The sequence below is a fragment of the Tursiops truncatus genome, chromosome 16 (assembly GCF_011762595.2).
Source record: "Tursiops truncatus isolate mTurTru1 chromosome 16, mTurTru1.mat.Y, whole genome shotgun sequence".
NCBI lineage: Eukaryota > Metazoa > Chordata > Mammalia > Artiodactyla > Delphinidae > Tursiops > Tursiops truncatus.
In genome coordinates this window covers 11,999,732-12,143,910 of record NC_047049.1, presented here as the reverse complement: position 1 = coordinate 12,143,910, position 144,179 = coordinate 11,999,732, and the positions used below count along the sequence as shown (strand labels likewise).

General features: G+C 43.1%; 1 protein-coding gene, 1 long non-coding RNA gene and 1 pseudogene across 4 annotated transcripts; 1 reads left to right on the top strand and 2 right to left on the bottom strand.

The window, feature by feature from the left end:
• Nucleotides 1-36,015: 36,015 nt before the first annotated feature.
• On the bottom strand, nucleotides 36,016-109,051 carry CACUL1 (CDK2 associated cullin domain 1). Of its 3 annotated transcripts, none has more exons than XM_073793907.1 (9): nucleotides 108,409-109,051; nucleotides 87,561-87,687; nucleotides 86,573-86,675; nucleotides 63,795-63,890; nucleotides 58,916-59,018; nucleotides 56,830-56,919; nucleotides 45,856-45,899; nucleotides 45,260-45,447; nucleotides 36,016-40,599 (listed from the first exon to the last, which is right to left on the bottom strand). In XM_073793907.1, the coding sequence occupies exons 1-9, from the start codon at nucleotides 108,767-108,769 to the stop codon at nucleotides 40,581-40,583; spliced, it is 1,131 nt and encodes a 376-aa protein (XP_073650008.1). In that variant the 5' UTR covers nucleotides 108,770-109,051; the 3' UTR covers nucleotides 36,016-40,580. The 3 variants fall into 3 exon arrangements, with proteins under 3 accessions (XP_073650008.1, XP_033698419.1, XP_019795643.1); XM_019940084.3 differs by lacking the exon at nucleotides 36,016-40,599 and adding an exon at nucleotides 53,137-53,275 and having other exon boundaries at nucleotides 45,214-45,447; nucleotides 108,409-109,037; XM_033842528.2 differs by having other exon boundaries at nucleotides 36,852-45,447; nucleotides 108,409-109,047.
• A 6,886-nt stretch (nucleotides 109,052-115,937) lies between these two features.
• Nucleotides 115,938-117,708, top strand: LOC101331064 (N-alpha-acetyltransferase 50-like; annotated as a pseudogene).
• A 16,482-nt stretch (nucleotides 117,709-134,190) lies between these two features.
• LOC109550699 (uncharacterized) lies at nucleotides 134,191-143,858 on the bottom strand. The gene is made up of 3 exons (XR_002177317.3): nucleotides 142,972-143,858; nucleotides 138,114-138,254; nucleotides 134,191-136,897 (listed from the first exon to the last, which is right to left on the bottom strand). It is a non-coding gene; the product is annotated as an uncharacterized lncRNA (long non-coding RNA).
• Nucleotides 143,859-144,179: the final 321 nt, after the last annotated feature.

The window sequence follows — 144,179 nt, the reverse complement described above, 5'->3', positions numbered from 1 at the left end:
CCCATGCTCCGCAACAGGAGAGGCCACCGCGGTGAGAGGCCCACGCGCTGCACCGAAGACTAGCCCCCGCTCGCCGCGACTAGACAAAGCCTGAGCGCAGCAACAAGAACCCAATGCAGCCAAAATAAATAAATAAATCAATAAATAAAATTATTTAAAAAAAAAAAGGAAAAGAATTACGTATTCATTCTCACTCTTGTGTTTTCCGGCCGTGTGAAGTCTCTGCTGGTTACGATGATGCTTTTGCATGCAAGATTTTTTAACAATCGTAATAGTCTGTCTACTGTTCTCCCAGCTACTTCCCTCTCATATCACAAGTTTCAAAAACACACTTAAGGGATATCCTGGGCCTTTTTCCCTTAAATCAAACCCACAAAATTAAACATAGTTGGAGAGGTCCCTGCGATATTTCTTATGCAAGTCTCCTCATTACCAAAAAACAGAAAACACACAGGACACAAGGCAATAAGGTGTTTTCCTAGAAACTGTCCTGTCATAAATCAAATGCTCAAGCAGTTGACAATCCTGGGAAAATATTAGGACTTGAGACTTTCTTGCTTTCATTTCTTCGTTTTATTTTTTTCAGTTCTCTTTACTGATCTGTCAGACATGGGCTTAAATATTTTAGAGGCTTTTGCTGCTCAAAGTATGGTCCATGGACCAGCAGTAGCAGCATCACTTGGGATTTGTTAGAATTAGAATCTCAGGCCCCGCCCCAGACCTCCCGAATCAGACCTGCTTTTTTTTTTTTTTTTTTTTTTTTGCGATACGCAAGCCTCTCACTCTTGTGGCCTCTCATGTTGCGGAGCACAGGCTCCGGACGCGCAGGCTCAGCGGCCATGGCTCACGGGCCCAGCCGCTCCGCGGCATGTGGGATCTTCCCGGACCGGGGCACGAACCCGTGTCCCCTGCATCGGCAGGCGGACTCAACCACTGCGCCACCAGGGAAGCCCCAGAATTGCATTTTAACAAGATCCCAGGTGATCGGTGTGCACGTTTCAGTTTAAGAAGCACTGGTCTAGTAGCTTCTCCATCTTGCCTTCAGTTGGGTTCTCAGAATCACATCCCTCATTCTGCATCTGCGCAGATACACCAGTACCATTTAGGAAAACCCCTCTATATAGCTCAGGTCAATAATCAGGCCCTGAAGAGACCTGAACTGTTTAGAGTTTCCCCTGGCTTTGTCCTGGTCTTTTGAATGGAAATGTCTCACCCCGCTGCAGATCCCACGCAGCATTTTGTGTCTCACTGCTGAGGGCACCATGTCCCTGGGTCACCGGCTCCACTCAACCAAGCTCTGGTACCGCAAAATCCATCCAGGGTACCCAGGTGCTTCCCAAGGAGCCCAGGAAAAACGACAAGCATGGAACTCAGGGTAAAAGGGGTTTTTACAGGTGAGGAGACTGAGGCCAAGCTGAAGGACAGGCCAAGGTCACCCAGCCACTCAGTAGCACAGCGAGGCCATGCCCCAGCTCTCTGGAACTCACACTCAGTGCTTTTTCCTCTGGGTGGAGTGTGTTCTCATGACACTAATGACCACCTGAAAGAGGAGCCAATTCATCTGGTTTTCCAGAACTTTCTGATCTGTCTCTTCTATTCATTCAAAATTGAAAACCACGCTGGCTGTGCAGACACAATAATAAAAATAGAGAAAACGAGCTGTGCTCAGAGGCCAAGTTTGTTCACTCCCAACGCATCGCCTTTGCCTGGGCTGTGCCCTGCTCCCCCCCTACCCCACCCCATAAGTAAGGGCAACCTCAACCATGTTTATCTTTTAAAATCCTGTTTATTTTATAAAACCAAGAAAAAATGGACCACTTCTCCCCATTTCAAGCCCACCCCGGCCTCTTCCTCTCCTCAACTCCTCCAGCTCTGGCTGCCCCTCCAGTTCTGGCTCCCGCTCTCACTTGAACGCTCTGCTTTCTCCTTCCCCTGGGTTTCATTTGTTGGGCTGATTGCCCCTGTGAGACCAGCCAGGGATGATGATTCATCCTTCTGCTCCCCACAGCATTTGGTAGGTTCTGGTTAAGTTACATCCAGATGAAGGAGACTGACAACTTCCCAAATCAGTTGAAGCAGGAGCAGACCGTTAAGACACGATGTTAGTTCCAGCCAGTGGGGATGAGACAAGAAAAAAGTTTTCCCTGGAGATAGAGTGAGACAGGATCTTGTCGGCTTTATAAATTCAACCTTTGCCTTTTTCCTTCGATTCCTCGAAGGCAGAGCATTTATCTTACAGGAGAAAGAATTGATTTGTACAATGTCTGTTCACCTTCCTTTTTTTTTTTTTTTTCACTGAAAATGGCCTTTGAGCTGAAACAGACACTACTGGGGAAGAGTCCGACCTAGAGCAGAGAGCAGGTGGGCTTTGCTTTCCCTGAGACATTTAAAAAGAAACTAGAGAAAGCCTGCCTGCAGCAACGAAGACCCAATGCAGCCAAAAATAAATAAAGTTAATTAATTAATTTTTTACAAAAAGTCCCTCACTTAATTCCTTCATAAATTGAAAGGATAACTGCTCTCATTCTGTACAGTTTGGGGTTAAAAGTGTAGATTATGGAGCCAGACTGCTGAGGTCAAATAGAGGCTCCACTACAGACCAGATATGTGACTATGGGCTGTTACTTAATTTCTAGGTGGCCTCAGTTTTCCTGTCTCTAAAATGGACACAGTAATTTTTGTACCCATCTCAGAAGATTGAATGACTAAAGTGCTTAGAATAGCACCTGGCACAGAGTAAGCACTCAGTAAATATTAGCTCCGACTATCCACAGTTTACAGATGAAGAGTGTGAGAGGGGCAGAAACTCAAAGCTTGGTTTCTAAAATTCTCTCCATCTTCCCTTAAGAGCCCAGCCCATCTGCTCAAGGCCAGATCCACCCAGCTGGAGCATCTCAGTGCCAGTGTCAGCCACCTGCCCAAACAGTCAGCCACCTCCGTCTAATTCAATCCACGCATAACTCCTTCTACTATCATGGGATTCTTTTAAAAATATTAACTAGATGTATTTTTATTTCCCGAAGCCTTGGTGCTTTTTAGCACACAATCAAGAAGTAAAGCCTCAGGGGTGAAGAGCAATGTAATTATGACAAAGAGTAAACCAGTATTTAAAGGCTAATTTTGACGTGTACCTTGAGCAACAAAAATCAGAATAACGTAAGCAGGTTGAGAGCGTGGATGAAAGCACACTGATTCTAGACCACAGTGGGAAATACGCTCAAGTTCAGGTGAAAACACTGCCTGGAAACATAATATGCTTTTCTTTTCTGTGGTTAAATAAAAATCTAATTAAGTCATAGAACGTGCCCTGGAGAGCTCCAACGGTGCCATGATGTGACTTAATAAAGAGGAAAATGTGTAAGTATGGTGGGCACACACAGATGCGAGCCATCAAGACATGGCGTTGCTGGGGTTAACATAAAACTGGTATCGAGCACATTCTACACATTTTAAGACTATTGCCAAACTGTGTAAAAAGACCAATGCTTCTGGGACTTCTCTGGTGGTGCAGTGGTTAGGAATCTGCCTGCCAATGCAGGGGACACTTGTTCAAGCCCTGGTCCGGGAAGATCCCACATGCCGCGGAGCAACTAAGCCCGCACACCGCAGCTGGCCGCAACTAGAAAAAGCCCGCGCACAGCAACGAAGACCCAATGCAGCCAAGAAACAATTATAAAAATTAAAAAAAAACCAATGCTTCCTAAACAATTTAAAATACCAGAAGCACAAACACTCGTTTTCAAATGAGGTCAGATCTCGGTTTTGTTTCTTCCCACTCAAAGATAAGGGAACACAAATGTGGAGTGGCATATTAGTTTCCAAGGGCCCCAGTTCTAGGGTAGAGAATCTTTTCCTCAGTCTGGTGGCAATTTCAGAGAAAAAGGTGGGAGGGGGGTTTTCTGGCTGCAAGCCCTGCCTGACTCACTGTGAGGGGTAGTTACCAAGAAAATGAACACCTGTTAGACAACATTAATAATAATTATGAGGACGATGATGACGATTAGTGGAAGAATGGGGTGTGAGTTAAAGGAGATGGTTGTCCCATGATCTCACTTATTTACTTAACACTCAGTCTGACCTGGAGCCAGGAAGAAACACAGTGGGAAAAGTAGTGTTTATATGATAAAAAGAAGGTACCTCTAGGAGGAAAAGTTCATGGCACTGAGGTCCTTTAGGTTAAAGAAACAAAGTAGCAATCAACAAGGCTTGGGGCAGAGAAGGGGAGAGGCTGAGGGTGTTCCGGAGTCCAAGCTCACTCTGCTTGCCACACGGCAGGCCAATGTGCCGATAAATCGGAGATGAGGTGTTGAGACAAGGAATATGACTTTATCTGGAAAACCGGCAGACCCAGAAGATGGCAGACTAATGTCTCAGAATAACCATCTTCTGGGGTTTGGATGCCAGTTTCTTTTACAGCACAGAGTGGGGGAGGAGATGAGGAAGTAAAGTAAAAAGGCAGTAAGTTTTGCAAATATCCCCTGGAATGGCCAGCCTTGGAGGGGGGATGTGTTAATTTCTTTTTTCTTATAGTCATCCCCAGGTGGAACAGGGTCTGGATGTTTCCCTGAACAGAGGCGCTTTGGTTTAACATTCAGGCAGAGGGGCAGGGTTCCCTGAGGCAGCCCATTATGTATAGACAGTATCCTTTTCGTGAACAAAGCAGCAGAAGGCAAAGGTTAAAGTAAAAGAAACAGATCCAACACGTCCGATTTGCCTCTTCCCTGTTACAAGGGGTCCAAGAAAATACATTAATAAGATTATCTTGGATATGAAGTTTCCTACAAATACACTTGTCATTGACATATATTTATTCATAAGAATATAGCAAGCAGAATTCTTTTATTCAAGACTATTCCTTTTGCATATATTTTCCTTGAATATATTTTTGAATGAGTTAATTTTATTCAATGAATAGATCATCTTAAGGCAATAGTCTTAGGAATATGTTCTTATAAATATATTCATGATTCCTCATGTTTTCGTCTTTTCCTCTGGGGTCCCCAGCTTTCTTCCCTCATCATTAGTCTCTGTTCTTCAGGCTCTGGCTTTGCTAACAGGGAGTGAAGGCAAAAACAAACTGAATATTCCTTAAAATACTTCCGTGAAGACAGAAAGAAAATCAGTAAATTAAAACTACCATGTTTTATCTTTTTATTTTAATTTTTCAGTCAGTGTGGTGGATTGACAGGGGCCATTCAGCAAATCGGTTGTCTGCAGGTCATGTGGAAAAGATACAAAGATGCGAGAAGTTTCAGTCAAGTCCCAATGAACTCACTGTGTTAGTTGGTATCAAGGTCATTAGAAATAAGTTAGTGGTCGACTAATTAAAAAGCTACATATATTTAGATGACATTATGAATAATAATAACCCTTCCCACTGACCATGGTTGACTGAGTCGGAGGTGGCCTGCTGACCCAAGCAAGGCCAATTGGAATTCTTTCCTAAGACTTTTCAAATTGAAATTGAGAAAGGGAATGAGTCCTCTTAAGATTGAGCCCTTAAGAAGTAAGACAGGGGCTTCCCTGGTGGTGCAGTGGTTGAGAGTCCGCCTGCCAATGCAGGGGACACGGGTTCATGCCGCGGAGCGGCTGGGCCCGTAAGCCATGGCCGCTGAGCCTGCACGTCGGCAGCCTGTGCTCCGCAGCGGGGAGGCCGCAGCGGTGAGGGGCCCAGAAGAAAGACAGGTGTAGGGGAAGAAAAAATTTGCCTCAACCCTCTTAGGGTCCCTGGCTGGGTCTAAAAATTAAACTGACAAAGATCAACAGGACAAAAACGTACACATTTTACTGAATTTTTACATGTACGTGGGAGACTTCACAAGAGAATGAAGACCCAAAGAAGTGTCCAGAGCAAGAAGCTTTTATACCTTTTAGACAAAGAAACAATAAATTTGTGAACAACTGACAAGAAAAAAGGCTTGGGTTAGGGCTGATGAGCCATGACGACGTAGCTAGGAAGATAAGGGGTGGTTTAACAAGGTTTGTTTGTACAGATTTCTCAGCCCCAAATTCCTGTGTCTGGCGATAAGAATGTCTCCTTACTCCTGGTGCAGGGAGGGTACCTTCCACTTGGGAGATTTGTTTGTTTCAGGGAAGAAGAATGAAGGTGGAAGGGGTCAGAGTGACCTTCCTGCTTCTGTCTTTTTTTTTTTTTTTAATTCCTTCAGCTTAAGATATTCAATATGTCAAAGAGGCATATCTTGGGGTAGTGTGTCCTGAATGAACACCATCACAGGGAATCCTGGGCAAGCCTGTTTCCCACTAAGTGAAATAAGACCCCAACTGAATGGAGCTGAGTGGCAGAGAGTAGCTAAGAACTTGGAGCAAGAGAGAGTCTGACAGTGTCCAAGCACCTGGATCCCACTCTTCCTGAAGCCCAGATGCACCCTGGCCCTGCCCACAGGAGGAAGTGGCTAGTTCCAACCTGAGGGGATGGGTCAGGACATGCTTGGAATGAGACTTGGAAGATGAGAAAGACTGAGAGAGAAAGAAACACAAAGACCTGGAAGATCAGAGTCACCCAACCCAGAAGTGCCAGTGGTGCAGGTGGCTGAGCAGAGTTTGGGCGAAGAGGGTCAGATGTACAGAAAAGGCAGGCTGGGGAGGCAGGGCCAGATCTGGAAGGAACCTGCAAGCCAGGCTAAGGGGTTGGAGCTTTATTCTCTAGGCACTGGGACCCAATGACAGGTCTTAAGTAGGGGCGTGAAGCTCGTTCCAGAGTATGGAGTACGGAGGGAAAATTGAAGGGGGATAGGTAGGACCTGGGGTGCCCACTGGGAGCCTGCTGCAGAGGTACAGGTGAGAGGGGAGGAGAACCCAAGCAGGGCGGGAGAGCCACTAACTCCCACAACCAGCCCTTCAGTCCTTCCCACAACCTAGCGTGGCTGGGGCTGAGGGGGGAGGGGCATCAAAGGGGCGGGGACTATGTAGCAACCTTCCGGATTGTTCCACATGTTACCCCGGGGCACCTAGAGCACATATGCCCACGCTTTGCCCATCTTGGTTTCCTCAAATGCTAGGTTTCCTCCAAATACACTCAAGGTAGCAGGTGGAGCTCCATGACCTGATGTTTATTCCATGGCCTCTATCGGGGTCCACAGGGGAAACAGCAGCGCCCAGGAGGGTGTTCCCTCTCTCTCCTGGACATACGAGGTTCTAAGTTATTAATCGCCTCATGATTCTTTTTTTTTTTTTTTGCTGTACACGGGCCTCTCACTGTTGTGGCCTCTCCCGTCGCGGAGCACAGGCTCCGGACGCGCAGGCTCAGCAGCCATGGCTCACAGGCCCAGCCACTCCGCAGCATGTGGGATCTTCCCGGACCGGGGCACGAACCCGTGTCCCCTGCATCGGCGGGTGGACTCTCAACCACTGCGCCACCAGGGAAGCCCTGCAATGGTTTTTAAGTGCTGTGTTGCTCATTGTAAAGGTAAGCTTCTTTCAGGACAAAAAGGCAAATTCCCTTTTTGACACAGCAATTCAGGGCCTTCTGTGATGTCAAGAGGTATATCCTTAAAAGCCCCTGTCGCTCAGGACAGGAAGAGACACAGCCGATCGTAGGGACACTGACTCGGTGTCAGCTCCTCTACAAAGAACTCTTCTCCATCCCTGAAGTCTTTCCACTGGGGCCCCTTCAGGATCCCCCCAGCCGGAGTGTCGGTGGGTGTGGCGCAAAAGAACCATGGCAAACTGACCTTCGGAACAAGGGGCTTCCGTGCAGCATCGAGGAGACTTGACTGTCTGCCCTCCCAAAGGGATTTGAGCTCTCTCTCCAGAGGATGCTGTTTCAGCTCCCCATCGAAAAGCAAGATGGGCTTCCAGTTCTCCAACAGGAACTCGAGACACAGCTCTCCTTACAGCACGCTCAGAGCTGGGCAGGACTCAGCCCCACAGATGCTTCTGGTCCAGCTCCGTAAGAACAGTCCCAGAGGATTAGTGGGGACCCTGCAGCACCGTCAGCCTCAGGGCTGGCCACCGGCTCTGTGCAACAGGCTCACAGCAAGCGCCAGACAGGTTACTCAATGACCCTCCTCCTTTTCATGTGTCCTTCTACATTTGTACCACCCTGTTAAAAATAATCCACCTTCCCCATAAGTACTGTGTTTCTTTGTTTTTGTTTTAATTAATTTATTTATTTTTGGCTGCATGGGGTCTTCATTGCTGCGTGCAGGCTTTCTCTAGTTGCGGTGAGCGGGGGCTACTCTTTCTCTAGTTGCGGTGAGCGGGGGCTACTCTTCATTGCGGTGCACGGGCTTCTCATTGTGGTGGCTTCTCTTGTTGCGGAGCATGGGCTCTAGGCGCTTGGGCTCCAGTAGTTGTGGCTCGTGGGCTCAGCAGTTGTGGCGCACGGGCTCAGTTGCTCTGCGGCATGTGGGATCTTCGCCGACCAGGGCTCGAACCCGTGTCCCCTGCACTGGCAGGAGGAGTCTTAACCACAGCGCCACCAGGGAAGCCTCGCATAAGTACTGTTAATCTCCTCACTAAACAAACAGAATTTGTGCTTAAATAACTGTTTCCTGCAGGGTTTGCAAATTTCTGTTTTGACTCTTGGCTCAGCTTCCTGGAATTGACTGCAAAGTGTGTAGCTGTGGGCCTGCCCTGCCCTAGGGCATCACTTGAGATCCAACTGAGAATCTGAATACAGAAACTCAAGCCTCTCCCCAGGGAAACACCAAACAGCTGTAAGGTACAGAGCACCCAGTGTCATTTTTTTAAATGTTTTTATACACTTAAAAAAATGATAAAAATGAAAGGGAGAGAACAACAGAAAATATTAGCTCCTGAGGGTTGTTTTTAAATCCTCCTCTAATTTTCTCCACTGGAGTTTCATATATGAATTTGTTTTTGAATAGGAAGAAAATTCTGTTTCTCCTTTACTCTCACATGCTGCTTCTGCCATGCTCACACTTCCGTGACCAGACGCACGTGGGTATTTTCCCACTCCATGCAATTCCGTGAAGCCAGCTACGCGTCCTACAATTTAACTCCATTCTGACACTGTCTACCTGAAGTTAGCCTCAGATCCCACAGGTTAAAGGCTCAGCCCCACAAGACCGTCCCCACGCTTCAGATGCCAATCATAAGTCCATGTTATCACCTGTGCTTCGGACTGACTGGCTATAAGTCAGAGGTTCCCACCATCCCCACCTTGGGTTTGATCATTTGCTAGAGCAGCCCACAGAACTCAGGGAAACAGTTTACTTACTAGATTACAGGTCTGTTATGAAAGGAACATTATACAGGTCTATTGTAACTCAGGAACAGCCAGACGGAAGCCATGAATATGGCAAGGCATGGGGGGAAAGGCTTCGAGCTTCCATGCCCTCTCCAGGCACACCGCCAGCCCACCCCCAGCACCTCCACATATCCCCCAACCGGGGATTTTTATGGAGACTTCATTATGAACACGTGGTAGTTGATTAAATCATTGACTACTGGTGATTAAGTTGATCTCCAGCCCCTTTCCCCTCCCAGGAGGTGGGGCTGAAAGTTTCAGCCCTCTAATCACATAGTTGATTCCCCTGGCAACCAGCCCTCATCTTTAGGGCTTTTCCAAAAGTCATCTCATTAATATGAACTCAAGTGTGATTGAAAGAGAATTGTTACGAATAATAAAAGACACCCATTTTACCTTCATTGCTCTGGAGCTATTTCAGGAAGTGGGAACAAAAGTGAAACACTGTAACAAAAGATGCCCCTATAGCTCTTATCAGTTAGGAAATTACAAGGGTTTTAGGGGTTCTGTACCAGGAACCCTGGAGGAAGACCAAAATAAATATACTATGTGCTGGCCAGTGGAGTGCGGGAAGAATTGTTGAACACCACTTCCAGGTCTGAGCTCTAAAATTCCTCCTTCATGAGGTTTCATTTCCTTTCTGCCAGCTGAATGTAAAGAGGACAAGACCTGAGAAGATTTAAGACCCACATCATGGAAGAAACCTGGGTCCCTAAATAACAGAACAGACCAGACTAAGCCCCGCTGCCCACTTCCCAATAACCAGTACGAGACCTCATTGGACTGTGACACGAGCAAGAAGTGAAATTTTACTGTATTAAGCCATTGAGGTTGAGGGGGTTTTGGTATCAGTCTACCCCATTTGCCTAGTAAAATAATTTTAAAACTTCCACCCAGAAAGTTTACAAAACAACCTCCATATCTGATATGCCTTCCACCATATTGACTTATACTGTGCAAATCAAGAATCAACCCCCAAAAGGCAAAGAAACAATTGGATTATTATGTTTCAAGGCCATAGTGACCTTACATTTAGATATTTCCCAGTATCATTACAAATAATGATCATATTTTTTCTCCCATCCCCCGGAGTTTGGGGAGCCATACTAAAAAATAAAATAAAACAAGATTCAACAAGTCACAACCACAGGAAGTTTTGGTGCAAATTCCTACATTTTAGCGTGAATCAATACACGTTACGCGCTCATTCATAAGGTACCTCCATTCAGAGGCCGCCTTAGTGGCAGGGGAGGGCTTTCAGCCGGCGCGTTCCCTCCATCCAGCTCCCCTGGGTCCTTTTGTTCAAGGCTGCTCAGTGGTAAGACGTCTCCCTCAACCCCCAGTCTGCACTCACCCAGCACCTTTCTGGCTTGTGCTGTCATCACAGTTAGTGAATGAACGTTGATTGGTACTTTCAGTTTGGTTCATTTTCCTAATTGACCATCTTGACACCTGGCAGCTGAGCAGTTTGTTCTTAACTGCCGGACTTTGTCTCAGCTCCCACCCAAACAGTCCCAGAAACTCAAATGCATATTGGGGCTGAGGCCCAGCCTGCTTTTTTCTTGCCGACTCCACCCTCCCCACCCCACCGCCCAACACACACCCTTTCTCTTTTCTTCCTCCTCCGAATCCTACTCTCCTCAAGATCTGGCTGGACCACGGAGTTTCTCCTGAATTTATCAATTGAGCTCCTATTTCTACTAGGTAATGTTGATGCCTTTCGATCATGCTATACAATGGATATCTTCCTGATCAACAGTTATGTCACAATATCACAATCGTGTACTAGATATGTACCCAATACACATCACATACATGACATGTACTCAATCCTATTGCGAAAAAAGATGATGGCCGAGGGGAGGGGAAGGACAGCAGGCAGATTCCAGGGGATCTGGCTCGTGTGATGGAAAGAGAAGTGCACTTAGGGGAAGATGATTGTTTCACTTTGGGACATGCTGTGTTTGAGGTGGCGTCACCCAACCAGGTGAAGATTCGCGTGGGTTTATGAACAGGTTTGCTGGGCACTCTCCTGTGCAGATGGAAGATAAAGGCATGGGTGTGGACCCTCTGCCAGCCATGCTGTTATAGGGGCTTCTGTACTCTGGGAGCAATTGGAGCATCTGAGTCGTGGGGATCAGCCAGTTCTGGGCAAAAAAGGAAATGAAGAAGCATTTTGCCATCCAGCAAAGCATGAGGGCGGTCAGCATGTTCTTACCAGGGAAACAAGCTCTGCATCTCACCCTGCTACTCTTTCAGGGAGGAAATACAAGCAGAAAATCGCGCGGGCCCCAGCTCCCCGTTGGGTCAGAGTGGCCTCACTCAGGCTCTTTTTTCCCCTCCACGGTAAGGATGGAAACAATTGCCTTCACTCGGCCGGCATGGAAACTCTGTGACAAGCCTCCGATGGGCGGAAACAGGGAGGTCACAACAGAGCCAGCTGCAGGTCAGTGGGGTCTGTGCCTTCTGCCCTCCCTATAGCGAGAAGGAAGCTCTGAGCAATAGGGCCATTGCTCAGAGGGGAGCAGGGGGCTCAGAGCTGGCTTACAAATCAGCCGCACTGAATCGGGGAGCAGAAAAGAATCTCCTGTGGTGACAGCAACTCCCAGGACCAATGCACTCCCTCTCACTCCTGAGTACCCCCAGGCTTTGGCTGGGTATGGTAGAGATGGGGGCCCAAAGAGACAGTCATTTCTGAACATGCAGCAGGAGATCAGAAAGGGATGGGGCCCACACAAAGGCTTTGGGAACCTGCACGGCCCCCTCAGCCCTCTGCTTTCTGATGCTCCCCAAAGCTAGGAGTCCCTCCAAGATAGTGTAGAAAGATTCCCTGCACTAAAGAAACTGGGGAGCTGACACCACAGCTACTTCTGACTTGCTGTGTGACCATGGGAAATCACCGCCCTTCTCTGGGACTTACTTTCCTCGCAAGACACGTACAAGGCAATTAGCACAGTGAGAGGCTCGTAGCAAATGCTCCATGAATATTAGCTATTTTGATGATGACGATGATAATGATAATGTCAAATGGGGCATTTGGACGAATGACCCATCTCTAAGGCCCCTTCCTGGCTTATAGCCGAACAAGCAAAACATCTGTATTTAGGAAGCTGATATAATAGTAATCATAGACACTGTTTACTAAACTCCTGTGTGCTGGGCACTGGAGTCACATTATTTCATTTACTTCTCAAAAACACCTTGCAAAGTACGTAATATTAGCCACTATTTGGAAGATGACAAAATTGAGGGCCAGTGAGGTGAAGTAATTTGCCCAAGGTTACACAGTTAATAAATAGGAGAGCTTGGATTGGAAACCAAATCTTTTCATTATACCAGTGAAGCCACCTCTGTAAAAAGAGAGAAGACTTATCAAAACGGTGTGGTACTGGTAAAAGACACATAGACTAACGGAACAGAATAGAAAGCTCAGAAATAAATCCAGGCACCAGTAGTCAACAAATCTTCAACAAGGGCGCCAAGAATACACAATGGGGAAAAGATTATCTCTTCAATAAATGGTGTTGGGAAAACTGGATGTCCACGTGCAAAAGAATGAAATTGGACCCTTATCTCACACCGTATGCAAAAATCAACTCAAAATGGATTAAAGCCTTAAACATAAGACCTGAAATTATAAAATTACTAAAAGGAAGCATAGAGGAAAAGCTTCTTGATACTGGTCTGGGCAATGATTTTTTTGGATATGACACCAAAAAGAAGAGGTAACAAAAGCAAAAATAGACTAATGGGATTGTGTCAAGCCAAAAAGTTTCTGCACAGCAAAGAAAATATTCAATAGAGTACCAGGCATCCTGTGGAATGGGAGGAGATACTTGCAAAGCATATATCTAATAAGAGGTTACTATCCAAAATATATACGGAATCCATACAGCTCCACAGCAAAACATTTAAAAAAATAATCCAAATAAAAAATAGTCAAAAAGTATGAATAGTCATTTCTCCAAAGAAGTCATACAAACGGCCAACAGGTATATGAAAAGGTGCTCAGCATAACTAATCATCAAGGAAATGCAAATCAAAATCAGTGAGATACGGACTTCCCTGGTGGTCCAGTGGTAAAGAATCCACCTTACAATGCAGGGCAGGCTGGTTCGATCCCGGGTCAGAGAACTAAAATCCCACATGCAGTGGGTCAGCTAAGCCCACACACCACGACTACTGAGCTCTCGCGCCTCAACTAGCGAGCCTGCATGCGGCAAACTACAGAGCCCACACACTCTGGAGCCTGCATGCCACAACTAGAGAGAAGCCCGTGCCGCAAGGAAGAGCCTGCACGCCGCAACAAAAGGTCCCGCACGCCTCAACGAAGATCCTGCGTGCCGCAACTAAGACCCAAAATATAAAATTTATGTTTTATATAAATTTAAGGCCAAGGGGCTTCCCTGGTGGCGCAGTGGTTGGGAGTCCGCCTGCCGATTCAGGGGACACGGGTTCGTGCCCCGGTCCGGGAATATCCCACATGCCGCGGAGCGGCTGGGCCCGTGAGCCATGGTTGCTGAGCCTGCGCGTCCGGAGCCTGTTGCTCCGCAACGGGAGAGGCCACAACAGTGAGAGGTGCATGTACCGCACAAAAAAAAAAAAAAAAAAAAAAAAAAAAAAAAAAATTTAAGGCCAAAAATAAAATTTAAAAATAAATACATAATAAATAAATCTTTAAAAAATATCACAGTGAGATATCACTCTATACCTGTCAGAATGCCTGTTCTCAAAAAGGCAAAAAAGTGTTGGTGAGGATGAGGAGGAAAGGGAAGCCTTGTGCACTGTTGGCAGGAGTTAAATTGGTGCAGCCATTACGAAAAACAGTACGGAGGTTCCTCGAAAAATTGAAAATAGAGCTACCTTATGATCTAGCAATCCCACTTCTGGGTAAATAGCCAGAAGAAATGAAATCAGGATCTCAAAGAGGTTCTGCACCACCATATTCACTGCAGCAACATTCATGATAGCCAAGATACGGAAATAACCTCAACGTTCACCAGCAGATGAATGGATGAAGAAAATGGGAGAGAGATATAGAGATAAGAGAGAGAGGAGTATGGAATATTATATATTATATGGACTATTATTTAGCCTAAAAAAAAGAAGGAAATCTTGCCATTTGTGACAACATGGATAAACCTGGAAGACATTATGCTAATTGAAATAAGCCAGATGCAGAAATGCAAACGCTGCGTGCTTTCACTTATATGTAGAATATAAAAGAGTCAGAGTCGTAGAAGCTGAGAGTAGAATGATGGCTGCCAAGGGTTGGGGGTGGGAGTAGAAGAAACGGGGAGATGTTGGTCAAAGAATACCAGCTTTCAGTTATAAGATGAATAAGTCTGGCTATCTAATGTACAGCAATGTGACTATAGGTAACAATACTGTATTATATATCTAAAATTTGCTGAGAGAGAAATCTTGAGTTCTCACCACCCCACCAAAAGAGGTAACTATGTAAGGGGATGGGTATGTTAATTAGCTTGATCGTGGTAATTATTTCACACTGTATACATTACCAAAGCATCAATTCATACACCTTAAATACATAGAATTTTTGTCAATTATACCTCAATAATGCTGAGAAAAAAAGACAGAGAGAGAAAAGCCCTGTATCTAAGGTGACACATAACCTATAGTCTGAACCTAAACATTTCAGTGGATGATCACCTGTCTAGGTTTGCCTGGGACTAGGAGTTTCTCAGGACACAGGAAAGTTGGTCATTCTACTTTTGAAAATGAAAAGGAACGTGACCATTCATTCAATTTGTGATACTTTCTGGGTTTCCTTATGATTTCTTCTTTGATCAATGGATTTTTAAAAGATGTGTTGCCTCGTTTCCCAATATTTGGAGATTTTCTAGATACCTTGTTTTTTTATTTCAAGTGTCCTTTCATTTTGGTTAGGTAGCATTCTTTATATGGTTTTAACCTTTTAAAATGTATTGAGACATGTTTTGTAGTCCAGTATAGGGTCTAACTTGGTGAATGTTCCATTTGCAGGAGAAAAGAATGTATGTTCTGCTTGTTGGGTAGGGAGTCCTACAAATTGGTTGATAGCTTTGTTCAGATCTTCTGTATCCTTTGTCCATTTGCTCTATCAGTTACTGAGAAGGGGGTAATAAAATTTCCAACTAGAATAGTAGATTCATTTGTTTCTCCTTTTAGTTCTGTCAGGTTTGCTTCTTATATTTTGAAGCTCTGTTATTGGGTACATTTAGGACTATGTCTTCTTAGAATTGATCTTTGCATCATTATGAAGGGCTCCTCTTTATCTCTGGCAATATTCTTTATCTTGAAGTCTAGGTTAAATAATTCATAAGCTCCCTTCCCACTCAAAAAGGAAAAAGACAAGAAAGCGTGTATGACTCTGCAGCAGCCCTGACTTATTTAAAGTCAAAGATAGTCTGTGTTTTTTCCACTCCCTCTCTTGGAGCCTGACAGATCTCAACACTTAGAGCATCCATTTATACAAAAAGAAATGGTCTGTTTGATTTAAACCTTCCCAGATGTAATTCCAATTCAGTTGCAGGGGAAGCAGCTGTTTATGTCAGATGGGCTGATAAGGCCCTTTGTCTTGGGGAAAAAGCAGCAATTTATCATCTCTCTCGGACTTAAATCCCTGGGCTTTGTGGGGGGAGGGGGCAGATGCTAATTCTGCTCTTTGAAAACCTCAAGAACATAGGTGACCTTCTCAGCTAACAACCTCCTTCTCGGTGGCTTGTCTATCATTTCATCTGCACAGGGATATGCCTGGATGGGGTAGGGCCTCGGGTCATGTGGAATAAATTCAACAGTTTAAGGAAGGGCACCACAAAGCCAGATCTTACAGAGGGACTACAGGCATATGAGGGGAGTAAAAAGAGAAGTCACAGTTATATGCATAGTTTCTAGTTTAAAAGACAGGGGAATGGGGTTCCCAAAGACTGGAACAGGTGCTGGTCGGTCCTGTACTATTTCAGTTTTGTGTCTTCCACGTTCAGCACAGTGATAAGTACCTAGCAGATGCTTAATACATCTTTTTGGGTGATTCAATAAATAAATGAATGAAACTGAAGTCAGAATGTGCTCTTAGGGAAAGTATAGGATAAGTCAGGTGTCAAACCCCCGCTTCTCTAGGGTTCTGTTAGTCAGGGTTCAGTTGCAGATAACAGTAAGCATTATAGCTAGCTGAAGCAGCCATGAATTTAATGCCAGGAATCGAGTGCTGACAGAGTCATCGGAACGGATGAAAGAATAATTGATCTCTAGTCTGAGAAGAGATTCCCCAGAATGCACAGAACTCGTCCACCAAGGGAAGGGAAATGCTGCTTCTACTACAGTCAGGAAGCTGCAGCTGCAAGAAGGGGTTGCTGGCTGGAGGTCTACACCACCAGTGGTCGGGGGCCAGAAGCGGCCCCCCGCAGCTGCTGGCTGCAGAGCTACACCGTGCCTGCTGGAATCCGCTGCGGCAAACAGATGCTTAATGCAGTTCTGAATCCAAGCGTCAGCAAGTGCATCTGACAGTCGACCGGAATCGCTTCTGGAGCCACACCCGCAGGGAGTTTGGGAAATTCAGACCTTAGCTTTCCAGTCTCTGCCATGGAGGAAGTTATCCTAGATGGAGGTTGGAACAGAAGTCTGGGGGTTCAGGTTCTAAACTTTTCAAGAAAATCATGCTGGCCAGACAAGACACATCTCAGCCACACCTGCCTCGCTCTGCAAGCATGAGAGTCCTGGCAGAAACGGAGATTGGAGAGGCTGGGCAGAGCCTGGGACAGGGAGAAGGGGCAAGAGAAGCCAGCAAAGGAAGCAGGAAAAGCAGGAGTGGGTGTGAGGGGGAGAGAAGCCAGGAAGGTTGGCGTGGCCGGGGATCATCAGAGAAGGGGAGGCTGCTCAGTGGCCCTTGGATTTGACCCCAAGAAGCTCCTGTGAGATTGGAGGAGGGAGCAGCAGGGGAGAGCTGGGAGGGAGGGAATAAAACAGGATCTCATAAAGCTGGAGAAGCACACCCTGAACCCTTCTGGGGGAAACTCACACACATGCTCAGAGAGACAAGAACAGGCACAGGGACACAGAATCTGGGGAAATTACAGCATGAGGGCTGCACAAAGCACTCTATCTATACAGTGAATACCTCACAGAAATGAAAAGGAAGCATGTGTGTTACCTGTCACACACACCAGTACAGATTTCAAAAACAAAATGTTGGGTGAGAGAAGCAAGAAGACAAACGGCATGGACAGAACAATACCACGTATTTCAATTCTTAAAATGCACACACAAAAAACACTGACCCTGCTTATGGACACACAAGTGTATGCTTACTACAGTGCAGAAGGGTCCACAGCAATCTCGCTCGACATAACCGAGGCGTGGAAGAGTGAAAAATGGGAGAGATGGGACCCAACAAAACGGCGTCATTGCTAACGTTCACTATTTTTTTAAAAAGCATGGAAGAAAATAGGATAAGATGTTGACAGCTATTAAAGTGGTGACAATATGTTCGTTGGTATATTCTTTTTGTACTTACTTTTCTGTGCAATTTAAATTTCTCACAAGATAGATTTTTTTTTAAGAAAAGGTGGTGGGTGATGCTGAAGTGGTTTTGCACATTTAATGCAACTCAGTGAACATTTGTTTCTCGCTGACAATGTCTGGATCCGGTGATTGCTGTCCAGGGGGACCCAGCAAATCCTGCTTCTCCGAGGTTTAGGCAAACTGATGGGGCTTCAGGCAACTCATCTCCTCATATGAAGATGCAGTTTAAAATCATCACAGCTTCTGCTCCTGGCGGTGCCTCTCTCCCCATCCCGCGAAGGCTCAGCAGCCTGGGGGGAGGCGGATGGGAACCCCAGCCCCTGGAGCCCACTGCCCCCTCCAGAGCAGGGGGGAGGGACACCTCAGGACCGTGGTCCCTCTTCAAACCCTCCCCTGAGCTTTCCCCTCACCCTAAGGAGTCAGAGGGAGTCAGAAAAGGATCTAAGGAAAGCAGCAGAATCAGGCAGGGAAACAGCCTCGCAGCAGACGGAGCCTCACCCGTGGGGTGCTCCTCACGTCTCAGGCTGTCTCCTCCACTTCCAGAAACTCTGCTCTCCTGGGCAGAGACTGAGCGTCCCCTGGCTGAGTACCCACCAACGCTAGGCTCTGAGGCCAGCTCTCTCATCTCCCAGCACGCCTGTGGGTGACAGGGGTCTCTGGTTACAAGCAAGAGAAATTAACCCTGAAGAATGAAAGCACAAAGGAGTCTATTGGAAGGAGATTGGTTAGCTTATGGAAGGCTGGACACATGGGATCAAAAGAGGACCTGGAACCCAGGCAGATCCAGGGGTCTAGGAAGCAGCTCTCGCAGTGGTCTCGTCAGGGTTTGGGTCATCCTGAGGGTGTCCCCACCTGGAGTCATTTCGGCCCGGTTTGGTCACGTGTTCACTATGGCCAGGGGAGTGCAGGACACCTTGACTTGTGTCCCTCGGAGATTTCACATGGTGGGGAGGTAATTCCCCAAAAGTAAATCAAGGAGCTGTTACCAAAGAAGGGAAAAGAGATGTTGAGCAGGCAATAAACAGCTCATTTTTAGGACCTGTTACAACAACATGCATTTCACAGGTGAGTAGACCGGGGCCCAGAGAGTTTAAATCATTTTCCCAGGGGCACGCACTTAGTGTGGAACTATGATTCCAGCTCCATTCTGTGGGCTCCAAAGGCCATGGCTCCCCACACTGTTCCCATGACTCCAGACACCACAGCAAGTCGAAGGGAAGAAGCCTCGCCCCCAAAGTCAAGGCCCTGCCTGAATTTCACCGCCATACACCAGTCATCTGAAAGCTGCCGCTTCTCAGAATGTCCGTGCATTCTCAGCCCAGAAGGGAATTAAGGCCATGACCAAGCTCAGGACTTATTGCTGTGATGCAGCACGCTGCTGGAATAATTGTCTTATTATATAGCAGGCCCAGGGATGTAATTTCTCAAACCATCTGGCTGGAGTACGTGACTGGGAAGGACAAATTAAGATGCCCTTGGAGAGACTAATCAAATCATAAATGGCAGACACGCTCCAAGAGCTCAGGTTCATGGAGAAGTAGCCCTGGAAGCTGTTAGGGACTCAGAGCCCAAGACAGCTGAGCCAGCCGGGCCTGTGCGCCTGCGCTTCTGCCCGCCCCTCTCTCAAAGAGGAGGCACCAACCTCCTGGTGGGGAGCGGGGAGGGGGAAGGACACTGGGTTCCGAATGGGAAGCGTTAGGCATAAATGAAATGAGCTTGTGTCTCTCTTGAAGAGCCCAGGTGATCATACCTGGGGTAAAACATTTCAGATACAATCTTGTCAACATGATAATAACCAGTATTTAGGCTGTGCTCTTCCTCCAGAGACACTGGGAAAAAGCAGGGATGGCTACACTTATACAAACATCTTCCATCAGAGAACTGCCTTCTGAACACGGAGCGGGCAGCTTGGAACTGGCCTGAATGTGTTTCAGATGAAGAGGTGGCATCAGGCTAAATGTTAAGGGACAGTCCTCTTCTGCTTGGCTCCCTAACTCGTGCGTGCATGCCTGCGTGCGTGCGTGCATGCGTGCGTGTGTGTGTGTGTATGTGTATGTCCTACAATGCACAGGACAGCCCCGAACAAGAATTATCCAGCACAATACACAACAGGGTTTCTCCACCTCGGCACTATGACATTTGGGACTGGTTAATTCTTTGCTGTGCGTGGCCAGGGGCTGTTCTGTGCGTTGGAGGATGTCTGGCTACATCTTGGGTCTCTACCCACTGGATACAAGTAGCTCCCCACGCCTGCCTCCCTCCAGCTCCCTTATCCTTCCCAAGCCCAGTCCCACCAGCAACTCGGATAACCTAGGTCAGAAATTGCTGAATTGTGGGCCAAACTGGGCCTGTTTTGTTCAGTTTGCTAGTGTTTAATGCTTTTAATCAGCTACCTACTGGTAGAACAAGTCAAATTTCCATCTCACCCTGAGAATTCAAAAAGGGAGAAAAAAGCCGGCTAGAGCAGGTGGGGAGTAGGGGCTCCAGGTGCCTTGTCACCATGGCAACCCTCCCTCCTGCCCACACTCACTTCCACTCCCCTGAGTGACGGCACCAGGTCAGCCTACAAGCATTTGTGGACGTGCTCCTGGTCGGTGCAGATGCTGCAGCTGAGACCTGGGGCTCTGGGCATCTCTGGGAAACACCTCCTCCCGACCTGAGGGGGTCCTTAGGGGTTCCCTAACACCACTCCCAGCTCTCCTTACCTCCCATTCCAAGGCACCTCACCATTCCCAAGGCTCTCTCACAGTCTCGAGGTCATCTTCTTCATCTTTGTAACAGTCCCAGAAAGTGAGAGGCAAAGGTACAATCTCCCTCAGAGTACAGGAGGGGAAACTGAGGACCTCAAAGAGTTCACGTCACTACACCCAAGTGACCCCACATGCAAACAGAGGAGCTGATGGGAGCCCAGGGTTTGCTCCTTGTTACGAGCTAGATGTTTGGGTCCCCCCACCCGCCAAGTTCACATGCTGCAACCCTAGCCCCCAGTGTGGCTGTGTTTGGAGGTGAACCTCTGAAGCCCTAATTAAGGTTAAATGAGGTCATGGAGGGGAGTCTGCTCTGATAGGATTAGTGTCCTTATAGGAAGAGACACCAGAGAGGACGTCTCTCTCTCTCTCCCTCTCCCCCCAGCCCCAAACGTGCATGACCGTGTGAGGATCATGTGACAAGACAGCCATCTGCAAGCCAGGAAGAGAGTCCTCAAAGCAACCAACTCTGCCAGCACCTTGACCTTGGACTTCTAGCCTCCAGGACTGTGAGAACATAACTATCTGTTGTATAAGCCACCCAACCTGTGGCTCCTGAGCAGATAAAATATACCACACACCATTTTATAAACTGCTTTTTTCACTTAATGCGTAGTGAAAAAAGTGTAGAGTGGACATCTGGTGGGGTCCTTCCCCGTAAGGGCTACCTTGTCACTTTTAATGCCTACGTTCAGCTTCTACTAAGCGTTTCTGAAATCGAGGCTATTGACGTGTCAAAGCAACGCCTTCTTTCTGTCTTGGGGCGGGGGCTCCCTGAGGTCAGGATCCTGAGCCTGGCTGAAGTGAGACCCAGGAAGGGCCAGGACGAGCCTCGGGCAGAGAAGGGAAGGCACCACCTGGATGAGACACGCCCCCCCACCCCCCGCCCTGTCACAGCGCCTCCTTCCGGCGGCCAGGGAGGGGCTCCCTTCTCCCCTCCCTCAACACGCCCATCACTCTGAAGCTGCTGCCTTGGGAACTCGCCAGGCAGAGGTTGGTGCCTTCTCAGCGTGATGGGGATAATGGTGCATCCGAGTCACACGAGAAGTCTGACTCTTTTTCTGCTCAATTTTTCAAATTAGGGCTGGGAGAGCGTTCTCGCCACCACCCAGGCTGGCTGCTTGCAGCACCCACCCCTCCCCTCCTCCTCGAGGCACAAGTCCCCCTTCTAGTTACAGGGCATGAGAGGCCCAGCTCCAACCACTAGCGCTCTTGACGAGAATCTGCCCAATGCTGAGGCAGGTCCGCTGAGCTCCCAGGCCACCTGCTCTCAAAGCCCTGGTGCCTATGCCTGGCCCAGCTGGAAACAGGGACCCTGCGGCCTCCAGAGGGTATGCCCGGTGGGGGAAAGGTGGAAGAGCAGGCCAGGAAACAGGGGATGCAGGCCTCCCTCCTCTAGCTGAGTCCCTCAGTCCTTGCGATGTAGCTGAGCTGGCAGCCCTCCTCCCTTCCCTCCCCGGGGCTGCCTCTAAGATCTCCGCTTCCTCCTGTAGCGCGAGGACAAAAGAGCCACTCCCAGCTGCTGTGCCTAGGCACCATCCTGAGCCTTCCTCACTTAATGCTCAGCTTATCTCTGTGCGGCAGGTCCTAACGCTGTCCTCCCCCACAATGAGGGAAAGGAGACCTAGAGAGCTTGGGGAGATTGCCCTGCGAGGACGTGGTGGCAGTGGGCTTTCAGCCCAGTGCACCCACTCTAAAGCATGGTGCAGTAGAGCCTGGCCGGGCAGGTGCGGTGGAGGAGGTCCTGAGGGTGGGCGAGGGCATCTCCCTGGGGTGGCAATGAGCAGCCACTGTCGCCACGCCCCGACGCTCCTCTGACACTCTGACACACAGGTCGCGGTGGCCTGACGGGGGTCCCCATGCTCCTTGTCAGCTCTCGGAGGGCACAGGGCATCGGGCAGACTTGCCTGGTGTGGGTCTTCATACACCCCTTTGAGTTCTCGTGCCCAGATGGAGCATCTGCCGGAGAGGCCCCTAGCCTCCCACAGCTGGGCTGGGAACATGCCTGGCCCTGCCGCCTCCCCAGGAGGCCGGGGGCCCTCAGCTGAAGCCCATCCCGGGAGCCTCCCCACCCTATCGGTCTGAGCTCAGCCACGGGAGGTACAGGCCCAGCCCCGCACGCCAGAGGCTGCTCCATCCCCAAAAGCCCGGCAGAAGGTTCCTGCTCATTTCCACTCCAGTTTCCTGGCTTCCTTTAGTCCTTGACACCTGCTCATCCAGCCTGTTCCTCACTCTGCTATCCACTGGCAACCAGGGAGGGCGAAGGGATGACAAGATGTGAAAGACACCAGGAGACACCAGTCCAGCCCCAGCCCTCCATCCCCGAATCAGAGGGCAGGAGACCAGGTATGGGTCTGTCTCCCTCCAGTGCTGATCAGCTCTGGGGTTCAGCTGCCTCATCTATGCGATGGACATGAAAGTTACTGACCCACCCGGAGGCAGAGGCCTGGACCACAGGAACTCCCGAAGGTATGTCCTGCTCCCCAGCTGTCTGATGGGCTGATCCTGGGGCCTGGTACCCTCCCTCCCAGATCACAAGTAGCACTGGGGATCTTCAGGTGCACAGAGAAGGCTGCAGGATCTAATCCTTCTCCTGATTTCCAGGACGGGGCTTGTCTGGCCAGTCTGTGGCGCTGGCCCTGGGGTGGAGTTTCAGCAGCCCCTCCCCAGCTAAGGAGGCTCCCTCATGATGAGGTGGGGCAGCCCAGCCCCACAGGAGGGAGTTGCCGCCTTCAGTCCAGCACATGGTCCTTCATCACTGCAGGAGGATCTTCTCCTTTAGGGAACAGGCAGCAGAGGAGCAGCAGACGCAGGCCTCTGTTCCCTGACCTCCAAAGGCCATAATGTGTTCAAGTTTAAGAAAAAGCCTTTGATCCCCCTTTCTGGCCACTACTGCGGAGGGAGATGGAGAAGGAAAGCCTCAGAGGCAGACAGTCAATGCCACTAGGGGAGTAGGGGGAGTGAGGGTGCTGCGTCCAAACTCCTCCCAGGCCCCACCCTTGGTCTGGGCAGTCTGCCTGCTTAGCCACGGGCCAGGCTTTGCCTCTGAGTTGATAATGTAGGGCCTGCAGCACCTCTCTGGTCTGATGGCCTGGCTGTGCAACCTTGGGCAAGTTGCTTAACTTCTCTGAGCCTCATGCTTCTCAACTGTCAAATGCAGCATTTAGATTAAAAAGGTTCTGTTTTCAAACACTTTTAGCAGCCGAGCCCTCCAACGTATAAGAAGTGAAGGCAGAGGCTGATAAATCTGGGGGGTTTTAGAACAATCGGGGGCTCAGCCGAAGACCCCAAGGCTGGCTGAGAGACTCTTCCATGGACACCAAAGGCAGTCCATTCACCGAGAATCATTTTGCCAAATACCAAATCATCCGAAGGAACTGAAAATACCTTACATGAAAAATGAGCATGAATGCTAAAAATCTCAAACGCAATGCTGGTGATAGTCTTTCTGCTGATGAAATATCTTAAGCAAAAGCAAACTCTCCTGTAATAAGCTACTAAATATTGCCTTTACCAAATCAAACAGGAAATCTGATGATGTAGACAAATCGGTCATTTGGCAAATTGATTGGTGAGTTTTCTTAGAATTCAGATTCTTGGGCCCCACTCCAGACTCACTGAATCAGGGTCTGCATTTTTAAACAAGGTCTCCGGGATAGTCCGACTTGTCTTCAAGTTTGAGGAATGCTCATTTAGAGCAATGATTTTCAGCCTTGGTTACACATTAGAATCATGAAATCATGATCTTGAAGAGATATCTGCACCCCCATATTCACTGCAGCATTAATCACAATAGCCAAGACATGGAAACAACCTAAGTATCCATCACTGACGTATGAATGGATACAGAAAATGTGAGCCATAAAAAAAGCAGGACATTCTGCCATTTGCCATAACATTGATGGGCCTTGAGGGCATTATGCTAAGTGAAGCAAGTCAGATAAGTCAGACAGAGAATGAAAAATACTGTATGATACTTACATGTGGAATCTAAAAAAACTGAGCTCGTAGAAACTGAGTATAGATTGGTGGATGCCAGGGGCCGAGAGATGGGGGAAAGGAGATGTCGGTCAAAGGGTACAAACTTCCAGTTATAAGATGGATACGTTCTGGGAATCTAGTGTACAGCATGGTGACTATAGTTAACAATACTGTATTGTACACTTGAAAGTTGCTGAGAGAGTAGGTCTTAAGTGTTCTTGCCACCACCACAACAAATAGTATGTGAAGTGATGGACTTGTTAACTACCCTTATTGTGGTACTCACTTTGTAATATGTACATGCATCAGACCATCACACTGTACACCTTAAACTTACACAACGTTGTATGTCAATTATATCTAGATAAAGCTAAGGGGGAAAAAAAAAGAATCATCTGAGGAGCTTTTAAAAACCGTCAGTGCCCAGGTGCCAGCCCCAGAGGGTGTGGTTTCATTGGCTGGGGGTGAGGTCTGGGTTCCCTGTTTTCCAGCTCCACAGCTGTCTGGGGCCTATATTTCTCCATCTTCTCCCTCCCCTCTTCTCCTCCTGGGGACCTGGGAGCTCCAAGCCGTGATAGATGCTCTCACTGGGACCTGATTTCTATCATCTAAAGCTGACAGTCAGTCACAACAAGCCATCAGCCAGGGAGATGTGCCCCTTTCAAAACAACCCACGAGTTGCATCCCTGCCCACACCGCTTTTCATGAGACTAATTACTGGCAGGATAACAGTCCAAGAAGCAACACCTGCAGATTGCAGATCAATGAGACCCAACCAGGAGCTGAGCCAGCAGCAGTGCGGACAGAGGCAGGGCCAGCACTCACTGACCACTTACTTCCTGGCCTGCTCTCAGGCCCATGAGTAGGTCTGGAAAAGACATAGATCAGGGAGCAGCCAGGGCCAGAGGGAGGCTGCTGGGCTGGGAGAGGGAGTCATGTGGGGTCAGGGGAGAGAGCCAGAGCTGCGCGAGCTCCGGCTGAGTTCAAAGGCAGGATTTTGAAGGCCCCTTGAGCGACTACTTTTTTCAAGCTCTAGTACCCCAGCCTCACCTGGAGGGCTTCTTAAAATGCCAATTGCTGGCCACGCCCCCAGAGTTTCTGATTCTGTTGTTCTAGGGTAAAGCCCAAGAGGCTGATGCTGCTAGTCTGGGGAGCATGCTTTGAGAACCACCGCCCCTGAGAATATACTTTGAAGCAGCCCCTCAATCACAGACTGCTTGGCATAACGGTTAGTGGAGCAGTCTCAGGGGTCAACCAAACCTGGGCTGGAAGCCCAGCTCCACCACTTCCCAGCTGTGTGACCTAGGACAAGTTACTTAACCTCTCTGTGCCTATTTTTCTTTGTGCCTATCTGCCAAGTGGATCCAAAGATAGTAGCTATGCCTTAGGGCTATGGGGAGGAGTAAGAGCAGGAATGCCTGCAAGGTACCTGGAGCACTGAGTGTCCTCTTAGCACTCCTTGCCTGAGCTGTGGCCAGGACGACTCTGGAGAAGTACGTCTATACCTCCTGTGAGCCTGGCCCCTTCCAGTGTTCAAGTGTACTTTTCCAAATTATTTCTTTTAATCTTCAAAACAACACTTAGGAACAGATGCTAGTAATACCCGCCCCCACCCCCATCCTCAATTTACAGATGAGGAAATCTGCTCAGAGAGGCCAAGTAATAAGTCCAAGTTCACACAGGTAAGAAGTAGTGGGGCCTGTGTTTGAACCCTGGCTACCAACTCCCTTGCCCTCCTACCATCTGTTCAAAGGCACTGAACTGATGTGACCTCAGCCTGTGAAGCCTTACTGGGTACAAACAAGTTGTGTCCAACAGGGTCTTAAAATACTGAGCATGGCTCAGAATCTCCTAGAACATGGGGCCCTCCAGTTATCAGTACTCTCCTTGCTTCTAGAGCCGTGCTGCACAATACGGTAGCCACCAGCCACATCTGGTTACTGACATTTGACTTTCAATTCACTAAAATTAAATAAAATTAAAAATTCAGTTCTTCATTTGCAGTAACCACATTTCAAAGGCTCAAAAGCTACACATGACCAGTGGCTACCATATTGGATAGTGCAAATCTAGAATCTTCCCACCTTCACATAAAGTTCTATTGGGCAGCACTGCTCTAGAACCTTGATCTAATTACTCTGTACTTTCCTTTATATTTTTTTCTAAATAAAAAGAAAAAAAGGAGGGGTGGGAGGGAGGAAGGGACAGAGGGAGGGAGGGGCACGAGTTGTGCAGTCTGCTCTGGGGGTCGTCTGTCTCCTGACACAGATCAGGCATTGCTGTGTGTCTTCCTGAGGTAGGCGAGTGGGAGGCTGTTCTGGGGAGGGTTAAGCAAGAGTCAGGCTAAGCCAACGAGAGTCCTTAACAGCCCCACAAGCAAGAGCCCACATACTGCCTGGGGGAGACTTAGAATCTCCACCAGAACAGATGAGAAGCCCATCCACCGGCCTCTGCAGGGACCAGACCTGCCTCTACTGGTTTTCCACCTGTCTGGCAGCCTGGCTCAGAGGGCAGCTGGGGGTGGCAATGAGGTCTTCCCTAGCAATTTTCCCATCTGAGCCTGACAGGAGGCCTTTGAAGACCATTCATCTGCTGTGTTCCATAAACCGCGGCAGGGCCATTCACCTCTCTGTGTGGTGCATGAGTGATGCCAGCAGAGGGACACTGCCAACCTCTCTAGGGAATAGGATGAAAAGGGTGGAATGGGACTGACGCTAGAGTCCCAGACATACGCTCAGAGGCTCTGGGACTCCCATGGGTTTCGAGGACAGTACCTGGTAAAAAATAAGACACTCACCAAAGAACTGCTGAATGAACAACTACCTTGATGGGTGCAGATTCTGCAGCCAGACCACCTGAGATTGTACCATGCTTGCTGGCTGTGCCACCTTGGACCAGTGCCCAACCTCTCTGAGCCTCACAGAGCTACAGCCAGGATGAGCCAAAGACACGCAGACAAAAAGACAGCGTATGTAACGTGGTGCTCAAGAAATGGCGGCAGCTGTGATAAGGGTGAAAGTCCACCTGCCCCTGGAAGATTGGTTTCCACCTGATGGGTCTTTGACTTTGGCCTGGTCTTATCATCCATGCTGGGTCAGCAGTGTGTCTACAGAGAGAATTCTAGCAGCTGGTATGGCGGCTTGACACCCACCTGGGCTCTGCTTGCCAAAGGTCCCCTTCCCAGCGCTCCCAGGGTCCTGCCTGGCTTGTCCGGAGATGCCGTCCACACTCCCCAGCTCCTGCTCTACGTGCCTCTCAAGAGCCTCACCACAGGGAGCCCCAAGGGTGGGGCAGCACAGAGGGAGACTCTGCTCAGGCATCCTGACTCCCGGCCAGGGCCCTCCCCTCTGCCAGGTGGCCTCAAATCCTCTCAGGGTCAGTGCTCCAGAGACAATCCCCCTGTTGTCTTCAAATGTCAGAACTGCTGCTGGTATTCAAGGGCCCTAGCCCACTAGTCCAGAACTCGGAGGTCATAGAGTCCACACCAGACCTGTCTTATTTCCCCTCATACCAAGAGGCCAATGGACCCCCTTGAATAACAATCCGCCTCTCGCCATCCCAGAATATATTCACCAAGGCCGCGTGAGTAACATCCAGGGATGAGAGTTTAAACATCTCTTGGTTGACGGCTTTGGGTCTGCCACATCCAAGAGGTAAGTTCTTTGCCTCCGGCGCGGAGGGAAGCAGTCTCCTTGCTGTCGCAGGCATTGCGTAGAGAACGCGTTGACCTTAACAAATTTAGTGGTTGCAAGATTCTGTATTACCTCGTCCAGGCTGGACTGATTGCTCTGCCCACCCCAGACCCACAGATTGCAAAATACAAGGGCAAGAACAGAGATCCTACCAAGCTCACTCCTTCCCCTGGATAATGAATGCAGCCAGGCCTGGTTGCCAGAGCAACCGTTCAAAATCCATTTATTTGAGGAAATCAAGAATCCTGTTTATGCCCATTAATCTACATTAATAAAGCCTTTGACGGCACAGGGCTCTGGAGGCGGGAGTCCAAACCAAAGCTTCCTCCCATCCTGTCCCATCCGTCCCCAGCTAGCTGGGGGAATCACTCCACCCTAACTGGGCCAGCAGACAACGGGCCCCCCGGGGCTAAGCAGCAGCAGAGCTCACAGGGCTTGCTGGAGAGGGGGGACCCCAATCCGGGGAGGCTGAGAACGCTCAGGGAGAAAACCATCACGAATTCCAGAAAACGCACCCTGCATGCTGGGCCCTCACTGAAATGCTCAGCTCCTCCCAGCTGCCACCAAGGGCTCTGTGTGTAAACCTACAACACAAGGTGCCCATCAGCCCCCCACCCCAGGTCCTGGCACCAGCGTGGGTGCCCAGGGCACAGTGACAGAACTGAATAAAAAGACCAACTAAATCTGGGATTCTAATTTTAGCCCTAGGTGAGAAAAGTTGAAAGATGACTTAAGAATTAGTCTTCAGTTAGAAGACTTCATAGAAGTCAGAACCTTAGACTTAGTCTAGCCTGTGTCGCCGCGTGGGCTGGGCCCCATGCGCATCTGAGTCACCTGGAGCGTGAGGCTGAAATGCAGGTTTCTGGGCCCTGCTCCAGACCTACAGAATCAGAATCTCCGGGGTGGCGGGTAGCGGGTAACAATCCCCCTGGGCGACAGCTCTGCTCACCGAAGTTCAGGAACGCCCTCTTCTCACCAGTGAGAAGAAGAGGGGCAGCCAGCTGGCCAGGGGCCCCCAGTAAAGTAATGTCAGGAGGAGGCCTGGGGAACAGCTCTGAGAAACGCTGCCATTGCTGAGCGGGGCGAGGGGTGGTGGCCAGGCCTTGGTTCTTCGGGAGGCAGGTGGATGGAAGGTTCTGGACCTAAGGGGACTCGGGCTCTGGCAGCTCTTTCAGCCTGGCAGGTGGAGTCTCAGCCCGGGGCGTCTTCGGGAAGGGGCACATCCACTGGGCTGGGTTCCGCTGCCGTGGGGCAGCCACCGAGCAGCAGAGCTGACAGTGCAGGGAATGGCTCAGGTGGGGCTCTGCCACCCGACAGCTGTGTGCCCCTGGGTACTTCTCTGCGTCTCAGCTCCTCAACCAAAAATTGGGACTAGCCGGGGTTCCTGCTCCCCGGGGAAGCTGAGGGCGGGGGGCGGGGAGGGGCGAGAGATGATGCAGCTGTTCAGTTGCGTTTGCTCTCAGGTCCTTGCTGGTTCCCCGATGCCCACCCTCATCTCTCCCTGTTTCTGAGCAGACAAAGGGGAGGAGGGGCAGGCGGGAGCTCCAGCTCTGCTCCCAGCCCTAAGCCTCCCAAACCTCCCGCGTGGGGGCCGAGCCCCATCACTTCCTTCCCGGTTCCTGGCCCCCACCAGACTCCTTGCTTGGGAAGAGGCCGCCCACCCTGCAGTTAAGTGCTCACTCCTGCGCTGTTTTATTAATCACATCTTTAGCTGCCCATCAGGATCAGTTAGACCACAGTGAGACTGCCAAGATGGCCACTGCAGTTAATAGCGTCCCAGCTGACAAATGAGCCAATCTGGGCAGCATTTTGGGGGTAAATGATTGGTTTCTAGTGAGGGTCCTAAAATGCTGAGGAGGCTCTGAGCCTCCTTCCCAAACTGGGGTCTGCAGTGTGGCCCAGGACTGAGAGCTCCGCCTTTGGGGACAGACCCAGGTTGGACCATAGCTCTGTCCCCTAGCAGCTGAGGGAGTTTGAATAAGTTACTGAATTTCTCTGAACCCCATTTACCCCATCTGTAGAATGGGGCTGAAAATGTTCGTAGCTCCCTCCTGGACTGCCTTGGGGATTAAATGCCACAGTGTATGTAACGTGCTTCACCCACGGCCTGGCGACAATCAAGCTCAATGAGCGCAAGCTACTGTTCCTACCCAAGGCCTTCCTTCCCGCTCCCGAAGCCCTGGACGCCTAGGTATGGAGGTACTAAGATGGAGGAGGCGCTTCCGGTTACCATGGAGATCGTCTGATCTAATCTGTAGAGGCTGCTCAGTGGCTGTTTATTGAGTTAAAAGAAAACAGGAATCTAATTTTAGCCCAAAGAAGAGAAAGTTAAATGGCAACTTGAGTAATGGGCTCTGGCCAGACAGCATGATAGTAACTGCGGCCATTTCCAGCACTTACTGTGTAATAACTGCTTTCCCTTAAAGAAAAAAAGTCACTTACATTCACTCTCATTGTAGCTACTTTCATTTTCCCCAGGACAATTACTAGCCCCATTTCTAGTACAAGCCCAGTGTACCTACAGGTGGGGAAACGCAGAGCGGAGTCACAGCTCTAAGTGGCAGAGCTGAAATGTATCTGCCTTCCTGGAACCATGCTCCTCCCTAACAAGCACTGTGCGCTGAACGTCGGGAGGAAATCCCAAGGGCAGCCGGCACAGCACCAGTTCTCACACCTCTGTGTTTGCCCTGGGGAAGGGGACAAAGGGATACAGCCCAAAGCAGCCCTCCAACATCACTTGCTACGTGAGCGGACACCATGATACCGCCACAGCAGGCGCCGGCAGTGTCCAGGTGTGTGGATGGGGCAGCGTCGGAAGGTGATGGCCCTGTGGGGAAGTGGGGGCACTTGGATTTATCGCCAGCTGGCTCCCCAGGGCCACCACATGATGGAAGCCACTGCGGAGCCAGACAGCCCCGGTCGGGACCCAGGTCTGAGCCTCATGTGGACAACAGGGGTAGTAATGGTAGCAGAGTGAGGACACGTGACACAAAGTGTGCAAAGTGCCTGGCACAGTGCTTGGCACAAAGCAAGGGCTCGCTAAAGGGGGCTTTATTCCTCAATGGGCCTCATTTCGAGAACAGACACCAAGGCCTTCAATTCAGCATGCTGCTCAGGACACACAGCAGAAGGGGAATGGAGGCCGAGCAAACCCAAACAACGGTGGCCCACCGTGAGCCAATTTCTGTTTTACAGATGAGCCTGGAGGTCAGAGTGGTTCAGTGACTTGCCTGGTGTGAATGAATGGTGGAGCCAAAATTCCCAGCTGGATCCACCGAGGCCCGGGGCCAGTGGGGTCTCCTTCCTGATTCTCGCCTGGCAGAGAATGAGCACCATTAGAGCCCGCTGTGTATGGGGACAACGGTCAACAAACGGTGCCTGTCATCCGCCCTCTCCAAGCCCCGCCGACCTGGCTCCCACTCTCCCAGAACATCACCTGTACTCTGAAGCCCAGGGGACCCAGCGCCCGGGACCCAGCCCAGGATGTCAGGTTGTCCCTGTGAGCTCAGAAATGCTGTGATAGAAATATACACACTAATATGTATAAAATAGATAACTAATAAGAACCTGCTATATACAAAAAAATAAATTAAATAAAATTCAGAAAAAAAAAAGAAAAGAAAAAGAAATACACCTACCGCTGCCTGGAGATTGAAAATGCGCTTTTCACTCTGTCAGGCACCAGGGCAAAAGCAATTTACAAACGGTCAGCCGGAGGAGAGCGCGGCTGGAAGTGTTTTGCAGTTTATTAAACAGTGCTGACCAGGGCTATGACACATGCAGTGAGTGTCTGGGGTGAGCCTACACCGGGGTTTCTCTGCGGGTGGGTGACCAAGGATGGGGGCTCTTAGGGACTGTGTGCCTGGTTACTCCACCCTGGGAACCTTGGATTTGGAATCAACTGAGACATCTCCCATTTCCCTCCAGAGAGGAAATGCAGAGGAGGAAGAAATCGTCTCCATCTTTTTTTGTTTTTTTTTTTGCGGTACGGGCCTCTCACTGTTGTGGCCTCTCCCGTTGCGGAGCACAGGCTCCGGACGCGTAGGCTCAGCGGCCATGGCTCACGGGCCCAGCCGCTCCGCGGCATGTGGGATCCTCCCGGACCGGGGCACGAACCCGCGTCCCCTGCATCGGCAGGTGGACTCTCAACCACTGCGCCACCACAGAAGCCCCGTCTCCATCTTTTAAATGTACTAATTTATTTGTTCGCCACTTTGTTTCAGAAAAGCTCCAAAGTGGGTAACAAAGACCCCATTTACAGGGAAGTGATCACACAGAAAGCAAGAGCGCCCGAGAGATCTTCTGGAGGCCTTAGGGCACTTGGGCTGCAAGCAGCAAACACTGACCTTCACCCCTTACGGTGAACGAAGGGTGGTCACCCAGTGGAAGGCAGGGCCAGCCTTCGGGAGGACAAGAGCCCAGCAGCTCTAGGAACTCGCCAGCCTGGTCCCTGGGGTCTCCACCCTTGGGAAGGGCCAGCTCCTGCCCCTTCAGGCTTCAAATGGCTCTATTCACAATTCCATCTTCAGGGGAGAAAGCTGATTGGCTCAGGCAACATGCCCATCCAAAGGCGGAGGAAGGCGGGACACCTTCACGTGCCCTGTCCAAACACTGCTGAATGGGGAGGGGCAATTCTCTGAATGACAGCAGGAGAATGGAGGCCGAGCAAACCCAAGCAACGGTGGGCCACCGTGAGCCAATTTCTTTGTTTTACAGATGAGCCTGGAGGTCAGAGTGGTTCAGTGAATGGTGGAGCCAAAATTCCCAGCTGGATCCAGATCCTGGGAAGAGGTTTCCCTACAACAGGGTTCAGCCTCCCTGAGTACCTTTGACCTTGGCCTGCATCTCTCTCCCTCCAAACAGCAATGATTAGCCACTCAATTGTGGCAGGATAGTCGTTTTAGCTTGGGGAGTGTCTCTGGCCCTGCTGAGAGCGCCCACTCTTGACAGACCTGTCGGGCACCTTTCTCTCCGTGTGCCCCAAATGTCCCCTCTTCCCGAATGCTGGGGCACTAGGCCGGAGCTCTGTCCGCAGGCCCAGAGGCCACTCGGAGCTTAGGGGCAGAGAATGCTGCTGACACGGAGACGGCCTGCAGGCTGAGGGCTCAGCACCCCTGACAATGATGCCGTCCGGTCTCGAGGTGGCTGGGGTCACACCCCTTGGACACCCCTGCCATCTAGGCAGCTCCCACAGGAGGAAAGGAGCACCTGCTGGGCGCCCACTCTGTACCGGGCCCTGTGTTAGGGTTACATCTTGAAGCCCTTACATCAACTCTTGCCAGTGTGATCATTAAGGACCAGCTGCTTTGTGACAGCTGGCTGGCCTTGGACAGGTCACTTGACGCCTGTGCGGTCCAGCTTTCTCACTGGAAAACAGAGCTGTCACGGGTGTCAATTGACACAGAGGAATAGAGTGCTTCCCACAGTGCCAGGCATGCAGTGAAGACTGGGTCAATGTAACAGTGGAAGCAGTAACAGTAGTGGAAGTTGTTATTCTGAGACCTGAGGATGAGAAACATCGAAGCCATGGAAAAAGGGAAGGTGAGAGCACTTTGGTTTTACAGTAGAGGAAACTGAGGCTCAGAGAGCTGAAGTGACCTGCATGGGGACACACAACATGAAGGACGGGGAGCTACTGACCCTAAACGCACCTGAGTCCAGAGCTTACGTCGTCTCTACTGCACCACACGGCCTCTCAGGAGTCCTGGTCCATGTCTGCACTTGCCCTCTAGTCAGTCTGTGTCTCCGGGTCCCCCATGTCTCTTGCCCACGAGAGCTCACCCTGGTCCCGGGCCCGAGACGGCCTAATGCGACTGGCAGTCTTGGGCCCTAAAATTGCTTTTACATCAACCCTCCCCGGAGCACCTGCCTTGCACCTGAATTTTCCCATTTCTCTTTCCAAGGCCCCCTTGCACCCCCGATAAGATGGCACTGCACAGCGGGAAGCCCTTTCAACGCCTGCTTTCTTCTCTTTGATCTCCTTTGCTACATTAGCAGATGGGTCTGGTGCCTTTAATCTTCTTGCTGTACTTGTAGTTCTGAACTAATTCCCCACTTCACACGTGATTTAGCATGATTTTCGGTAGACTCGAGAACTCCAGGTCTGCGGGAACTTGGGAGGGTCTGACTCTAACCAGGTTTTCCTTGGAAAGCCTGAGAGCGGACAGTGTGAGGAACCCAGAAGAGAACCCACTTCGAACCCACTTCGGTGCCCGGGGACGACCTCCAACTCGGAGACCGGGCGCCCAGGATGTCAACTGCCCCTCCATCAGAACTTCCTCTGATGGGTTGCAATGACATTTTCTCCAAAGTCGAGCCAGTGACACCAATGTCAACCCAATTCTCTAACCCTGATTGGAAGCCAACATGTACCATCAAGGACAGCAAGAGGATGCTATGGACAAAACACAAGTGATTCACACGACAGCTTGTGAAGCTCAGACCTTTCAATTTGAAGATGAACACTTTGACTCATCTCAAAACAGACTTTTGATGGCAGAGCTTAGAAATGAGCCACCAGCCCCAATAGCCACGTGCCCATTGGAATTACTGTGGCTCCCTGTACGGCTTCTAAAAGAGGAATTAGAAGCTCAGATTCCTGCAAGAACTATTATTTCATGCCCCCTTATAATTCTCTGAGAAACCCATGGGATTAAAAAAAAAAAAACCAACTCTCTTGGGGAAAGTTTTAGATTTACATATGCAAGAGTTGCAAAGACAGTACAGCGTTTCTATAAATCCTTCCCCCAGCTTCCCCTAGGGTTAAAACCTCACATAACCAAGGTACACTTATCAAAACTGAGAAATCATCATCGGTGCAACGCCATTAACCAAGCCACAGATTTTATCTGAATTTCTCCAGTTTCTCCACTCATCCTTTTTTTTTTTTTTTTTTGCAGTACGCGGGCCTCTCACTGTTGTGGCCTCTCCTGCTGCGGAGCACAGGCTGCAGACACACAGGCTCAGCGGCCATGGCTCACGGGTCCCAGCCGCTCTGCGGCATGTGGGATCTTCCCAGACCGGGGCACGAACCCGTGTCCCCTACATCGGCAGGCGGACTCTCAACCACTGCGCCACCAGGGAAGCCCTCACATCCTTTTTTGATCCCAGGATCCCACATGGTGTTTAGTCACTACGACTCTAGTTACCTTCACCTGTGACAGCTTTTTGGTCTCCCCTGGTTTTTCATGACCTTGACACCTTTGAAGAGGAGCAGTCAGGTGTCCTGGAGAAAGTCCCCCATTTGGATTTGTCTGACTTTTCTCATGTGTAGACTGAGGTTACGGATTTGGGAGAAAATACCACAGAGGTGAAGTGTCCTTCTCAGGGCATCATATCAGGGGGTAGGATACCAACATGACTCACCGCTGGGATGTGAACCGTGACACGGGGCTGCCCCCAGGTGTCTCTGTGATGAAGGTAGTATTTTCTCTTTTCCATACTCAGAAGCCAGTCACTGAGTCCAGCCCACACCCAGGGGAAGGGTAATTAAGCTCCATCTCCTGAAGGCAGGAATATCAAAGAATTTGTATACATGTGTTAAAACGTAACTAATAAACATTTGGGGGGTGGGGTAACTTTGAACTTATGCAACTATCCTATTTCTCCTTAAACTAACGTCCATCCACTAATTTAGCATCCATCAGCAGATCTTGTCTATAGCAATTATTACTGCCATTTTCTAAAGGATTTTCTATTTGCTCCATTCTATTCTATTCCCCCATTTCCCCATGGTTGGTTTAAAAAAAAAGCAAGGTATCCTGAAAGGAGTGGTGGGACTCCACAATGCAGAGGACTGACAATGACGTCATTCTCTTCCAGAAAATTGTAGCCTGTGTGCTCCCACAAGGCAACCGGACTTAGATTTTATTATCTCACGTAAGAGTGTCTTTACAACATTTTATGAGATGGAGAACTTTAAATCCCAAAAGAGGTTTGTTGGTTATAGCAACATTTAAAAGAGTATTGTCAATATTGTTATATTTTTTTTGATAAAAACACAAACATCTGCAATTTGCCAACCTTTCTTGAGGTGACAAGTCCCTGTCAGTAATATGCAATCAAGAAGGTATTTAAAAAACAAACAAAAGGGCTTCCCTGGTGGCGCAGTGGTTAAGAATCCGCCTGCCAACGCAGGGGACACAGGTTCCATTCCTGGTTTGGGAAGATCCCACATACCGTGGAGCAACTAAGCCCATGTGCACCACAACTACTGAGCCTGCGCTCTAGAGCCCGCACGCCTAGAGCCCGTGCTCTGCAACGAGAAGCCACCGCTCCGCAACTAGAGAAGGCCTGTGAGCAACAACGAAGACCCAACACGGCCAAAAATAAATAAATAAAATAAACTTACGAAAAATAACACCCAGACTTTAAAAAACAAACAACCAAACAAACAGACTTTATCTGACCCTTCAAGGTAAAGATAATATACTAACTATGAGTAAGAAAGCTGCTATTTTTCCTAAAGAAATTCATGTTAAGAGCATCTTGAAAATGGCTAGACATGTCTCCAGCTTTATGAAAATGTGTTACCAAAACCTGTCACCTATAAAAACTCTCATAAGTGCACACATGAACTTGGGAACTAAAATTCAAAAGTGAGTTTCAGTAGGTTTTGAACCCATTTGTTAACAATAAAAATACCACACTTGTAATTACTGAGCCAGAACAAGTTAGTGACAGTGAGAAAGATGGAAATTTATTATAAAGATTTCAACAAACACTTTTTTTAAGACTAGTAGATGGAACTGAAAACTGAGTACTGCTTTTCAGAAAGCAGAGTCATCTGGATCCACAGATCTTAATGAGGTGGCTTTTTCAGCTACAATAGCCATTAAAAACTAGCATTAAAATAAACTTACCTTAGAATCAGACATTAAGTTGTTTTTATCATTAAGGGTTAAAACTAGGAGTTTCAAAAATAATGAAGCATTTTTAATCATATGGCTCTCACTAAACTTTTCAAAAAAAGTAAAAGGTTGTTTTTTATTACCACAATACACACAAAAAAATATTTTAAAACATTTTCACCTCATCTTTTTTCTTTTCTGTTTTTTGTCTTACATGTACTAGTATAGTGCACAGACATTAATTTAAAAATATATATGTATATACAAATACTGGGGGTGGTGCTCTACAGAGTACAGTCAGGTGAGTGGTTTACACAGGGTTCTGTTTTCAGACCATTGCTTACATTCTTAGAACAAACTTCTCCCACCTCAAGAAAATATGAACTGCATCATCGTCTAGTTTTTATCTTATTTTTCCATTTTTAGTCCACCTGGAATTTCTTTTTGGCAAATGGTGTGAATTTTCTCCAGTTATATGAGCACCTTTTACGGAATAATCCATCATGATCAGAATCATTTCAAAAAGCCACCTTTAACGTACTAAAAATTCTTAAAAGCATCTGAGTCTTTCTATTTTAAACCATCTTCTATTAATTTGCCTATTTTTATACCAGTGTAAAAATTGTAATTTAAAAAATGTTTTCTTGGTACAGCAAGTTCCTCTTCTTTCCCCCCCTTTCGATGAAGACTTTATTTTCTCATCAGCTTATATACTTCCAAATGAATTTTTAATTTATATTTAAAATACTTTTGGCATTTGGATTGGCTTTGTGCTGAATTTAGATATTAACTCAAAAACTGACATGTTTACAATGGTCAAAATGTCCCTATTCTCAAATGCTTATAAGCCCATGTTCCTCTCCATTCTCACTCCCCTCTACCCCACCCCCAAGGAAACCATGATCTTGAATGTTAATAATTCTTTCTTTTCTCTACAGTTTTACTACTTACGAATCCTTAAACAATATAGGCTGACTGGACTCTTCCGACTTGCTTCTTTTTAACTCAACATGATTTCTGAGACTCACCCACTGTTGATGCACAAAGCTCTGCGCTGCACTTAGGGTTCCACAGAATCCCACTGCACACATATACTTCATCTATTCATTTCACTGTAGAGGGACAGCTGGCTCTCTCTTTCCCTCCTTTTTGGTTATTGCAAATAATGCTGTTGTGACCATTCCTGGGCATGTTTCCTGGGTATATACACCTGACATGAGTTTCTCTAAGAGCAGAAATCCTGAGCTATAAGATACACCTGTTCAACTTCACTAGCTAATGCTGCTTTCCAAAGTGGTAGTACTGACTTACACCAAGAGTAGCAGATGAAAGTTCCTGTTGTCATAATCTCTCCAGTTTTTGGTATTTTCTGACTTTTCCCCCCGTTTATTTTTTTATTGTACTTGATTTTCAGTGTTGCATTACTTCTGATGTACAGCAAAGTGATTCGGAGATATATATATATATATATATATATATATATATATATATATATATATATATATATATATATACTTGTTCATGTTCTTTTCCATTATGGTTTATTATAGGATAATGAATATAGTTCCCTGTGCCACACAGTAGGACCTTGTTGCTTATCTATTTTATATATAGTAGTTTGTATCTGCTAATCCCAAACTCCTAGTTTATCCCTCCCCACTTTTCTGACTTAACTGTTGCCAATTTGGTGACTAGGAAATGGTATTATATTTATGGTTTCAATGTGCGTTTCCTGTTTACTAATAAGGTTGGACATCTTTTCATGTTTATGGGCCATTTCTGTTTCTTCTTCTGTGATATGCCTACTTGTGTTTTTTCTGCCTGCTTCTCTCCTGAGTTCTTGCTCTGTTACTGATTTGCATGCTGGTGCTTTTTAATAGTTATGTATACATTGTGATTATCTGTATCTTATTCCAGTTTGGGCTTATTTTTTCACTATGTGGCATGTTTGGTAAACAAAAGTACTTACTATCAATGCAGCTAAATTATTTATCTTTTAACTCATGGTTTGCACTTTCTATCCTCCCTTCCCCAAAGTCATAAAAATATTCTTCTGTATCATCTTCTAAGTTTTATAGTTTTAACTTTAATCCAGTAAATCTTTAATCCACTTGGGGACTGACTTTTGTGCCTGGTGCAAGGCTGAAGTCCAATTCATTTTTTTCCTTTGTGAAGAATTACTGAAGCCCCATTTATTAAATAATCCATCCTCCTCCCCACTGCTCTGCAATGACTACCTTTAAAAAAATTAGGTTCTTGCACGTGAGTGGGTCAGTTCCCGAGCTCTTTATTCCTGTCCATTCATCTACTTACAACCTCTGTGCCAACTCCACAGTGTTTTAATCACTCACAGTATTTTACAGTAAATTTTATACTCTGGTACTGCTAGCTCCCCTCACACTTCACCTTTTTTAGGAATATCTTGGATATCCTTGGTCCTTTACTCTTCCATTTATATGTTAGGATCAGTTTGTCAAGTACCATTGGGATTTTTTGCTGGAATTACTTTAATCTATTAAAAAATTTGGAGAAAGAGTTGAGACCTAGATGATCTTCTTACCCATCACAGTCTCCCCATTTATTTAGGTCAACAAAGGTGCTTTTTAAAAATTATCATTTTCTCATTAAAAGGCTTATATACATTTTATTAAGATTTTTAGGTACTTGATGACTTTTTCGTTCCTACTGTAAATTCTATTTAATAACATTTAAAGTATGTAAAGCCATTACTACTTGTGGCTGCTGCATGAAAATGTAATTAACATTTGGATATTGATTTTGTTCCAGCAACCTTGATAAACTCATAAGTCTTCTAATTTGCCTTGTAGATATTTTGGATTTTCATAGATAATCTGATCATACAACATTAATCTGTTAATAGATGAGTCATATTAATTGATTTCCTAACATTAACAAATCTGCATTCCTGAGATAAATCCAATTTGGTCATCATTGATCATCATCATCATCATCACACACACACACACACACACACACACACACACAGTTTTTTTTATCACTGGTACAGAGGTGAAGATGGACACTCATCCTGAGGGCTAAATGACCGTGGTAGAATACTGAGTGTCATTATCGTTTATGAGGCATCATGAATGTACTGTAAGCAAAACCATATATTCTATATTAAAACAAAGTTCTAATAAACCAGGTAGCAACATAACAAGGCCAAGGACATCTGTACAAGATTTATTTCATTAACCACAATGTTTTAGAGTGATGGTATGCACCCTAATACAGAAGGAGTGATCCAAAATCCATCAAGAGTTAAAGGTCAGAGCCAAAGTCAGTGGCTTTGAATCCCCGGTCAGTAGGAGTTTCATCCACCACTTTGTTTTTCTTGGATTAATAATAGAGTTGACGTACAGAACACCCTGTTCTAAGCTCCACTATGCTTTCCGACAAACAAGGACCACCAGAGACTAGACTTCATTGCTTCATCCTTGCTCTGGCTATGCTGGTGGGTGGCAAAAGCCTCTTGTCTGCATTTGGCCTCCCGTTTATTCTTAAGCATTCCTGTCTCCGGCCACAGCTCCCCACATCACGTCTGAATTGCACAGCTGTAATATTGACAAACAGGACTAATGAGAGCAATTCAATTGCCATCTGTTTAACAAAACATACCCTTCTAAGAAAATATCCAGTCTTACTGCATTTAGTACATGGTCATAACATTGAAATGACATGTGAGAATCAATACAAAATATATATATTTTTCAAACCACAGAATTCACCCCAGAGCCACACCATAAATTTTCCAGAATTGTAAGCCATTAACATTGCATTTCTAAACAATGCAATCCAACCAGAAATGAAGATAATTTCCAATCAGCAGGGGTACAATATATACTAGGGTCCTAGAAGAATGCACCTCTGACTAGCATTTTCTTTAACTCTCCCACAGCCACTCCACCAACATAAGTAGAAACAGTATATGTACTTGTGCCACTTAGCTCTGGAAAGAGGTTCAAAATAGGGTCTTGGCCAGTGGAGGTGGCAAAGTGTCAATGACTTGGTTAATAAACAGTGGGGACAGAAGAGCAATCCTTTCCTTTGGAAAGAACAAGGGTCCTTTCATATATCCTGGTGGCCAGAAACGGGCAAATTTCAACAAGGTAATGAAAATAACAGGAAAGCCATTTCTCCACAAACTCCTATGACCTCTATTTTAACTTCTGATAAACATGAACTTCAACTTATGCAATCTTATTGAAAACAGCAATCACAACCAAAAAGGTCCTTATAAACCTCTTCTAGGTGTCAGTCAAGGGATTCATACTCCGATCTTAAATTTTCAAGTCTCCTTAAGAGGCCTAAACCTGGGTTAAAGTAAACATAATACTCTGAAGCTCAAAGAGACACCATAAAAAAAAAAAAAAAAAAAAGAAAGAAAGAAACCCAAAACATCGAAACAATGACTGGATAGCTCATGTAGAGGTTCTGTTTTGCTTTTTAATTGTAAAGTTTTTTTTAATATCTCAGATTAGTGTATATTCATAAAACAATGTTATCTAATAATAGCTGCTTTATTTAGACAATTGAATTTTCGCTCAAGGGCAATGCCTCTTGCATAATAATCATGGAAATAATAAACTGCAATAAAACAGAAGAAACATAAAAGAAAACAGAGCTAGTCTCAATGAGAAGATGACAAAATCTGGAAGGGCTACCCTGGGAGATTAAACAGGCTTATTTAAATACTATGATACAAGCGCTCCTGTTCACTTTCTAACCAATCTGGTTCAACCTTCTGGTTCACTCCAGAAACCAATCGTGTTTGTCAGATCACCATTACCTTTGCTAGTTACATGTGCACAGACCACCACTCTGAAGTTCTCCTTTTGTGCTGAAAAACTTTCAAATCCCTTGTTCGGTCAGTACAGAATATTGTGAGGTGATGCATGTGCAAACTCTTCCTGAGGAATTCTTTATGTGTGCAAATTTGCAGCCTGACAGAAAGCATGGCATGTAGCACGGGGAGTGACAGCTTTATGGGGCTGTAGTGCTGGAGATGCACGTGCGGTGTTAACAACCACGGGGCATCCAGCCTTCCGCAATCTCACTTACTCACAAATTGGCTTTCATCCCATGCCCCAAAGAAAGGGAGGGGAACCTCCTCAAACTTGCAAAAGGGACAGGAAAAAAAAGTAACTTTTCCACAAAATTTAATAATGCACAACTCATGCACCCAGGTTTTTGTTTCTTCTCACTAACTCTACCTAAGAACTAGTAGATTAAGAATCACAACACCAGGTTTCGCTCTCTGCCCCACAGAAAACAAAGCAGTTGGGTTAGGGTGCAGCTGTGACAACAGAGGATATGAGATGACACTGTTACTGAAGCTTAACGCCAACCTTTAAAATAAGCACCGTCTCTCAAAACGACGATCATGTACTGATGTTACGTGTCATCATTCCAAGGTGAGTGAATTGGCTTTCTTTGGAGCGTCTGGTTTCAGGCTGCACACACACACACTAGTCAGTATGGCCAAACCAACTGCATGTGTTGACTCATGAGACAATCAACCTGCTTTACAATTTTCTGCCTTCGATGATTTGGACCCCACAAAAAGCCAGTGTTTAACTGGAGTGCAGAAACTATATACTGTACTGGCAAGAAGAATACAAGTAAACACAAGAAGAAAATACTTTTAGGCAAACAGTGCTTAGTCAATACAAAATGGAGGCAAATCTCATTCCCCTCATGTTGCAAACTAAGACTTTTGTTAAGAATCCCAATTACATAAGCAAGGTCAACAATGACTTAAAGGAATAGTTTCTTCATACTGCAATGTACCTCAAGGGGCCAAAATGAGTAAGAAGCAGGTCGAATGCACTGGGAGAATGTGTATATTCTTTCTACAGTGCCTTCCAATCACAGCTTTGTGCCACTAAGCCCTCACCCACAGCAAGCTGCAGCCACTGTGCAAAAATGTACAGAGAAACTAACTTCTGCAAACTTTACTCTGCCCACTTTGTTAACACATACGTAATAATAAAAAGACAATATAAAATATTTCTCCATTAACTTAATAATGCAAAAAGCATCCAAAGATTTTAATGCCTATCCACATCCTAATACAATGCTTTTAGAGGGAAAGTTCCGTTGTTGGCCAAAGAATACTCCCTTCCCGGAAAAAGCATTTGGGTATATTACTAGGATACTGAAAAATTCATCCACATTTAAAGACACATTCCAATTTCACTCCTTTCAAAAATATTATTAAAACCGCTCAAGAGTTCAGTTGCAGGTGTTATTTATAAGCCTGCAGCAAGCATTCCATTGAGTAAAGTAAAATTTGAACTTCTTGATAAAACTGAATTCTTCCTTGATATCAGAATGTTACTGGTGTAGCAAGTCAAACTGTACAGGGCACAGTGAGAGCCTGTATATATTCTTACAGTAATTCAGTGTTTCTCAATATAACCCAAGATGCTCACAGAGTGAAATGAGCCCAATTCAAAGCCCTCCTCAAAATCCACCAACCCTGGTTGATAAGTACTTAAAAAAATAAATCTGATGACCTTACTTTTACTTCTCTGAATACTCATGTTACAAACAGAGGACTTCTTCTATTAGATGACTGAATTGCTCCTAACACTTCAAACTCGCCCCCCAGCCTGCTCCCCCAAAAAAGGACCAAGTGAATTGGCAGAGACAACTCTACGAACAACCCGAAAATCAGAAGCGTGACGGTCGGTACCCCTGATGTGCCTTTTTTTGCCCCTAGTCCTCTGAAGACGTAAATATTAGTCTAACATAGCTGACACAGCCAAAGAGAGTCAAGCACATGCTCAATTTAGATTTAAGCAAAACTGTTTTTCCCTTGCCGCATCTTTCTATTTTACTTTGCCTTTCAAAAACAACTTGGAATAAGCTTCAGAGTCTTTTACAAGGAACTAAGTAGCACTGTGGGTGTATGGAAACAGAAAATATAGCTTGGCCACAGCCGGAAGGGGGCCTTGAAACAGCAGTGCTACTTTTTCTCTATTATACTCGAATATGATGTTTTAAAAGATGCAGACTGCAAACTTTTTAATGCTTTTTTTTTTTTTTTTTGCGGTACGCGGGCCTCTCACTGTTGTGGCCTCTCCCGTTGCGGAGCACACGCTCTGGACGCGCAGGCTCAGCGGCCATGGCTCACGGGCCCAGCCGCTCTGCAGCATGTGGGATCCTCCCAGACCGGGGCCTGAACCCGTGTCCCCTGCATGGCAGGCGGACTCTCAACCACTGTGCCACCAGGGAAGCCCCTGCAAACTTTTTTTAAGTACTTATCTCACCCATAAAAATGAAATCGATCAGGAATCCCACACCACTGACTGTGTGTGAATTTAATTACCGTATCTGCTTCGTAGAGCATCACAGGAATCAGCTTTTACCACTGGGTAATTCTCAACAATATTAAAAAGGGAGCTTTAGTGCTAAAGTACCGGCCAGCCCTAAACTAGCGTAATGCCAACACTCCAGCAGTCGGTGAGAGCATGTTAAGTGACGGAGGGAATGGAAATGGTCTACGAGAGTTGGTCCCCAACATTAACATGAACAAGCCACGGTGAGGCAGGAGGAAATCTGACCAACGTGCAACATGTTTCTATTTTCCCACTTATTTAGCATCCTGCTATGAAGTCACACCTGACATCTTGGCAAGTTAGTCTGTGATACCATCAACTTTTTCAGGAAGCATTTGTGAGTTTGACAACATGGTCACAGAGCTGCAAAGTGCACAAAGCTGAAGGCACAGAGTAGAAAAGTTGTGAACTGATGGTGCGGGCGGGGGTGGGGGGGAGAAGTTATATTGGAAGCAGAGTTAGCATCTTCCTGTAAGAAGACTTTCTAATGCTAAACAAAGACCAACTCTTTTAAAGGGGTTTGTTTTGGTTAGGGGTGAAAAATACTGTATTGTAATGATCTGCTTGATTTTAAAGCAAAAGATATCTTTCTGTATGAAACCAATATGCCAAAGTGCCAAGTCCGCAAATGAACAAAACAAGTGCTTTAAAAAAAAAAATAAAAAAGATTCTTCTGCTCTTATATTTTTGGAGGAAGCTGCTGACTTTGGCTGCTGGATCTCACTTAGCAATGGTCACTCTTCATGACGCTTGTTCCTCACGGAATCTGTAGATAAAGTCATTAGAAGATTGTCCCATTTCAAAATCATCCCCAAGTCTAGCAGCAACTGTTTTGTTTTTTGTTAGTTTTTTGTTTTTTAAAATTACAAACCAAAGTAAGAACTCCAACATCCTTTTCCAAGAACAGCTTGGTGACAGAGCTCCTGAGTGTCTGCAGGACCCCACTGCGCTCTGAATACAGTCTCTGCAGCTCCAGTGTGTCCTCTTTTCAGGAAGGAAAGTACATTCAATACATTCACTATCTGTACCCTCTGGAACTTGCACATGCTGATGAGCTGTCTGAAAAAAACATCAGAAGAGGTAAAGTATCAACAGCCGACAGCATTTGATAATGGTAGGAATCTGTTTATTTGACACATATTTCTCACCCCTCTCCCAATCCCCCAAAAGGAGACCAGAGAAAACCTCAAAACCATGTGGTTTTGAATGAAGTGAAAGGGGACCAAATCATCAGGAGCTGAGTCTGGGCCCTTTATCTCATTCTAGTGGAGACTAAAGAACTGGCAGCCTCCTGACAACTGCCACCAGCGACTGGGCTTCAGAGCTGCCACAGCTTACAGAACAGTCTGACCCTGACTGCACACAGTGCCCTTGGAGACCACCATCAAGAACACTGGATATCATTATAACCAGTGGCTGCCTTACATCACAAAACCATCAAGGATGGTAAGGAACATCATTACTTACTATAAGCCAACTCATCCCCAGCTCTCTTCCGGGACTGGTCACCTCTGGGGATTAAAAAAAAGAAGAGGGAGTCAACAGAACTGACTGATAGCTTCACACAACAAAGCAGGAGAAATGAATTGGCAAAATTGACAATGGAAGTAGAGCAGGTATTTCAATGCTAACAACCTATTTTAAAACAGACATTAAACTTACAACAGTAGCTGAGTCATTTATAACCTGAATATTCTTAGCTAAAAGGTGCTATCTTTTAAATATAGAAAGCTATTAAATAAAGGAAGGACTATCTATAAAGATGGTTTACCCTGGGTCCTAGAAATCGATTGACTAAAACATCTTTGAAGACAAACCTGGGCTCTACGATCGACATCCCTGGTGACCTGCATACAACCGGGCAAATTTCAAATATGGAATAGAAAAATTCAAAATCTTCCGCTAAAAGCCGTATTACGGGACCAGAAACTGCTTAAAGCTTCTGAAAAATCTCAGAATCTTAATGGACATGAATATCCTTCTTGCAGACAGAAGAACGTGAACCTTTACAGAGAATAACCAGCTCATCTTAAACACCCACAGAATTTCTAGTTCCACTTTAGAGATAATAAAATAGAGGTCTGATTAAGTCCTATGCTATCTGTAAATCCTATTTTTGTTTCTCAGACAAATGACTAAAATGCTTAAGTAATGAGTAATAATAACCAATCCACTAGCTTTTTCTTTCCCGGTCTCTTAGCAACATCTACACAGTTGACCTCTTCCTTCCTGAAACACTCCGAGCTCTGCCCGACACTCCGTCCTTGGCCACTTTTTCTTCACCATGTAAAATTCTCCTTCGTCTAGGACAGCAGTCACACCAGTCCTGTGACTTGAAATACGATCCATATGCCAATGGCTCCCAGATTTCTATCACCAGTTCTGATTTCCTCCTGACACTTTGGCTTGTAGGTCCAACTGCCTCACAGCCACTGTCACTTGGACGACTTCCATCTACTGCAAATTTACCACGGCCAGAATGCACTCCATCCCCACTCTTTCCTCAGACTTCTTCAATAAATCACACCACCACCCGTCCAATTACTCAGGCCAAAATCCTAGCTCATCCTTGATTCCTCTCTTTCCCTCACTCTGGAGCATTCTGTCCCAGCACATAATCCAAAACCAACCACTCCTCAGCCCCATGGCTACAATCCCAATCCAAACCACTATCATCTCTCCCCTACACCACTGCAAGAGTCTTAGTATTAGTCCAGACAAGAGCCAGAGCAATCTTATGTAAAAACATACATAAGATTATTTCATGCCCCTGATTAAAGCCCTTCAGTGGCTTTCCATCACAGTTAAAGAAAATCAATTCAAATGCATTTTCCCAGGGCTTCCCTGGTGGCGCAGTGGTTAAGAATCCGCCTGCCAATGCAAGGGACACGGGTTCGAGCCCTGGTCCGGGAAGATCCCCCATGCCGCGGAGCAGCTAAGCCCGTGCGCCACAACTACTGAGCCTGCGCTCTAGAGCCTGTGAGACACAACTACTGAAGGCCGCGTACCTAGAGCCCATGTTCCGCAACAAGAGAAGCCACTGCAAGGAGAAGCCCACGCACCTCAACGAAGAGTAGCCCCCGCTCGCCGCAACTAGAGAAAGCCCACACGCAGTAACGAAGACCCAATGCAGGCAGAAATAAATAAATAAATAAAATAAATTTATATATATAAAAAATCATTTTCCCAGTCCTGTGAGATATGGCTCCTGCCTACCTCTTCAAGCTCATTTTCTACCCCTGTTCATTATACTTCAGCCACTCTGGCTCTCTTTCTGTCCCTTGGACATGTTAGCACTTCTGCACTTACTACTTTCTCTGCCTGCAACACTCTTCCCCTGAGTTAGCCACATGGCTATCTCCTTACGTTTAGCTGGAATTCTCCTCCTTAGGGGCATTACATCACCAAGTTAGCTGGAACAGCCCCTCATGCATGCCTTGGTCACTCACTCTCTATCCCATAATCTGTTTCATTTTCTGCCTAGCACTTATTATTACTTGAAATAATCTGTTTACACGTTTGTTACTTAACTCCCAACAGCAGAGCATAAGCTCCATAAAAACAGGAACTCTGCCTGTCTTGCTCACCCAGTACCTAGAGCAGCATCTAGCACATAATAGAAAATACAAAATATCTGCTGAATTAATAAGTGAATAATTCATAAACAGCCTCTACAGATGGATTAAAATGCAGCCCAAGTAATTATTTCATGCTTTTGTGTAATCCTCCAGATTACCAAAGTTTCCCACTTTCTTTCTCTGGTTACACTCAAGACCAGGACAGAAACCTCTTGCTGAGCTGGGTGAGGAGTCTTAAGGACCGGCAGGAAGAGAACACACCAAAGGGTCTCTGCAGGGTTCTTCTCTAGGCTGAGCATTTGGAGGAAAACTTAGCACAAACTAGCTTTAGACAGCCTAAAGAGCCCTAAACAGATCCGCCTTAATACTGCTTTTAAACACCTCTATTGTTAACACAGTATCTGGCCAAAGCCTGCTGAGAGTCTTACACTAGTATCATCACAGTAGCATTCACCAAATATTCTGAAACAAGTAAGTTAATGCTGAGCAAAAAGGAAGATACAGGATGGACCTTGTATCTGGAACCTCAACTTCTACAGACAGCCTTCATTCCCACCCCCCAACATTTTTTTAAAAATGGAACATGCAAAAATAACAGGAGAAAAATGCAGATGTGAAAACAACAGGAGGCACAAAGAATGTAAGTGTGGTGTATGCATGCGAGAGGCTGCCAGAGACATTACCTAATAATGCTACAAGTCTAGAAAGCTATAAGCTGCCCTCAAAACCAGACCCCTGCTACTAAATGAAAAAGCCCCAATCCTCTCAGCTAGGAGTGACCCTCTCAGCTAAAAGACCAATAATACTCCTAACAAGGTTCTATTTTGTTCCAGAAATCCAGGTAACAATCACTCAGCAAGAACATTTTACTTGCCTTTAAAAGCTATCTGGTAGACCCTCTGAAGAGGCCCATAGGCTGGTCTGAATGAGGATGCTCCATCTGAGAGACTGCATGCTAGACGTTCCCAAACGAGCTTATCTTCCATAATGTAATCTTTGACAACAAACACCAACCTGCCCTTCCCCCAATAAGCAATTCAATTATGCAGGTAATACATAAAAAGAAAATATTGCTCTTAGCTTGTACGTTACTTCTAGCTTTGAAATAACTCCACGCTATATTTCCATGAACCTAAAGATGTTTCACATAAACTCCAGCCCAAACGAGAATCTGTCCATTAACTGCAAAAGAGGATATATTTGATAATATTCACATATTATTTCAAAACATTTCAAAGACTTTCTCTGTGCCATCCACATTAAAGCTGTGCGCTGCTTACTCCCTATATCACATAAATGGAACACAGCCTTAAATAAAAAAATAGTTTGCAAAGCTGAACAGGAATCATGTGATTGGCTAGATACAAACCATAAAATGACTGCTCATATCAGGATAGCCAGTAACAGAATTTTTGTTAGATAGCTTAGACTATATTTTTGCATCAGTGGACATCATTTCTTCCAAAACAATCCTAGCCAAATAATGGTCAAAGGCAGCATCAAGTTTGGCAGGGCAGAATACGGAAGGTCCATACACAAGTGCTGGAAGCACAGGCAAACTGTCTTCAGTTGCTAAGTACATGGTGCAGGCACACCCTTTCTGACCAGTCTGAGCCAGTCCAGCATGAGTCCAGAATGTCAGGTAAAGCAGGGCCTACTCTGTGCAAAGCACCCATCAGAATAAGTCACGAGGCAGCCTTTAATCCTCATAGTAAATGTATAATAATTTGTTAGCTTAATTCTAGAAATGGCTCAATTCAGTTTGTAAAATAAAACATTTTAATTTTATCAAGTTTTGGAATACTAGCATTTAAATTTCATATGAAAGAATTCCACTAAGAGAAACGAAAGTTCATATTTACACCAAAAGTCCAAGGCGTTTCCCTGAATATGACCAACTTGGCCTTGTCAGAACAGTGCTAGGCTAGTCCTTCAAAGGCAATGTTAAATGAGACTATTTATGGAGTCAGTCATCCCAAGCAACTACACACCAAACAGTCCTGCACCCTGTTCTCTTATTCCAGTTCCAAAATTAGGATTACAAAAATATCTCTGGGGCTTCCCTGGTGGTGCAGTGGTTGAGAGTCCGCCTGCCGATGCAGGGGACACGAGTTCGTGCCCCGGTCTGGGAAGATCCCACATGCCACGGAGCGGCTGGGCCCGTGAGCCATGGCCACTGAGCCTGCGCATCCGGAAGCCTGTGCTCTGCAACGGGAGAGGCCACAACAAGTGATAGGCCCACGTATCGCAAAAAAAAAAAAACAAAAAAAAAACTCTCTGGATATGTTTAAATAGTTCCACACATTCTTCTGGAAGGTGAATTCAAGATGTTCAGAGAAATCTACAAGAGCTATCTTCCTACACTGCTTCACAGAAATACAAGTTTTCAGAAGGCTGTTTATTTGTTAAAGGCATCAGTAAGCTCATCTCTAAAATTAAAAGCAAACATTCAAATAAAACATGAGAAAAAGCATAAAAGACTTCAAAATTATGGTGAGCCTAGGAGAAAACATAAGAGGTATACTCAATGTATTCTGCATTTATTTAAAAACATCTAAGGAAAAACTTCTAACTATAATTCCAAATACATAAGCCACACAGAAGAAAACCTGATAAAGTTAGCTACATAAAGTAAAAAAAGTCTGCATGACTTCAAATAAAACAAAAAACCGCCATAAGCGAAGTCAAAAGAAACTGAGAAAAATAACTCTTATCTTGGGCAAACAATCAATCTCCTCACTATAGAAAGAGCTCCTAGAAACCAGGAAAAGAAGACTAACCATCAAATAGAAAAATGAGAAAACCAGAAACAGTTTACAGGAAAAGAAATAAAACATATGAAAATATGCTCAGCCTCACTCATATAATAAGAGAAATGCAAACGAAACCAACGCTGACTAATTATTTTTCACCTGCCAGATTGGCAAAAATTCAAAGTGTAACAACATACTCTAGGCAAGGCCATGAAGAACAGGCACTTTTAAACTTTGCTAGTGGATATGCAAAATGGCACAATCCCCTATGGGGGGCAATTTGCCAATTTAATCAAAATTACCGCTGCATTTACTCTTGACCTTGCAATCTAACTTAAGGGAGTTATTCTCCAAACGTACTGACAACAGGTACAAAGTTACACACGCAGCACTCTCTGTAACAGCAGAAGACTGGAAATAATTCAGGTTGCCATCTACGGGGGACAGGTTAAATAAGTTATAGTACATCTACACAATGAAATGTGTAAGAAAGGAATAAAAATAAGAATATATACTGTATTCGATTATATCTATATAAAATAAGCACTGGAGGGAATCATAAGACACTAATAAAAACAGCTGCCTAAAGGCTGGGAGAGACAAGGAGACAGGTGGGAATAAAACTTCTCAGTATGTACTTTTTATACCTTTTTAAAAAAAATCCTATAAATAAATATATCAGCTCTTCAAAAATGAACGAGTAAAATTACTATAGCATTAAGTGGCCTCATTCAGTGTATGAAAATAATTGTTAGAAATATTACAATTGATGTCAGGAGACCCCTGACCACCGGACATCAGGGAGAGAAGTCAGCTGTTTACATGCAGAATCTCCCACTGGCCTTTCCTTGAAATAGGAAAGGCAGGGTTAGCAGGCCTGTCTACACAGCTTCCCTGTGATGGCTGACTGAACCTTTCCAGTGTGAGCTGCCAGTGAGGGGAGTAATGACCCATGGATTACTCAGTGCTCCCTCTACCACATGAATAAAGATGCCACCAGGACAAAAAGGGAATAAATGCCAATCCATGGGTCAACAGAGAACAAATTATCTGCTTTCTTTCCTAACCTGTGCTGAAATTAGAAACTTAGGAACAGTGATCTTGATCAAGGCTGGTATTCTGAGAATGAGCATGGCCTCAGAGTCTATGAAAGACAGTGTCCACCCTCTGCCCCAGCCAGATAAGTGAGTCAATACCCAACCTACTCCTTGTGGTCACAACTATGCCTCAGTGAGGAACCCAGGTGTCTTCCTTTCTACAACTTTCTTCCTTTAATGGCGAGGGATTCAAATAAGAGAAGATACGTAAAAGTGCTAAGGAGAGGGCCAGGATTATGAAACTATAAAGTACTACTTATTCCAATAAAGATATTAAAAAAACAAAAATAAACAAACAAAAAAAAGTACTACTGTACCCTTTAATGATTTGGTGACACAACAGGGTGCTTTCCCATAGGGAATCACAAAATTTTTACATAATTTTGGTTGAAAATATGCACTTTGATAAAGCCGTGATACTGAATTGCAAATTTTAGAAAAATTAGCAAAGTGTTTATAGCAAAATCAAGGGAGGCTGGACTTCCCTGGTGGCACAGTGGTTAAGAATCCGCCTGCCAATGCAGGGGACATGGGTTCGATCCCTGATCCAGAAGATCTCACATACCGTAGAGCAACTAAGCCCGTGCACCACAAATACTGAGCCCACATGCTACAACTACTGAAGCCTGCGCGCCTAGAGCCCATGCTCCGCAACAAGAGAAGCCACTGCAATGAGAAGCCCGCACTCCGCAACAAAGAGTAGCCCCCGCTTGCTACAACTAGAGAAAGCCTGCACGCAGCAACAAAGACCCAACGCAGCCAAAAATAAAAAATAAACAGGAGAAAATTTTTTAAAAAATAAAAAATCGAGGGAGGCAAATTTTGTGGACACATTTAAGTGATAACCTACTTTTTAAGAAGAAACAACTAGAATTTAGGGGGAAAATGGAAATATGAAAAACAGAATCTGAAGGCTCTTTACCAGTTTAGTTACAATATCATTTGTTAGTTTAGTCATAAAATCATTTGCTAGTTTAGTCATAAATGTACATTATAACTGATCATAAAATTTCTACAAGGTTTTTCCAAGTATTCAAAACTAGTATAAGCAGATCAAAGTTGGAAGAGCTCTTTGGAGGCTGTCCAGCCTAACTGCCCACCCAATGAGAAATCCCTTCTTCAAACTCCACTTAAGTGAAGCAGCTCCCATAAAATCAAAACCCAGCTTCAGCACTTCCACAGAGGGAGCTCACCACCTCTCCCAGCAACACCACCTTGACTCTCGCACAGCCATCTCCCATTTTAAGAACGCTGGCATCCCTCCCCTGCCAAGCCAAAGGAAATGGACATACTTTGTCACAAAAGGAAAAGAAAACTTGCCTTGTAAAACCATTCTGTATAAGTTCTCTTTGAAGTTTCTGATCTTGAGCAGCATATTCAGAAAGTTCAGACTCCACTGCACGAGGGAGAATGTTTGGAATAAATTTAGAAAATAGAGTCGGAGCCATCTGAACCCACTCTGTGAGGGAAGGAAAAGATTCATTAAGGAGATCGTATAGACAAATTACATTAAGTAGAAAAGGGAAAGTTTTCTTCCTAAAGAACAAGATTACGTATTAAACCAAACTTAAAATGGGGAAAAAAACTAGTGCAACCCCTTCTGATAAAGAGGTTAAGTTTCCTTTCTAAATAGAATTTACAGAAAGTGGATATTTTTATATTTTTTATGATTTAACAACATTAACAAAAAGCCCTAGAGAATTTTTGAAGGAAACTTATCAAAAATTCTAAATATGGAAGAAAACATGAATGAAATAACCAAAGAATTCTGAGCAGGAGGGGACTTGGAGGGAAGGGATTTGGTGGAAATACTTAGCCCTATAAAGCATTAATTAAAACAATACACTGGCCTAAAAATAGAATAGTACATGTGGTAGTAAGCAGACATATAAAAAAAGTACCTCAAAAATGCAGAGGGAGATGGGAGAGATAACTGGTAAGTACTTTTAAAATATAAACCTACTTTGACTCACATTAAATTACAGCAAATTAAACATATATAACAGTGAAAGAAAACAGAATTAAATGGTTATCAAATTATTAAGGAAAAGATAAAAGATCAACAGAATAACCTACAGAAAAATAAACATTTATTCATCAAAATAAAAAGACAAAGAGAAGTCTAAGGAAAATATGTGCATCAGACATGACAAAGATAAATTCGTATCTTTATTATAAAGCGTTTTAACAGATCAGATGCTCTTCCCCTACTTAGTGAGCACTAAATATAAATACTGCCCATCTCTACGCCCTTTTGGATTCTTTTAATCGAGCCCTTTCAAATTTTATCTTTTGGAAACATCTTGGCTGTATATATATAAAACCCATAAATAAAACCCATAAAATGTCAATGCTCTATTTAATCCAGCATGCTCATTTTAAAAACTGTAATCTAAGTAAATAATTCTAAATCTGAAAAAAACACATTTAATGCTATGCAATGCTGGGTCATTGGCAAGTTAAAAAAAAAATGCCCAAAAGAATAGCTAAATTAGAGATGGGGGGGAAAAAAAAAAACCAACACCACAAACACCACCAAGGCCAATCCACTCACGCTTTGTACAAATTCATGTCAAAATGTTCTCAATAGTGTCCCTCCTTCAAGCTCAGTTCAAATATGGCTTTAGAAAGAGTCTCAACTCAGTGCCCTGGGGAACCACTAACCCATCAGTCAGAGTTGGCAAGGAGTCAAACCAGTTTGACATTTTATGGAACACCAGGCATAAAATAAAGAAAAAGAAACAATGAAAAGTGCATGTATTAAATGAAGAAGTGCAGCATGGGATGATGGGAACTATTCCTAGACTGAGCTTCTAAACACTAGGTAGAAACACATGTAAATAATAGATGTTATCAGAATCTCCAAGGATTAGGGCCCAGGAATCTACAGTTTAACAAACTTTTTTGGGTGATTCAGATGCATTCATTATATAAAAATCAGCACTTAAGAACTACTGCAATGAAAGAAACTTTTACATTTAAAATTCAACTTTTAAAATAGTTTAACCATAATCTGTCAGGTGAATAAATCTGCTTTGGGCCCGCGCAAGACAAGTAAACGTCAAAGTATGTTTAATAGTGTCTCAGAAAACAGCTAGGACAGCAAAAGGTTAGTCTGTGATAAAATTCACCTTTTCAAAAGGACAGTTCTCAAATACAGAATTCTCCTCACAAGTAGTATGAAACCTATTACAAGAGCTCAAACCTGGATAAAAATAGCATTTAGATAAAGAAGCATCTATAAGTTTTTCTACCCTTAATGACTAGTTTTATTCTGTAATTTTGTTACTTATGATAAAAGCCAGAGCTGATAAAGCTGCCCACTTGGGAGGGAGAATTTAGAAATCTGTCACACTGTATTTGGATGCCTTCCAAAAGAAAAAAATCATTCATAAGCCAGCACTAAAAGAAAAACTCACGAGCTATTTTCATCACATTTAGTAAAATGAAATTCAAAATTCTAAGAAACTGGAAAAAGAAATATATCAGTTTATTGGACACATGCAACACTTTTGCTACTTTATATAAATAATTATAGGAATAATTTGTCTAAAAATTATGAAGAACAGAGCAAGAACTGATCCAAATTTAAGTAACATTACATTTGACTACTCTAGAAGTTACTAACTGCTGAAGAAAGTAGCCTGAGAAAGACGGTACTTCTGGGTATCACAGTCTACCCCTAGTATCAGTTTTAAACTGGTTTCCATTTTAGCGAGCTAAATTCTGATATATCTTTTAAATTAAGTAAGTAAACTATTCAGACATCAATTAATTAAAATAAAATAACCACTGGACCCAACTGAATAGTAGTAACAACAGTTAATATTAGCATGCTCATTACATTATCAGGTACTATGTTAAGCTCTTTAGATCACGTTTTATTTCATTCAATCCTCAAATGACAAAAGAATTTCATAAAAAGATAATTGCTGTCAAAAAACAAACCTTAAGTTTCTACACTGAAAAATGATTTTCTACCCTGAACTTCTGCAATCTCTCTCCTACGGACATTTTTTAATTGGCTAGACAACTATGCTAAGTTTGAGGCTCTGGGTTAAAAACAGAAAGATACATACAAAAGCATCTTGAGAGTCCTTTAAATTCACAATGGGTTGTTTTTTTTTTTTAATTTATTTATTTTTGGCTGCGTTGGGTCTTCACTGCTGTGTGCGGGCTTTTCTCTAGTTGCGTCGAGCAGGGGCTACTCTTCATTGCAGTGAGCGGGCTTCTCATTGCGGTGGCCTCTCTTGTTGCGGAGCACAGGCTCTAGGTGCATGGGCTTCAGTAATTGTGGCATGAGGGCTCAGTAGTTGTGGCTCGCAGGCTCTAGAACGCAGGCTCAGTAGTTGTGGCACAAGGGCCCAGTTGCTCTGCAGCATGTGGAATCTTCCCGGACCAGGGCTCAAACCCGTGTCCCCTGCACTGGCAGGCGGATTCCCAACCATTGCACCACCAGGGAAGTCCCACGATGTTTTTATTATAAGACAGATACATTAAGATAATTTACAAACCATGCCTTTGAATACAGTGATCTTTGATTTTTGGTTCTGCTATTCTATCTTTCTCCTCAAACTATCCTTATGAAATGACTGTAACTTTACCAACACTTCTAGATTCCTTGTAAGTTATATAATAGGCCTAACAAGATGGAGTTGTGAATGTGTACACCCGTGCATATTTGCAATGTGGGGTAGAAGTGAAGAAGAACCTCACAACAACAAAAGAGATTAATGCCAGACATAAGATTCGACTTTATCTAAAGTGTCTCCTACAAACTATTTTTGTATTCCCCAAACTAGTTGGTTTTCACTAGCATAGAAAGATTTCCAAGTGAGGTCCTGAGTTTACATTTCACAATGATGAGTATATACTCAATTTTTTTGCTATAACAAATCCAAATACCATTAGACCTCAGAAAACACATAGAAACACTATCCTCTCACAGATAGGGCTGGAAGTGCCATAAACAAACAAACAAGTCCAACCCCTAAAGAAATGATGAATGTTTACCTGGTCTGAGAGTGTACAGGCCTTTCACAATATTTGCCATAGTTGAAGGTGTGACCTGAAATGGTGTTGACTGGGCTTCTAAAAGTAAAGCTGAAATAGAGAGGAAATGGGTTATAAAAATGATACAACACTTTATTGATTGTCAAGGTTTCACTTTCTATCACTATTTCTCCCAAAGACTGAAGGGTAATAAACAAGGGCAAGAAAAGAACAGCCCAAGAGGGCAAACCAAGTAGTTGTACACTAAAGATTTTTTTTTTTAATCCAGTGCAGTAGAGCTCAATCTAACAAGTAGATATGTGCGTATCTGTTGAAACACGAACGGAAATGATTCAATTGATGGAGGTTCTGAAAATAAGTAAAGCTTTCTAAAAGCAACAGTATTCATGGTACTTAGTGAGTGAGCTATAAATACTTCCTATTAACGTCACGATTCAAAAGATTTACATTTGGGGAATGAAATATTCTCTAACTCCCTCAATCATTTCCCTTTCCCCCAAATCACCCATATATGAGGCTCTTGGAATTTTTCTGAGACATGTTATTAGTAATTCTAGTAACTGAGATCAGAGTCAGAAACTCACTTTCCCAAATGCTACAACTGCAGGTACTTTTTCTTACTAAAGGTAAAGGCAAGAGATCACACTGTCTAACCATGTGATCCTGACTAAACATGACAACAGAGTCAGTTTTCTTTTAGGTTATCTATGGTCACACAAAAATATTATTAAAATATGTTAAATGGATACAAATACTTCCTCTAGACGAAACATATATAAACGAACTCCATCATTTAATGAATATGACAGATACTACTGACTCAAAACGGCTCATTTTTAATTCATCTCTCAAAGACCTGTAATTTACTAACCAAATACCCATGAAACTTGGCATAATTTTCATCTAAGCCAGCTTGTAAAATTATATAAGTTGTTTTCTTCTATCCCCACCTTTTAAAAAATGGAAACACCATCTCACTTGGCCAACAATGATTTCTGTAGTTTCAAACATGCAACGTGAATTACATTTGCAATGCTAGGCATTGCAGAAAAATCATATTTTAAAATGTCATGTTTAAAAATTGAAATTCTAAATTTTAGGTTTTTAGAGGCTATTCTACTCAAGGTTCTCTCTAATTTCAACATGTACCCCAAACCCTATCTATCTCTATTAATCCATCTTCCTCCTCCTTTTTGACCGATCGTTTGGTTTTCAGTAAGTGTTGTTTCCACTAACTCTTTATGTTCAATCACACATTCATTATGTGGTCAAATATATACATTTGCAAACAACTTCTACATAACTATAACCACCTATGTCAAATTTGATAGCTATAAGGAAATGATAAATTCACAGGTTAAGTTATACGTAAAATGTACATAAATTAATTTGGGATGAATTAACTGAAAAATAATCACATTCAGTAACAAAAGGTAAGGTTAAGAAGGTATAACATTTCACTAAAATCCTCTCCACTTAAAATTCATTGTAGGAAAAGTCTTTAAAAGTAAAATTTTCCAGTTGAACTCCCCTTTTAAGGAAAAGAAAATGGGAATTTGAGGGAGAAGTAGCTTGAGAGGGAAGAAAATACTTATTGAGCATGTAACAGGTGCTAGGTGCTTTACATATGTTTAATTCTCATATGCTTTATTTAACTTAGGATTTACTTTCTCACAAGCTTAATTGTCATCTACCTTTTTTTTTAGTACAAATAAGTAAACTGAGAGGATACTGTGCTACCATTTCAAAGATATTAACATTACACTCCTTCTAGAATTACCAGTAACAAATTTACGGGTGAACTCCTTAATATTTCCCCCAATGTCAGAGAAAAAAAAAGGCAGCAAGTATCATGCCAGATATGAAGGCACTGTCCAATGACCTGGCTGCTCCCAGCTCACTGGGTGATCTTCATGTCACATTTTCAATTCCTCAGTGTCTCTCTGTATAGAATTGGGCTTTATGATCACTACAAGATTCAGAAGACATCAACATTGGGGTTTAGATGCCAATGCTCTTTGATTCAAAAAAAAAAACCCCAAAACACTGCTACTGTTATGTCATCCCCGTAAGATTAATTACTTACGCATTAGGCTGTAAATGTGCTTTTCTGCAACATGTTCCGTAAACAGCTTTATAAGGTCATCTTTTAAGTCTCTGTTAAGCTTGGTTTCGATGTAAAACTTATTCTGAAAAAGAAAATAAGTTATTTTTCAGTGCATCAATTAGAGAGAAATGATTAGTCTAATGAACTGAAGCACTAAAAAATAAATTATTTTAGGAAACAATTCATAAAGGCATCAATTAAAACATAAAAACCCAACATCAGAAAACAAAAGCCCTGCCACTATTAGTTATAGTCTTCCTAGCATGGGGTTAAAAGCACATAAAGATAAAATGCTATAAATCATACAAAAGAACATGGGAAGATACTCAACATTAACTAGACAGGGATTCAATGGACCATATTGTATGACAGGCACTTAATATGCCCTTTTAAATGACTACATCATCAGCTAAACGCAACAGCAGGAAACACTAGTGAAAGGTACCCTATTTATCAATGATCTAGGCTGAAAGCATGCAGTGGGCATGCACTGGTTGACTCCCCTACATTTCACTTTAATGATTAGTCTAAGTCATTCAGCTTATGGCATTCCTTAGGGATGGATGGTCTTTGGTTCAAAGGTAGACAAGTGATCCAAGGTAACCCAATCAGACTAAGGGAAACCTAGGCTTGAGTAAAAATCATCTTACAACCATGAGGAGAACAAGATGAAACAGATGTGTAAAGCAAAGAGACAAAAAACAAGCTGAGACTTTGGTAACACTGTTGAACCACAGATTCAACCAACCCAGAAACTGCCGTATTTCTGGAGTTTTATTACAAGAGATAATACCTTTCTCATTTACAAATCACTTTGAATCAGGTTTTCTGTTTCTTGCAGCCAAAAGTATCCTAATTAGAATGACTGGCAAGTAAAAAAGATTGAATTTGTTCATGTTTAAATATTAACTCAATGCACAGGAGTGGAAAATACAAAGAGGAATGAATGTCAATAAGTTGGCTCACTGATTCTCTCAATTCTTAACATGTTTTTTTCTCTCTAAAAAAATCATAAGGGACTTCCCTGGTGGTGCAGTGGTTAAGAATATGCCTGCCAATGCAGGGGACACAGGTTCATTTTGTGGTCTGGGAAGATCCCACATGCCGTAGAGCAACTAAGCCCATGAATCACAACTACTGAGCCCGTGCCCTAGAGCCCATGTGCTGCAACTACTGAGCCCACGTGCTGCAAATACTGAAGCCCACGTGCCTACAGCACGTGCTCCACAACAAGAGAAGCCACTGCAATGAGAAGCCCACGCACCACAATGAAGAGTAGCCCCCTCTCGCCGCAACTAGAGAAAGCCCACGTGCAGCAATGAAGACCCAATGCAGCCAAATATATATATATATAAAACATGCACATAATTACAAAATAAAACCACGCAAAAGGGTATGCAATAAAAAGGAGTCTCCCAAGCAGAACTTCTGTCGCATTCCCAAAGGCCCCATCCTGCACTGCAAAAACTTTTGTATATTCTTTCTAAAATATTCTTACATTTTTTTGGATATGCTTTTTTCTCCTCTAAAATGAAGAAGAAAACACTTGCTAATGAACTATAACACACACTGTTTTACATCTTGCTTTTTCACCTAACATTGTATGTTGAAAAGATTCTCTCTAAAATAACATACAGACATGTCATTATTATTTTTTTGCAGCATGAGTGGATTTATTTATTTATTTATTTAATGGTGTGTTAGTTTCTGCTTTATAACAAAGTGAATCAGTTATACATATACATATGTTCCCATATCTCTTCCCTCTTGCGTCTCCCTCCCTCCCACCCTCCCTATCCCACCCCTCTAGGTGGTCACAAAGCACAGAGCTGATCTCCCTGTGCTATGCGGCTGCTTCCCACTAGCTATCTATTTTACATTTGGTAGTGTATATATGTCCATGCCACTCTCCCACTTTGTCACAGCTCACCCTTGCCCCTCCCCATATCCTCAAGTCCATTCTCCAGTAGGTCTGTGTCTTTATTCCTGTCTTACCCCTAGGTTCTTCATGACATTTTTTTTTCTCTCTTAAATTCTATATATATGTGTGTTAGCATACGGTATTTGTCTTTCTCTTTCTTACTTACTTCACTCTGTATGACAGACTCTAGGTCTATCCATCTCATTACAAATAGCTCAATTTCGTTTCTTTTTATGGCTGAATAATACTCCATTGTATATATGTGCCACATCTTCTTTATCCATTCATCCGATGATGGACACTTAGGTTGTTTCCATCTCCGGGCTATTGTAAATAGAGCTGCAATGAACATTTTGGTACATGACTCTTTTTGAATTATGGTTTTCCCAGGGTATATGCCCAGTAGTGGGATTGCTGGGTCATATGGTAGTTCTATTTGTAGTTTTTTAAGGAACCTCCATAGTGGCTGTACCAATTCACATTCCCACCAGCAGTGCAAGAGTGTTCCCTTTTCTCCACACCCTCTCCAGCATTTATTGTTTCTAGATTTTTTGAGGATGGCCATTCTGACTGGTGTGAGATGATATCTCATTGTAGTTTTGATTTGCATTTCTCTAATGATTAATGATGTTGAGCATTCTTTCATGTGTTTGTTGGCAGTCTGTATATCTTCTTTGGAGAAATGTCTATTTAGGTCTTCTGCCCATTTTTGGATTGGGTTGTTTGTTTTTTTGTTATTGAGCTGCATGAGCTGCTTATAAATTTTGGAGATTAATCCTTTGTCAGTTGCTTCATTTGCAAATATTTTCTCCCATTCTGAGGGTTGTCTTTCGGTCTTGTTTGTGGTTTCCTTTGCTGTGCAAAAGCTTTGAAGTTTCATTAGGTCCCATTTGTTTATTTTTGTTTTTATTTCCATTTCTCTAGGAGGTGGGTCAAAAAGGATCTTGCTGTGATTTATGTCACAGAGTGTTCTGCCTATGTTTTCCTCCAAGAGTTTGATAGTTTCTGGCCTCACATTTAGTTCTTTAATCCATTTTGAGCCTATTTTTGTGTATGGTGTTAGGGAGTGATCTAATCTCATACTTTTACATGTACCTGTCCAGTTTTCCCAGCAGCACTTATTGAAGAGGCTGTCCTTTCTCCACTGTACATTCCTGCCTCCTTTATCAAAGATAAGGTGATCATATGTGCGTGGGTTTATCTCTGGGCTTTCTATCCTGTTCCACTGATCCTTCTCTTTCTGTGCCAGTACCATACTGTCTTGATTACTGTAGCTTTGTAGTATAGTCTGAAGTCCGGGAGCCTGATTCCTCCAGCTCCGGTTTTCATTCTCAAGATTGCTTTGGCTATTCGGGGTCTTTTGTGTTTCCATACAAATTGTGAATTTTTTTGTTCTAGTTCTGTGAAAAACGCCAGTGGTAGTTTGATAGGGATTGCATTGAATCTGTAGATTGCTTTGGGTAGTACAGTCATTTTCACAATGTTGATTCTTCCAATCCAAGAACATGGTATATCTCTCCATCTATTTGTATCATCTTTAATTTCTTTCATCAGTGTCTTATAATTTTCTGCATACAGGTCTTTTGTATCCTTAGGTAGGTTTATTCCTAGACATTTTATTGTTTTTGTTGCAATGGTAAATGGGAGTGTTTTCTTGATTTCACTTTCAGATTTTTCATCATTAGTGTATAGGAATGCCAGAGATTTTTGTGCATTAATTTTGTATCCTGCTATTTTACCAGATTCATTGATTAGCTCTAGTAGTTTTCTGGTAGCATCTTTAGGATTCTCTATGTATAGTATCATGTCATCTGCAAACAGTGACAGCTTTACTTCTTCTTTTCCGATTTGGATTCCTTTTATTTCCTTTTCTTCTCTGATTGCTGTGGCTAAAACTTCCAAAACTATGTTGAATAAGAGTGGTGAGAGTGGGCAACCTTGTCTTGTTCCTGATCTTAGTGGAAATGCTTTCAGTTTTTCACCATTGAGGACGATGTTGGCTGTGGGTTTGTCATATATGGCCTTTATTATGTTAAGGAAAGTTCCCTCTATGCCTACTTTCTGCAGGGTTTTTGACATGTCATTATTTTTAACTGCGTATTTTTCTACGGTAAATATCCTCCATAAATTATTTAAATAGTAGTCTCCCACTGATGACACAAATTCCTCCCAATGTTCTGTTTTTTTCAGTAAAGCATATCTTATGGAGAATAAATCATTTTGAAGATTGGTATTACACACATAGTTTATCTCTAGGCTACAACCCATTCTCTAGGTTTAGGTTGTAGGATCAACCTAAACAACCATTCCCTAATCTAATCAACAAAGAAAGTGGGACAATGGTTTCTAAGGGCTCTTCCTGTTCAACAGGAACACTAACATTAAGATCCTATAGCTTATATATTTAAAAGGCGGGGGTGGGGGGGTGCGGGACAGGGCGGGGACACTTCAACAAAGTCAACAGACTACAAGACGTACTCATGGCATAATTTTCCAAGTGAAAGAGATTAACAGAATGAAAGCAAACTTTACTGTTCTACTTTTTATGGAGTTACTTCCTTGGCATTTATTATACATCATGTTTGTAGATACATGTCTTAACTCTCTATTTTCTGAAGGTAAGAAATCTTTCTGATATATCTTTATTTTCCAAGCACAGTATCTTCCATATGGCAGAAACAAAATGTTAATTGGGTGACTGCTGATTATTAATGCCTAACTGTCTGTTTCAGCAACGGTATTTATGAAATTTTTAAACAGTGAAAGGCTAAATAAGTCTTCTAGGCCAACACTATGAACATTGCTGAAATAGATTAATTTCCATTTCTAACATAATACATAGTAAAAGAAAAATAGAATATGCTTAACTTTCTGCATCTATCTGCACTTAGACCAATAAACAGAGGTATCTGCAAAGGGGAAACAGCTCTAACTTACCATATATATGAAAAGAGGCACAATGCTCTGCAATGCTCCCATATACTGTCCAAGAGCTATATTAAATCTTTCAATATAGAGATCTGGAGGGCTGGCCTGTGAAAAAGAACATAAATGTGATCATTCCAGGAAACCAGGTGTAAAGATCTTCCGGCACAATCTAAAATGCAAACAGACTTAGAACTCAATCAAAGTTCACACTGAAATTCACAATAAAGAAAAAGAGGAGGCTTGTATCCTGAAGTTTAGTTAAGATTTCTATCTCTATTCCAATATCTGCTATGCAAAACTGAGGTTTGATTTAGCTGCCTTTAAAATGTGTGTAAGCTTCCCATGTCAGTTAAAAGGCTTTGCTCTGTTAACAAGTAAAAGGGTGAATTTACACTTAAGATAAATGATATGATTTTTTAAATCACCACTAAACTATAGACATTTACTATGGGAATCAAACTATATTTGGGCTTGCAATGGGGGGGAAATTCAAGGAAGTGATATAGGCTTAATATACTATGAGAATGGCTGTTGACATGTTAGAATTACCTTAGGCACAGTAATATTCGAAGTTGATACTAACTTGGTTGTACCACTCCTGTAGCTAGCCAATTATAAACCTATTGGCTAGAAAGCAGGACTCAAATGGTCCATATACATCTGCAGCTCTGGAGAGCAGTTAAAATAAATATAATACATGACTGGCATTTAACTCATTGTTACCAAATACCATGTCATAAAGCCATCAAAAGAGAACACTTCCAATTTAACTGCACGTTGTGGAATGAATGTGAGTGTGTGTGTCCCCACACACAAATCCCTATGTTAAAACCCTAACCAGTGCAGCTCTATTTAGAGTAAGGAAGTAATTAAGGCTAAATGAGGTCATAAGAGTAGAGCCCTTATCCTACAGGATTAGTGTCCTTATGAGAAAAGACACCAAGGGGCTCATTCTTTTCCCCTTCCTCTCCCTCCCCTCCCCCAAAGCACACTCAGAGGAAAGGCCATGTGAGCACACTGCAAGAGGATGGCTGTCTACAAGCCAGGAAGAGAGCTCTCATCAGGAACCAAATCAGCTGACACCTTAATCTTGGACTTCCCAGCCTCCAGAATGGTGAGAAATAAATATCCGTTGTTTAAACCACTCAGTCTGTAGTATTTTGTTATGGCAGCCCAAGCAGACTAAGATACTGTGTTTTACAAAAACGTATCCATGTACTATTTCATTTTATTCCCTAAAGCTAAATTAATTAAGTACCATTTTAATGTTGAAGAAACACACAAATGGGCAAGGATTTGCCTAAAATTAGAATGACAGATCCAGGTCTTCCAGCTATGAATTCATTCCTGGGCCACGGAGTTGGGGGAATGGGCATGGCACAAAACATCACACAAACAAAACTGATTCTACACAAGGGCTATCTCATGACAGCCTCATCATCTGACAACCACATCATATACACAAAGTCTGGCTTTCACACAAGTATATAAAGAAACACCACGTTGAAAGACTCCTAAATATTAAATTTAAACATTGAAATTATAAAACCATTTCAGCTAAGCTGTTTTAGAAATGTCCAAATAGTCCAATAATATTTTGAAATAAAATTTAATTCATTTTTTTCAGTTCTACTTAGAAGCTTAGATATGTACAGTGAGGCTGTCCTTACTTTTAATTCATCTTTCATTACTGAGTTCTTACATACAGGTTTGGTGCACACTTGGTGCTTTTTTTTTTAAAACATTTATTTTTCTTAGCCCTCCTACTGCAATAAATTGAACATTATTTCCATTTAACATCTGAGGCAACTGGGGCTCAGAAATATTTGGTCAACTGATTACAGTCCTACAGCTAATAAGCCCAAGAATTAAGACTCTAACCTTGCTCAAACTCAGTCCTTCCAACTATTTATAATCAATTTTTAGCACCCTGAAACTTTTAGAAGAAAGTTCAGACTTCCAGTTTAGGCCACTATCTACCTCTCTGCTTTCACATCCTGCTCATTCTCCCGTGTAGCCCAGCACAGTCATCACATGGAACTACTAACAGTTCCCAAACAATGTCCGTATGCTGCTTAGGCCTCCTTCACTGTATCTTCTACCTGACGCCTTTTATCACCACCCTCAACCATACTCACCCTGGCTAACTTCTCCTACTCATCCTTCAAGATCTGTTTCACTTCTTCAAAACTGAGATATACGGCCCTTCAACAGGGCACCACCACACTTACTCACTTCTCCACTGGGTAGTCTCTGTCACTAAACTTTCAGCCCCTAGAGGGCAAGATCTGTGTCTTATCTTTACATCTCTAGTGCAGACCACAGAACCCGAGCATAGTAGGTATAGATAAGTGCTTTTTTTTGTACTTAGGACAGTCTTGCTTAAATCTAAAGTTGTTTAAATCTAATCTAGCCTTGCTTAAATCTGAATTGCTATTTTATCATTTAACAAGGTTATATGACAATTCATTTAGCCCTCTGAATTTCAATTTCCATACATATAAAAAATAAGAAAAACACTAATTGTGCTATTTCCAAGATGTGCTGAGAATCAAAGAAAATAATGTGTGCTTAGAAAAATGTCAACTATTACACATGCACATGCAAGTAGCAAGAGTAAACTCCTTTATGAATGAACTACCTATTTGTTTAATACTTCAGAAAAACCTATTAACATTATTAAAGGCATTCTTTGTTAACTAAAAAAACTGGGGAAAACAGTTCCACATTATGGGCAAACTTTTCACTATAATGAACAGAATCACATGTAATATCTTTCTCTAAACTGCTTCAAAGAACTCTGGAAATGATATTTCAATATTCAAAGAAATAAATTTTAGAAGTATGATATGAAAAAAGAAAATCTGAAGAGTTTTTGCATTAAAATAATTTTCCTTTTTCATAAAAGGATACTTTATCTATCTAAAAGTTAAAAGTATGAACATTGATCAAAAGCCACACTTCATAGCAGACAGAATAAATAAAATTGAATTCCTTAGTTATTCTTTTCAAGACTTCCCAAAGCCACAAAGGTTATGAGTATTAAAAAGTACCTTTTGTACTGAATCAAATGTCAGAACGTTTACTTAGCTTTTTTACTTCCACATTACATGCAGCACTTATTCAAAACCTCTTAAATGACAGACTACAAATTATAATAGTCTTCTAAAATAAATCCATGCTCTTTACTAGAAACCTAGAAATACCTGTTAGTAACAAAACCAATCGAATTGTTCCTCCTTAAAACTTAAGTTCAGTATACTTTGGGTCCCATTGTGGAAATTGCTACCTATTTGATTTACATAATTTTACCATGAATGTATTTGGATTGGACATTAAATGAAATTTTTTACCCCTAAAATAAGCAAGCTTCATTTTCTTCTCAAATAAAATAAGAAAAAGCAATTGGCCAGAAAAATAACCATTACTCCAAACATGCTCCAACTTCTCATAACAGACTTAGATTCCCTGAAATTTGTAATATAGCTGGTAGGAATGTTTTAATTTCTTCTTCTTCTTTTTTAAATCAGTAATTCATTCATCTGGTTTAAAATTCAAATTAGTTCAAAAGGGTTTAGAGTAAAGAATTTACCTTTCATTCCTTCCGCATTGAACAAACCAACACTTAATTCCTTTATAACCTTCCAGAAGAATTTTACATATATACAAAAAAATAAGAATCCCATTTATATCCTTTTTCACACAAGTGCTAACTTACAATCATACTGATCTGCACTCTTCCTAACAATGTAGCTTGGAGACTGTTTTATTCTAGTGTTTCTCAAACATTTTGATATCAGGAACCCTTTATACTCTTAAAAATAACTGGAAATTCCAAAAAGCTTTTATTTATAATGTAGGTTGTATCTATTAGTATTTACCATATTAGAAACTAAAACTGGGTTTTAAGACTATGTATTAATATATTCTAAAATGACAATAAGCTCATCACATTTTAACAATTTTAATGTTAAAATACAGTTAAATATTTTATATTATAAACTAAGTTATATGTAAATAACTATATTTTCCCCCAAAAAAATTAGTAAGAAGAGTGGTATTGTTTTTACAGTTTTGTAAGTCTCTTGAGAGTGGCTTAATAGAAGACAGCTGGATTCTCATATCTGCTTCTGTACTGAATCAGTTGTGATGTGATGTTTTGGCTAAAGTAAATGAAGAAAATCTACCTTCACACAGATATGTAGTCAGAAAAGGAAGGCATATTTTAATAGCCTTTTCAAATAATTGTAGATATTTTTCTCTGAAACTTGACAAGTGGTAGTTTCGTAAAGGTTAGTTGGGATATGAATCTGAAACTATCAATGAATTCTTGATACTCTATTACATTAAAACCCATTGTTCTATCTTCTACTTTGAATGGGTCTTTTACAGATACATTTTATAGCATTACAAACCTGTCATTTGAAAAATACTGACTCACTGAGTTATGTACATCTAAATGTTGACACATTTCACTATACAACATCAAAAAAAGTTATCATCATCTACCTCATCAGAAAAGTCTTTTTAAGTACTGGGATGCTATCAAGATCATCATTGTAGATACAGGTTTTCCAAAATTCTAATTTTCACTTCAAAGCTCAAATTTTCTCACTGGCAACAAATACCGTCAGTTGTTTTCCTTGAAGTGACACACTTCTTTCATTTTTCAGAAAATGTTTATTAAACGCCAGTCTAAATAACCATAGTTTGTCAGTCATTCTTTCAAATAAAAGGAGTGTTTTATAGGGGAAAACACTAGCTTAATAGCTAGCTTAGCTCAAAACTCATATAACCACAGAAGCGCTATTTTTCAAAACAATCACTGTTACTTTAGTATACAGCTTCCCATTTCTTCACAAAGAATATTTTTCTAAGTACAGGCAAAGTCACAATTCAATAAAATTCATATTTTTCATTGCTTCATCTAGGACATTCTTAAGTGCAATGCTTTTGTTTTCTGCTGTGAGTCTGTAGAGGTGAAAATGCTAAGGCACCAAGCAGTTTTACCCCCAGACCCAACAGCCACACAGTGAAAAGGGAAAATAAGAGCTTAGTAGTATTAGAAAAACAGACCCCCTGAAAAGACTTCAGGGACCCTTAGAGGTCCTCAAACCACTTTTGAAAGAAATCTATTCTTTTAAGTACAATGTTTGAATGTACTATTTATTTAACCAGTCCCCCATTTGATAGCTTGTTGCTAATCTTTTATTACCACAAGATGTTGCAATGAATTACTTCATACAGATGCTATTTTGTAGAGAGTAATTTTAAAGAAAAATTAAGTTTAAAAGAAGTAGAATTAGATGATAATCATGTATCATCATATAAAAACAAAATAATTTTGGTACTTAAGAGTTTTATAGAACCAATCTGCTAAATATCCCTTAAAAAATATATATACATACACACACATATATATATTTGCTTACTAAGTATATTCCTTAATTATTTTTAACTTTGAAAGCTAGATAAGGAAGCTTGGTCAGTTACTCTAATTAGACATATATTAATTTTTAGAACAGCATGACTTGTTTAAATAATTTTACTAGCCAACAGACAAATATACTATGGTCTAGGTCAGTACTGCCCAACAGAACTTCCTGTGATGATGGAAATGTCCTATACCTGCACTGTCCAATATGGCAGCCGCTAGTCATGTGTGACTACTGAGCACCTGAAATGTATTTAGTAAAACAAACTAAGAAAGTGAACTTTTATGTCATTTTAATTTTAAAGTTACATGTGACTAAATGGTAACCAAACTGGACACTGCAGATGTAAAATAGAAATAAGTTCCACAGTTTCATAATTATATCCCTCCTCTTCTATCTACGCCCTATCCCCATCCCACCAAAATGAAACATGAAAAAAATTTAAGAATATTTGCTTTTATGTTCACAAAAACGTTGTAGTTGCCTTTAAATAAAGAAATGACTTTCATATGTTATAATGAAATAAGGAGGAAGAAAAGATGGGAAGGAGGGATCTAATAAACATAACAAGGCCACTAACATATATCTTTGTGGAAGTAACACATGTTCACTGAAATTTTTAAAATTAAAAATGCAATTATAGGAAAACAACCACTACCAAGAATGGTAGATAACTACCATCAACATTTTCTTCTGTTCTTCTGTGTGTATGTTTTATAACAAATATGGAATTCTTTTGTAATCTGCTATTATCACTCAGCTGTATATATCATTGGCACCTCACAGACCAAATGTATTTCAACAACGTGATTGTAATGACTGCCTGGCCCCACCATTGTCTACTTCATCAGTCCCTCTTCATTAGGTACTTAAAACCAAGCTCTGCTGTCTGCATTATCCAGGTTTGCATGGTACTTCTACTCCAGATTAGCACTTCAGTGGTGCAAATGTGTTGCGTGTCATCAGCAACAATACAATCTTACATTTAAACAAAAAATGACACCACTAGTTGCTTGAGAGAGACCAGTTTCGGGAACTATGGTACATTTGCCTAGGCCAGTGAATTTCAAAGAATGCTGCTCTCCAAGTCACCTGAAGGGCTTGTTAATGATGCAGATTCCTTTGCCACAAGTCCAGACTCAGAAACTTTCCAGAAGTGTATATTTTTAAAGAGAACTTCAGGGGATTCTTTAAACAGCTGGCCCAGCAGCTGTTAAGCATTTAGAAGCCTGTACCTTAGACCACTTCAAAGGAAAGAGAGGTGCTCTATGGGAAGGAAGTCTAGAGGATCCAAGAAAGAGCAGAGCAGTAATTACCCACCCTACACAAGGCATTTATTGCATGACAATAGTGACACTGCAGCTGCAAACTATACTGAAATCAATGAAAATATGATACACTAACATTTTAATATTAGTGTTAAGACTATAGGTGAATTGTTCTTTTTAATTTAACAGCTTCTTGATTATTATCAACTTCAGTGATTATGAAGTTATTAAAGTGCAATGGTGAAGTTCTAACTCCACTTAGAATGCAGAAAGCCACCAGAGAACATCAGTCCTGCCCTGATGGTAAGAAAAAGCTAGTTAACTAACCTACATCATCAATTTTCTGAGCTCATCAGAGACCTGAGGTCACTACATTTTACAACTGCCATGTCCAACCAGGTGAACTGAATTCCAAAGCGTTACAAGCTCTTCTAAGGAAAGAAAGGACACGTGAACTGTTTCTCTCTGGTGATGGCAGCCACAAAAGCTGGTACAAGAACAACCGAAGCTGAAATCAACCATTAAAGGCCAAGTGTGAACTAGCAGTACAGAATCCCTGGGAGCCTCAACACAAGGGCAGTCCATACCTACTCCCCAGCTCTTTTCCATGGGTTTCCACTGGGCCTTTGAGATGAATAATTGAGGGCAGTGAAAGAGATCAAAGAGCCACCTTCTATGGCACAGATGTGCTAGGCCTGTCAAGGTTTGAGGGTGGGGCAGGAGTCCCTAAGGAAACCCACGCACACTGCGGGCCCATCACGGGTAAACAGCTGCTGATTAGCTGCCTATGGAAGACATGAATGAAAACTGCCTATGCGCCGGCCCCTACTCACCTACAAAGCAAAAGCCATTTGTTGAAGGGAAGGGGTAAGAGATCCACCTGAACCCTGGTGACCCTTCTTTTACCTGAGGCAAAAACTGTCTACTGTGGGGGGATGGACAGGGAATTCTCTAGCCCTCCTGTCACAGCAAAGGTCACCAATCACCGAGGAGGGGGCAGAAAATCCACTCATGCCCAGGTTTCTGCACTACTACAAAACAGAAGCATCTTGCTGCTGAGGGAAGTGCAGGAAACTTGCTCACTCCTAAAGCCCCCCATGGATGCAAGGCGAAATTTGGTTGCCACAGGGTATAGGGGACAAGAGGTGCAAGGGGTAGGGAGAAAGCAAGAAACCCTCCGGAGCTCTAGACCAGGGGTCAACAAACCAGAGCCTGCAGGCCAAATCTGGCCCACCACCTGTTTTTATAAATAAAGTCTGACTGGAACACAGTCACGTCCATTCATGTATGAATTGTCCACAGCTGCTTTCATGCTGCAACAGCAGAGTTAAAGATGCTGCAATAGAGACCACAAGGCCCGTGAGGATAACTACTATCTGGCCCTTGGCAGCAAAAGTTTACCAACCCCAGTTCTAGACCTTGAACTGAGAAGGAAAAGGCTATCTGCAAATGGGGTGAGGAAGAGGGAGATGAGAACACTGAGAAAGCCCCACTTCCGAGGGTTCAGGTGCATGGGGACTACCTATGACTGAGGCAGGAGTAAGAGAACCAGGGTAAAAAACCCAAACCAAAAACCCTGCTCCCCACCCCCGAAGCCTTGCACCAAGTAACAAGCAACAGCCATCCACTCACTGCTGGGAGAGGGCAACAGTGCAAAGAAAGGCCCCCACCACAAAGCAGGGCCTGCTAAGGGCTGAGGATAGAGCAGGAGCACTGAAAACCCCCTCCTGATTCACACTAGGAACAGAGCAGTCACTGTCCACTGCTAGAGAATCTGAGGCCTTACTGGTTATTGAAATGATAAAACGCAAACCCAAGTCAACTACTAATACAACTGATTCAACTCCTCACACCAACAGCCCAACAGAAGAGTGGCAGGCCCATTACTAAACATAAATATTATTTATGTCAGTCTCTACTGATGCTTTTATACAATGTCTAGCATTCAGTTAGAAACACCAAAAAAGTAAGAAAACACACCCACTGTCAAGAGTTAAACAGTCAACAGGCCCAGACACAGAGATGCCCACAAGTTGGAACTATCATACAGAGACTTTAAAATAACTATGATTAATGTATGTTATGACCCAGTAGAAGAGGTGGGAAACGTGCATAAAAAGATGGGGAATTACAGCAGACAAATGAAAAGGTTTTTTTTAAGTCAAACAGAAATGCCAGAAGTTTTCAAATAGTTCCTTCATGATCTTTTAACATTTTAACATTTATTCCTATATTACCAAGTATGACTTCGGCATTATGGATACGATACAAATGGATCTGAATGCTCTCTTAATATTATTTTCTGAATGAAACTGGAAATTACTTTTTATAAAAAATTTGCCTCTACATGACTAACTTTAGCAAAAATGAATAGCGTGTAATATACTTTTAGTCTAACCAACTTATTCCATGACTTTCCAGAGCAATACCACTCTGCCAACAGGCAGATTTATCAAGGCTCCAGAAGCAACACTAATTACACCTAAGGCTGACAGAGATGCTACATAAAACTGGAATTTCTTTCCAAATAGACAAATACATACATCTGGCATTATATTCTCATCCATTCCCATTCCTGCTGTGTAGATATTGTTTCCATAGTAAAGTATCCAAAAAGCGTAGGTTACGTAGAAGGTAAATGAATCTCGGGAGCTAGTAGGAACTATAATGCACATCTCTGATGCTCCTAATATAAGCTGTACGGATGATTTTCTAATTAAAAGCAACAATAAAAAAGTCAAGGTGAGTCTAAAAGACAGTAGAAGACATTTCTCTCTTAGGTCTCTTAACTTTCAAAGTTAACTGCTACTATCATTACTATTACAATTATACGGAAATTTCTTCCCCGCTTATTTCTAAGATAAGACTTTCCTCCTTTTCCAAATACTATTTGGACTTGAACACTAAACAAAATTAAAGCCAAGCTTCTGTGATCCTGTATTCCTTTAGCTTACCCACATAACAATGAGATAAACCTAGGTTCTAATCTCAGCTTTTTAACTGACTAGCTAGGTAACAAAGAACAGTTACGAAAGGTTCAAGATTACTTCATAAGAGAAAATATCCGAAGTCAGATGAAATAGGAGGACCTCTCAATCTCCTATATGCCTCATCTCTTTTACCACTGAGCAAAACTTCCAATTTAAGTACATAACTGTCTCAAAACAAAAAGTTTGTTTTAAAAAGAATACAACTCCTAAATGTACTCTACACTCTGATAATAAACAACTGCAAATAATTATTCATTATTTAAGTGATTTGACTCTCCTGCTCATCATAAATTCCATTTCCTGAGTTAAGGATGCTGTTTTAACTGGAATAAGTAGGTGGTTTTAATAATCTCAGCTGTAAGGCAAGCATATGGTTTTTATTTTTGTCAACTAGTAAGTACTTTTACTGGATCTCTTTGGGGCCTGGCATTATGTTAAGTTCTATAAGGACACATGAAAAGAAAACACAGACCCTGCCTTCAAAGGCTGGTAGTAAACTTATTAGAATTATGATCTGAATGGAAGCCTGTAGACTGATAGAGGGTTAAGGCGTCTCACTGGCAAATTCTCTAAGAACAACTTCACTGTAACAACTACTTTAAGTTCTAGTTTGGACTTAAAAATAGATCTCCAAATACTTATTCAGAAGGACTTTCTGGGGACTTCCCTGGTGGCACAGTGGTTAAGAATCCGCCTGCCAATGTAGGGGACACTGGTTCGTGCACTGGTCTGCGAAGATCCCACAGGCCGCGGAGTGACTAAGCCCATGCGCCACAACTACTGAGCCTGCGCTCTAGAGTGCGCGAGTCACAACTACTGAGCCCACGTGACACAACTACTGAAGCCCGCACACCTAGAGCCTGTGCTCTGCAACAAGAGAAGCCACCACCGCAACGAGAAGCCCGCGCACCATAATGAAGATTAGACCCCGCTCGCCACAACTAGAGAAAGCCCACGCACAGCAACAAAAACCCAACGCAGCCAAAAATAAATAAATAAAATAAATAAATTTATTTTTAAAAAAAAGAAAGACTTTCTGTGAAGAGATAGTTACCAGTTGGCAGTGATATTTACCTTACTTGAAATCTATGTAGAAAGGATAACAATGTTCTATCTAAAAATCTTCCTCACTATAGCAAGGAGTAAACAGCATTATCTTCGGAGAATGAAAGATTTTTTTAAACACACTTTGTAGCTCAACAGATATAGAAATTATAGCCTTTAAAAGGTATACAAGCTTTCAAATGACTGCATACTAGTTGAATTATGCTGCCACCCACTGGACAAAACACAAATAGCAAAGCAATCCTTGGCCCATTTTAAACAGGAAGATAAACTTGGTTTCATTTGTTGGCAGTTTGGCAAGAAAGCTTTTACAGGTAATCTGGCGTCTATGAAGACTGAAGCAAAGTTAAGTCATGCTGACTGATTATGATTTAGTTTCTATTAATTTCCATTATTAATTGGTTTGAGAGTTAAATTATATTTAACTCAACCAATATATATTTGATATATTTAGCTTAAAAGACATTAAAATTACTCTAAATTCATTTAAATTAATGGTTTAAACGCAATTAGTTAACTTCCTTTAAAATAGCTGACAAATACTCATTTAAACTATTCTAAATTCTGCCTTATTTGAGAATAAAAACTGCACCATTTTCCTTTTCTGCTTCTGTCTTTGTGGTCTCTCCTCCTCAGGACCCTGCACTCAGGTTAGTATTATCAGTGCTGTTCCTAACAATTCAATGTTATTGTCCTGGCCTGGGAGCCAAAATCTGTTTAAACACTGTTTCTTGGTGGTAATGTACAGTCTAAGTTCCAAACCACTGACAAAGAAACTGTTGGAAGAAACACACTTGCTAGTGGGTTCCTGACTATAAAGCTACTAGATCAAAATACCAGAATATTTTTATTTGGCCAAAGTGAAAATATACTCTCAATTTGATGAAGTATATTAACATATACAATAAATTTATCAACATTACGTGGGGAGAAAATGCCTCCCAACTGCTCTAGTGGATTCCGGATTCAGATGTACACAAAAATAATCAAATTGTCTAAGTGTCATTTAAAACAGTTTTAAGAGTGAAGGATGTTATATCCATGAAGTTCAATTATCCAAATGGTAGTGAGATAAAACAGAATCTTCCAAGTATTATCAATTCATATACTGATTTTACCAGTCAATGCCCCCCCAAAATCTCAGTGACTTAACAAAACAGAGCTTAGATAAACAAAATGTGGTATAACCAAACAATGGAATGTTTTTCAGCCAAAAAGAATGAAGTATCATGCTATAAGCATGAATGAACCTTGAAAACATGCTAATAAGTAAATTAAGCCAGATACAAAAGGTCACATATTGACTAATTCCATTTCTATCAAGTGGCCAGAATAGGCAAATCCACAAAGTAGATTAGTTACTGCCAGCGGCTGACAGGAGGGGAGATTAGTGAGTGGCTGCTAATAAGTGCTGGCTTCTTTCTGGGGTGACTAAAATGTTCTGAAATTAGTGATGATGGCTGCACAACTTCATGACCATACTAAAAACCACTGAGTTGTACACTTTAAAAAGGTGAATGTTAGGGTATGTGAATTGTATCTCAATAAAAAAATAACAAAAATTTTTAATGTGTTTAAAAAGAAAAAAATATATAGCAAAGTTTTCTTTCTCCCATGTTACATGCCCATCTTGAGGGTCTGCTTCATGTTATAATCACCCAGGGACGCAGGTTAAGGGAGCCTCTACCACCTAGAACACTTGGCAGAGAAAGGGAGACATGGAAAATTGCACTGCCGACCTTAAAGGCTCAGATCTTTGGGTAAACGCCTCACCAAGCACACTTCTCTTTCTCTTACAATCCACAGGCCAAAGCACTTGACCAAGGCTAACTTCAATGGGATAGAGAAGTACACTCCTGACTGGAAACATCTGATTAATAGCATTAAGACCAGCATATTCACCTAATGAGCACTTAGTTCAATACCACACAGGCCAAGAGAAACAAGTAAGTCAGGATTCATGCCCTTAAGAAGCTCCTATGGGCTTCCCTGGTGGCGCAGTGGTTAAGAATCCGCCTGCCAATGCACGGGACACGGGTTCAAGCCCTGGTCAAGGAAGATCCCACAGGCCACGGAGCAACTAAGCCTCTGAGCCGCAACTACTGAGCCTGCGCTCTAGAGCCCACAAGCCACAACTACCGAGCCTGCATGCTACAACTACTGAAGCCCACGTGCCTAGAGCCCCTGCTCCACAACAAGAGAAGCCACCGCAGTGAGACCTGTGCACCGCAACGATGAGTAGCCCCTGCTCACTGCAACTAGAGAAAGCCCGTGCGCAGCAACAAAGACCCAACGCAGCCAAAAATAAATAAATAAATAAATAAAATACATAAATTTATTTAAAAAAAAAAAAAAAAGAAGCAGCTCCCAGTGTTGCAAAGGTGACATCCTGCTGGTAACTAAATATATCCCAAGTGCTAAACTAAGTACTCTAGCAGCAACACAAATAAAGTGCTACAGCAGCAAAGAAGAGAAAGTGATTAGTTAAGCCTACCGGGAATAGAGAAGTTAAAAACTGGGAAAACCCTAACAGACAACTAGAATGCCCCCTCTGCAGAAAGGGAAGGGAGGAAAGAAATAGTGGCACAAGAAACTAAGAAAATACACAAAGATAAAAAGACATCCTCTCCCACATTTAAATTTTAAAAGCAAAATACTGTTACACTATCTTGCTGAGCTCAGGTGTAAAGAGCCTTGAAATTCTTGTGAAGGAGTATGGTCTTTGCTCTTTAGGTAAAAGGAGAGGCAGAAGGTTGGGAAAATGAATGACATGACACGTCTAAAAAATAAACAAAATGGATTGAGGGAAGGTGCAGGATCAAGATACAAACTAGAAATCTTTTTCTATTGTTCAAGAAAGTACGACTAAGGACCTAAACTAGGGAAGTAGCAGGGGACAAATTTGAGACATTTTACAAGGGAGAAAATCAGCAAGACTTGTGACTCATTTCATATCTCTATCCTACTACTCATCACATTTCAGTATATTAAAATGACCATCGCACATTTCCCCTAAACAGTACAAAGAACAAATCCATCTTATTTATCACTGTACCCTTTGCATCTAGCACAATGCCTGGCACGTGGACACTAAATGTTAGCTGAACTAATAAACATTCTAAAACCACTATCATTCTCCTTCCCTCTCTCAAGTCCCCACTACCAACTTCTAACAATTCCACTGAAACCAAAATGATCTTTAAATCCTCTCATCCCACCTCTCTTCCAACTTAATTATTGTCTTATCTATCCTGTTTCTTTGATCTCTGCAATGTGCCCCAGACATCTCTTTCTCCCTTTTCATTGCCAACAGGTTCACAATTTCTTATCCAAGATTCCTAGGGCCAGATGTGCCATAATTCAGAGGATTTCAGATTTAGAAGGTATTATGGTACATATACCATATACTATGTAAAATACCCAGTAGAGATTGGGAATATCAATCCATTGATATTTCTGGGAGAAAATACATGAATGTTCCCAACTAAGTTCCTTCCTCACATGAGTTTAAATCAAATTTTACTCCAAATGAGTTTGGGCACCAAACTTAAAGGGAAACAAATCCATTTTCAAAGCTTTTTTTCTATTTTTGAATTACAGATAAGGGACTGTGGACCTGTAATTCATCTAGTCTACTGTAATCACATCTCATTCTTTCCTACTCCAATCCGTCTTGTATCGATCTTCCTAAAATGTAACTCCTGGCCCTTTAAGGCCTTCTACAATTTGGCCCCAGCCTGCCTTTTTCATCCTTATCACCTCCCAATCTCCCTCAAATACCTCACATTCTATCCGCATAGGACCACTCCTTGTTACCCAAACCTCTCTTACCCATAAGCCTTTACTTATGGAAGTTCTCTCAGAACACCCCCTCCCCAAATATCATTTTTCATGACGTATTTTTAACGCCATCTTCCTCTTCAACCCTCCATCTGTCTGTGATCATTTCACCTTTAGTCTGATACAGCACTTTCTTTATTCTGCTTTGTACCATAGTTCCCTGAATATTTCTTATTGTTCCAAAGGTACACTAGCAGAGATTGTGACTTAATTCTTTTTTGGGGGTTTCATTTGTTGTTCTTTTTCTAATTTCTTGAGATAAACGCTAAAGCCACTGATGTGTTAATTTCTCACTATGATTGTGGAGTTGTCTGTTTCTCCTTTTGGATCTGTTGATTTTTCTGGGTATTTTGGGTCAATACAAATTTAGAATTATTATCTTCCTAGTAACCGAACGTTGTCATAATAAAAGGTTCTCTTTATATCCAATAATGCTTCTTGCTGTGAGTCTACTTTTTATGGTATCAATGTAGCTATATTGTTTTTCTTTTTTTGGCTAATGTTTGTATGGTGTATCTTTTTTCATCACTTGCTTGCAATCTTTCTGTCTCCTTATATTTTAGATGTGTCTCATGTTAGCAGCATTTAGTAAGGCTGCAGAATGTCATTCAGTCCAATAATTATTTACTTTTTTAATGCAGCATTTTGTCTTCAACATTTCATATAATTGATACACCTTACTATTCTTCTATTTGTCGCATCTGTTCTCTGTACCTTTCTCTACCCTTTCTTGACTCCTTTATTTTCAAATTATTCCATTTTCTCTATTATCTTGTTAATTACACGTTTTACTTTTTTTTTTAGTGATTACCCTAAGGTTATAGACTGCATCCTTGTCTTCCCATAGTCTGAAATAAATGAGTACTTTTACTTCTTCCTCAACAATGCAAGGGCCTTAGAACATTTTAAATCCTTTTATCTTCTTCCATCTTCCATGCAACTGTCATGTGTTTGGGTTATTTATATTATACCCTAAAAGACATTATCACTATTATTATTCTACACTTGCATATTTATCCTTGTTTTCCTTCATTCCTACTGATTCTCCAAATTTTCATCTAGGGACATCTTCTTTCTATCTGAGGAACATTCCAGTATTTCTTTAAAGTTAGAGATTACTGGTGATGAATTCTCCCAATTCTTTTTTTTTTTTTTTTTTTTTTTTGCTGTATGCGGGCCTCTCACTGTTGTGGCCTCTCCCATTGTGGAGCACAGGCTCTGGACGCGCAGGCTCAGCGGCCATGGCTCACGGGCCCAGCCGCTCCGTGGCATGTGGGATCTTCCCGGACCGGGGCACGAACCCGTGTCCCCTGCATCGGCAGGTGGACTCTCAACCACTGCGCCACCAGGGAAGCACTCTCCCAATTCTTGTCTAAAAAATGTATTTCTCTTGGTTTTATGATCATCTCACCTCCTAATATAACTACATATTTCTGACTGAACGTCAGACACTGTTTATGAAAAATTATGGAAACAATTTGATGTCTAGGATAATGTTCTTTCTCCAGGAAGAATTTACTTTCGCTTCTAGTAAGCAACTAGAGGAGCCAGCAAATCCAAACCATCTGAATCCAGTCAGGAATCAAGTGTCAGCTACAACAAGCTAGTCTGTAACTTATTATTCTTACTATACCTGGGATGTGATCCTTTAGGTTTGGTGGGACCTGACCTCCAATTTTTATTACTCTATCCCCATAAACCCATCAAAGCTCTATTAAATTCCTCAGCCTAGCAGTCTCTTCTTCCAGAATACATAGGTGCCTCTAGAAGAGAAATGGCTCAAGTGCTAGTCTCCCGTCTCTGGATTTCCTTCTCTTCCCAGGTCTTGGTCCTACAATTCTTCATTTTTTTATTAGCTCCCTGGCCCATTTTAAAAATTGTTCTCAGCAGGAGGGCTGGTCTAAAATTATCTACCTTATCAATCATATGTCGACGGCTGTACCTAACACAGTACCTTGCAGAGTTATACAGGAAAGAGCTAGCTATATTAAGTTCCCCACTAGGTAGCCCTGTAACCAGTCAACCAGCTCAGTTGTTTTTATACTGTCCAAGAAATCAACTGTGATTGAGAAAAGCAACGAGGAGTCTTTAAGGTTTTGGAACAAGAAAGTATGCCCAACAAAAATGAGCATTTTTAGAGGATTAGTCAGTCAAAAGAACAGACTGCAGAAAGGCAGACCAGTTAGGAGAGTACTGCTCTAGTGCAGGCATGAACCAATAATAAGGAAAAAGATGACAGCAATGGGAATGAAAGGGGACAGAAGCAAATGAAATTGCCGTATTCTATCAACCTTGACTATCACCCAGAAATAACAGGTAAGGGAGAAAAAAGGAGTCAAAGGTGAATATAAAATCTTAAGTCTGAGAGTAAAACTGATTTGAGAGAAGAGGAATTTAGATTCAGACATGAATATGAAGTATCTGTAAGAAGAAATCCAAGTTGAAATGTCGAATAGGCATTTGGAAAAGCTGGTTTGAGCCCTCACCAAAAGTACAGTGATTGCTAAAAGTTTCAACAGAATTTGCCAAAACTGACCAGAATATTGTTTACTGAACTAATAAACCAATTTTAGTATATCAAAAAATCAGAACTGGAAATTCACATTTTGAGGTTCTGGAGGCATGGAAAAAGGAAAATAAAATAGAGATGTTCATTACCACATTTAAAGAACAGAGGAGTGAAGCACAAGCGGAGGTAACGGTTTAAAAAAAAAACTAACGCAAAATATATGTCACAGTTCAAACAATCTAGTAGTAAGTAAAAAGTAAAGATATACATGTAATAAAATACAAGAGTAAGCAGAATACTAAGTAGGTTTAGCTATATAAGTAGTTTAATAAATTTAACAAGAAAAATTTTTAAGTTGCCGGTCAAAAAGTCATTGTTTCCAAAATGAAAACAATATTTATTTTTTTAAAAGAGGAAGCAAGTTAGATTATGTTGTTATATTAAAGCATTTAGGTTCAACAAATTAAAATAATCTTTTACAATCTCTAAAAACCAGTATTCTCTAGCTTTTAAATCAGTAACTGGGGAATAGGAAACATTATTTCATACACTCTTCAGTCCCTCCAACACTGATATATGGCTTTTGATAGAGATAAGTAAGTCACTCTGGGCCATGTAAACTATACACACACCAGTAGCTATTTTAAGATGCCCTTGAGAGATAAGAGGCTGATGCCCTAAAGGTTCAACTCATTGATTTTATCAACCCCAACACTAAATTTCTGATTATCTGTCAAATTCAACTCATCCCACACTCCTGTTCTAGCTCATAATAACAATATATCATTACTAAAATCAGAGCTGCAACTGCAAACAAAACACTCCACCCAAATAAAACTTTTCTGGCTCATGGGGCCTGGCATACACTCTTGCTCTGTCCCCAATGAAAACTGCCCTTAAGGTCTCTATAAAGTAGAGATTACACCAGGATTATGCCACATACTTGCAACACTGCATAAATTAATGTACTGGATTAACTGAACAATGAATAAATTCATTGCCTAAGCACCTAGAGACACAAAGATTAGTGGTCATACAAGGCTAATTATGCTACTCTTCCCACTGGTCAAATTTGATGCTGAGCATTCACTCAACATTTGCTGAGCTGTAACTGCCAGGCACTAAGGATAAAAACACAAGCCCTCAAAGGAGGACAGGGCTGTGAGGTGGCCAGACATGGTCGCAAAAACAATACAGAGTTATTGCCAAGACGCTACGAATGCACAGAAGAAAAAGTTCCAATGGCCTGTTTGTTTGCTTGTTTGTTTGAGGGGAGTGTGAGGGTTCTAGGAAGATTTTACACAGGTGGACACAAATGAGTTTAAGCCTGAGAAAAGAATGAAGAAGCATTTGCCAAGCAGGAAGCAAAGAAAAAATATCTTAGAACTGAGCTTAAAGCAACCAGGTGTTTCAGTAAAGCCACTTCATTTTAACGTTGAGAAAATTCACAAGATGATATTAGCACTTTAATCAAGAGGCACACAGTTGCTGAGTGGCAGAGTTGAGACCAGAGCCCAGGTCCCCATGTTTTTATCCACTTTACCCTGCTATTTAACAATGGTTCGAGTTTACATTCTTTTACAAAAAAGATCATTTCAAAGTAAGATTTTTTTATAGTCCCATATTGCTGAACTCAAAGTAGGACATGTATGGATTCTAAAAACAAGCTAAATTCCCCGGTTTTACATCGTATATTACCTTCACATTTATCAATATGGTTTTTTAAATACTAGCATCAAAAGAGCTATCACCCTTGTCTATGTTATTTTTTATTTATTTATTTATTTTTGTGGTACGCGGGCCTCTCACTGTTGTGGCCTCTCCCGTTGCGGAGCAACAGGCTCCGGACGCGCAGGCTCAGCGGCCGTGGCTCAGGGGCCCAGCCGCTCCTCGGCATGTGGGATCTTCCCGGACCGGGGCACAAACCCGTGTCCCCTGCATCGGCAGGCGGACTCTCAACCACTGCGCCACCAGGGAAGCCCGTCTATGTTATTTTTATAAGAATTATTCCTATTATTAGTATAAAGCAAAAATTCTTTAGTTACCTAATACGCCATATTAGTAATGGTAGGGAAAACAGGCACTCTGAAATGTATAGAACCAGTGGAAGCATATAACTTGGTACAACTTTTGTGAACCACAAAATATGGACATAGTAAATGACATGCCAGGCAGACCTCAGAGATACTGCAGGTTCAACTGCAGACCGCCACAATAAAGCAAATATCAATAAATCGAGTCACATGAATTTTTTGTTTCCCAGTGCATATAGACGTTATATTTACACTATACCGTAGTCTATTAAGTGTGCAATAGCAGTATGTCTAAAAAAAACAATGTACATACCTTAATTTTAAAATACTTTACTGCTAAAAATAATAATAAAAAAATAAAATACTTTATTGCTAAAAAATGCTAACCGTCATCTGAACCTTCAGCAAGTCACAGCAGTAATTCAAAGATCACTGATCACAAATCACAATAACAAATATAGAAATAATGAAAAAGTTTGAAATATTGTGAGAATTACCAAAATGTGACACAGAGACAAGAAGCAAGCAAATGCCATTGGAAAAATGATGCCGAAAGACTTGCTCAGCACATGGTTGCCACAAACCTTCAGTCTGTAAAAAATGCAGTATCAGTGAAGTACAATGAAGCGAAGCATAATAAAACTTACAAGATTGATTATTCCCTGTAGCACTGTTAGTAACAGCAAAAGACTGGAAGCAACCTAAATATTCATGGATTAATGGTGGTTAAATAAATTGAGGTACATCAGTAAAGCAAGGTACGATGAACTATTATGCATTCCTGATAAAGAATAAAGGAGCTCTACAGACACTGACAGGGATCTCACTCTCCAAAACCTCAGAAACTTACTCTCTGAACCTCAGTGACTCTCAAGTATTAGTACCCTGTGCAGCCCATCCTGGGCAAGTAACAGGTTACCTTTGTACTACTGATAATTGATCAAGCAAATTTATGCCAGAGAATGTAGCCAAGTGGCCTTCCAAAACTGTCAATTAGACTGAGCTTGATAACGCAGTACTATAGTGCCCTCTAACTTTAAAAAACATTTTACAGTAATATTCTAATTGTAAGAATGAAATGTAGTCGTATAGTGCTTACAAAATTAAGTACAAGAAAAAATTCTACACAAGCAGAAACTGCAATATGACAAATAACTAGCAAATCACAATTCTATCAGTCAAATTAATGACTCACGGGATGGCAAAGCATACGTGTAAAACATATTATAAAATTTCCAATTCACATTTCATAGATAACTTTTATAAGCAAGACAAGTAATTATTTTATCCTTATAATTTGAATTGAAATGGTTCGCTTTCTGTTTTAGAATATTTAATATTATTTTAATAATAGGAACACAGTATTCATAAAACAATCTTTTTTGAGATGAGTTCTTTGTCGATCTAATGAAATCTCTGGTACACCCTGCACCCCAAAGACCACCAAGACTTCATGTTAAAAAACGAGATCAAACTCGGATTTCTACTAGAAAAGCTTTCACTATCCAACAGAGAGTAAATATTTATAAACATTCATTTGCTATACATTTCATTCAGCAAGTGATGCTTAGTATGTATGAGATACTGGGCAAGGTACTAACAGCACAATAATGAAAACAGACATGCTCCTCTGCCCTCTCAGGACACAATACTGGGGTGGGGAATGTGGGGAAGGGGAACAGCTAAACCAGAAATTACACAATGAACTACCATGAAGTACTGGGTGTTACAGTAGCACAGATGAGGGGCTCCCAAACCTGACTTGGGGAACAAGGTATCAGAGAATGTTTCCCAAAACAAATGATGTCTAAGTGGCAGCCTAAATGTTAAGTTCACACTGACCGAAAAAATAAGAGCGCAGAAGAAAAGGAACAATGTTTCAGACAGTTAAGCAAACATGGCAAAAGCCAAGATGTGAGATGGTACCTAAAATGTTCAAGGAACTGAAATAAGTTCAGTATGCAGGAGCAGAAAGGTAAGACATCAGGCTGCAGAAATAAGTAGGAGTCAGAAAGTGAAAGGCTTCCTAAATCATATTAAGAAATTTAGAATTTATTCTAATAGGAATATGATAATCAGAGCTGTACTTCAGAAGCAGTCACTCTGACTGAAACGCAAGATTCTAGTTAGATGTGTTAAGACTAGAGGCAGAGCACCAACTAAGATGAGTATTTTAGTAAAACACTTGAGATGATGTGGCCTGGACTGGGTGGTGGCCAAGTGGACAGGAGCCAAGAGAGAAATAGAACATAACTAGGATTCAGCAGTAAATCAAACGTGGGGATTCAGAGAGAGGGTAGAGTCAAGAATTAGTAAGCAGGGCTTCCCTGGTGGCACAGTGGTTAAGAATCCGCCTGCCAATGCCAGGGACATGGGTTCGAGCCCTGGTCCGGGAAGATCCCACATGCCACGGAGCAACTAAGCCCGTGAGCCACAACTACTGAGCCTACGCTTTAAAGCCTGCGAGCCACAACTACTGAAGCCCGCGGTGCCTAGAGCCTGTGCTCTGCAACAAGAGAAGCCACAGCAATGAGAAGCCCTTGGCGTGCCACAACGAAGAGTAGCCCCGGCTCGCCGCAACTAAAGAAAGCCCGCGCACAGCAACAAAGACCCAGCTCAGACAAAAATAAATAAATAAATTCATTTAAAAAAAAAAAAAAAGAATTAGTAAGCAAATCATTCAAAGCTACAATGCGCAGATCTCAGGTTTCATCTATGGTTTACATACAATGCCTAGCACTAAATATATTTATTAAATGAATAAAGGTTCTGTATTTAATGGCAAAAAGATGACGAAAACAATTTACACTAACAACAGGAAAAAGATATATTTGGCTATGATAAACACAGCTCTGGCTATACTTAAAAAAAAAAAAAACAAAAAACACAAGGTAAGTGAGGAGAATATCGAAACAGCAACCCAGCACTTGCTAGAAACTGTAGATATTTCAGAATTGCTGGAGCACTTCCTAATTGTGGTGTGGACCCTGGTGATCTACTGCTGAGTGACTTTTCTGCACATCTTGTAACTTCTACACCACAACTAAAATGTGATCTGGTCCTGGAATAAAGATAGTACCTGACCTTCAAGCACTGGAAACTTTACTGAGGCAGGGAGGGGCAGAGTAGGATCAAGAAGCCAAGTGCTTCCTTAAATAAAATATTTCCTGCAACTTGCCCCAGATTTTACAGCTGGGATGATGTTCATCTGTAGAGGGTTTATCAACAAAATGCTGACTTCAGTTGTTTATATTAGCAAACATTAGAAACTGGTAGGCAAATAACACTTCAAAGATAATAATTTTCAAAAAAGTTCCAGAAAAAAATTAGAATATACACGTTTATAATATAAAAGTCACCAAATACTGAGGTTAACAGAATAAGGTTTTACATAAAAGAAATATTGCATGGTAATAAACAGAATTAAAGTCGGAAATACATTTAATTCAAAAATGTCCACAGTTTATGTCAAATTTTCAAATTAATCTATTCCAAAGATAAGACATTTGATCAATATTCATCTCTAAAATATTTATATATTTATATCATAATCAAATGAACAAGCCTCCAAAGGTATAATATACAAGCTAATTCCAACCAGTCAGAAAATCCCAAAGAAGCTAAAACCAATACCATAAGTTCTTTACCTGCAGCTCCTTTGAGACTCTTTCTAAGTGATTAGTTATCTTTTTAATCAGATCACTATACATCTGTTCCGAGTGCTGCTGGCATACACATTTATACACACAACTGTGGGGAGGAGGGGAGACAGAAAAACCAAGTTAATGATTTTAAGGTTGAAGCACTTAATTCAACCTAAGGTTAAGGCATACCCTCAATATGTAACCACTGGTCAAATAATTAATTCAGGCCTCAAAAAGTGACTAATTGCAACTCTTAAAACAAAAAGTTATCCTGCCCCAATCAGTGTTCATATGGAAGAGACATTATCACCAGCTACAAATAATCTTTTTGAGTATTCTATTAAATGTTTTATCAGTATTAGATAATCTAATATTGGGTGATTATCTGAGAGTCTGACTACGATAACTACTTATAAGCCAGTTTCTCTCTCGTTTTAATGAATGACAAAATAAGGAAGAGAGTGACAATCAGCAGGTTTCTAACTAACAAAAACGTTTGCTGTGTAACCTCTTTGTGCATCACTTGTGCAGAACAGCACAGTTGTCACTTCCTCCTCTGGTGACTGGGCTGATCTCACAACCCACCCCAGTCCTCACTGACTTGCTACTTCCATTTACCAGGAGCTGGGAAACAAAATAACCAAAGATAGTTAAACTTGTGTGCCACAAACATCAACAGATTAAGCTAACATCTCCCTGTGATACTAAAACTACATATTTTTTGTTTTTTTCCACTGACCTCTATAATTTCTGCATTATGTATGGTGGGCGTGGCAGGCTGAGGTAGGATTAACACTATCTTCATTTGAAAACCAATTCTGAAGCAAAAAGTATAAATCAAACCCCCAATCCACAAGTACGGAACATATAAATAACTTACAGAGCCTTAATGTAGGTATCATATATTATATGCATACAAACTGTCATAATTCAAGTTGCTGTAAACTTCACTATACCCTCTAAAACCCAAGCAAATTAAATCTTGACTTACCTGTATATCTGTTCATAGGATATGGGGATATAGTCACCAGGACTCTGAGTTAAAAGCTGATCTATGGCACCATCCAATTTTGGCCAGTATGTGCTCTTATAATCTTCAATAGTTATAACATTCATTACTAAAAGTAAAAAGTGAAATTAATATTACCATGTGCCACATGTAAGATAAACACAAATCAGTTCTGCGTTCTCAAACTCCTCCCACTGACTCTCCGATTTTACACTGACACTGTGTCACCTAAATACAACTCAATCATTATCCCACTTCCAATTTCAAAAATCCCAACCTGGCCAGGGATTTTAAGCAGCCATTAATTATGATTTAAAAAAGAATTACTATGAATCTGTTCATCTTTAAAAATAAAAACAAAACAGCAATTATCTCTGGTTCCCTTTCCCGCTTTCCGTTATCAGTGGAGAGTTCTTAACATGCACTGACCCTCAAATACACATTGCCAACGATGTGACAAGATGGCCTATGCACGAACCACGATAAAGTTCTGGGAAACTATGACCTCCAATCCATCTTTACAGACAGCTCTGGGAAATCTACCTAGGGAAAGGACTATGGAAATTAAATTCCAAATGCTACAGTGCTAAAAACTCACAGAGATTTATCGCACCACCAGTACCTCCTGGACATGACTACAGCTCTGACTCAGGCTCTCCCTAGCCTATCCTTCAGAAAAGCCCAACAGAAAAAAAATGTGGATGAACTGGAGCTTTACATTGAAGGCGTACCTCATTCTTAATGGCTGGCTCTTATTCCTTCATGATAGATTTAATAAAGCATTTGTAACAGGTTGTCCTAACAACTGTGAAATCCAGGGGTGATGGGTGCTTCACAACAATGAAATGCTAATGTTTAAAAAGAGCTACCCAAAGCACCTAAGATACCCTGTGTCTTATGAACCATGGTAGGAGCTAACAACTACTGGATCAGCCATTTTACTGTTTATTTTTATCAGAAACTCAAGAGCAGAAGGTTGACTTCCCCAAGTGCACACAGCTAATCACTGGCAGAGGTACCAGGTAAAGCAAAGCCTTGACCTAGCATCTTTCTATCACACTGATTTCCAAATTTTAGTCATTCAGGTTCAAGACGTTTCTCATGTCTATGTGCCACCTATATCATGTTTGTTCAATATTTTCTTTAAATCAGTTCACTTTTTTTTGCTTAAATATACTTAAAGGACACTTGAGGAGTGAACTATTGATTTACACAACACAGAATAATCTTTTTTTTTTTTTTTTTTTTTTCGGTACGCAAGCATGTGGGATCTTCCTGGACCGGGGCACGAACCCGTGTCCCCTGCATCGGCATGCAGACTCTCAATCACTGCGCCGCCAGGGAAGCCCAACACAGAATAATCTTAAATGTATTCTGCTAAATCAAAGAATCAGACCAAAGAGGCTACATATGGTAAGACTCTCATTTATTTATAAAGGCATAACTATAGGGAGGAAAACAGATCAGTGATTGCCAGTGGGACTGGAAGGTGGAAAGAAGAACTGTCTGCAAAGGGGAAGCAGGAAGGAATTTTTAAGACAATGGACTCTTTTGTATGGAACCGCAGTAGTGGATACACCACTCCATGCATCTGTCAAAACCAGCAGAACTATACACTATAAAAAGTACATTCACTGTATGGAAAAAAACACAAAATTTCACCCAGGATGTAGTGGTAAAGATGGAATGGCAAACTGTGGCAAATGAATCTAATTCACAAATGAATCACATAACCCACACTAAAAAAAAAATAGGGAAGAAAATGGAGAGGAAAGGAATGTTTTGACTACATATAAGACTAAAAACAGAAAGAACTGTACATGCGTGTGCACACACAGGCACACACACAAAAGGGAGAAGGAGGCCAGATGCTGGAGGGCCTTATGGGCAATGGAAAGCCTTTGCCTTTCACTCTAAGATGAGGACATGTGGAAGGTTCTGAGCAGTGATGTAATCTGACTTTGATTTTCTATGGATCATTCCAGCTTCTGTACTAGCAATAAACTAAGTTAGAAGGCTGTGAGATGATGGGGGATTGGAGTAGGTGGTAGCAGTGAGGGCAAGAGGAGAGGTCAGATTTTGAATATATTTCAAGGTAGAGCCAACAAGATTTGCTGATGGTTTGGATGTGAGATGTGAGAGAAGGGTCAAGGATGACTCTAAAGTTTTTAGCCTTCAGCACCGAAGGATGGGGTTGCCGTTGACTAAGATGACGAGGATGTAGGAGAAGCTTAGCATGTCTGGGAGTGAAGCTGAAACTGTTGGTACCCCACCCATTTACAGTGATCCACAAAGGGCACTGTCAACACCTACCATTATTTGCCAGTGTTCTCTCTGGCTGCCGGGGTTGCTCTGCCTGAAGGAGAGGCCAGTTGGAAGTTCTAGAGAATTAACACCCCCAGGAGCCACCATCAAGTAATGACTAATGAGAACTCAGTGTAAGTACCCAGCGTCTCCCTTTACTCTGGGTGAGTATGCACTGACTCCCAAGTCCCCACTGGGATTCCACTCCCGTCGCCGCAGTGTTGCCTTCTTTATGGCTTCCTTACCATCCCTGTCTCTGTCTCCACACTCCTGCAGGTGCTTCCTAGAATCACCCCCTTGTGCATAAAACTACTCGCACTTAAAACAAAATAAGAATTGATCAAAAACAGAAAAGTAGTGTCATGTGCAATATAGAAATAAACACAGTGTTATTAAATTCTAGCTAGGTCCTACTGCCTTTAAAGGTTCTGAGTGAAGCTTGCTTTCCCTGTGAATAAAGGAGATCGGCAGATGCTGAGAAGTGTTACACGCTAGCTCCAAAATACCACCTTTCTGCTTTCAGAAGGATTTAAAAAAAAAAAAAATTTTTTTTTAAGTAACTGAAAAACAAAGAACTTTCTCACTATGTGATTCTAGGTTACTGAACCTCCTATCAAGTGTTTATCACCTAAACCACATCATACACCTGCTCTACGCCAAACGCTGGGAATTAAGGAAGGTAAGTGACAAGCTCAGAAAGAAATCTTCAAGTACTGAATGCCAAGAATGAACACACCAACTCTATGGGTTCCTGGACCACTCGGTTCAATTAACTCCACCCTGCGCTGCGGCTGGGGAGACACCTGCTTCCCAAGCACACGTTTCACTTTGGCAAATCTCCAAGTCAAAGATGTGACAGAGGAAAAAGAACCTAAGATGTGAAGTCCCGCAGCTGCAAGGACAGAATGAAGTTCCACAGAAGCAATGATTTCTGATGCCTCTCAGGTCTTTCATGTGGCATTAAAAAAAAAAACAAAAACTGCTCTGGTTTTAAATATCTTTGAAAACAGACTTTCAAACCAAAACGAAAAAGGCACAAGTCACAGTAGAAAATCTTAAATCCTAAAAGAAGCTATATTTCCACATATATTTTGCTTGAAAAACAACAGAAAACCAATTCACTTACATGCTAGCTATTACGGAGTGAATGTTTGTGTCCCCCCAAGACTCATGTGTTGAAACACTAACCCCCAATGTGATGGCATTAGGAGGTGGAGCCTTTGGGAGGTTTTTAGGTCATGGGGGCGGAGCCCTCACATGAATGGATTTAGAGTCTCTGGAGAACTCCCTCACCGCTTCTGCCATGTGAGGACCCAGTGAGAAGATGGCCTTCTATGAACCAGGAAGCAGGCTCTCTCACCAGACTCTGAATCTGCCAGCGCCTTGATCTTAGACTTCTCATCCTCCAAAAGCGTGAGATAAATAAGCCACCCAGTCTATGATAGTCTGGTACAGCAGCATGAACAGACTAAGACACTGGCTAACATGACTTTCTTCTCAGGAGCCACCCAATCTTCACCACAGTAGCAAAGGAAAGCAGAACACAGAGGAGCATCTGCAGAGCTACAGGGAGTTCGAAGAACGAGCACTAGTTGGTATTCATACACTTAACCAAAGATTAGGAAGGTTTTTCATACCAATCTGTGGTCAACACTTAAAATGACAATCCAGAAAATGTTAAGATATTGAATTTCTTGCTAATCTCAATCCAATCTGACTTAAAACAAACAAAATATATCAGCTGTTTGGTTTATCCAACATTTGACATGCACAGCCTCAAAGTGTGTGTATGTGTGTGTGCGTGCGTGCAGTCCTGAATTCTAAAACTAGATCCTCTAGCTAGAGAAATGTAATCAATCGCTTTCAACTTTGCCCACAAAAAAGTTCAGACTAACCAAAAAAAATATGAAACATGGGACCTAAACAAAAATGAAATTACCATTAAATAACTACATTTTACCTAGGTTAGATTTTCCAGCTTGAAAAAAGTGCACTATTTTTTAAACTGTTTAAAGAAGGTATTCTAAACTCAAATGCCTACAAGGCCCAGGCCATTAACATAAGTGAGTAAAACAGGCCTGGTATAAGAATAAAAAAGAGCAGTGAGCATTTCAATGAGCTGGAGAATTCATATGCCCTCTAGAGACATTCAAGTTCACAAAATGTAAAAACCCTCAGGTTGCCCTCATAACATCACGCCACAAGGCTTAAACCTTGAAACTCTTAAGATAACAAGCTCACACAGCCTCAGTTCTATTGAGAAAGTACTACAACTGACCTTTACTAAAATAAAGTGAAATAAAATCTAAAACACATGGAATAGCTGGAATCTAAGGTTCAGGAAATACTATCAGATTGCTAATAAATGAGAAACTATTAGGGATATGTAATTCATACCAGGCAGGAATAAATATGTTCAACTCTCATACTTTGTTATCCAAGTAACTTATCAACACTTGACACATTACGTGTTTATTATCAATCTTCCTCAAACTACACATAAGCCCCTTGGAGAAGGAACTCAGCGCTAGAGCCCCAGCTCCAAACTATCATATGATAGGTATTCAATAATGTATGTGAAGTAAATTAATTTAATGGAAGTCAAAATAAATGTTTAATATAAAAAGTCCAAGGCATACTACTTATTAGTAGCTCTGGAATTAAAAATTGAAGTGCATTTGGTTTCACACAGGCTAAAGCAAACCAGGTAAGCCCTACCAGATATTCCTTTTGAGTTTTTTTTCTTGTTATTTGTTTGTAAGGGGAGGATATATTCAGAAACTATAGCAGGTATTATTAATTCATTCTTGGTCTACTGCAAAGACTGGCCACTACCTACTATCAGTGGCTCTCAAAATCTGATACCAGGGCAGCATCAGCATCACCTGGAAACTTGTTAACTTAATGTAAATGCAACCTGCCAGGCCCCAACCCAGACTTAGGGAGTCAGAAAAGTGGGGAGCGTGTAACACATGATACAGAAATCCATTTGAGCCTTCCAGGTGATTCTTTTTTTTTTTCTTTTTTTGCTGTACGCAGGCCTCTCCCGTTGCAGAGCACAGGCTCCAGACGCGCAGGCTCAGCGGCCACGGCTCACAGGCCCAGCCGCTCCATGGCATGTGGGATCTTCCCGGACCGGGGCACGAACCCGTGTCCCACTTCATCCGCAGGCGGACTCTCAACCACTGCGCTACCAGGGAAGCCCCCTCCAGGTGATTCTTATGCCGGCTACTTTGAGAACCACTGCCTGATGCTCCTATTCAAGCTCAGGACAGCCAAGGGTCACAGGTGCTCCTCTGTTCTCCATTGCTAGCACATGGTTGTTGGTTCCGAAAAACTCGAACTGGAGAGTCAAAGGTGTAAATGTAGCACAGAAAAAAAATTAAAGGGCAGCTAGGAACTGTTTTATGTTCGAAAAGCATTAAAGTTCTACTCTTCCATGTCCCTTCTCCCCACCAAAAAGGCCACTTTCATTAAGAACTGGCTCCTTAAGAAGAATACAGTATTGGCAATTATGAAATAAATGATTAAGCCCAATTAAACAGGCTAAATTGTGTCTCAAACATAGTGACCTTTCAGATTAATTGTAACTAATTACAATTAGATAATCTGACAGATGGACTAGTAGAAAAAAGCTCTGGGCCTTCCTTTTAACTCTGGCTAGGGTACGTGCTCTAAGAGAAAAATTACGACTTCTTGTTGTCACAGCAAGCCCATAACAATCTTGTAAATCTGTGTGGTCCAAAACATTACCACCTGGTAGAATATTATTCTTCCTCCAGCACAAGGGGATGTCTGAAATCTTTCAAGTAATGGACAGAGAGAAGCTGAAGGCCAAGAACAAAGCCTGCAGAATGGGGAGAAGCCTTTGGGAATAAAGAAAAAGATCAGAGTGGAAGAGAATCAGAATCAGAAGAAGGCTGTGTAGTCTAACAAATAAATGGAGTCTTACTATTTATTTAAAAAAAACAAAATCTCTGTTACTTATTTCTCTCAAAAGGAAAATAATTTGATCCTGGCAAAGGAAAAAGTAACACTTAGCTGCTCCTAAGAGAACTGCCAAGTTGGGAAAAAAATAGTAATAGAGGTGACCAAATCCTTTAAAGATCCTTTTCCATATTAGGAGGAAAAAAACAAAAGCTGTGCCAGCTACTTGGGTATATTTTGACTCGCCAGTAAAAGATGATATAGCTAATGTCAAGTCCTAATGAAGCAACTGTTTCTGAAGTAAGCTAAAAACTTTTAAAAGTTATATGCTCTATGGGGAGTTTCTAAGTTTTAAGTTCTAAATTGCATGTGTTTGGGAAGTTTCTAAGTTATAGGGTTTGGGGTTTAGGGTAAGTTACATTTATATAAACAAATAACTAGATAACATTTTGGTCCAGATAAGGCTTATAACATACTAAATATATGAAACCATATAACCTGCTTTGCCTTCTTTCAAATGACATGTTTCTTTCCCCCAAGCACTGTAAAACTTGTACAGAAAACACACTCCACTGTTGTTCTACTGCTTAGAAATGACACATTTCTCAAATTGAAGAAAAAACAGAACAGTAGAAACTTCCTTCATCACTACTATCTTAGAAAGTAGCTGCAGTGACCTACCAGCAAGATTGAAATCTATCAATACATTACTTTAGAATAGTTACTGCACAACATTATTCTACAATTACAACATCACATTTGAGCCTGTGACACAGTTCTCACTATGAACATGTTATGAAAGTACATATATGAAAAGGTCAAGTGCTATCAAAACATCCATTATGGCTCCAACTCCAACTAATCCAGAATCTCACAATACTCAACTAGAAAGTATCTGCTCAATTGTGATTACATATGTACAAACCATGCTGACTGCACATCTGCCGTAGTTCTAAAATTCTGTTTTTCCTGCAAGACTTAAACAAGTCAAACTCTCCATGGCATTAAGACCAGGAAAGTAACTCTGAAGTAGCAGCATAAGTCAGTGTGTGCTGAGGTGGAAACACCAATAGTGAGCTAATCTTGCCCTGCAGGACCCTGAGAAATTCAGGACCTAAGGACAGGATACAATGAGCGAGGTTTAGAGGCAGAGAGCTGGTGGCTGGAGTGGGAAGGGTGAAGATTGGTTGCAAGTCTGTAGACTAAACAGTAAAAAAGAGAAGAGTTATCCTGCACAGAAACTGAAAGGTAAAAGCTTGGGACTCCAGGACAGATACGTGGCGGGTGGGTGTGTGGATGTGTGGGAAGCACAGGGCTGGCAGATTTAAGTCAAGTCAAAAGTCAAAATAAGAAATGTTCAAACATCTAACCCTGCTCCTTTTCTTTAATTCTAGAATGCCATCGGCCAGGAGAAGTGTCTTTACTTCCTGCCCCACCTACCCAACCCTACCATTCTCCCAGAAAGGAAGAAGATCCTTCCCTAGAGAAACGGAACAGCCCCAGAGAAAAGACATTCACATACTATTTGGCAGTTCCCCAAGAATAGCAGCTTTGCATTCAATTAACCCGAAGTGAAGCCCAACACTTACACTTGGCAAGGTCCCTTGTAAACACTGAACTACCAATTAGCCTTTTTCACTTTTAAATACGAATAGACAGCTAAGGATCACGAATATTTGCAAAGTCTCAGACATCAGAGATCAAAACAAACAAAAACTGCAAAGATAAAAGCAAAGAACTAAAAGAACAAAAGAAAACTTTTTAAAAAACCTATAATTACTATGCTGAGAAGATAAAAATTAGTAACAGTAATGAAAAAGGAGAATTCCAAATGCTCTTAAAATTAAAAATATAGCCATTGTTAAAAATCCAAAAGAAGGGCTTCCCTGGTGGCGCAGTGGTTGGGAATCTGTCTACCAATGCAGGAGACACGGGTTCGAGCCCTGGTCCAGGAAGATCCCACATGCCACAGAGCAGCCAAACCCATGTGCTACAACTACTGAAGTCCGCGCATCATAGAGCCCATGCTCTGAAGCGGGAGAAGCCGGCGCAATGAGAAGCCTGCACACCACAACAAAGAGTAGCCCCTGCTCGCTGCAACTAGAGAAACCCCGCATGCAGCAATGAAGACCCAACACAGCCATAAATGAATGAATGAATGAATGAATAAATAAAAGCATTTATCTCATCATAAATGCCTTTATCATAAAAAAATCGAAAAGAAAAAAGTAAACACCTAGAAACTCTCCTAGAACATTAAGAGTAATAAAATATACTAAAAAATAGTTAACAGACTTAGAAGATCAAAACAGGAAATTCAACATTTGACTACCAATAATTCCAGAGAAAAGGGAGAAGAGAGAAAATGTAAAGGGAGAAAAACACTGACTCATTTACCTAAGAAAACATCCCAATAATTTTCCAAAGGGAAAAAAAGACCACACGCAAAATAACAAGAATAAAAATGGCACCTGAATTCTCCACTGTAACACTGCAAGCTTGAAGTCAATGAAGCAACACTTTAAAAATTACTTAGGGGGCTCCCCTGGTAGCGCAGCAATTGAGAATCCGCCTGCCAATGCAGGGGACACGGGTCCGAGCCCTGGTCCAGGAGGATTCCACATGCTGCAGAGCAACTAAGCCCGTACACTGCAACTAGTGAGCCTGCGCTCTGGAGCCCGGGAGCTACAACTACTGAGCCCATGTCCCACAACTACTGAAGCCTGCGTGCCTAGAGCCAGTGCTCCACAACAAGAGAAGCCAACGCAGTGAGAGGCCTGCGCACCGCAGTGAAGAGTGGTCCCCACTCGCTGCAATGCACAGCAACGAAGACCCAATGCAGCCACAAAATAAATAAAATTTAAAAAAAAATCATTTAGGTAAGAATTCTATACCCAAACAGTCAATCAAGTGAGCATTTTTATATATTCAAGACCTGATATTATTATCCATACACATTTTCCCAACAGACTGCCAGCAGATATGTTCTGTACATACACACACATACATGGGAACACACCAGTAAAAAGAAAGACATGAAGTGAGGTGGCCAAGACGGCAGAGTAGGAAAACCCTGAACTCACTCCTCCTCCCACGGATACACCAAAATTACAGCTACTTACAGAGCAACTATCTATGACAACGGCCTAAAAACTAGCAGAAAAGATATTCCACAACTGCATACCTAAACAAGGAACCACAATGAGCTGAGTAAGAGGGGGTGAGACGCGGTATTGTCAGGACTCACAACTCCAGGTCAGCGATCCACGAATGGGAGGAATATCACAATCAAAGAGGTTCTCCCCAAGGAGCGAGGATTCTTTCTGAGCCCCACATCAGGCTCCCCTGCCCAGGGTTCCTGCATCAGAAAGATGAGCCCCCAGAACATCTGACTTTGAAAACCAGCAGGGCTTATGTCCAGGAGAGCCAGAGAGCTGTAGGAAAAAGACTCTGCTCTTAAAGGGCATACGTTAAATCTCACACACTTCAAATCTCAGCACAGAGGCAGTAAATTGAAAGCAGCCTGGGTGAGACCCGTTTGCTGATCCTGGAGAGCCTCCTCAGGAGGCAACTGGAACTCCCCCTGGGGATGGAGATGCTGGCAGTAGCCATTTTGGGCAGTTCGTTCTACCAAGATAACACAGCACTGGCAAGTGACATTTTGGAACCCTCCCCCTAGCTTATTGGCACTGGGGGCTTACCCGCCCACCAACAGGCCAGCCCCAGCCCCAGGGCCAGGCAGACAGCTGGGAAGCCTACCCTGCCCTCCAGCAGCCCGGCAGCCACTGCATGAGGCAGGGCCTCACAGTCAGGCTGGGGGCCAGCCCCGCCTACCAGCACACCCACCGTAGCAGTCCTGCCATGAAAGAAGGGCACAGGCAGCCCTACGGGGGCACCCCTTGAGCATATAGCTCTGGTGACCAGAAGGGAGTGTGCTACTGGGACCCACTGGATGTCTCCTACATAAGGCCACTTCTCTAAAATTGGGAAATGTAACCAACCTAACACAGAAAACTGGGCCAAATGAGCAGACAGAGGAACATGTCCCAAACAAAGAAACAAGACAAAACCTCAGAAAAAGAACTAAACGAAGTGGAGACAGGCAATCTACTCAACAAAGAGATCAAGGTAATGATCATAAAGATGCTCCCTAGCCCAGAAGAATGGATGAACATGGTGAGAATGTCAACAAAGAGCTGGAAAATCCTGAGAACCAAACAGAGCTGAAGAATACAACTAACTAAAATTAAAATTACACTAAAAGGAATCAACAGTAGATTAGATGACACAGAGTAACAGACTGTGATCTGGAAGACAGTAGTAGAAATCACCCAAGTTGAACAGAAAAAGAGAAAAAATAATTTTAAAAAATGAGGATAGTTTAAGAGACCTCTGGTACAACATCAAGCATACTAACTTTACGGGGTCTCAGAAGGAGAAGAAAGGCGCAAAGAACTTGTTTGAAGAAACAGTAGCTAAAATCTTCCCTATCCTGGGGAAGGAAACAGACATCCAATTCCAAGAAGCACAGAGACTCCCAAACAAGTTGAACTGAAAAAAGTCCACGCTAAGACACATAATAATTGAAATTGCAAAATTAAAGAAAGAATCTTAAAAGCAGAAGAGAAAAGCAACTAGTTACATACAAGGGAACTCCCATAAAGACTCACAGCTGACTTCTCAGCAGGAACTTTGCAGGCCAGAAGTGAATGGCATGATATTTGCAAAGTGATGAAAGAAAAAACTTAAAACCAAAAATACTCTACCTGACAAGGTTATCATTCAGATTCGAAGGTGAGATAAAGAGTTTTACAGACAAGCAAAAGCTAAGAGGTCAGCGCTACTAAACCAGCTTTACAAGAAATGATAAAGGGGTTCTCCAAGCAGAAAAGGCCACAACTCAAAATATGAAAATTATGAAAGGAAAAATTTCACTAGTAAAGACGAACATATAGTAAAGGTAGTAGATCAGCCACTTATAAAGTTAGTAGGAAGGTTAAAAGACAAAAGTAGTAAAATCATCTAAAACCACAATAAATAGTTAAGGGATATACAAAACAAAAAGATGGAAAATACAACATCAAAAACATTCAACATGATGGGGGGAATAAAAATGTATCGCTGTTAGAAGGCATTCAAACCTAAGAGATCATCAACTGAAAACAATCACATATGTATATATGTTGTACCATATATACAGCTTAAGATACATGGTCAATAATATTGTAATAACTTTGTATGGGGAGAGACGGTTACTAGATTTATTGTGATGAACATTTCATGATGTATGCAAATGTCAAATCACTATGCAGTACACCTGAAGCTAACATAATACTGTACATCAACTATATTTTAACAAAACTTTTAATAAATAAATAAATAAAAAGGAAGACATCAAGTAACAATCATTCCACCTGTTGGGAAGTCCATGAGTGGCAACTGTGGGCCCTAAGAAATAAACAGGAACAAGAAGATTAACAGCTCCACAAGCAGACAAAAAGGAAATACTGATTAACTGAGCATTTCAAAAACACCAGTGACAGGTATATGGTGGATGTGATAAAGATGTTGAAAAACTTTAAGAATCAGTTTTTCAAAAACTATGCAAGTATAAACAAGGCAACTTAATAGCAGAGTTTGATGTGAAAGAAAATGTAATCTGAGTACACTCCTGGCCCTTCAGTGATTATTTAGTTGTAATGTAAATATGGTTTATTTTGAACCAAAAATTGTGTTATTTAAAGAATTAAAGAGGTAAGGTGTGTAGAGGTATAAGAGAACTAAAACATCGTGGAAATAACAGGTCAACAGGTAATATAAAACTAATTAATTAATAACAATATTAACACATTGAAATGTGTGGATAAATACCAGAAGAGACAACTAAATGAATTAAAAATAATTGACTCTGGGTCACAGGTCCAGGAATGGGAAGGAACAAAGGAAGGAATCACTGATTTTCATTATATATCTTTTCATACAGTTTTAAGTTTTTAAAGTATAAGCCTATATAAAAGCAAAGTTCTGTGCTGTTCTGTTCTAAGACCAAAGAGTTTGGTGAAACTCAAATCCTCAGAAAGGTAAAAACAAATCTGGTGAAACTAAATTTTTGTTTCAGCACTTCCAATATTCTAAAGTGCATGAAATGAGAAAGCTCAGCTTACCCACTGCCTACTGGACCTCTCCACCCAAATGTTCCACAGACAACTTAAAAAAGACACATACACACCCCTACCTATACGCCTACCATATCCTTATCCTCCCTTCTTCCCACCCAAATTTTAAAGACTGTAGTCCCCAAATGTTTCCAAAGTCGGAAACCACCTCTCTTCCAATGCTTTATTTGTTCAGGCTGTCATCTCTTGCCTAGACTACAATAATTAAACCCCCTAACCAGTCTCTCTGCCTCCATTCTCTCTCCTTTCTAATCTATATTAACACGCTAAGACAAATTTTACCAAGTTGACTCCCTTAATATACTTCAGTGGTCCCTATTCCTGCAGAAGAAAATCCCATCTCTAACCTAGCATGCCCTTCGCATCTAGACCTTTCTATCGATCTAGGTTTAATTTGTGCCACTCCCTCCTCACACCCTATGTTCCTACAATAATTTCAACTCTGGGTCTTCCACACAGGCTTCTCCCTCTGCAAAGGAAGTCTCTTCAAGCCCAACCCTGCCACCTCAGTCCTCCTAACAAACTTTTATTCATTTTCAAAGATTCTTTTTCCGTCTATGCTACCATGTACATACATAACTTTACCACAGCACTTAATTATAATGTATCACAATCATCTGTCCATCAACCACCACACTAAACTCTGTCTCAAATATTACCTTGGCGTACAGAAGACGATAAATAAATATCTGTTTGGATAAAATGCCATTCTAGTCAGCACACCTGCAACTACAAATTACTTATCTATACTCTTAACTACAGAGGTTAATAGGCAAACAACTACAAAAGTAGGAAGGAAAATGGAAGGCCAGTTTTCCCTGCCAAGGCATATTATAAAAGAATATCCACAATCATTTTTTATATAGCATTTAACAGTTCACAACGTGATTATATACGGTCTGCGGCTTACAGAGTTACAGTTTAAAGAGAAAGTGAACAGCATTCATTTTCTTTAGGGATTTGGGACTGGGCCTTACATAAACATTACAATGGCTTTCTCTTACAGTTTCATCACTGTCACTTTGTGCAATTCATGTCAAAAAACGGCAAGACAAGATCCCCAATGAGATCCTGAAATTTGGACAATCGATCGATACCACAGTGATGCTTGCTGCAGCACAACTCCACTAAGCTGGAAGGCAAGAAGATACCAAATAACCACCACGGATGCTGCGAACAGTGCATATTTTAAGGCCTGAATACATTAACTGATTCACTTGTAAAAGAATCAACCAATCTGGAAACGCAGGTAGGACCTGATCAAGTAGAGCGACTTTATTTAGGATTCACTAAAGTCAGTTAACACTTTCACTAAATTCAAAAGTCAATTTTAACATACTTCTGAGTCATTAATTTAAAGAAAAGAATAATTTCATTGAGTTCAATTAAAAAATACTGTGAAGCTTTTATTCATCTGGAGAAGCTTTTGGTGCAGTGGATTCATAATTATCCTGAGATCATGGCACAGTACCATCAGTCAAGGCAAGATCCCACCCCACCCCCCTTCCATCTAGCCATTCAGTGCCTTTTATCCTCACGCTCCAGTCCCACCTGCCCCAACACATTCAGACAGGGAACCATTCTAGCCTGTTTAATATATCTGGAATACAAACAGATGTGACATATGCTACATCTGAGCAGAGGCTTTAAAAGCCATTGTGTGTTGCTGTCCACTCTCTTCTCTTTGTCTCTGCCAAGAGTGACAGGACCCAGAAAAGAGCTGCGCTTCAGAATGAGATGACATGAAAAGCCACAACCGTCAGCCACTAACACAACATGAGCAAGAAATAAGCCTTTGTTGGTCCATAAGCTCCTGAAATTTGGGGGTAATTATCAAGCTGACTAATGTGCAATGAAAAACTGAACTAAGTGATTACACTTCCCAAATTACATTCCATCAATGAGATACATCTGAATGAGATTTGGAAGGCCAAAGGGAGGCAAAGGACAGATTATTGCTGCCGGTGGTTCTGGCAAGTAAGGTTAGAGACGTCAGAATTTGTGGCAGCCGAACTCCAAGTTCGTGTCTGGTCACCAACTTCAAGGATGAGCGAGGCAAGTGTGACGATGTAAGAATGGCGGTGGTGGCAGCAGAAGCAGCAGCCTGTCCTCTGGAATGCAGCTTTAGGCGAGCAGCCTCACTGACTTCATACCTCTGACCTTTCCGACAATTTACAGTGGACCCAATTTCTATTAGATCTCCTGCTGCTTTAGATACCTAGAGTATTTTCTTGCACTGAACTGACTGATTAAAGTATTTGGTACCAGAGTAGTTACAGGACACAGACTCTTAAAAGCTAGGAACCTGGCTTTGGTTTTCCAATCTAGTTGGATTTAAAGGCAATGATGACATTGCCACCATTAGATAACATAATACTAATAGTACATGGCATGTAGCAGCAAAGAATTACTTACCACCTGTAGATACCTGGAATAAAGTTCTTCTTGAAGAAAACAGCATGGCAGACTGCTAAGTGCATTATGATGGAAATAAGAAAGACAAGGACTGTGGAGTGGGCTGATTCTGAGGACAGGTGAAAGCTTTAAGAAAATGATTAACTCAATAAACAGAGGACAGAAGAGCATCCATGAATGCATAAAAGAACCTCTTAATTCTTATAGGTATAGGGTTGATATAGCCAAAAATCAAAGAGTGATTCTGCAAGTTACAGAATTACCATATGAAAACAATCTCTTAAGTAAAAGTTAGGGCACTGATTGTGAAATGATAAGACCCTGAGGCCTGAAATGGGGTGGAGTTTGATCAATCTGAGAACCCTGACCTCACAAAACTCACTGAGCCTTCCCTACCTGAGAAGCACCCCTCCCACCCAATATGAGGCTAATCTTTACTTGACTGAAGCCCCTGCTCCCTTGCTGTAATACTGACTGGAGCCTTGCAAGGGAATGCAGATTCTCCTCATGCCTTACTCCAAGCAGCTCTCACCGCCTCTAAACCTCCAACTATTATAAATCAAATTTCCCAGGGGAAGGAGCACCAAATCTAAACAAACAGGAGCCAGCCTTCATTCCTAAAGAACTACAGGCATACCTCATTTTATTGTACTCTGCAGATACTGCGCTTTTTACAAATTGAAGTTTTGTGGCAACTCTGAGTCTAGCAAGTCTATCGGCGCCATTTTTCCAACAGCATTTGCTCACTTTGCATCTCTGTCACATTTTGGTAATTCTCGCAATATTTCAAACCCTCTACCAGCGAAAAGATTATGATTTGCTAAAGGCTCAGATGATATTTAGCATTTTTTAGCAATAAAGTATTTTTCAATTAAGATATGTTCAATTTTTTTTTAGGCATAATGCTATTGCACACTTAACAGACTATACTATACTGTAAACATAACTTTTATACGCACTGGGAAATGAAAAAATTCGTGTGATTCACTTTATTGTGATATTCACTTTACTGCAGTGGTCTAGAACAGAACCCATAATATCTCTGAGGTACACCACTGTGGACTCTCAGAAGACATTAAGAATTCTAAAGACTGAAACAGAACTTTAGGTAAGACTTAAGTTATCAAAAGGAATACACTTACTGAAGATTCTTCATTCACTGCAGTATCTCAAGAAACCAGATATGGTTATAACAATTCGCTCAGTTAACTGACTGAAACCTGGACTCAATGACAGTCTATGTTAAAAACAGTTGGAACTCTTGCTGAATTAACAACAGATTAGACACCAGAGACAACACAGCAATAGAAACTATCTAAACTGAAGCAGAGGGGGGTGAAAAAGCTGAAAAAGATAATGAACAGAGCCTCAGTGATTTAGTGTACAATAACAAGTGGCATAACATATATGCAACTGAGGGGCATGGGGCAGTAATTCTGAAAAAATATAAAATGAATGATAATGTTCCAGATTTGACAAATTCTAGAACCCCACAAATCCAAGAAGCTCAAAGGACACTAACAAGAATAAGCCTACAGAAAACTCTACCACAAGGAATATCACAATCAAATTAAATTTGATTTAGTGAAAGATAAAGTGAAAATCTTAAAAGCAGCCAGAAAAAAAGGACACACTACTAGAGAGGAACAAAGATAAGAATATTCAGACATTTATTAAAAGAAATAATGCAGGCCAGAAGACAACGGAAAGACATCTTTAAAGTATTGAAAGGAAAAACAAAAACAAAACAAGATTATCAATCTAGAATTCTATATCCAGCAAAAATATCCTTAGAAAATGAAGGTAAAATGCTTTTGGGGACAAACAAAAGCTGAATAAATTCAAGGCTAAATCCCTTGGCAATTTTGGGCACTGCAAATATCTTCCCTAATTCTTTCATCTGTCTGTCACTGAATGAAAACCTTTAATTTTTATATAATCAAAGTCATTACTTTTTCACCTTTGTAAGTTTTGAGATAAAACTTTCCCTAGGGAAAGAGCTTCTTCAACATTGTCTTCCATTAATTTTATAACTTTTCCTTTCACATTTAGATCTTTAATTATCCATAGTTCATCCCATCTGTGGTGGTAGGTTTTTCTCCATAAAGTAAGCCACTCTTCCTAGCAACATGACTCCTTTCTCTGATGATTTATGATACCACCTTTATCTTAAGTTCCTGAACATATAGGTAAGTCTCTGCTCTCCAATTTGTTCCCCCAGTGTATTTTTTAGGTTCTTGCACTTATACTAGTTTTTATTACTATAGTTTTGAAACAGTATCTTAACCTCTGGTAAGGCAAGCCCCCACGAAAGCAAAACTTTAAGACTGATTTAGCTATTCACAGACTTTATCCCACCTGCCATATAAATTTTAGATCAGGTTACTGAGTTTGTCAGACAAACCAACTGGAATTTTGACGGCAGTTTAATCAAATTTATAGATTAAAATGGAGAAAACTGACTTCCTTACAACAATAAGTAATCCAATCCCAAAAGCATGGAAAGTTTTCCCATTTATTTAGGTCCTCTTCTAGCTCCTTATTAAAGTTCTCTCCTTAAAGATCTTATGTACTTAGAGTAATTCCTAGAGACTATAGTTTTCTTGCTATTATTGTATACAATATTTACTTTTTAAAAAAAATTTATTTATTTTATTTATTTTTGGCTGTGTTGGGTCTTTGTTGCAGCGCGCGGGCTTTCTCTAGTTGCGTTGAGTAGGGGCTACTCTTCCTTGCGGTGGCTTCTCTTGTTGTGGAGCACAGGCTCTAGGCATGCGGGCTTCAGTAGCCGCAGCGCGTGGGCTCAGTAGTTGTGGCTTGCGGGCTCTAGAGTGCAGGCTCAGTAGTTGTGGTGCACGGGCTTAGCAGCTCCACAGCATGTGGGATCTTCCCAGACCAAGGCTTGAACCCGTGTCCCCTGCATTGGCAGGCGGATTCTTAACCATTGTGCCATCAGGGAAGCCCTACAATATTTACTTTTGATTACCTTTACTAATTGGTTATTGCTAGTGTAGTAAATGCTACTAACTTTTGTAGGGTGATCTTAAGTCCAGTAACCTTGCTAAACTCTTACTAGTTCTAATAGCTTCTCTTGATTCTAATGGTTCTTCTAGATAAGTGATATTATCTGCAAATAATGAGTTTTATTGCTTCCCTTCTTATACTTTTAATTTTTTCCCCCTGTAGTGTTCGTCAGAACCTTTCTTATGTTAAACAGTAACAATGACAGAGGGCATCCTTATCTTGTTACTGATCTTTTTATTTATTTTTTTGCCGTGCCACATGCAGGATTAGCTCCCCAACCAGGGTTTGAACCTGTGCCCACTGCAGTGGAAGCGCTTAGTCTTAACCACTGGACCACCAAGGAAGTCCCTTGTTACTGACCTTAAAGTAAATGTATCTGAAATTTCTCTGTTAAGTATTATTATTATTTGCTGTAGGTTTTTGGTAATGACCATCATTCAGTTATCCTGCGTTCCAAGCTTGCCAAGAGTTTTTATCATATATGGGTGCTGCATCTTATCAAATAATTTTATGGTATCGAAATAATGATGAATTCTCTCCCTTTAGTCTATTTTTTTTAAACATTTTAATGGGAATTTTCAAGTACATATACAAAAGTAGAGAGAATGATGAACCCATATACTCTCCTTTAGTCTACTAATAAGATAAATTACATTAACAGATAAATGGATGTTGAACCACACTTACATTCCTAAAACAAACTCTATGGATCAAGATTCTTTTAACACATTGTTGGGTTTGAAGAGCTAGTATTTTGTGTAGGATTTTTACATTTATGCTAATAACTGAAAACAGATGTATAACTTTCTCATATCAACTTTACCTAGTTTTGGAATCAAGATTTCACTAACTTCATAAAATGAGCTTGGCATCTCTCTCTCTCTCTCTTTTTCCTATTTCCCAGAACAACTTTTAAAAAGGAATTGTTATTTAAAAGCTCATTGCACCTCAATTATAAGATTATCTTCATCCAGAGTTTTTGAAAGGGGACGTTTTACTATTTCAGTTTTTAGATATTTATTAGTCAGCTCGGGCTTCCCTGGTGGCGCAGTGTCTAAGAATCCGCCTGCCAATGCAGGGGACACGGGTTCGAACGCTGGTCCGGGAAGATCCCACATGCCGTGGAGCAACTAAGCCCATGCGCCACAACAACTGAGCCTGAGCTCTAGAGCCCGCAAGCCACAACTACTGAGCCCGTGTGCCACAAGTACTGAAGCCTGCGCACCTAGAGCCTGTGCTCCGCAACAAGAGAACCCACTGCAATGAGAAGCCCGCGCACCGCAACGAAGAGTAGCCCCCGCTCGCCGCAAAGAGAAAAGTCCACACGCAGCAACAAAGACCCAACGCAGCCAAAAATAAAAATAAATTAAATTAAAAAAATATTTATTAGCTCAAGCTATCTACTTCTTCTGTTACCAACTTTCATAGTTTGTAGTTTTCTAAGAATTTACACATTTCCTCTAGGCTTTCAAATTTATAAACCGATAGCAATTCATAAAACTCTTCTTTTAAACACCTCATGTTTGTACCTATTTCCCAGTTATCACTTATTGTATTTGCATTTAAAAAATCAGAGGTCCGTTTAGCTTATTAATTTCAAAAAACAATCTTTTGGTTTGGCAAATCTTTCTTTTGTTCCTAATTTCACTAATTTTTGCTCTTAGCTGTATGCTGTTTTTTGAACTCTTAAAATGAACTTGGTTGAAACACTAAAGCAAGCTTCCTTCAGCATTTAGATAAGTCACCCTGCCACTGTGTCCCAGGTCTGGTTTCACTACATAGACTTCAACACACAAATTATACAATATAAACATTATTTTCATGTACACATAATACGGAAAAAATCGTAGACAAATCTTACCAACCATACCTACATATGAATGTCTCTGACTAAAGCAGTATCTTGAAGGCAAATAAATAAGATTATGTGCTTGTTCCAAAAAAAAAAAAAAAGTGTAAGGCTATGACTATACATCTGAACCAAGGCAGATATTTTCTTTGCACAGCTAACTGGACAATTACTGGTACAGCTTGATAAAATTAGCAACTAGAAATGAAATCTCCAGTTCTTTACCAGATGCCATTCAAAACTTGCAGTTATTAATAGGAGAGAAAAATCTCGCTATGACGGTCAATTTCCACCATCACCAGCCCCCAAAATTACCACTTAAAGCAAACGCACTTTTCTTCCTAGCTGTGGAACATCCTTGGTTGGAGATAGTTTCGGTTACAAAACAGATTTTGGTCTTAAATCTTTCTGCCTGCAGTTGAGCGTTAGGGCAGATCACTAACATAAAAGTTCAACATTGCACACAATCTTAGATTTGGACACATACCGAATGGCTTATTCTTATGAGTGTAGACTTTGAAAAAGTAATTTTATACATTATTAGCTTCAAAACGGATGTCGCAGCTCCCACTGCGCTGCTGTTACTCAAGAAGCAACTCATACATTTCCCTATCGGGATGCAGAAGGCGTGCACTGGAGACGGGAAAGAACGAAGCGTAGATATAGGTCAACTTTCTAATTCCTGACTTATTTAACGCAGACTGGCTAAAAGCACAGAAACACAAGTGGCCAGATTTCTTTTTCTCCTGGTTGCAAAAAACAAACTGAAGGCCTCTCCCTAACGAAACTCGGACAGCCTTATTTTCCCTTCACGTTTGAGGGTGAAACTTAAGGGGGAACGGAGAAGAAAAGAGCTTCCTGATGCTGAGAGATAGCCAGTCATGATACGGCTCGCGTTTGTAGGAGAACTTGGGGCTGTGTGCGTAACCAGGCTGCTCTTTTAGGCCAGGTAATACAAGAAGCCAGGGCCGCTCCGGCGCCGGCCGCGGACACCAAACGAGGCGGGGGAGGGAGGCGGGGAGGGGAGGAGAGACCCAGGCCTGAAACAAAGGAAGCGGGATGGCCGAGAGAGAAGGATTCGGCGTCCGGGTGGGAAGGAGAAAAGCCAAGGCTGCAGACGAAAGGTTGTACTCACAGAACTTGGAGGTGGAGGTGTTGATGTTGATGCTGGAGGTGGGGGTGGCGGCGGGGGCCGCCTTGGCCACGGCGGCAGCCGCGTCGCAGCTCTTCAACATCATGATCACCCCATTCGGCTCCGGCGGTGGCCCCATCGGGAGCCCCTCCTTGGGGCCTTTCCTGTCCACGGAGACCGCAGGCATCGCCAGCAGCTGACCCCCCGGAGGCTCTCGGGCAGGGGCTGGGATCGAAGCGGGGGGCGGAGGGGGTGGGGGGGGCTGCCGGAAGCCGTCCACGGCGGCCTCCCAGTTGTTGTGGTTCTGGTCGTCCATCATCGCCTCGTAGCTGCCCCCCTCCTCCTCTTCCATGCTTTCCTCCATCCTGCAGGCCCCCAGCACCCGCCCGCCTCACAGGCACCTGCCGCCCGTCTCAACCCCAGGCCGGGGGGGCACCGCAGCCTCCTCGAGCTCACATCGCCGAGGGCCGGAAAGGGCGCGGCGGGGAGGGCAGCGGCGCGCCGGGTCTCTCAATCTTGCCCGGCCGACTCGTAGAGACAGGGCTGACGGCGGTGGGCGCTCCAGGGCTCCACTTAGGGAGAGGCAGCCGTAAAGCAGCAGCGCCCGTCACGACATTTTACAGCAGCTTCCAACAGGCAGCTGGAAAGGGCAGCTGGGGGAGCGGCCAGGAGGGCACGTGGTGCGAGGAACCAGCCGCGAGAAAGCTAAACGAAAAGGGGCGGGAGCTGTGAGCCACCCCAACGCAGTACAGCAGAGGTTCGCCCCGCCTCGGCTGGTCCCATGCGGAGAGGAACTGGGCAACCAGTCCGGAGGAGCATTCGTCGGCTCCGCCCCCGGCCCGGCCTCACGTGATAAGGGAGTTTGGCTGCGCACGCGCGTTCAGAGTTTGGTTACCAGGACTACGGGGAGATGAGCGGGCGACTGAAGACGCGCTTGAAGCCTGCCCCTCGGTCGGTGTGCCCCAGGCTTCCCCTCTCACCGGTGTTGTTCTCCCGCTCACCCAATTTACAGGGTTTCGCACTGCAGAGGGCCTTGCAGCCCCAGCTTTTGCTTGACCATGGCGCTAGGGGGCCAGTAGAAGCTCCGCTTCGCCATAATAAACGGGTGGGAGTGTCCAGGGCGGCCCTTGGCAGGATTGCTCTTGAGCCTCAGCCCACACGACCCAAACCCTCAAAATCGAGGAAAACAACCGAGACAGCAGAGTGGCTTAAAAAATAAATGTGTTTGAGCTATTCAAGAACTTTTAAAAAGTTGCTTAACTCTTCCGTACACTGAGGCCAGAAATTTTAAACTTAAAAATGCCACTCTCCGCATGCTGTTTCACAAATCTAACTACAAATTTGAGATTATGTATGAGAGTCTTGAGGGACAAGGAAGAAAGATTATGTAACTCTATTATAATTTTTGATTCCTCTGCAATATCTATCTATTTATATATATATATAAGATTTTATGCGGTACGCGGGCCTCTCATTGTTGTGGCCTCTCCCGTTGCCGGAGCACAGGCTCCGGACGCGCAGGCTCAGCGGCCATGGCTCACGGGCCCAGCCACTCCGCGGCATGTGGGAACTTCCCGGACGGGGGCACGAACCCGTGTCCCCTGCATCGGCAGGCGGACTCTCAACCACTACGCCACCAGGGAAGCCCTGCAATAGCAGTATATTATACGAGAATAATGAATCTTTATTTCTACAGATGTGCAATTAGTGTGAAGTGAAGAATCACTTCAGTCACTGAGAAATTGTCTCTGATATACTTCAGTGTCCACATTTGTTTCATCTTCCCTACACATATTTTCCCAATATATTCTGCACTAAATGAAATGTTTTGACCAATCACTTAGAATGATTTAATTTCAGACAATGCTCCCTCATATTAATTAATGGCATATATTTTTTGAATCAGCACACGGTTTTGATTCTCTGGGCCTGGAACCGTACTAATTTTCTGGCCCTGGGACATTTTGGGAATATGAAAATAAATTTTTTTCAAGTAAAAGACACCTGAGTGAAATGCTGAGGAGGCAAAAAAGGCAACCTTAGAAGTCTATGCCCTGCAAGTAAAGAATGTAAGAGGAAAGACAAATTATAGTCTTTTTCAGACAACCGCTGATAGTTTGTCATCAATAGACTTCTGAGGTGGGTGGGTGGGTGTGCCTAGATAACACTCAATACACAAGATATGAGAGTCATAAATGTGTCTCTAAAAATATGGTCACAAAATATATGAAGCAAAAGTTGACGGAAGTAGATGAAGAAAGAGAAATCTATCATCAGAGTAGGTGATTTTTACATATCTCTGTATCACATTGCAGTGGGTTGAATAGTAGCTCCCAAAAAAGATATCTCCAGTGTCTTAATCCCTGGAACCTATGTGTTACTTTATTTGAAAATAAGGTCTTTGTAGATGTAATTGAAGATCTTGCAATGAGGAGAGCTTCCTGGATTATCCAGGCGGAACATAAAACCAATGGCAAGTGTCCTCTTTAGAGAAAGGAGGAGGAGATCTGAGACAGAAACCGAAGAGGAGAAGGCAGCGTGACCACGGAGGCAGAGGTTGGAGTGATGCAGCCACACTCCGACACCACATGCCTACAGCCACCCAAAGCCAGAGGAGGCAAAGAATGAATTCTCCCCTAGAGCCTTCAGAGGGAAGGCAGCCCCGCCAGTGCCTTGATTTCAGACTTCTAGTTTCTGGAACTGGGAGAGAATACCTTTCTGTTGTTTAAAGCCACCCATTTGTGCTAATTTGTTAACAGCAGCCACAGGAAACTAACACACAGATCAAAGGGATCAGAAAATCTTTAAGGGACTAGAGGATTTGAACAACACAATTACCAAGCTTGATTTAATGAATACATATAGAATATCGCACTCAGCAACTGCAGAATATACTTTCCTTTCAACAATATGTGAAACATTACAAAAATTGAACATACTGGGTCATAAAGCAAGTTTCTCAACATGTCTAAGGACTGGTATCATAGCAACCGCATTCTCTGCCCACTGTGTAGTTAAGTTAGGAATCAATAACCAACAGACAGCTAGTAAACCCCCATATTTCTAGTCTTCCAGTCAACATATGGGTCAGAAAATCATGATGGAAACTAGAAGACATTTAGAACTGAAGGGATTGGTACTATCACAGCAATATAACTTCCATCTAGTAAGGCCCTACTCCAGGGGGTTTTACCCAGCATACTGGTGAACACTGAACCCTTTACATGTATACTGCCAAAACAACCAATATAAGACATTTATTTAAACTGTAATTGGTTAAACACACCATTATAAAAAAATCTATATTTAGCAGAATACATATATATGTAAAATATATATGTAAGTTTGTTTATGTAAAGAGAAGACTAATTCAAAACATCAATAGCAATTATCTAGGGCTAATAGGCTTATAGATGGTTTTTATCCTCTTCGTATCTTTCGATCTTTTCTATATTCTCTACAGTGAGTCCGTATTATTTTTATGATCAGAAAAACAACCTTAAAGTTTAAAAAAAAAAAACAATATTAAGAATGTATAAATTGGGATTCTGTACATTGAAATATTTATTTTGGCTTCCAGAAACAGAAATCTCAAGTAAAACATTGCTTAAAAGTCAAGGCTATTCCTTGGCTAACATACTGATAAGGTCTAGGAAGGGCAAAGGTGAGGCGTGGTTCAGTCAGATCTCCAGCTCTGTTTTCTGCCTTGTTATTTGACCTGATCTCCTCTTTTGCAAGCTTCATCCTTAGGCTGCCAACATATTTGGACAACAATGTCCAGAAGAAGAGGACCCATGACTTCTGGTAGACATCTATTGTGAGCAAGCAAATTCTTTCACAGAAGTCCTCAGCATACTTCTTTTCCAATGTCTCATTGACTCATTCCTGAACCAATCTACATGGCATTTACGCCTGAATTCCAGAGCCATTTACTGGAAAGGGTATGGATTTATTCCTGGAAAATGAGGCCCACCCCTGGTACTCAGAGTGGGACACAAGAATAAAATCTGGGGTCAAGTAGGGAGGTTGAAATGGGTGCAATGCCCATTATAGGCCCAAGTACCTAAGCCCCAAAGCCTAGCCATTACATTACCTCATCACAACCACTCGACTCCCTCCCCCTCATAAATAGCTCCCTAATAAATATATGTATCAAAATTGTGTATGTTCTGATTAGAATCAAGAAAGACAATTACAAAATAAATATGTAGCTAATTATCTAAAATAGTTAAAATGGGGTGGAGGTCATGGCACAGAGATTTTGTCATTAAGAATTAGTCTTTGTTTATTATGGCTTTAAATACCTTTATGTCACCTTTCCCACAGAATATTTCATTAGAGTTGTTCAACATTTTTGAATGAATAAATGCATGACTACCTTAAATCTACTTGAAATCTTATTTTATATCAATAGTCCTTTTTTCTTTAGTCAACTCTTAAAACATCATCTGTATGATGAGAGATACATTTTTCCTAAGAGAAAGCAAACTTATTATTGCCATTTTTACATCTTTTCATCCTAATTCTTGCATTGTTAGAAAGAAATGAAATTGCTCAGACATGAGGAAAAGGAAAGAAGAGATGAGAAATTATATGAAAAAATCCACAGACCGTACATGCTTCCTCTAAGTGGTCAAGTCTGAACTCATTGAATCAGACAAGCTGTGGTAGACAACATACAGACCTACAGATGATGTTTTAATTTTAATTATTTTAATTTCTATTTCATTTTAAATTTACTATTAATTTCATGAAGGCATTAGCACAGAAAAATTTAAAACACAACTTCGATGGAGACAGATAAACTATATTAGGATAAAGAAGAATGAATACTTTTTTTATAATCTCCCTAGGAGATTACAATACAGCATTTGACAAAGAAATGACTTGTGAATGCATAAGGCAATTGGAAGTCTAAAGGCAAAGCTATTGGAATGATCTCAGTTAGAAGGTAAGAGGATTAGAGATATGTAAATAACTCAAGCTTCCATAGCTGCACACTGAGATTACTGCTTACAGTGAAGATGTGTAGCCACTCGGGGGAGTATTCTCTATTCGATATTTCTTTCCATGTTGGATTTTGTTCCTTCCTTTTATATCTTAGCATCTGAATCCAAATTCTATCCTAGCAGGGGAACAAAGATAATAATGCAGATTCTTTCTGTAAACCTGATGAATCTAGGAGCTGAAGGAAAGGACATCAGGCTGAAGGAGGCTGTAGGATAGAAGCTTTCCCTACCAGCACCCTGTTGCTAGCCTATTCCTTTCACTCAGTCATTCACAAATATTTATGTGTTCAGGCACTGTGCTGGGGCTACGAGAGTAAACAGACAAAAAGGGTTTCTGCCCCTCATGGAGTTTCCAGTCCTCTGAAGTGTCCAGATTTAACAGTTAACCACAGGAACCAAAGCCTGACAAGCACAATAAAGGAAAATATTGATACCAGGTGCTATGAGAGGGCATAACAGAGAAAGTTATTTTACTTTGGGTGATCAAGGAGAATCGTCCTGAAAAAAGTGTACTTCTGCCAAAATAAAAGGATGGGTAGAAGTTAGTCAACAAGTTAGGGAGAGAACTTTCCAGGCAGAAAGCATTTGACATCATCTAGGAACCGAAAGAAAGGTAATGAGACTCTAGTGGCGTGAAGGAGAGAGAAAGGGATATGGCATATGGAGGAAAGGTAGGAAATAGCCACGTTATGGGTACTCTTGTAAGACCTGTTGAGGATTCTGTGTTTCTGTTTGAATGGAAAAGAGGTAAGGAAGTGCTGTAAGATGTAACTTACAATTTATAGGAGCATCTCACTGCCCTGAGGGGAGTGGCCTATAGGGAAGGAAAGAGTGGAGAGACCAATTAGGGAGTTAAAGCAATACTTCAGGAAAGAGACGATGGTGGCTTGGACTATGGGGACAGTAATGGTCATAGAAAGATGTGGTAGATTGCAGGTTTCTTTGGGCATTTAAAAAAAATATTTATTTATTTGTTTTTGGCTGCGTCGGGTCTTAGTTGAGGCATGTGGGACCTTTCATTGAGGCAGGACCTTTCGTTGTGGCGGGACCTTTCGTTGCAGTGGGACCTTTCGTTGCGGTGCTCAGGCTTCTCTCTTGTTGTGGTGAGCGGGCTTACCTGCCCCGCAACATGTGGGATCTTAGTTCCCCGATAAGGGATCAAACCCATGTCCCCTGCATTGGAAGGCAGATTCTTAACCACTGGACCACCAGGGAAGTCCTTCTTTTGGCATTTGAATGGACAGGACTTGATGGGTTAAAGTTTGAAGGTGAGGGAAAGAAAGGTTTCAAGGATGACGCAGCTGCTCTGATATAGATGATCATGTTTCTCTAAACCTGGGGTTTTGTCAGATGTGTGCAATGGAAGGGGAGTTGGATTAGTTACGAAAAAGATGAATCAGCCATGGGCTTCAAGCTGGATAAGAAAATAAAGACAGATGGGGCAGATGGCTAGAGAGAAGGGAGAGTTGTTTATGGATGAGAGGTCTCCATGATGTTGAAGAGCTACTGTAAGGATGTCTGTCCTTAAGAAACCAGCAGGATAGATGATAACCAAAAGGTAGAATGTTTGAATTAGCAAGTCAGTATTGCTTCTCCCCACCCCACATCCTCAAAACAACAAGCAACAGCTTCTGGATGCCATGAAGGTTTCTGGGTGGTGTCTACCACCTACACACAAGACAGTGACATATCAGAGTGCAAGAATGATCTGAGCAACAGAAGCACTTAACTGAAAGAGAAGACAAATTGTAACTCCTGAAGTCCTTTCCACTTGGCATTAATGTGATAAATTCTTGCATAACGAAGTATCATCTCCCAGTTGTGCCAAGTGTCCATTTTCGTGTTCTAATTCATAGTCTTGGAGCTACTCCCTATGTTAAAGCAATTTGATTTAGTTGAGGTAAGATGAATGACATACACTTGAAAAGTTAAGTGAAACAATAGAAGATCCTCAAGTATGAGTGAACTGTAGTTTTTAGTGGAAAATAAAATTACTTTTTTGTGTATTTGTATTTGCATTGTCTGCAGGTGTTTGGTATGAACTGCTGCTTACAAAAGAAAACCATACACAGTTGTTTGTGTATTTCACTTTTTAAAGCATTAATATTTGTATTTTTAAAGAAAAATTTAAGGGAAACAAAAATGTTTGCACGACTGCAGAAAGCCTTGGACGAAATTTCCCCAAACTAGTTTTTTGGAGACTATTTTTGGCCATTATAGATCAAAAATGCAATCTGAAGAAAGCTTTTAACAAATTAAATAACACGCTGCCATCGTTAATTTTCTTATTCTATCTCAGCATTGGGGAATTTGAAAGGAAGATACTTTAAGATAGTGTATGGACAGCGCGGCGGCGTGGCCGGAGGGAGGCGAGTGCCCCGTGTGCACGTGTGGAGAAGAGGCTGCACCAGCGCGGCGGCGGGAGGTACCCCCGCCCCCTCCGGAGACGCAGAGACGCGCTGCACTCTCGCGGCCTCGGTCACCCGCTCAGCTCCCTGCCCTAGGCGAGGAGGCCGGCTTGCCCGGTTGAGTGGCCCGAGCTCAGGGCGCGGAGAGCTCAGGGCGGCGACGACAACGGCGTTGATATCGGGGGTAACAACGGCCTCAGCTGGCGGGGAAGATGAAAGGCCGGATCGAGCTGGGAGATGTGACATCACACAATATTCAACAGCTGAAGAGATTAAACCAGGTCAACTTTCCAGTCAGCTACAATGACAAGTTCTATAAGGATGTGCTGGAGGTTGGCGAGCTAGGAAAACTTGCCTATTTCAATGATATTGCAGTAGGTGCAGTATGCTGTAGGGTGGATCCTTCACTGAATCAGAAGAGACTTTATTTACGTCATGACACTAGGATGTCTGGCACCATACGGAAGGCTAGGAGTAGGAGCTAAAGTGTTAAATCATGTCTTAAACATCTGTGAAAAAAACGGCACTTTTTTTTTTTTGCACAGGCTCCGGACGCGCAGGCTCAGCGGCCATGGCTCACGGGCCCAGCCGCTCCGCGGCATGAGGGATCCTCCTGGACCAGGGCACGAACCCGTGTCCCCTACGTTAGCAGGTGGGCTCTCAACCACTGCGCCACCAGGGAAGCCCAAGATAGCAGTTTTGACAACAACTATCGGCATGTCCAGATCAGCGGTGAGTCTGCAGTTGACTTCTACAGAAAGCTTGGCTTTGAGATTATTGAGACAAAGAAGAACTACTATAAGAGGATAGAGCCCGCTGATGCTCATGTGCTGCAGAAAAACCTCAAAGTCCCTTCTGGCCAGAATGCAGATGTGCAAAAGACAGACAACTGAACAAATTACAGAGGAACTTGCTTGCACTTGCTGGTCACCAAATAAAAGAGAGACCCACCGATTCCCCCCGCCCCCCGCTTTTTTTCTTTTAAAGCTTTCCCCCTTCCTTGTTCTTGTGTTTCTTCCTTTCAAAACTTCCTTCCCTTTCCTCTCAAAGTTTTAAACTTTTAAGGACTTATTAATCGGGTTTGGATTGTTCTAGTTTTCTTATTTTTGTGAGGTGGTTTGATTGCAGGAAGGAGAAGGTATAGATCTGTTTAGTGTCACAGTTAAGATATATGGTCCCCAAAACTTGAGTGTCAATTTCAATTTGTTTTTTAATGTCCTGCTTTCACATTGAAGGGCAGAGCCTACAAAATATTGTATACTTCAAAGGACAAGCAGCAGCAGCAGCAATATCCTGTTCTCTAACTCATAGACAAGTTTAGTGTGTTTGTGGTACTTTGGGTTTTTCAAGATTTTGTGGGATACTAATCCCTATACATTGCCTTCACGCCACCTATTGTCCTTCTGCGTATTAGCTCAGGAGTTGGACCATTGTGAGCCTCCTAAGAAATACTAAGCTTATTTTGTTCTGTTAAGCAGTTATTTCTTCCTCCCTCGCTGGTGCCTGAGGGTAGGTGGGACAGTTTGAGTAGGTAGTATTATACTTTGGTCTCAGCACTTGAGTTGAGCTGCTTTTTGCTAATGAGTGGTCTGGTTGTTAGCAGGTTTATTTTTCCTGCTGTTGATTGTTAGAAGTGGCATTAACTTTTAGAGTGTGGGCTGGTGAGAATAATATTTTTAATATCCTAGCTAGAGATATGGCCTTTAACTGACCTAAAGAGGTTTGTTGTGATTTGCTATTTTTTCTCCTGTCCTTTTTCTTCAGTAAATCCACAATAGTTAGTCAAACCTTAAAAATGGAGTTGATGGGTCAATGGCCCTAAATAAACCTGAAGCAGGTGCTGTCTCTTGGACATATGAAAAAATACCTAGGGCTTCCCTGGTGGCGCAGTGGTTGAGAGTCCGCCTGCCGATGCAGGGCACACGGGTTCGTGCCCCGGTCCGGGAAGATCCCACATGCCGCGGAGCGGCTGGACCCGTGAGCCATGGCCACTGAGCCTGCGCGTCCAGAGCCTGCGCTCCGCAACGGGAGAGGCCACAGCAGTGAGAGGCCCGCGTACCGCAAAAAAAAATTAAAAAAAAAACAAACCTAAAAGGAAGCTTAGATGGACTTGTGGCACAACAGACGCATTTAATGTCAGCTAATGTAGACTGTTAGAAGTGTGGCCACTGAGCATTTGATTTTAGAGGAAAGAATATCTAGACAGAATTTTTGAGAATAACATAGCTGTGCTATTGCTTATCTGTTGAAGAACATCCCAGATTTGCTTACACTCTGTGCTTGTGATATTGAGTTTAAGGATTTGGGGGTGCGGGAATTATTAAACATATTTCTTCTATTCTTGGAAAAAGCAGAAGTCTAAATAACGCAAATGTCACTGTGACCTCCTCTAGTGACAGGACTGGTTTACGCCAGGTCGTTTTCTGGCACATAGGGAGTGGTTTTAACGGGTCAATAACTTTTTGTAAGATAGAAGACATCTGAAATCTTCATATTTTCCTCCATAATCCCATCTCCAATATTTAAATTTTTCTACATTGCCAATACTGGTGGACCAAGAATGTTTTGATTAGACTTTAAAACAATGCACAGTGTTTGAATTTTCTGTCATTTGACTTTAAAAGGAAGGTTGCTTCAGAATATTTATCCTCTTATGTAAATTCTGGCATAAAAGTTTCATCTCTTCAACTATGTGGAATGGCAAGATTACACAATGTTTATGCACATTTTATAATCTTAAGTTCTTATTTGAGAATGTAAAAATACAAGGTACGATCGACTTCAACAGTCTTAATTGAGTGCCAAGAATAATATAGAAAAGGAAGATAGCTGATAAATGAGTTTATAGGGCTGTAATCTTAAGATAGTAAAAATGTAGAAAGACCGTGCTGGTTTCTTGGGTATCAGTTTCTTAAGCAGTCCAAATCTAAGCTTAGAAGAAAAGTTTAGCCTTAAGCACCTTTACCTTCATGCATAAGCTTCAGCTTGCTCTTGCCAAGAGAAGAGTGTTTGAGTTACAGAAGGCATAATTAGTTGGAAAATTCAGCCTTTTTGTAAACTTCACATATCAAAATAGATTTTGATATATAAATGACTTTTGTGAGATGATGCTGCCTCTATTTCTATAACCATTTCACCTGGACTATCTAATCAGTCCTATGAATATATCCCTAAATGTGGTTAATGAAAACCGAATAGCTGCCTCATGACAATTAAGTACATATTATTTATGGAGGAAAAAATATTAAATTTTGAATTGAGTGTGTAGGCTCCCTGTCATTTTAGTGTTTCTTTTTCCACATTAGTCACTGACTTTAACCTAACGTGTAAGTGTTTGTAAAGGGTGAATTGTCCTATATCCAACTTACATGAAATAATTCCATCCACTTATGGAGGAGGAGGATGTAGAAGACGTACAAGCTGGGCTCTAGTTCATGTGCCTGTGAGTCAGTAAAGATTGAAATAATGTCCCATGTTGAGTCGGTTATTTTGAAATATGATAAAAATTATCGTTGAGGTAAAACAATTCTATTAACTGGAAGATCACAGGATATATCCACCATATTTTTCAGGGCAGATAGTTTTTTCTGTGGGGCAAATAGGTAAAAATTATATTGTATGGTAATTGCATTTAGGTTCTAAAGAAAAGAATCTGCAGAGAAATCTATGCAATATATAATTTGTCCAGGTTAGTTTTCATTTGCAGAAAGAATTCTGAAATATCCTCAAAGTAGTTTATTCATCAACTGAAAGTCCTCCAAAGAAAGAACTATTGGGAAACCATGACATATGGGGTGGAAAAGAAAAAGCTCCCTCAGTTTTTTGGAGGGAATAACTTTAAAAATACTTAAAGAGCTGAGTTTACTTGGTGCAGTTAAGATTTAAACTTGTTGATTTTAACATGGCTGTTATATCTGAAATAAACTTACATGATGTTCTGGTAAAAAAAAAAAAGATAATGTATGAATCTTGACCTTGCTTTTAAGAGAGAGTGAAACTCATGATATTGGTGAAAGAAACTTTCATAATGAAATTCAAATATTTTGTGCTATTTTCTGTAAAATAATTAATGATATACAACCTAACCCCATCAAAATGTTATAAATTAAACATGATGAATTAAACTCATGATAAATCATGATCATATGAACATGGTATGTTAGACTGACAGTTCATTTCCAATCTAAGTATTGCTTTAAGAATTTAATTGACAATTCCAGTTGTTCCAACCTCAGCCAAACATAGTTTCTTCATTTTGAAATTAATGAAAAACACCCTAAGAACCACAATGTCCCCAGAAGTTTGTCTAAGTCATCATTACTGTCAATAGAACACAAATTATGTGAAAGTCTTGATTATAACAGCATAATTAATAATTTACTTAAATGAAGGCAAGAAGATTAACTTTCATGGAGTAAATATATGAATTTTGTATCAGTTCATTTTATTACCTATCCAAATAACAAGCTCATAGAAAGAACACCCAGCATTCACAAAAAATAGTTAAATTCAGTCGTCTTTCAAATTTTACCATCACTTTATACATTTTTTAATCTTGTCATCATATAAAGGTATATTTGTCAAGGAAAGGGGATAGTATATGTGTTATTTAACATTCTGTTTGCTGGATGGATAACATGTCAATATTTGGACACAGAGATGAGCCTTCATCTGTACTCTTGCAGCGAATATTAGAAATGGGCCTGGTGAGGAGGCCATGCAAAGGAGGACATACAAAGCTACAGGGCTGGAAGGGCCATTCGCACAGGTGCTGGTGTTTCCCTCATGGGAATGATGGCAGGGGCTGACGTGGAGATAACGGGAATCTGGAAACGAAAGTGATGAGAGTGCTAATGACCAGGAGGTGGTCACGATGAGGGGGTGGGGTAGAAAACTCCAATGGTGTGAGCCTCAGTGGAGCTCACGAGGGGCAAGGGAAGGAATGGAATGGAACAAGGAGGACACCAACGCCACCTCCCCATCAGAGGAACACAGGCAACAAGAAATGTGTCCCTTTGGGAGGTCACAGGGAAGCTGAGCTCAGAGGAGAGCTAAGTCTGGGTTAAGGCAATGACGTGGAGGGAATATTTGAAGGAAAAATACATGAAAGAATATGCTGATCATGGAACAAGTATTCTAGAAGGCACAGTGAAAGGGATTATGAAGGAGGAAAGGGGTGAAGGATTGTGTCAGGGGAGAAGATTACAGAGAAGTTTGGAGATGAGAATTAGAAGTTTATTAAAAGTTATCAGGCTTCCCTGGTGGCGCAGTGGTTGAGAGTCCGCCTGCCGATGCAGGGCACACGGGTTCGTGCCCCGGTCCGGGAGAATCCCACATGCCGCGGAGCGGCTGGGCCCGTGAGCCATGGCCACTGAGCCTGCACATCCGGAGCCTGTGCTCCACAACAGAAAAGGCCACAACAGTGAGAGGCCCGTGTACCGCAAAAAATAAAAAAAAGTTATCGCTCGCACCTAGAGTGATAAAATGGCATTGAAAGGTCCAGTGCATCCAATCCCGATGGAGTCTTCGGGGACGGGAACATCTGGTCCTAACATAGTTCAGCTGTGGCCTGGAAGTAAGGGCCTTCCTGGGATTGAAATTCAGGACTGGCCCTCCGCCATCAGCCAGCACCAGCAGGTGCCATGGACATAAACATGGTTGGCAGCGGGGAGCACAAAACACCTGGTTCTTCATGGCCAGTCAATCCAAGCAATTCTCATCAGCATTCCAGGTGGCTGGACCAAGATGCGTCATGATCTTGGGGCCAGTACTCAATGGATTAGCCCTGGGCAGGGCCCAGAGCCTTTTAAAGGCCACACTGATCATCTGGTAGCAGCCCACATCCACCTTGTCATGTTTAAGAAGGGACAGACATAAATGGGCCTCAACTCCATCTGTTTTGCACACAATTGGCACTTGCATACATTATACCCCAAATTGCCTTTCATATTCTAAACCCAAACATTTCCAGGTTTGGCACAGTTGTGCCTCCTGTCAGCCAGCTGGTCAGTTTAGGCAGCTCCCTTTCATTATCTGGTCAACAGTATACGTTTATGAGAATTGCATGTTTTTGCTGTATTGTTTTGTAAAAATGAGTGGAAAATGGAAAACTGGATGAACTGATACTAGTGATTTTTAGAAAGCTGTGAAGTTAATCCCGTTTAGACATAGATGGAAACGATTAGGTGCCGCAGGAAGTCTAATCTCTGCTGGTCAGTCACTGGACTTCAGCCAGTTACGTGTTTAATTGCAAAATAAAAGAACAAAATGAAATTCAAAAGGCAACAGAATATCATCAAGGAGTGTTAAAAAGGACAGTTGTGATTGAGGATTTTATGGTATTTTTAGCTTTCTGAGAATGGAACAGCCTTTTATAACTTTGTGGGTCCAATGTTCAACTTCATGCATACAGTTGTCCCAGCATCTTGAAGAACACGTTTTGTAGGGAAGCGGAGGCTGCCTGGGCTGTCAGCAGAGATTCAAAATGGAAACCTCTCTCCTGGAGCACAGTGTCTCCAAGGTGATCGCTTAAGCATCATTCTGGAGGCTTTGACAGGAGAGACAGGCAGCCTGGTGTGGCAGAACTCTAGAGTTTGGGTCAGAAAGATAATACCGCCTTAGAGGGAGCATTTCCTGAGGTGCTGAGGGCCAGTCCCATTCTCTCTGATGCCCTCTTCCCAAGGCAGAGCTCTCGATATTCCCCAGAGGCAACGTGGGCAGCTTGGCCACCCTCATAGCCATACGCACGTCTCTCTCATCCTCCAGTCAGCTTGCCTCCTCCGTCATCTTCTAAACAGTCCTCTCTTTAACCACTCTTTTTTTTAAATTTATTTTTGGCTGCATTGGGTCTTCGTTGGTACGCGTGGGCTTTCTCTAGTTGCGTCAAACGGGGGCTGCTCTTCGTCCCGGTGCGCGGGCTTCTCATTGCGGTGACTTCTCTTGTTGCGGAGCACAGGCTCTAGGCGCGCGCGGGCTTCAGTAGTTGTAGCACGTGGGCTCAGCATTTGTGGCCTGAGGGCTCTAGAGCGCAGGCTCTGTAGTTGTGGCGCACGGGCTTAGTTGCTCCGCGACATGTGGGATCTTCCCGGACCGGGGCTCGAACCCATGTCCCCTGCATTGGCAGGCAGATTCTTAACCACTGTGCCACCAGGGAAGTCCCTCTTTAACCGCTCTTTTCCATCCTTTTTCCCTGCCTTGCTGTGCCTTATATTGCCAACGCCACCTACAAGCAAAACTAAAGCTTAGCCCTCAGGAAAACAGAGATCGCAGACAACGGATGGAAAGTCAAGAAGCAATGATTGGCAGCTGGATTCCCTTGATCATAATATTGCAGACCCAGGCTGGGTCCAGCCAGATCTTCCTAGGGCATGGGCACACTGGCTCCAGGCAAGGACAGTTGGTAGCCTAACCAACGGCCACTCCCTCTCCCCACAGATCTACTAAGTGGCTGGCAGGTTTCAGGCAACCATGGGCTCTACAAAATGAGTCTTGACTTGCCCAAGACAATCATGGTAATTCCTCAGGAACAGTGGTTGACTTAGGAATGGGCCTGGGTGGCAGTCCTGCCAAGGAGTCATGATTAATCTACTGGAGACTCAAGGGACGCAAGGAAGGCATGTCCTCTTCTAGGGACATGGGAAAGCTTGGAGATGCAGCAACGGTCGCACAACCACAAACCTGAGGTTAGAAGCCAACATGCTGAAACTAGTAGAGCAGGAAGATGGAATGAGCCTGGGTGTTTCGAAAGTAAATTAACTAACCCTGGAACTGCCTTACCTCCATACGTCTTATCACGTGAGACTTTAAGTCCCCTTGAGGTTCGAGCCTTTTTCGGTTGGATCCTCTATTACACGCAGCTGAAATCACCCTGCTACAACAGCTCAGTAACATCTGGTGGCCCTTGTCATCGATGGGGTACCAGGTCCAAATCTGCACCAGGCTGGGGGTGCCCTGGGAATTTAGTCCCATTACCACCACCCTAGACCTGTGGGTAAAATGCAAGTGAACAAGTGGGAAATTATACAATGAACTTTCCTTGAGGCCGGGAAAAGTGTCAAAGCACTTTACAATCAAATCTAATTGAAAACAGCAGCTCTTTAATCTAAATTTACAACATAATCAGCCTTCTGGTTAACTAATTATAATTAAATTAGATTAGCAGTGTATTTCATATTTGCTAACTAAAAGCACCAAAAGAAAAAGCTGCATTTGGAAACCGCTGTGTCTCTTTATTCCCTATGAACACCAAGTGTGAAAGGAAGCTCCCTGAGCTGTAAATTTGGAAACCTGGGTTCTAATCCTGCCTCTGCTCAAACTGGCTGTGTGCCTTTAGGTGAGCCCCTTAGCCCCTCTGAGTCTTCTTGTTTGTAGGATTCCAATCAAACACAAAGTGTCATCGTTGATTCAGTTTACCTGTTCTTGAGCATCATGTAACTAAAATCACAGACGATGCACTTTTTTGTGGGTCTAGTTAGAAACCTACTACAATTTTTTAGGGTATTTTATTGCCAAAGAAATGATGAGCCCAAACTAGCAAAGATTTTGACTGTTCAAGCATTAAACCACCCTCAGGCCCTCAAGATTGCACAGGCAGGAAGCTGGCTTGTGCAAGCTGTGCAGCCTCTAAATAGGGTAAACTTCCCCAACATTCACTTTATTTTTATTTTATTTTATTTATTTATTTATTTTTGGATCTGTTGGGTCTGTTGCTGCGTGCAGGCTTTCTCTGGTTGCGGCGAGTGGGGGCTACTCTTCATTGTGATGGGCAGGCTTCTCATTGTGGTGGCTTCTCTTGTTGTGGAGAACAGGCTCTAGGCGTGCGGGCTTCAGTAGTTGCGGTGTGTGGGCTTGTGGCTCGCGGGCTCTAGAGCGCAGGCTCAGTAGTTGTAGTGCACGGGCTTAGTTGCTCTGCAACATGTGGGATCTTCCTGGACCAGGGCTCGAGCCCATGTCCCCTGCACTGGCAGGTGGATTCTTAACCACGGCGCCACCAGGGAGGCCTGACATTCACTTTAGATGTGGCCCAGGAGATAATAATCAAGGAGAAATCTCCCAGAGGGTGGAGTCAGCCATAAAGATCAACGGACCAGGGAGCTCCTCCCAGAAATCAGAATAGGGCGTAATGAAGGAACTTCTCCACCCATGGGCCCACCTTCTCAGTGCCTGCAGGAGCTCATAATTGCCAGGGGCCAGGAGCTGCTCCATAAGCTAGGCTTCCCCTTTCTGAATACAAGTTGGTACTACAGTCATGCTGTTTCTGCTCTACCTCTGTGTATTGGGTATGGAGGTGGAGGGATTCAGATAGTTTTTAGTTTATATGTCACTAAAGCAAGAGAAGCCACCTCCAAACTCAAGGGAGGACCGCACATCCTCAGCTCTGAGCTGGGTACAACGACCTGAGAGGTCTTCGGATTATCTCCTTTGGGGAGGAGATGAGTGTGTTCTGGGGGAAGGAGGAAGAAAAGTGCACACAGATGTTTAGCTGGTCACCAATGATACGTGACCCCCTCCTGGACTGTGGAGTTTTCACTGGGGAGCAGCAGCTGCCCTGCTAGGGATTTTTGTTTAATTGACACGAAATTCACATAACATACAATTAACTGTTTTAAAATGTACCATTCAGTGGCATTTAGTCCATTCACAATGTTGTGCTGCCACCCTCTATATCAAGTTCCAAAATATTTTCGTCATCCCCAAAGAAAGCTCTGTACCTATTTTTTTTTTTTTTTTTTTTTGGTACGCGGGCCTCTCACTGCTGTGGCCTCTCCCATTGCGGAGCATAGGCTCCGGATGCGCAGGCTCAGCGGCCACGGCTCACGGGCCCAGCTGCTCCGCGGCATGTGGGATCTTCCCGGACCAGGGCACAAACCTGTGTCCCCTGCATCGGCAGGCGGACTCTCAACCACTGTGCCACCAGGGAAGCCCAGCTCTGTACCTATGAAACAATTACACCCCATTCCTTCGTCTTTCCAGCTCCTGGAAACCACCGATCTGCTTTCTGTCTCTATGAATTTACCTATTGGGGATATTTCTTGCAAGAGGAATCATTCAACATGTGGCCTTTTGTGTTTGGCTTCTTTCGCTTTGCACAAGGTTTTCCGTGCTCATCTGTGTTGTAGCCTGTGTCAGTACTTCATTCCTTTTCATGACTGAATAGTATTCTATTGTATGGATTTACCACAAGTTGCTTTTTGTTGTTGCTGTTGTTTTTGTTTTGTTTTTAATTTTTATTGAAGTGTAGTTGATTTAACAATGTTGTGTTAGTTTCAGGTGTACAGCAAAGTGAATCAGTTACATATATACATATACCCACTCTTTTTTTTCTTTAGTTTCTTTTCCCACATAGGCCATTACAGAATATTGAGTAGAGTTCCCTGTGCTATACAGCAGGTTCTTATTAGTTATCTATTTTACATATAGTAGTGTGTATATGTCAGTCCCAGTCTCCCAATTTATCCCTCCCCCCGCCTTATCCCCTGGTAACCATAAGTTTGCTTTCTACATCTGTGACTATTTCTACCACAAGTTGTTTATCCATTCATTGGTTGATAGGCATTTGGGCTGTTTCCACCTTTTGGCTACTGTGAATAATGCTGCAATGAACATTCGTGTACAAGAATTTGTTTGAACATCTATTGTCAATTCTTTTGGGTATACACCTTGGAGTGAAATTGCTGGGTCAGGTAGTAACTGTTACTTTTTGAGGAACCGCCATATTGTTTTCCACAGCGTCAGCCCTCTTGCATTTTGGTGCGATTGTGTGACTGACAACTTTGTCTCTACAATGGCAAGTGGGTGGAAGGGATCTTCATCACATCTGGGCAGGAGTATTTCCCCCCAGTCTCAGCCTACTCAGTGGACTCCAGAGTTGCACAGGAGGGAGGAACCATAAGATGGAGGAATCTGGGTGCCTCGATGAAGGCTGCCTGACCAGGAACACCCACACACCATGGTGTAAACAAGAAACAAACATCTATTGCGTTAAACCACTAAGGTTTCTAGGTTTACCTGTCCCAGCAGCTGGCACTATCTAAACTATTTCCTGAATATCCAGACCTCACTGGCTTCGTTGCCTCTGAAATCTTAAGTGCCACAGGGCCCACTCCATCTCTCACCTAGAATTATCGCCTTGTGTGGCTGGTTCCCTTTCTAGTGAGTGTTTATCTCATCTCTGCAGGGAGAATATGGGGCCAGAGTTTCATGCCTGGGTCAGAACCTGGCACCCCCACATGTTACTTTGTGATCTCAGGCAAATTATATAGTATTTCAGGGCCTCAATTTTTTCATCTACAAAATGGGTAGAATAATTGTACCCACCTCAGAGTTCTTGCAAATATTTTATATATATATACATATCTTAAAAGGTAATGCAGGCAAAGTGCTCAGGGGCGTTCCTGATACACAGCGAGAGCTCTCAGTTTCTACGGTTCCATCTCCCTCCTCAGCCTTGCAGTGCATGGCGGCTAGCAGATGTGATCATTGAATCAGTCTGGTCCTCAGGCCTTCAGATGAGCCGAATCAGATGAGGAGCTTTGGGAAAGGTTCCTGCCCTCTCCCCCAGGCACCTGGATCAGAATCCCAGGGTTGGGCTTAGGAATCTAAGATTCTAATAATCAGCCAGGTTCGGCACCCTAGGGGAGACCCCACTGGGCTGGCGAGGAAGTAGGGAGAAAAGGCCAATCTCGGCCTAACGTAGTCATCCCCCTGCAGCCACAAGACTTCCTCCTCCCTCATTCAAGCCCTTGCTCAAGATCCCTTCCTTGGAGGGGTAGCTGCCTCCCTCCATCCCCTTCCTCGTCCTTCGTAGCACTTTTCACTACCCGACCTGGAGTGTGTGTTTATTGTTCATCATCTGTCTCCCCGACCCCTTGAGGCATGGGGCGGTGACTAGCACATATGGTGAAGAAGAGAATGAACCAGCCTCTATGGAATCTCCCATTCCCATCCCTTAACAAGGTGTGGGGCAGATCTCAGAGCTTTCAGGTCCCTTTCCTTATTAAAACCCAGCCCAGTCTGGTTTAGAGCTCTAATCTCTCATCTGATTCCAAGGTCACCCCTTCCCCATCACGATTGGACTTGGGGCTCTGGGGACTTGAAAGGGGACAGGCAGTCTGCTTTACACCTCCTCCCCCCAACACACCTGAGAGTGAAGGGGAGCCTGGTGTGACTTGGAGATAACCCTCCACCCCCTCAGGTTGTCAGTGGTTGGGGGCTGGGAGTCAGCGATTCAAGGGAAAGGGGCGGGGGGCACATCTCCTAGTGTAGCTGGTGCTTTGCAGTCCTCTCTGGGTTAGTAGGTGTCGCTGGTCTGGCTGACCCTCGCTGGGAGCAGCTTCTAGATGCCAGTGCCTTGGGTTGCTGCAGGCATGGGTTCCCCTGGATGTTCCCGAGTGAGCAATCCAGTTCTACTCCACCACACCTAAGCTGCCCCCACTGGCAGTTATACTCACAGCCTCTTGCTACTGGGGTCCTTTTGTCTGGAGGCAGCCACCTCCCACTGTGTCCCCTGGACGCCTGAGAAACTCACACACGTGGGTGTTCAGGGCACACATGGGTAGACAGGCACCTGCCCTAGACCTGCCGTTTCTCTCCAGCCCTCTTCTCCCCTGCTCAGTGGGGCTGATCTGGAGATCGGCACGTCCAGGGACTGAGCACTACCCGATCGGGATGGAGTGCCCCCCACGCCCCGCAAGTCCCCATAAGGGATTCTTCTGCAACCCTTGACTGCACAGTGAGGGTAGAAACACAAAGGAGCAACCGCCCTCCCCCCACCACACCTTGGGGAGGAAAGGAAGCTGCCCCTTGTGACCCTCCCTCACACAGCCCAATATGGTGACTCTGTCCTCATCAGCCTTGGGCCCAGAGCCAAAGGACAAGGTCCCAATTTACAGCCTGTCCCAACAATCTCCTGAGCAAAGCTTCCAGGTTTGGAGGCCCTGCCAAGTGCAATGAGTTCATGAACCGTGTAAAAGCCAGGCTCCTAACAGAGCCATAGGAATAAAATTATTGGTTCCTCCCTCCCCTCCTTCCTTCTTCAGTTCTCCAGGGGCTGAAGGAATATAAACTGACTTTTAAAGAAAGGAGTGACCCTTAAAGAAAGGAGCAGGATCGTCCCTACTTCCTGATGGCTAGAAGGTGGACCTGATGGACATGATGGCTGGAGCCACAGCAACTATCTTGGGCTATAAAGTAGACTCTACATGATAAAGATGCCAGAGCCACAGAGTAGAAGGAGTATGGCTTCTTCACAATCATGGAACTGCCTTTCCAACCCTGGGCTATTTGAGTCTACTTACATAAGAGAGAAATATACCTTACTATATTCAACCAATCTTTTCAAACTTTCTTTCTCTTACAGCCAAAACTCATGCAGATAGTCTGGCTCTAAGCTTGAAGTCTCTCTTTATTGGAAAAATTATTTTCTTGAGATAACCAGGATTAAAAGATAAATGCAAAGGAAATGACTTTTGCATTATGATTTGCTATTCTTTAAACATGTTTGTGTGCTACTTAACGTTATTTCTCCTGCCATGGGTGGTACCTGCCTCATGCTTTAGAATAAACTCACAGATTCCAAAGTCAGCCAAACCCAGGTTAGAATTTGGTTTCTAAGATTTCCCCAGCTGTGTAACCTTGAGCAGGTTACCCAACATTTCTGAACTTTAGTTCCCTGTTCTATTCAATAAGAATAATAGTCTGTCTTGAAGAGTTCACCTAACAAATTTTTATTGAACATCCACTTTCTGCATGACATTAAGCTGGAGATACCATAGAGAAAAAAACAAGGGCCTTGAAGTCCAGTGAGGGAGAGATGATAAAGGAAGCAAATAAATAAGCAAACAAAATAATCACAGTAACCAGTTTACCGTAACAGAGAATAACAGAGTGTGGGAGCCCTGGGAACTGGGAAATCCTCCCCTTTGAGGGCTAAAAGACAAACCTCAGGTAAAGCTCTGAGCGCACGCACTAGTTACTATTAGAGCCCTCACCTGGAATCTTCCACACCTGCTTGCCTCACGGGGCGTATTAACAAAGCCAAAGACCAGCCCCATACGCCATGTAGCTTGTGCACAGCTCCTACCAGGGTAATCCAATCTGTGCTTTTTCTGTCCATCTGAGGATGGAGAGACGGAGGCTGGGCAGAGGGCTCACACAGACTGCCAGGAGGGAAAGCTATTGGCTGCGGACCCTACGTGGCACACACCCGCCACTGAGCTGGCTTTGTCCCTGGGCCTAATGGGCACCACCTGGGTCCCAGGGATGGCAACTGGCATCAATTAGCTCTCATTGAGCCCAAGCTGGAGCAGCACCCTGGATCCCATCCCGGTTAGTGGCATCGGGGACCGCCAGCTCCTGGGCTGTGTGTCGTTTACTCCTAACAGCCTCCATTGGTGACCTCTTTTCCATCAGGCAGGACCCACCAGGCCCACAGCTGTGATTATCATGAGAAACCTGGTTCTCAGAGCTAAGTGATCAGATCCCATCCACCACTATGTGCCTGGAGGCGCTGGGTGTGTGCGCTGTGGACAACTTAAGCAACAGAGGGACTTTGAAAATTCCCTTTCTGGCATTCCTCCTTAGAATTTCAGGCAGTACAGAAAGACAGGCAGTCCAGAATTGGAGGGACTGCATACAGCCTAAGCGGGTACTATGAAAGCAGACCTGCGGGAATCTTCCTCAGCTGTTTCCAGGTGCCTGGTCTTGGGCAACATACTTAACCTCCCTAAGCCTTGGTTGCCCCATTTTAAAATGAGCATAGTAATCATAATACCTACCCTAAAATCGGGGCGCGGGGAGGAGTAAGTAAAAGAATCCACTTTTAAGAAATGTGTGTTTTCTTTGACCCATCTTCTTCACTCCACAAATGTTTCTGAGCATCTAATATGTGTGAGGCTCTGTTCTAGACTTGGGAAATGCAAAGACAAATAACAAAGCTGTTGACTGATGACTGTTGAAAGTCATCTCATCTGGTGACCGTCCGTTTTTAGACTGCAATGCATCTAAACTGGGCGAAAGGCCCTATGATCTACCTACCCCACTAGCTATCACTTAGCTTAGGCCGGGTAACAAACCGTTCCAAAACTCAGTGACTTCCAGCAATAAATGTTTCTACTTTCTCATGACTCCTCTGTGGGATACCCAGGCAGTTCTTCTGGTCTGGGCCAGTCTGGCCAGAGCTGGGTGGGCCAAGTTGGCTCCAAGCACAAGTCCTGGGCCTCAGCTGGGACGTCTGCAGCTGCTCTCCCTGTGGTCTCAGAGCCTCCGGGAGGCTACTGGTGGGCTCGTTCACTAGCTGCCAGAAGCCCCACAGTAAGAGAGGAGGCAAGCTCCAACTCACCAGCACTTTCCCAGCCTCTGCCTGTGACACATTAGCTATTGTTCCATTGGCCAAAGCAAGTCACAAGGCCAAGGCCAGGGTCTGTATGGGAGGGGGCCGCCTAAGGGCATGGAATGAGGGAAGCACGAACAAATGGGGGCTGTCACTGCTACAGTCAACTACTCTGAGCCATTTCCACTTTCCAGAGGAAAAAGAATTTGATGATAAAGAATCAGAGAAGGAATACATGGCAACCACGTATAATGTACTGCAGTGATCCCCAAATGCCTATGATCACTTATCCCTGCATTAGTCAGCTCCAGCTGCCGTAACAGAATACCACAGATGCGGGGGTGGGGTGAGGGGCTTAAAGAACACAAATTTTCTTCTCACACTTCTGGAGACTGGAAGTCTGAGATCAGGGCGCCACCACGATTGGGTTCTGCTGAGATCTCTCGTCCTGGCTTGCAGATGACCGCCTGCTCGATGTGAGCTCACATGGCCTTTCCTCTGTGTATGTGTGCATGGAGAGAAAGAGAGCTCTCTCCTCTTCCTGTAAGGCCACCAATCTATTAGATTAGGACTCCATCCTCATGACCTCATTTAACCTTGATTACCTTCTAAAAGTCCTAATTCCAAATCCAGTCATGATGGGGGTTAGGGCAATTCAGTCCATAGCAGTCCCTAATTTTTTAAAATTTTGCATCTCTAATATATGCATATTTATGTATACATTATACACACTCTATTAAACAGAAAATTTAAGCAGATGAGTTAAAGGTAAAAAGTAATATTTTAAGTGTTAATTTTGATGACTCTATACTATTAATTACTAATATTCCAAGGCTCAATATACACTAAGGGTGAGTTTCATCATTAACGACACTGCACGTACATCCTTCTTTCAAGTAACCTTGATAATTTTAGATTGGGGGGCAAGGGGACTGACTTCTTGTCCGATCGCATTTTTACCTCGTGATGTGCTAATAATAGAGTTCATACCACCACATCAGCCAATGTTTTTGGTTTTTACCGGGTCTTGCACTATTAGTATTGTCTTCAATCCTCAGTCTCTCTACAATAATCTATTAAAACCATTTTTCCATTTTAGAGGGATTAGTTTAGCTAAAGCTAGATTGCATAATTTGTAAATCCACTTACCCAAGCACATGTCGAGCACAATACCTCAAATTCCCCTGGGAGGTAATGCATATGTGAGGTTACTTCCATCAGCCTCTCATTGTGAAGCCCTTGGAAGGCCTACCTGTGCCATGGGTGACATCGGACCCTTTGACATTCCCACTGAAGGAAGTTACTAGTGCTGATCTGAACTTCAAACGATTAGGAAAGTATAATTGCGTTATTTTTTTTTTTTGCCCCAAAGTTTCACTTTTTCCCCACAACCCAATTGTGTTGATCACCCCACTTGGGGACCAATGATTTGTTTTGTAAAGACGAATATGAGGTTTCACACAAGATACTAAGATTTAAATTTATTTATTTATTTTTGGCTGCATTGGGTCTTCATTGCTGCGCGCGGGCTTTCTCTAGTTGCAACGAGCAGGGGCTACTCTTCGTTATGGTGCATGGCCTTCCCATTGCGGTGGCTTCTCTTGTTGCGGAGCACGGGCTCTAGGCACGCGGCCTTCAGTAGTTGTGGCTCGCGGGCTCTAGAGAGCAGGCTTCAGTAGTTGTGGCGCATGGGTTTAGTTGCTCCGCGGCATGTGGGATCTTCGAGGACCGGGGATCGAACCCTTGTCCCCTGCGTTGGCAGGCAGGTTCTTAACCACTGCGCCACCAAGGAAGTCCAATACTAAGATTTAAAATGATGCCTTATACCCAAACTTGGTGGCTTAAAAGAACAGAAATTTATTCTCTCACAATTCTGGAGGCTGGGGATCTGAAACCAAGGAGTGGGCAGGGCCCTGCTCCCTCTGGCGGCTCCAGGGAGAATCCTTCCTAGACTCCTCCAGCTTCCAATGTCGTCAGCATTCCTTGGCTTGCATCACCCCGCAATGTCTTCACATTGACTTTTCCCCCGTGTGTTTGTCTTCTCCTCTGTGTGCCCTTTACCAGGACATTCGTCATTGGATATAGGGCCTACCCAGATAATTCAGGATGATCTCCTCATCTCAGAACCCTTAATTACATCTGCAAAGCCCCCATTTCCAAATAAGGTCCCATTTGCAGGTTTTAAGGGTCACCATTCAACCCAATTCACACATCCTTCCCACAATTTTAATGGATGCAGTGGGGCCCAGAAGGGGAGTCGGGGCACAGTGTGGACCAGCTTCTGTCTCTCCCTCCCTCATGGACCTGCAGAGCTTCTCTGAACACAGTGCCTCTCTACAGAACCCTTCCCCTGGGAAAGCAGCCCTTCCTGGCTGTCCTTCATAATTAACTCATGTCTTCCCATTGAAGGAAATGCCTGAGGCTTAGAAATGCAATTTCTTGCCGTTTAAGGGCCATTAAGGCTCCTTCCTCCTTCCTCCTGCCTTTCCACTACCATTTCCATGCATTTCTTCTCCTCTAGGACTCTTCAAAGCATTCTCTTGGAAACTACCAGCCTGGTTTCTGATTTCCAAGGAAGGAGACAGCTATTGGGGTTTTATCCTTGGGATTTTACCGGGCACAACAGCAACAAAGCCTGGCCAGCCCCAGGGCAGAGCTCTGGCCAACAGGGAAGGGAAGAGTGGACTGGGGACATTGCATCTTGGCCTCAGAGTCTAACCGCTTTCAAGTTCAACTAGGTGTTTGTCCTATGATCAAGGTGGCTGTATTTAGCAAACAAGAATGCAAGATACCCAGCTGAATTTGTATAGACACTGAGTAGTTTTTTAGTATTTTAGTATACTTGTTTATCATGCTTATTTAAAAATCTATTTAAGATGCAATATTTGGAGCATACTTATGTTTTAAAAAATTGTTTATCTGAAATTTAAATTCAACTGAGTATCCTGCATTTTATCTGTCAACCCTACCTATGACCTTCCCTCCCTCCCTTCGGTCCCTCCCTTCCTTCTTTCCTCCCTCCCTCCCTCCCTTCCTTCCTTCCAAAAAGCCTACTCTCTTATAGTAGGCAAAAATAAAGCAAAATGCTTGCCTTCAAGGTATTCACAGCCTAGGGGAGGAGACAAACAGTAACAGATGCCTTCTGCACAAGGAGATCCATCCCTGTCCTAATAAATATTTATGCAAATGATTTGGGGGACACAGAAGCAGCAGCAGTTCTGTATGGGGAAGAGCCAGTTGAGGTGGAAGAAAAGCTCGAGAGAAGGCACAGGGGTGGGGACTCTTGAGCTAACTCCGTGGACAGGTGTAAAGCAATGGAAGGCACGCCCTGAGGAGGACATGTTGGGCTCTGGGAGCGTGCGGCGGAGGTCCCGCTGAGGCCGGGCTGCTGAGCTGGGAGCTGTCTGCGTCTGGGAGAGAAACGGGTGGGGGGATTGCTGGCACCACTGATGTCAGGAGTGGGGGCCAGAAGTGTTGTTTGGAGAGTGAAGGGGTCTTTACGCCATGCCGAGGAGTTGGGGCTTTCTCAGATGGGTCCTGAGAGACCGAACACACAAATGGACAAAGTTCAGATCACAGGTGGCCGTAGAACTCAGACCACAACCTCTGCAGCAACGTGCGGGGAAATCCAAATCACAGCCTCTGCAGCAATCTGGCCAGAAAGGTCAGGACTCGGTCAACGCCTCCCAGCTCCCCAATTTTTTGTCCCTGCTTCCAATTCAGGACCAATCACGTAAAATGCCCTATTTCTAGTTACCTGCTTCCGGCTTCCTCAGGACGACAACCTCCAATCAGGGCACACCTGCAGCCTTTGAAAAGCTTTCCTCTCCTCCACTTGCCTTTGAGTTTCTGCTCTAAATAAACAGCTTGTTTATTCTCATTTAAGTGGTGTCTTCATTTATTTCCACAGTATAGACCACAGGTATTGCTTTGTAGAAGAGGGAGAGGGGGCGATGGGAACAGTTAGCTCTGAGGAAACTGATACCCTGATATGAGGTGTTAATATAACCACACACAGTGGGTTATTCAGAGCTAGAAAAATCTGCTTTTTAAGACCCTTTGCAACCTATACACACACACACAAATTTTTAATGTTTATATTCACCTGAACATCCCCAAGTTCTTTTATATTCTAAAGAAAGTCTTTGTATCTTTAAAGTGCAGTTTAAAAATAAGAGTATTGTTAAAGTTGCCCTTAATTTTCTTTTTGACAACATTTTGTTTCCCCTTGTGGTAGACTGCATCAACTCGTCACCCTTCCCTGCATCCAGGCCCTCAGCCCTTTAACTCTGCAGCACTTCCCACTAAATGGGTGGAGCCTCGTGATGTTGAATTTGGTCATGTGACCTGCTTTGGCCAATGGGATATTAGCAGATACCATGCAAGCAGAGCTTTGAAACAGGCTTGGTCTCTGGGGCTTGGGCCCCTGCCCCTCTGCCACCTCCATAAGAAGAACATGCTGGGCACAGGAAGAGGATGAGAGTCAGGTGGGGCTGAGCCACCCCAGCCAAACAGTCTAGATTAGACAACCGCCAGCTGATCCACAGACCAATGAGTTAATTATTTTTCAGTTCCTCTGAAATTTTGTGATTGTTTGTTACGCAGCACTTTTGTACCAACAGTTGACTGTCCCACCCTTTGATTTCAGAATTTCAAGAAATTTTTCATTACCATGAATATATGATTATTAATGGCAAATTCTAATGGTTGTCTACCCAAATCCATGTCCCCTGCCATTCTTTCCTGCTGGTAGAGTCTTGATTTTATTTTCAGGAGTTCACCCTATGCCCAGCCCAGACAAGTGCTCAGAGAAGTTATCTTCTTCAACCTCAAGGGGCAAATCTCCATTCATCTAAGCCAATTGTAGTTTACTGGCGATCGGTTTAGGAGAGAGCATATAACACAGTTATGGCCAGTGAAATGTGAAGAGGCTGCTAAGGGCTTTCTGAAACGGCTTCTCTCCTCTTTATAAGAAACTCATGAGATGATGCCTCCTTTTTTTATGCCACTAGACTCTTAGAACTGCTGCCGCCATCTTGGGACCATGAGGGGAGCTGACAACAGGACAAACCAACATTTTGAAGAGGACAGATTGGGAAAAGCCTGTGTCCCAGATGTTACTGAGTAGCCATCCCATAGTGAGTCTTTGGCACTGCCCTAACTCTGGGCTACTTGTTACTTAGGCCTCGTTTCCTTACAGTTTCTGTCCCTTACAACTCAAACCTTCCTGATTCAGATGCTTCCTCAGAAAAGGAAAATCCAAGTTAAAGAGAGGGATGTGTTGATTTTCCTTTCTTTCGTATGTTTCTATCAAGTGATTCATCACTGGGGCAAGGCCTCTCACAAGATCTTTAAAGATGAGCTTACAAAATGTTTGCTCCAATAGACGTCTCCGAAATTTGACTTTAAGGGGTGTCACCATGGTTACAGTATGTTATAAAAGGACTTCTGACCTCACCACATGAGTCTGTGCTGCTTTGCCCACTGATGTGAGGACCCCCTGAGGACAACTTCAGAAGCTTGGGCTGACAGGTAAGTGCAGGAAGAATTTCAACAAGCATAAGGTTCTTTGGTGATGGTTCCTCCTTCCAAAGAGAGACTCCCAGGGGTGAAATTGACCCTTTTACAGTAGTGGGAGCTAAATTATAGAAGGCAAATTCAATCCACAAGCATGTGCTCGTTCTCCAGCACAACGAGCACGTGATACATCTGCTCAGTATGGTACATCTCACTGCAGTAGACGGCACCTTCAGAAAACACATTAAAATGTCATTAGATTTTATTTAAACTTGCTGATAATTTGGGTAACTTGATTATCTCCCCCTCTTCCCATGCTGTGCTCAGCAGAAACCAGCTCATGCCAAATTATCATTCATTTTATTAGAACAAAACTTCAGGCCACTCTCTGGACTTGTCATACTTTCTCGTGCCCTGGGGCCACTGCCCTCGCTCTTTTTCTCCCCTGGAATATCTCTCTCCCACTCCCTGCCTGGCAAACTCCTCAGCATCTGGCAATGCAGAATTCGAACACCAATTCCTCTCTGAAGTTTTGCCTGGACCCTTGAGACGATGCTGCACGAGGCGTGAAGTCAGGCCCAGCTGATTGTGGATTCACTTCTGTCCTCATTTAGCTGGGTGTCCTCAGCCGAGAAGCCCAGCTTTTCTGAGCCACGTCTTAGCTTCGTCTCCTTGTAAAATACGTATCCTGATTGCCCCTGCCTCTGGCTTGTGCCGGGAATGAGCAGAGCTCATGGGAGAGGCCCTGGCACAGAGTAAAGGCTCAATATGTTTTGGCTGTTGTTACTGGGTACCTTCCTACAGAATCGTAAAGCTTTATCGCCAGAAGGGGCTTCAGAATAGCTCTTCTCAACCTTCGATGTACAGCGGATCACCTGGGGATGCTGTCAAGACACAGGTTCTGATGCAGCAGTTCTGGGGCGGTGCCTGAGATTCGTGTGCATTTCTTACAAGCACTGCGGATGCTGCTGGTCCCAGAACCGCACTTTGACGAGCATGGCTGTACATGACATTGAGTTCCTGCTTGCTTTAGAGAAGAGGAGGATGAGGCCTGAGAGGGGATGTTCCTAGCCCAGTGAGATCTAGAAGGCTGCCCGGCATGGTGGGTTCCACTTCTTTCTTCCCACACCTGAACTCTTCTCTCCTTTGGCTCAGCCCAAAGCTCAGCCCAGGCTCCTCTGCACAACTGGGAAGGAACCAACTACAGAGCCCCTGTTCACAGAAAGTGCTGGAATCTACCAGTCCCTGAATGCAATCCTTTTGGAAGGGCATGACTCAATCCCAAGGAAGATCTGACAGTTACCAGTCTTCCATCATCCACAAGCCCTGTTGGTGTCAGCAAAGGTTTTCCCATCAGCTGCTGGGAGGAAGAAGAAATGGAAGCAAATCGGTATGCCAAGGGTTGCTTATGCCCAAAAGGCTACGAGAGTCCAGAGACGTAAGTACCTGAAGAAAATATATCAATTCTTCTGCATTATAACAATAATGATTCCAGCAATTCTGCTCATTTTCTATCAAAGCACAGCCAGCAAACTCCCTCAGGTCTCTGTGCTGTTTGCTGGGGCTTGTCTTCGGAGAGTTGACAATCTAGTAGAAGGAAGAAGAAATGATACAGATAACTAGGAAACAAGATGAAGGGTGGCTCCTGCACTAAAGGGGCAGGAGAATTGCTGAAGGAAGGGAACACGAACTCTGGTCTTAGAAGTAGAGCACCACCCTTCAGGCAATTTTCATGGTTTCATGGCCCAGCTTTCTCAACTTTCCTAGGGATGTCTTGAATATGGGACAACTTGTCTAATTTAAAGGTAAATGAACAGGAAATACTGTATATAGGCAGTCCTCTGCTTTCATAAATACAAAAATATATATGAAAGTAACTGTATAGAAGCAGAGCAAAAGACTTACACATTATAAGTAGTTGTTTCATCCCAAATGGCACTGTAAGGTTGGGTAGGTTGTGTACTGTGCAAGGGCACCTGGCCAAGGGGGTAAGTGAGGACTGAAATCCAGCTATGTGCCCTGGTGCAGGGTTGTATTTATCCAGGAAAAAAAGGAGTCCTTTTTTCTGATTTGCACAAGACACCATGTTGGTTAGAAGTGGCCCTGATTCTGAGAGGTTAAAAAATATTTTAAAATTCCAATCAAATATTTATAGCATTTTCATTCATGATGTTCTTTTCCTTTACCATTGAGTCTATAGTAAACCACGTTCCCATGGGGGCATATGTTCTTGTGTCAGAATGAGACACAAAGGGCATTAGGACACCTGGTTGTCTGTGGACTCAGGCCACATGAAGACAAACTCTTCGTTAGAGGCTGCCAGCTCAGCCCAGAAACTGAACACCTACTATGTGCTGACACTATGCCAGGCCTGGGGAAAGGGCAGACACAAAGTGCAATTTTGTCTCTTCTCTCCAGGAACAAGATAAACATAAATAATTCTCACAACTGTAGACCAGGGGGAAGTGCTAAAAGGAGTGGGAGTAGGCTTCCCTAGTGGTGCAGTGGTTAAGAATCCGCCGCCAATGCAGGGGACACGGGTTCGAGCCCTGGTCTGGGAAGATCCCACATGCCGCGGAGCAACTAAACCTGTGCGCCACAACTACTGAGGCTGCGCCCTAGAGCCCGTGAGCCACAAATGCTGAGCCTGCGTGCCACAACTACTGAAGCTCACATGCCTAGAGCCTGGGCTCCGCAATAAGAGAAGCCACCACAATGAGAAGCCCACGCACCACAACGAAGAGTAGTCCCACTCGCTGCAACTAGAGAAAGCCCGTGCGCAGCAACGAAGACTCAATGCAGCCAAAAATAAATAAATAAATTTATTTATTTATTAAAAAAAAAAAGAGGTGGGAGTAACATGGTCCCCGAGGAAGGGGGAGATGCTCTATGGCCAGAGGGACTGGGAAAGCTTCCTGGAGGAGGCGGGAATTGATATGGGGAATTGAATAGTCCAGAGGGGCCATTCCAGATAAGACAAACAACTTGAGCAAAGATTGGGAAGCAAAAGAAAAGTGGGCTTGTGCAGGGAGAGAAGAGAGGCTGGGACCCAGAATGCTATGGTGGAGGGGGTGGGTGGAGGGTATGGGTGGAGGGAAAGGTGGGCAGGAGAGCCAAGAGGTCAGAGCTGACAGGGGAGACGGGCGCTGGCCCTGAGAGCGCTGAGGGTCAGGCGTAGAGATTTGTACTTAATTCTGTGGACAGTGAAGGTTTTTGAGTCCAGGGTAAAAGGGTCAGATCTGTGTTTAAGACTCACGTTGATAAATGAACTTATTTACAAAACAAATAGACTCACAGTCATAGAAAACAAACTTATGGTTACCAAAGGGGAAAGTGGCAGGGGGGTGGGGGGGTGGAGGATAAATTAGGAGTTTGGGATTAACAGATACACACTACTATATATAAACTAGATAACCAACAAGGACCTACTGTATAGCACAGGGAACTATATTCAATGCCTTGTAATAAACTATAATGGAAAAGAATCTGAAAAAGAATAAATATTATATATATATATATGTATGTGTATATATATATATATATATAACTCAATCACTTTCAATCACTGAAACTAACACAACATTGTAAATCAACTGTACTTCAATTAACAAAAATTTTTTTTAAGATTCATGTTGATGACTGCCCGATTCGTAAAAGTCAGTGCCACCTCCCAGAAACATGGGAGTGCCTATGGAGTGGGTGCTGGTACAAAGGGAGTGCTGGCTTTGCAGAGGATGCAGCAGGGCTGGGCTCTGGGGAACATGGTCTGCTGGGGTCTTGGTCTCCCTGCTCACCTGGAGCTAGGATGAGGATTTCCGCCTCTCTGGCTTTGAACCTCTGCACTTCCCTACCAGTTGCTGCCCTAGAATATTCGGCTCAGCCGCCCACCCCAGAATCAGCTCTCCTGGTCAGCCAGTGACAGGTAACACGGAACAGGTAGTCCAGAACCTCAGGCAGAGATGTTACCAGGCACACAAATGAACTTCAACATCACTCACTTGAAAAAACAACCAAAAAAAGCGATTTCCTGTTTGCCACTCTGAAGCAGAAGTTTTTTGTAACTTCTCAAAAATTTCAGCCCTTATGCTGACTCTTCTCTCCCTTAGGAACCTGCAGCCTCAGCACGGCTGAAAGGGTCCCTTTATGCAATCGGCGTCAACTACATTCAGCTTTTTAACAGCTGATTCCAGCCAACCACCTCCTCTTCCTGTTTCCAACCCCGAGAGTATTGCAGAGATTAATTAGAGAGAAGCTGTCTGCAAGAAGGCAACTACATTATGAGTCTCTGGAGAGCAGGGCCCCTGTCTAATTCAGCCACTCGTTCCATAAATACTTATTGGCTGTGCCAGGCATTCTTCCAGGTAATAGAGCAGAGTGGTTCTGGGCACAGACTCTGGGGCCAGACTGCCTGGTTGCTGCCTCAGCTCCATCACTTACAAGCTGCGTGGCCTTGGGCAAGTTAATTAACTTCTCTGAGCCTTAGGGATAGTAATATTACCTACCTCAAAGGGTTTTAAGGATCACATGGTATATATATAAGTTTCTGAGAACAAAGAATGAGAACATATATCCACACAAAACTTGTACACAGATGTTCGTAAGAGCCAAAAAGTAGAAACAACCCAAATGTCCGTCTGAAGAATGGGTAAATAAAATGTGGTACATCTATACAATAGAAGGTTATCCTGAAATAAAAAGGAATGAAGTACAGACAAATGCAATAAGGATAAGCCTTGAGAACATTATGCTAAGCGAAAGAAGCCAGTCACGAAGGATCAGGTATTATATGCTTCCATGTGTATGAAACGTCCAGAACAGGGAAATCTAGAGAGACAGGAAGTAGATTAGTAGTTGCCTGGGCAGGGGGAGGGGAGAATGAGGAGTGACTGCTCGTGGGTGCAGGGTTTCCTTTTGGGGTAATGAAAATGTTCTAAAACTGACTGTGGTAATGGTTGCACAACTCTGTGAATATACTAAAAGCCACTGAATTGTTTAAAGTGGTGAATTGTATGGTATGTGAATTATATCTCACTAAAGCTGTTTTCAAAATGTCTTAAAACAATGCCTAACACACATTAAGTACTAAGTAAGTGTTAGCTAATACTATCTGGTGCTCGGAAAGTTAGGAATGTAAAGGATGAGCAGTCTCTGCTTCGTGAAGCTTGCATGCCACGCAGTGTCAAGCACAGGGCTGGCACATAGCCGACATTCTCCATTGTCTGCTAGACTGTGTGCCTTCCGTAAGTCCCACCATGTGAAGGGGTGACCTGTGATGGCTGGTCAGGGCTGTCTGCCTGGCCATTCTTGTCCCATAACAAAGCCCACCCTCTCTCTCATGGTCCACGTGGTCAACTCAGCAGTCTTCCTCTGGATTTCTCAACTCCTGACCTGGCTTTGTCTCACACTCTTAGAAGTCCTTGACCTCTTCACTTCCTACCCCGCCCTTGGACTTGACAATGCCTCTGCTTCTCTGGTTTGGACCTTAAGCTCTCAGGGACAGGCTCCGGTCCCCCCCATCCAGGGGATGGGATGGTGCCAATGACGTGGGGCCGTCTCGTTCTCAGGGCACTGCCAAGGTTCCAAGCACACCAGTTCTTGGGACATTCATCAGGGGGACTCTGAGTCCCCCAGCAGCCACAGCCAGATTCACACGGCCAGGCGGCCACAAAGCTGCATTCCTGGAGAGGCGGAGGGGAGCCGGAGAGACAGGCTGTTCTTCCAGAGCCGTGAGGCGCTGCTTCCAGCCCCACCCACCCCCGGCTTTCCACACAGGGCGACCGACCCGTCCCAGCTTGCCAGGGACTTCTCAGTTTTAAAACTCAAAGCCCCACTTCCTGGGAACCTCCTCGGTCCCAGGCAAATTGAAGTGGTTGGTCACTAGGTGCACAGCTCGATGGGAGGGAGCGTCCCCTGGGAGTCAACGACCCCTCCTTCCTTCTCCTCTTTCTCCCCGGTAACAACGAGGGTGGAAATCATACTGATAGCATCAGGCTAAGGACAGCAGGCCGAGCCAGCACACGGGTCTCCAGAGACTGTGAAGCCACCCACAGGGGGCAGGGAGTGGGGGAGCAGGGGAGCTGCAGGACAGCCCATGGTGCCCATGTACCACCAGCCTGCTGGTCCCAAGGGGAGAGGCTTCCAGAAACGAGGAAAAGGCAAGGTCAGAGTAGCAACTGCATTCCACGAGAGGGCTGGGCTGGGCTGGGGCATCCGTCCTCCCAAGAGCCCCATACCAGCTCCAGCCTGTCTGCATTGGCCACCTTTGCCCCTTGTCAGCCCTGATCTGTGCCTCTGCATCACACACCTGCCTGGATGACAGCAGCCATCCATCTTCCTGTGCAGGCGGCAGCGGTCATCAGGTGGGAAGAAGCTGGTGGAGCAGAGACGGGCGTCCACAGCTGCAGGCAGAGGCCGGCGTGGCTGACTTCCAGCGCTGGGGGTTTAGGGATAATGAACGTCACCCATGGGAGCCAGACAGCAAAGAGCCCCTGAGGCGTGGCCTCCCTCGTCTCTCCCTGCGGCTTTTTCTGTAGCCGGCCTCTCAGTCTGGGAGAGCCACGTCACAATGTGTGAATTCATAATAGGCCAGAACTATGGGACAAGCGCCCAGGAAGTGATCAGGGTGTGTATAGCATCCCCCAGCTTCATCAACACCCCCAGCCCCACATCACACCAAGGAGGGGCTTCTTTGAGGTTCTTAGACCCTTTTTGAAAAAAACAAGTAGTCCTTGACACTTTAGTATGAAGTCCTGCAATCAAGTTATCAGGTTCTTCCCTCCAAAGCCCTAGGTGACGCCACCCCTACGTGCTCTTGAATAGTAGTTTCGGGGGGCCTGGGAGCCCTGGATAATATGTTGGGGAGGGAGAGCTCTGTGTAGCCAGGATCCTGTGGTGGGAGAGGGGAGAGGTAGGGTGCTGAGAGGCGCCATCTTCATCTCTTCTCACCCAATTCTCCCTCCCTGCTCCCCAAGCTGGAATGCCCATGCACACTCAGCACTACCCAGGTCTGAGACCATTCTGACGGGCAGCAAGTGTCTTGGCAGCCTGAGTAATGCCAGCCCCTGGGGCTGGGGTAAAATTCTATTGCCCATGGGCCTAAGGCTTGTATAGCCAGGTCACCCTGGGAGTCAGAAGCCTGCATGGGGACCCATGAGTTGACCCAGCATGGAGGACAAGATCCCTGACTCAGTTTCCCTACCCAGCACTCTGTTGCCCTACAGACCTCAAGCCCAGCTCGAATTCCCCTTAGTCTGCTGAGGTGGGGACGTAACACTCTACTTGAGTTTTTCCAGCCCTTCCCTAGAGGCTGCAGCTTGCGCCCCAGACTGCCCAGAGCTTGCCATTGGACCCTGGACAGCTGGCCTTGCCAGGACCACACCTGCCCCATTCCCCTTGGTCCTGGGGCCTTCTCCCTTCTCATGAGCCTGACGACCACATGGCTGTGGCCCCAGTCGGTCTCACACTTGGGCTTGTTTCCTTCCTTTCTCTTCTCTTTCCATGTTCATTCAGTGG

Excerpts from the sequence above, each read along its gene's own strand:
- CACUL1 (XM_033842528.2), bottom strand. The coding sequence starts at position 108,769 with ATGGAGGAAAGCATGGAAGAGGAGGAGGGGGGCAGCTACGAGGCGATG. Across the intron at positions 87,688-108,408 it reads CACCTCCACCTCCAAGTTCT|TAATGAATGTTATAACTATT; the intron begins GTGAGTACAACC and ends TTTTACTTTTAG. Across the intron at positions 56,920-58,915 it reads GCACATTTACAGCCTAATGC|CTTTACTTTTAGAAGCCCAG; the intron begins GTAAGTAATTAA and ends TCTCTATTTCAG.